This window comes from Mytilus trossulus, chromosome 1 (assembly GCF_036588685.1).
Source record: "Mytilus trossulus isolate FHL-02 chromosome 1, PNRI_Mtr1.1.1.hap1, whole genome shotgun sequence".
In the NCBI taxonomy this organism is placed as follows: domain Eukaryota; kingdom Metazoa; phylum Mollusca; class Bivalvia; order Mytilida; family Mytilidae; genus Mytilus; species Mytilus trossulus.
Window position 1 is genome coordinate 62,015,105 of NC_086373.1, and position 117,808 is coordinate 62,132,912.

Genomic DNA, 117,808 nt, shown 5'->3' on the forward strand with positions numbered 1-117,808 from the left:
TTTCGTGTAAAACGAAAGTGGCCGCATTCGTGTTCACCCTTAATATTTAAATGTAAGTTGTATTTTATGATAATACATAACATATATAAAGGTTGAGGTTGAACACGGATGCGGCCACTTTCATTTTTGACAAAAACCATCTGAAAAGTGACATTTTTCGGCATATTTGGTAGAGGTTTCATATTTCAGCTTGAATCGGTGTGTTTTTATGACTAAATCAGTTAAAATCTTTCACATAAACTAATTGATTCAAAAACAATAGACACTTAAGTGTTTAAAAAGTGGTCAAAATCTTTCGTTAGATGAACCTGAAATTTGAGGACAAAATCGGCCCTTACAGCACCTACTCCTTTACTAGGGCTGTAACAATTGGTGTCTTTTAAGTTCTAATTCGAATGGCATTACCTACAAAAATGCTGACAAAATAAACATTATCAAGGCAATGCAAATGGACAGAAAGAAAGAAAGAAAGAAAACAAACCCTTAAAAACAAATATTCTTTTTTTAAAGCTAACATGTTTACAAAATTTCAGATTACTTGAGTCGCGTTTGGTAAGAAAAGTATTAAAATATAGGTCATAACTCAGAAAACTTAATTACAAACATTAAAAGTTATGAGAACTATATATGAAAGACATCAGCCGTAGAGATTATAGTTGTGATATGAGTTACAAAGTGTCCTACAATATATAATTTAATGTTGTTAAATGTACTTAACTTAACATGGACCTAATCATGAAGAAATGTATAATCATTATCTTAGTACATATACACAAAATAGGCATTAAAATTTTAATACTGATGACATATTTTTGAAAAATTAGGTCAAGGACCTTATTAAACTTAAGTGAAATCTTAGGCGTTTTATAAGTATAAGGGGTTATATGCACACCACTGTAGTTCTGTTGGCGTGATTGAAAACAACTAATTTTAAGGAAAATACTTAGTTTAAGCTTTTTTATATAAAAAAAAGAAGATGTGGTATGATTGCCAATGAGATCCACAAGAGACCAAGATGACACAGAAATTAACAACTATAGGTCTCCGTACGGCCTTCGACAATGAGAAAAGCACATACCGCAAAGTTTGTTTTCTCTAACTGTAGTTACTTATTAACATCAATAGTAACAAGTATTAGCCTTTCAAAAAGGGCTAGTCGTCTCTTAGCTGATGAAAATAGAAAATGCTCTCGCTTTGTAGATTAATGCATTTACTAGAACTTTGTAGATTAATTCATTTACTAGAATAGCCATGTGCATCAATCAACAAATTTTACCACACACGTGAGGTCACACGTTATGAAATAATATATATGTTTAACGTTGTTGTTTACGAAACTCCAGAAGATTCGGCTATTTATAGATAAAAGCTACCTGTGTACAATGTACCAATATCATGAATATGCATGATTAATGACCAGGCAAAGTCTAATAGCTTAAATAGAGTGGACACATCCGATACTCTACGGGATTGAAGGACATTTACTAGGTTTGGATTGTCCTAACCAATCAATTAACTTTGATTATTCACGTATCGTTATATTTTCCAATCAGGTAGTCAGAAGCATTCACGCACTGACTGTTCACCGTTCAATTCTTATTGTGTGGTTCTGCAGTTGTAAACTTGATTTCTACTGGCTGCCTTGCCATCTGCTAAATAACCATGTTCGCCGTACACAACCCAATCAAATTGTCCCAATAGAAGAAACCTTCTTACAAAACATGTGCCTGTAGCCAATCAGAAATCGCGTTGTAATATGTTGACCTTTAACCAATGTGCTTAAACTATTGACCTGAAATCATGTGTGCTATAAAAAGAACAAAGTAAGGTACACGATGTCTTGTGATAACCTTCGTGTATTGCCCTACATAAGGCCAGTTGACTTGTTAGCCTGTCCGCTTGTGGAATTTTCCACTGTCTAAATAACCATGTTAGTTGGGTCAAAGCATGATAACTTATATTGTGTGGTAATGCAGTTGTAAACTTGATTTCTACTGGCTGCCTTGTCATCTGCTAAATAACCAGTTACATAGTTTAATTGTGCAAATGAGAAAGTTTAAAATTATTTGACCAAGAACAATAATATTTTGATAATAAATCCTACAAGACAATGTTAACTTAAGTAGATTTATGCATACGGGCCCTGATTTATTTATGGTCATGCATGTATCAATTTTAACGGGTGACGATGGATCAGAATTTAAGTTAAGGGTGTACTTGGGTGAGGTTTTGGAATTTGTGTCAAATGTTGGTGTTTTTCCATAGAATACAATGTAAAATATTTTGCTCCATAACACCCATTTATTTTTACATATAAGACTTAATAGCTCATGAAAGGTCATTTACCAAAATTTAAGAAGATTCTTGAATTTCTTTCTTTTGTTTTGGGACCCAATAATACTTATGCATATATAAGGTAAAAGTTCGAGTTAGCCTTTTCCCGCCATATTTTAAATCTCAAATATCTCGAAATGGAGGTCCATGACCTATCAATATTTTTAGCTTATTTTTATCCTTAATTGATGCTCTATCCGCTTAAAGTATCAATTTTTACTTATTATTTTCACCTGACCTCACCTAAGTACATCCTTAAGATTGGTGTCCCATTTTCTTAAATGAAGCGATAAAGCATGAGGGTGTATAATTTCAGAAAGATAATACATCTCGGTGGTTTTTTAAATTGTTAGTAAACATCTACGTACGCATGTCAAATTGTATGTCGCCCACATTATAGCCACAAATAAACATATCATTTTAAATATCGTTACAGGTAAAACAGTTATGCCATATTAACTGCCATAATTCAAAAGATGGAGAAATGTAGAAATGAGCGAGTTACATGGACACGATCATTGGATTTTGTTATTTCTTGTATAGGATTTGCTGTTGGTATGGGAAATATTTGGCGCTTTCCATATTTGTGTTACAGAAACGGCGGAGGTATGATAATTATGCACTTTCATATCTAAATATGTCGTTATTATGTTTATAAGTACGACAGTGGGGAAAAAATAGAATAGATACTTTTAATTCAAAATACAAAATAATGATAATAATAAGACAAAATAGTGATAATAATAAGACAAAATAATGATAATAATAAGACAAAATAGTGATAATAATAAGACAAAATAGTGATAATAATAATAATAAGACAAAATAATGATAATAATAAGATAAAATAGTGATAATAATACGATAAAATACTATGCAGCATAAACGGATATACCACAATAAAAAAAAACAATATATAATGCTAACAAATATCATAAACAAAAAGAGCACGGCTAAAACGAGTCTTTTGCTGTTTAGTAAACGATGTAATAGTTATACATTAGTATTTTACTATTTATGTGACTTAATGGTATCTACTTATAAAGCTCAAGAAAAATATGCATAAAAACGTTCTCAAATTTGCTTGAATATTAAATATAGGTATCAAATCAATAAAAATGTATAAATTAGATCAGATTTTCAATGGTACTTGTACCTATCTAGAAAAAATTATAATATTTAAAGTGTTACTTGTATGCATCACTATTCATATTAATATTAATGTATGCATACATTTCAAGCAAAGAAAGACATAAAATAAATTTCTGTTTTATTCAAAAATAATGCTTTATACTATAAGTATACAAACAAGTTATCAAAGGTACCAGTATTATGATTTTGTAAGCCAGATGCGCGTTTCGTCTACATAAGACTCATAAGTGACGCTCATATCATTTTGCCGAATACGGCTAAGGTAATCTATTCCTGGGATAAGAAAATACTTAGTTTTTCCAAAAAAATCAAAGATCTATAAACGGAAAATTTATAAAAATGACCACAATATTGATATTCATGTCAACACCGAAGTGTTGACTACTGGGCTGGTGATAACCTCAGAGACTAAACGTCATCCAGCAGTAGCATCGTCAGACGCGCGTTTCGTCTACATAAGATACATCAGTGACGCTTATATCAAAATAAGTACAAAGTTAAAGAGCATTGAGGATCCATATTTCCAAAAGGTTGTGCCAAATACGACTAAGGTAATCTGTTCCTGAGATAAGAAAATCCTTACTTTTTCGAAAAATTCAAAGTTTTGTAAACGGGAAAGGAGTATTTCAGATGGGTTTTTTTTTTATCGAAAATGAAAGTGGCCGCATCCGTGTTCATCCTTAACCTTTATGTATGTTATGTCTTACTATAAATTACAACTTACATTTCAATATTAAGGATGAACACGAAAACCGTCTAAAATGTAACTAAAATGATGGAGTTATGAAGATTTCAGTAATTTATCATGACTTAATGGTGCTAGTACACGATATATGTGTATAGTATTGTCACAAACAGCCCATATCTATGTATCAGAAGCATTCTTCTATCTAATAAATAACTAAAAGTTTACATTTTAACAATTTTGTAAAGCTGCTATATTTTTGGGCCAAAAAGTGGTCTTACCGGACCTACTCCTATATAAAAATGATAGATCAATCAAAAGCATTTAACATTCAATGTGTTCTCAAACGTGTTTTTGAGTTTATCTTAACGAATTTGTAATTACAAGGTATATTTAAATAAATCAAGAATTTAAAATCGATACTTAAAGTCGAAAGAGCATAAGTAGTGGATCAAAATATTAAAGCTTAAAATACTGATAGGTCATGGAGCTCCTTTTTGAAATATTTGATTTTCAAAATATGTCGGTAAAAGGCTGACTCAGACTTAAACCTTAAATTTGCATTGGTATTATTTGGGTCTCAAATCAAAAGAATGAAAATCAAGAATTTTCTGAAACTTTGGTAAATGACCTTTTGAGAGCTATTAAGTCTTATATGAAAAGATAAATGGGTGTTATTGGGCAAAATATTTTACCCTGTATCGTAAGAAAAAAACAAAAAGGAGTCCAAACTTCTGAGACAAATACAAAAACCTCGCCTAGTTGATCCTAAGTACATCCTTCAGTGATATCTTATATAATTCGGACGTTGATTGATAATTGAAATAACTATACTATTGCATAACCTATAAAAATCAACTCTTGGGCTGAAGTCGTTAGATAATTTTAAACTAGTGTTAAATAGTATTCATCTACACTTATTTTAATTTTAGGAGCCTTTTTCATTCCTTACATTATAATGTTGGTATGTGGCGGAATTCCAGTATTTATGTTGGAGGTCGGGCTCGGACAGTACATGAGTCAAGGTGGCTTGCATGCATGGAATATTGCACCATTGTTTAAAGGTAAACATTTAAAATATGCTGCATGTTTTAGAATAATAAAATTTCATCTGCCATAAATTTATAGAGTTGGCAACATCTTGGGGTTTCGAAAGCTATTCACAAATTCGATATGGCCTAATGAACAGACGTGTTGCTAATCTGGTAATTACACAACATGGGCACAACAGTAGTGACCAGTGAAGCAGGAACACATTACACTTCCAGAGCGCAAGAGTTCACTCGATTTTGATGGGATTGTTGTTTTAATCTGGATTTTTTGTAGTATATATTTAATGGATTATACCTTTTTTGTTCATAGTAATATTTGCCGTTTAAAAAAAAAGTATGATTTTAATAATCTTTTGTACCCACTTTAAAACAATCCTTCAATTGCTTCAAATTCTGCATGGTTTGTTTTTTTCATTTTCTGAAGAAACCCACTTTCATCACTATAAATAATAAGTTATATTGTGACAGATATTTGACATAAATATTGGAAATAGCTGACGTTACAAATATTTATTAAATTTTATTTAAATAAGAAAGGTAATGATTTTTGTTAGTCACTATGTATACAGTGGAATAACGCATACAGTTCTCTGGTCATTTAAAGATTATTTATTAACACCAAAGTCAAGTTGACCTCTCTATTATATATGGAACATTTACTTATGCAACATTTTGACCTTACTTCGAACAGTAACCATAGTAGGTATTTTCTAAATAAATAGCGATAAAGAAAGCCACGTTGGCATAACATCAATTAAATGATTGCTATATAAGTAGAAATTCTGCTTTGAGACGTCAAAGTTCGAATTTTGAAACTTATAGGTGTCAGTCGATCCCGGCCTGCCTCTACATCGGCAACAACGCCCGGCATGCCTTTAAAGCGGCAGCAATGCCATGTACCATCGTAGGCATTGTTCCCAGCTAGTTCTCCCACCAAGATGTCCACAGCAAGTTTCCCCGCAACATGTGAAGATCCCAACATCAGCTCTCACACATGTATGTCGACAGTCCGGGGGAAAAAGAGCAACAAGAAGAACAAACTACAGTACAGAAATAACACCTTCTTTTTATTATAATAGTTATATCAATCATGAAAATTCTTCCGAATTTCTATTCAAAATATTCTTTAATTCATCATATAAACTCACTATTTAAATCAACCAATTTAAAAAACTTAATTTGCTCAATAAAAAAGAAAACAAGTGGGAGTTTGTTAACAAAATTTATATGTAATGCAAACCTACCATTTATTGACAATACTCTTATGCGCGTCTGGCGTACTAAATTATAATCCTGGTATCTTTGATAACTTTTAACACCACTGGGTCGATGCCACTGCTGGTGGACGTTTCGTCCCCGAGGGTATCACCAGCCCAGTAGTGAACACTTCGGTGTTGACATGAATATCAATAATGTGGTCATTTTTATAAATTTCCTGTTTACAAAACTTTGAATTTTTCAAAAAACTAAGGATTTTCTTATCCCAGGCATAGATTACATTAGCCGTATTTGGCACAACGTTTTGGAATTTTGGATCCTTAATGCTCTTCAACTTTGTACTTGTTTGGTTTTATAAATATTTTTGATTTGAGCGTCACTGATGAGTCTTGTGTAGACGAAACGCACGTCTGGCGTACTAAATTATAATTCTGGTACCTTTGATAACTATTATGTATACTTATAGTATAAAGTATTATTTACAATACAAACACATTGACGAGATGAATAATACAGAAATTTATTTAATGTCTTTCTTTGCTTGAAATGTATGCATACATTAATATTAATATGAATAGTGATGCATACAAATAACACTTTAAATATTATCATTTTCTCTCTCCATTTTTATTGATTATTATGCTTACATTTTTTAAATAAATTTGTGAACGCTCTGATACATATTTTTTCTTTGGCTTAGATAGGTACAAGTACCATTGAAAATCTTATCTAATTTATACATTTTTATTGATTTGATACCTATATTTAATATTCAAGCAAATTCGAGAACGTTTTTATGCATATTTTTCTTGAGCTTTATAAGGAGATACCATTAAGTCACATAAATAGTAAAATACTAATGTATAAGAATAATACTTGTGTGTATACTGACCCGATATCACTTTTCCTCATGAATATCTAAATAGAAAATGCCGAAATAATATTTAATTATTCATACGTCCTCTTCAACCTGTTCTTGTTTCCAATGCATACAACGATGCGTGGATCGACTCAACCTTGTTTCTTTTGCAATTATTGGAAAAAAATATTTCATGTGTTAATACTTTTTGTTTGCAACCTATAAATCATTATGTTTAATACTAATGGTTGGTATTTTAATTTAAGTCCATATTCAAACGAATTCGTTCACCATCGAGTGTGATTTTCAACAGGTAAATATGTACATTTCATTGTGTTGTATATTTCTCAGCGAGCGTGATATGAGGCCTTTTTAAAGGGGATTTTCCCCAATATATAAATCAAATAAATAACCTTAACGCATTAAACAACCATTAAATTTGTTGTTTTAGATTGCAGTATAAAGACAATAATAGTGTATTGACTTGACATATCAACGATATAAGGATGAGGACCGAAACGGGGAAATAGCTCGGCGCAGCCTCGCATTTCCCCGTTTCTAAGCCTCATCCTTATATCGTTGATATGTCAAGTCAGTGCACTATTATTGCCTATTGAATCAATCAACATTTAGTATGACTGAATATATGTGTCATTGTAAAATAGGTGAAATAGTACCAGATTAGAATGACACATATTTTGACATTTCATATAAGTATAGCTGTAGAATCTACTAAATTTATAATTATTATGTTCGTTACAATGTATGAAGTAAAATCACAAAAATACTGAACTTAGAGGAAAATCAATTCGGAAAGTCCATAATCACATGGCAAAATCAAATAACAAAATGCATCAAACCCGAATGGACAAGACCTGTCATATTCCTGATTTGGTACAGTAGAAAATGGTGGATTAAACCTGGTTCTATAGCGCCACCCCTCTCACTTAAATGACAATCTCATCAAATTCCATTATATTTACATTCAATTTGATGCGTTAAATAAACAGAGACAATAAATAAAATAGTCAAAATATGGGTAAATCAGTCATAATCGTATAACAATTTTAAAAGGAACAATTTAACAGAACACAAAAACGTCTACTATCTACCAACACATTCATTGATTTAAGTGTCTGACGTCAGAAAATTTTATACGTCACATAAATTTGTCGTTCAATGTGTATACAAACAATTTTAAAATTTATATAGGCAATATTAGTATACAGGGTTAAGAAATCAAAAGTATGTAATAATAAATTTCAGAAATAGACCGAGATTTAAACTAGTCCAAAAGTTATATAAAATTATATAATTTATAAGAATCCACAAATAGTTAATTCCACTACACGATTGAATGATTTTGACGTTTGTGGTTCAACGTATATTGTAATTCATAATAGAAATATATCATAATGACATATAATAGAACAATATCATACTGACGGGATCTTTTAAAGTACAGAGTCACGTTATAAAAACAAAAGAAATACACACAAAAGCTGCATATATAAAACAAACCACCCAAAAAATGAAAGCCAATACAAACACATTGACGAGATGTATAAGTACCGAGCCACGTCAAACGAATATCACATCAAACCATTCAACAGTAAAAGTAATATTAATAATAGAACAAAGACAAATGAAAGAACTATTAAACACGTTGTTAAGATGATAAACAACATCAGTACGCAGAATCCATACTACAAGACCATCGTGTATTATTTGAGAAGTTGATACGGAATATTTATCAACAAGGTCTTGGTACCTTCGGGTGAACTTTTTTAGAAAAAGGATGAGACGTTCTTTGACATTCCCCTTGTTCATCAACTTTCTACTCAGACAATAATGACGTTTTACAAAGTCTGAGTAGGAGCTGCAAGCTCTTGCATATCGAATAAGTTGGGAAATATATATCCCATATGCAGGGGAAGTTGGTATATCGCCACTAAGGTGGGGGAAATTTATAATTTCAAAATTAAAATCGTCTCGTTTGTCATAGTGTATACATTTCTAAGTGGTTATTATTTTTTGTAGTCTGTGCCTCCGTCCGTTCATGTATCCGTCCGTTTGTCCCGCTACAGGTTAAATTTTTGGTCGGGGTAGTTTTATGAATTTTAAAGCCAAATTAGAGTTTTTACCCAAATTTCATGGTACACTGACCATATAAAATGTTATTGGGAGTAGGGCATCCGTGTACTATTAACACATACTTGGTTTTAGATTATTAGATCATGTTATATTTTATATCCAATTTGACGTACATGTACGAGGGTGCATGTTGAAGTGGGATCCTTCATTTGTTTATACATTTTGCTTTTTTGTAGGTATAGGTATTGCTATGACAGTAATACTTTTTCTGATGAACATTTATTACATCTTTATCATGGCATGGGCCGTTTTTTATTTCATAATGAGTTTGACAGCAACATTACCGTGGTCTCACTGTAATAATTCATGGAATACTGAGAGGTAAGCTAGTAAACTACCAAACATAAATGGTGTTGCGCTATGCAAGAGATCTTTTGAATAAAAAGTCACATACATTTGTAGGACTCCAATATATGACAGATTCCAAATATATGGCGAAATCAAAATTTAGGGCTAAGATGACGTAACAAACGCCAAACAAAGTTTTTTGTTTTTTTCCAAAACTATCAATCTTGAAATAAGGGACGACCATTTAATATTCGGGGGGGAGGGGGCAGGAATTTTGAAAATAAATAAATCAGCCTTGATAATAACAAAAATAAATAGTTTGTTCTGTGGTAGTTTGAAAGTAAATTACTTGACTTGCAATGTATTGAAAAAAAAGAACTCAGCAGGTGTAATCGAAAGTATGTGATGGCACCAGATTCTTCATAAATACATTTTTTTCCACACAAAAAAAAAATAAACAAAAATCGGGAAAAACATCCCAATTTTGTTATAATAAAAGTATAAATATTATTTAAATTTCCTTGAAATGTCTTAAAATTGGTTTCATTTAACTTGAGATATATTGTCTCAGGAAATCTTACCTCACTTTTATTTTAACAGGGCCGTAACTACATTGAGGCAAATGCCTCATGTAGAAAATTTCAAAACCAAAGGCTTGTCTCAATTTCAAATTGTGTTCACGGTAAGTGCCTTGCAAGAAGCAAGTTCTATTTTCCCTCAGATGTAGCCCTCATTTTTCGGGATCAATGTTTCTTATTTATTTGTCTTTTGTTCATTGATTGCCTTTCTGTATTCTGTTAGTGATGTATTCCTTTTGTAATCGTGTAATTTGGTTATAAACTTGATCATGAGTTTAAAAAAAAACAGGCAGCCACAGACTTATCTATGTGAATTTCCTTTTTTTGCTTGATCATGCACATTGGTCTTTTGAGGTTTTCCCTAGAAACTTAAGTCTTAAACTGAATTTATAAATTTTGTTTTGAGACCAAAATATTGTCAAAAAATGGTTAAACAAAACTTGTATTTTCAAAGTTATGAATATGTCTTCTGAACACCAGGAAAGCATGATTTTGCATCATTTGTTCTATAGCTTCTTGGGCCTTCGGTGACTCCAAAACCTTTCAAACAAATGTCTTCGCTTGCTCGGCAAAATATGTTTTCCAAGACTTTTATAAGAGGCTAGTTACAAACACACTTTAATACTATGTATGTATGAAATACATGTATACGCAGTTGAAAATATAAAAGATTCATTTCTGCAGAGGATGATGATAAATTCTGATTAAATTATACATAATGACTTGACTCTACATGTATTATTTATAATAAACAAATCTTTTAAAAATTGTATGATTTTGAATATCATAAAATTTAATATAGTTGTGAAAATGAATAATCAGTCCCTTGCTTTAATGAAAATAAAAAATCCTGCTTCAATACTGCAGAAAATGAATAATCTGTCCTCTTAGTTTACAAAAATAAATAACCGATCAAAAAAATATCATCCTGCCCCCGCCCCCAGATAACAAATGGTCGTCCCCTTATACCTAAGGTACATATAACGTCACAAAAAATAATGTCAGATCTGTAAATCTGCGCATGCAAAAATAGTTCTTCCCTAGTTGAGATTCGAACTCATACTCCTGAGATATCTCGGTCCCAAATCACCTTGCACTATGCCCGGCCCGCTAGATTACTCGACAACCTGGTCCTGACAAAAATCAAGCTTTTGGTTGCCGGATGTTAACTTTCTTCGGCAGTTTTTATCTAGCATCATAACACCGAATCTTACAGATCAGCTGAATTATCTATCGAAGATGACCTTACTAAATGAATAATTGTTGGATTCAGTTCTAAACTTGGGTTTACAGAAATATAATGCACTTGAAAAAAAAGACAATTTTATTTTTAAAAAATACGCCTACATTATTTCTTTAGAAATATAAAAACATAATCGCTTAAAAAATCGTTTGACTTAAATGTGTGTACATTAAGAGACTACCAGATTGCTACCAAAATATCTAAACGAAATTATTAAATGAGCTTTTTAAGCTCTCATTCAATTTAAAATGTTATACATGTATATTTTTAATGCGTCCTAAGTAACTTTTATTTTTCTTTCAAACGAAAAAACGATGCAACGGTTCAATTAAAACTCATATTTCGAAGAAAAGAAAATCGACGAAAATACAGACAAAAGTCCACAAAAACTCCATTATTTCACTATGATGATAAAAAAAATCAGCTGATTTAGACGAATCGTTGTATACACATGAATTCTTATTATAACATTAACGTTTGACAACCCACAATCTGAATTGATTCAATTTGATGGTCACGAAAGTTTAAAATTACCATTTCACGACTGACGGGAAAAGGGATTTCAACCGTCTCGAAAGATTTCTAGGATACCTTAATATGACACGGACCCTATATTTAAAACGAATACATAACTGCTTTTAAATTTATATTTTCATTGCATTGGAAGATGTTTGTTTTATTTTTCTAATTTATCTTGTACATGTAAGGTCGAACAGATCTGTATTAAAATGTACATACCACATGTATGGTAGTGATATCAGCACAGTGAACCGAGTTCGTTGCTCATAACACGTGTATAGGGAGCAACCAATTCACTTCAAAGTGGGTTATGATTTTTTGTGTTAACCATGATAATAGCACTTCAAATGGTTAAACCAATTGTGTGTTACATGACTGTTTCGCATAGAAATGGTTATTAAAACCAATTGTGTGTCACATGAAAAGGACATATAAAATCGTCAAGTTGTATTCCTCTGCAAGTAAAGTAACACTTTAAAGGAAAATACATAAAACACCGTAGTCCAAGGAAAATTAAAAAAAAGCCAGAAAGTCCTTTATAAAATGGCAAAATCAAAATCACAAACGAATTGAAAACAGCTGTTGTACATGTATTTGTATGGAACGTGACAGCTGCCTTAAGATGAAAATAATCATATCATTAATTAAGGATTGAGTTATAAAATGTTCTTCAGCAAATTGTCTGTACTACTACGACATTTGATTTATACTACTCTGTCAATTTGCTATACCACTAAGATAAATTTATATCTTATAAAGACATTTTGGTATAACATGGAAGTACCTTTTCACACTATTCAATCATTTTACTGTGTCATGAATACCATTCTTTAATTCAACGAAGACATATTGATATAACATGGAACTACCTTTTCATACTATTTTTAATTTTACTAAACTATTATGCTTTCATACATGTATGATATTGACAATTATCGCTATTTTGTGCATTTTTCCTTTGATCTTTTTTGTGATAGTTTTCATATCATGATACTCGCTTGTGATGGAAAATTATCGCTAGAAACTAAGCAGACACGTTGTGTTTCTAACGAAATTGATATGAAATTGACAACGTCGTCATAGGTAATATAGCGATAAACAGATTATCATTGATCATCTAAACTCGATTGCCTTTCTCGCACTCGCCGTCCCGGCTTAAGCAAGAATATTAATCTCGTTGAGATGATACAAATAATCTCTAAATATCATTAAGATTTTTTTCATACAATTTTGTCAGCTCACTATATTAGAATGTCATGTTTTTGGTGGGGTTCGTGTTGTTTATTCTTTAGTTTTCTATGTTGTGTCATGTGTACTATTGTTTGTCTGTTTGTCTTTTTTTTTCATTTTTAGCCATGGCGTTGTCAGTTTGTTCCTCTTTTACTTGATAATAAAACTTGTCTTCATAAGATAGAAATAAGATAGAATAGCATGAACAAGTTGCCCCATGATATTTCGAAATGATTGATTTCATCGCAATTTTGTGCATTTTTCCTTTGATCTTTTTGTAATATTTTTTCAAATGTTGCTGCTCGCTTGAGATGGAAAATTATTGCTAGAAACTAAGGACGCCCGTGGCGTTTCTGATGAAACTGACTTAAAATTGACAACGTCGTCATAGGTAAAAAAGCGATAAACAGGTTATCATTGGTCATTTCGGCTCGATTGCTTTTCTCGGTTTAACCGTACCGGCTCAAGCGAGAGAAAAAAATCTCGTTGAGATGATCAACAATAAACTATAAGTATACAACGGTATCGTAATAAAACAGTAACATTGCATGATAGTATAGTAAAGTGACAAAAAAGTATGAACAAGTTGTTTAATAGTATATTTAAAAAAAATACAGATCTCTGTGGAAAAATCGCATCGGAAGCCCTCATCAAATGGCAAAATCAAAAGCTGAAACACATCAAACGAATGGATAACAACTGTCATATTCCTGACTTTGTATATACATCTTATAAGTAGAAAATAGTTGATTAAACCTGGTATTATAGCTAGCTAAACCTCTCTTTGTATGACAGTCGCTTTAAATCCCATTAAATTGACAACGATTTGTAAACAAAACAAACAAACATAATACTAGATATAAATGTCAAATATAGGGGTACATTAGTCAACATTGTGTAATAATCTTAATCACTATGAAAACAAACAAACATGTAACAAAGGAGCACAAAAATGCATATAGACAAAGCACATTACCAGAAATGAAAGTCAAGAATGCATGAAAATACCATTCCACATTAAAAAAAAACAATAACGGAATGTATAGAATCATATTCAAAATAGTGTGGCTGTGGTCATTGATTGACGACCTAGATTATCCCATTGACTGGGATAGATTAGGTGAACGTTTGTCTGTAACGACCACTGCTCACTACTTACTTATTATAGAATTTAAACTGTGGTGTCACCAAAGGTTCTTAACGCCTTTAATATTAAAATAATTCGAAAAATTAATTAGGAATACCCTTTATGTTTTGATTTATAGTATTGATATAAATCAAAACATCGTGTTATTCCTGATTAGTCTTTTTCGAATTACTTTATTTAGGTGTTAAGAACCTTTTGTCTTTAACAGGTACATAGTGAGCAGTGTTCGTTACAGACAAACGTTCACAAAATCTGTCCCAGTCAATTGGATAATTTTGGTCGTCAATCAATGACCGCAGCTTAGTTAGAATTTGTCATTGGAGTTCGAAAAGTAGCCATTGATCATTGCTGATATAAATTTGTCAAAATGATGACATAAAGCCATAGTTTGTTATTGTCCTTATTGTCTTCGTTTTTTTAAGGTGTTATTCTGGCGAGAAGTGGAATTTTACCTGTCCTGGAAATAACTGTACAGTAAATTTGTCATCTGTTGATTCAACTGTAGAATTTTGGGAGTAAGCATGCAATGTACTTTTTAATTAAGTCAAAAAGATTAATATTTTGAGTTATAGGGATTTAAGCAAGGAAGGCAACTAAAAGTTGGTTAACGAATCTTTTCTTGAAATCAACTTCAAAAGGAAGGAACGTCTGATAAATAATCGGGAATTGAATATGTTTACAACAAAATAGTATTAAGCTGCAACACGAACAGTCCGAATTTCACTCTTTTGCTAGGAGAAAATCCATGTGATGTTCGCTTAAGAATAATGTATGGTATATTTTAAAAACGGTAAGGACTCTTAAATTTCTTAACATTCACCCAGATGAAACAGTTGAAAACAATTTAGTTTTTTTAACCACAGAACATGTTATACATTTTATGTTACCATAAACATTGTACCCTAACCTGTACAGAGGGATAAGTTAAACGAGCTACTTCTGCCAAACCTTCCTTCTCCGGTAAAAGTTCATGAATTGAATAAATATTTATCAGGTTATACAATTGTGTGGATTGTGCTATTCCTAAAAACATATCTTCATGAAAGGGGTTTACTCATGTATTACCAAAATATTTTGAAATTTTGATTTTTCATCATCGCCGGAATATATGCATTTTTTACTGTTTTTAGGCAATAGACACGATACGCTTGATCTTTTATGCGCTCTATCAAAAGTGATGTTGTTTGTTCAAACGTCTTAAAGCGATAGAATAATGAAATTGAAATGTATTCAAGTATCAACCGCATCTGTTGTGTCAGTTAAATGCATTTCAATTCTAAAGTTATTAATCGATAACCTTATACTTATTAAGTTATTAATCTATTTACAGTGCTTCCACATCTAAATTATCATTTGATTTCGAAAGTTCACTTTTGCAACGGTTTTGTTGAGAATTCTATCGTAACCTTTTCACACTCCAAGAACACGAAATAATCAAAAGATAATAAAATCATTTTTCATTTTAAGAAATCATGCAACTTGCTCGTATTCTACTTTTGTAACGGTTTACAGGACCGTCAAAACTTCCTTACAAGCTTCTCTTCGGTCAAAATATTTGCTGATTATATTTTTTTATCATTAAAACACCGTTGGTGTATTGATTCTCTAAGAAGATGCTACATTCCAAGCATTGCGTACTCTATAAGACGGATGTCCAATAAAACAAGGGTTGTATCCTTAATTTGATGACTTATCATTATAAACTAGTAACTGTTTAATTATGAAGGAGTAATTATTTTAATAGATAAAACAAAAATATCCGGGTAAAGGTTACTATGTGAGGTAATTAATCGCAAAGCCATTTATTGGGTAAAATGTTTCCATATTGAATCAGATCAGGATGTAGACCACACTTGCACTTTACTAGTCATGTGGGTCGGTACTGCTTTCATTTTAGGAGACGTGTTCTACAGATTACAGATGGTATCGATAAACCAGGCGGATTGGTTTGGGAAACAGTCCTTTGTTTATTATTTGTTTGGATTATGGTGTATTTTATTGTTTGGAGAGGAATAAAGTGGTCAGGCAAGGTGATAAAAACTAACCTCATGTATCCACATGTATATCAGAGGCAGCTAAGTTCTAAATAAACTCCGTAATCTTGGAATATATCATTTTATATTATCATTTATTTCGATTTACTATATTGTACAATTTACTTTTAATCGGAATTTGTCCTCACATTTTCTTTAGGTATGTCTGCACAATTCACAAGACTCCATTTGTGAGGTGTTTTTTTTTAACAAATTCAGCTGAATTGTTATTTTGTTTTACACGCGTTTCATTTGAATAAAAATTATCTGATAAAATCCCGTGGCACCGATATAAGAGGACACGGTACGACATTGTACAGAGTATATCGAGAACACTAGAGAAGTAAAGACCAACTGTACAGGGCACCCACATAACTATTCAGCGGCTGCGTTATAAAGTGGGCGTTACAAATACAATGACAAATTCGGGACAGAATTTTTTTTTAAATTTCATTATTTTTCAAAGACAGTATCGTTTCTTTTTTTCTACATATATATGAGATGTGATTTCACATATTTCAGGTTGTTTATTTCACAGCTCTATTTCCATACTTGATACTGACAACATTGTTAATAAGAGCAGTAACATTAGATGGTGCTATCTATGGGATTAAATATTATCTAACCCCAGACTTTAGTCGACTCTCTGACCCGCAGGTAAATAGCATAGTTTTGAAAAGAAAATTTAACTCAAGTTGTTTTTATCTTTGTACTTTTTTTTATAAACTTTCTAAAAGGATAGTTTTGAAAGTTTAGTGTTAAATACTTCACACAAAAAAAGCCAAAACATTTTATTTGTTGGATGATTAATCTCGACAATATAACCTTCGATACATATGATGGAATCATATACTAGTAAGTGATAATCCTGATTCTGGATCAAAAGATGCTGAAATCTGTTGCCTTACCTCTCGTCTATTTTTATTACATCTTTATGATTTTTTATCATAATGTAGCATTTTCTTTTTCATGGAAATAACAATTTTTATCTTTTGCGTATGAAGCTTTTCAGGAAATTCAAATCAAAGGATAGCGGTTTATTAAATACTTTATGTCTAGCTTCAAACGTCTCCTACCGTCTAGTTAAAAATAATAACCTGCCTGGGATATATACTCCCGATAGTATCATTATAAAATCATACCGTTTTGTATCCTTTGTACTAGAATAAGTCAAAGATTTGTATAGTAACTATACAAATCCTTGAATAAGTGTTTTAAAAAAGTAATTATTTCCATAGAAAGTTCTGCAAAACAAAAAATTTTAAGCTAACATGTACATTTTCTAAATTTAATTTCAAATTTTATGAAGAATGTGTATTATTTATACTTACTTTTAAGTAAGAAAAATTATAAAAATAAAGTCATAAACAAAAATGAGAATTAATGTTTTATATAAATTAAATCTGATAATTTGATTACAGGTTTGGATTGACGGCGGAACACAGATCTTTTTCTCATATGCCGTTGCACTAGGCTGCATGATCACCCTTGGCAGCTATAACAAGTTCCATACTAATTTTTACAGGTAGAGAGGAAAGTAGCATGTCAGTGTCGCTTAGAACTGGTTAAATCAATAGTTTGTAACATGACAATGCGACTTAGAAATGGATAAACCAATAGTTTGTAACATGACAATGCGACTTAGAAATGGATAAACCAATAGTTTGTAATATGCCAATATTAATGCGACTTAGAAATGGTGAAACCAATAGCTCTTAACATGACAATGTCACTTATTAATGGTTAAACCAATAGTTTGTAACATGACAATTTCACACAGAAATGGTCAAACCAGTAGTTTGTAGCATGACTATATGTTACTTAGAAATGGTTTCACAAAAAGTTTGCAACGTGACAATATTACTAAGAACTGGTTAAATCAATAGTTGTAACATGACAATGCGACTAAGAAATGAGTAAACCAATAGTTTGTAACATGACAATGCGACTAAGAAATGGTTAAACAATAGTTTGTAACATGACAATGTCACTTAGAACTGGTTAAACCAATAGTTTGTAACATGACCATGTCACTTAGAACTGGTTAAACCAATAGTTTGTAATATGACAATGTCACTCAGAATGGTTAAACCAATAGTTTGTAATTTGACAATGTAACTTGGAAATGGTTAAACCAATAGTTTGTAACATGACAATTTCACTTAGAAATGGTTAAACCAATAGTTTGTAATATGACAATGTCACTCAGAATGGTTAAACCAATAGTTTGTAATATGACAATGTCACTTGGAAATGGTTAAACCAATAGTTTGTAACATGACAATGTCACTTAGAACTGGTTAAACCAATAGTTTGTAATATGACAATGTCACTTGGAAATGGTTAAACCAATAGTTTGTAACATGAGAATGTCACTTAGAAATGGTTTAACCAATTATGTGTAACATGACAATATCACTTAGAAATGGTTAAATCAATAGTTTGTAACATGTTATGTAACATGACAATAGAAACGGTCACACCAATTGTGTGTAACATGACAATGTAACTTTTATACATGTAACATGACAATGTCATTTGGAAATGTTTAAACCATTTGTGTGTAACGTGACAATGTCACTTAGAAATCGTTCAACCAATTCTGTGCAACACTGATTCCCTTCGTTTGCCTTGGGGTTATTTCACAGGCACATGTCTTTTAATTGAAATGACTACAATGTATATTATATACTATAAAGGTGTGTCTCAATTAATATTACCTATTTATACTTTAAAGATGATGTACAAATTGTAAGTGCCTGTGGTATTGTTTTTATTTCAATTTCGGGGATGTTTAAATCTGTCCGTTTGTTTTTAGGCAGTGTATGGTGATTGCATCGGTGAATAGTGGCACCAGTATTTTCGGTGGATTTGTTGTTTTCTCTGTGTTGGGTTTTATGGCTAAACAACAAAATGTTGATATATCAGATGTTGTGGATGCAGGTAAGTGCAACAACATTATCACTAAAATTGAAAATAACACTTTAAAACAAATTCGTCTACAGCTTGTTTGAATTTACTTTTTATATAAACTCTTTGAATTCATAATCAACTTTATAAAATATCTGTTATCCTCTGCTGTTAAGCCTAAACATTAACCCTCTATGTGCTGACGAACTTTAACTTTTACTAGCTTGTGGAAAATACATGCACTTATTAAATATTCATCAACCACGTTCATTAAAATGGAAGAGGTGATGTGTGTATATGTTACATTTTATGAGTTTATAGCATCAGTATTATAGCATTGACCTGTATCCAAGTTTTCATTTTCTATTATTTTTAAACAACGTTATCGGTATGCATAGCGCTTATTATCTAATTACTAAAATGTGATCTCACTTCTGTTATTTATTATAAATATTCAAACATAATATTTATAAACATTTTTAGTCCTAAAGTATATCATGAACAAAAATTCGACAGAATTTTTCTATTGAGATGAAAGCAGTATCATTTAACCTGAAATCGATTACAATGTATGCGCCTTATATAAACGCAACTGTAGTATACCGCTGTTCAAAAGTAATACATTGATTGAGAGAAAACAAATCCGGTTTGCCAACTAAAACTGAGGGAAACACATCATCTATAAGGGGAAAACAACGAAACAACTGAAACACTCAAAAAATCTGACGACAATGTTACACACACAGAAACGACATTTTAGGAAAAAACTGTGGGTAAAACCTGGTTTGTGGCTAGCAACCATTCCGCATTTATTTCAATGTTAAATATAACATTAAAATGACAACATTACATGATAGGACTACAGTACAAGAACATTCAGGACAGAGAAATATACAAATAAACAACACAATAATACATTTCGACATGCTTATAAATTATACTAGTCAACAAAAGAAACGATACACGACTTTGAAATGAAATTTATCAAAAAGTATTAAACTTAAAACAAAATGAGATACAATATTTTAAAAAGTTTCCATTTGCTATGTATGCACATGTTATAATGAAATTAAAAATTTGTCGGAAAGTATCTAAATTCCGTGTAAACGATCATAGGGTGCAAATTAGTTTTGCGGGATGTTAAAAAAAAAAACGACATAATTTTCTATGTACTAAATAAAATTTCATATGTGTTTAAAAATAATCAATATGCTCATCAAGTTATGTTCATGTTGTAACTAATGGGTTGAAATACTGGTTTTTTTTCAAATTTTTGGGGATTTTTTTTTTTTTTAAAACGGATTTATATTTCCATAATGATTAAGTATTACTACCTTCAGTATTGGTCCAATGAACGGAAAACTTTATCTTTAATTAAAAAAAAAGTCTTGTATCGTTTCTTTTGTTGACTAGTATAGTTATCAAAGGTACCAGGCGTTGAACCATAATTTTGTACTATAAAGATGTCGATTTCGAAGATACATGTAGTTCTCGTTTAGTCTTTAAATACCGGGTGTTGTTACATCACTGATTTTATTACAGGTCCGGGACTTGCATTTATAACTTATCCAAAGGCTGTTACACAGATGCCTGTATCGCAATTATGGGCAGCTCTTTTTTTCTTCATGATTTTTCTGATTGGAATTGATAGTCAGGTGCATGTTATGACGTATATCTTCATGAATTCTATGATTTAAGGCCAAAAGCTCATAATATATTACAAAATAGAGGTGACATATACCAAAAGAATATTCACTCTTAAATCGATACTTATCTGACAATGTCATGGCATAACACGAAATACGATAAAAAGACTTGAAACAACAGTACACAAAACACAACATGGAATGAAAGACTGACCAACACGAACACAACATAACCCGTGGGTGGTCTCAGGTGCTTCAGACGGGTAGACTATTCCTGCTTCTCGTGTGGCATCTGTCGTATTACTCGTTTAAGTACAAATCCGGTAATCAAGACTAATAACGTTGGTCACATTCAAGGAAAAGAGGACGGGATTGTAATTACAGCAATTTGATCATATCGACGTCATCTGTGTAACAGATATTCAATAACCGTCAACCAACTCGTTGTGGCGTCCTTGACACTTTATTATAACATTACAAAACAGTGGGTTATATCCACTTTTAAGTGTTTTCAACACACTTTCTAAAATTCGAATTAGCAACAAACCAGATAATACGTTTATTTTATTGTATAAACATAACAATTATATTTAAAGTTTATGATAAAGTTAAAGAAGCGTTAATCCTTGAATATCATTTCAACATGTTTGTTTCAGGTGTTGTAAAAAAAACACCATGATAATGGCGGTAATACCTTCAGCGCTTACTTTCTTATGATAATAAAAATATAAGCGGTTAGTCCAACGAAACGACCATTCTGAAAAACAAAACACAAGTATACCGGTCAAAGTTAATAAAGCCATCACAGTTTGTGTGTCATACGAAGAGAATTTTACTCTTATTCTTTCCTGTGTGTTGTTTATACAGTTAACAATTTCGCAATGACGGCCTTCGTTTCAAAACAGAACATAAAATATTGAAAAGTACAAAATAAATATAGAAGAAGTACATACGGTAATATGAAAAAATCCCGTTGCTAAACTAATTATGTACATAATCTAACTATGTATAAAACAACATTAAAAAATCGTCTTTAAAATGTCAAATGTATTTAGTTTGTAGCGGTAGAGGGATTTACTGCAAATGTTATGGATTCTCTTCCTAAACGTTTCAATACCCCGAAGTCTAGAATGGTTATAGTGGCAGGCTATTGTTTTGTCAGTTTTCTGATCGGTCTATGTATGACATCGAGAGTAAGTTTTTTAGAACAGAGTCATAGGAGGCACGGAATCGATATTTATAGACACCAAAAATATAAGCAATCTAAATTTGTTGTGCGTTACATCTGTTTCTTGCATATTCTTTAGTCATTACATTATGAAAATCCAATACGTTCACTTGGTTATGTGAAAAAATCTCCTGTTTCTGTCACAACAGTATGAAAATCAAAACATGTTCAATTGGTAGTGTAAAACAGTATCATGTGTTTCTTGTACAGTATATGTATATTCACCAGCTTAACTTTTTGAAAAAATGACTATGTTGTTTGTAGTAAAAAAAAACATCAAGTCTGATACAAAATTCTCAAACATGGTCAACAATTAATCATAAATAATGAATTACTAAGCACAGTTTCATTTTCAATCGATTTAAACGGATGCAAGAGCCTCAAAACATACCTCTTTTCAATGATATTGCAAAACAAACAAAACCATTAAACTAAAGATTACGATAGAGTTGACTCCTACAAACAACATAGGGTTATGCAAACAAATAACAAAGTATGATTCCAACAAAATAGTGTAGTATAGTGTCAATGATGATAACTAAAACAGCATGATATGGTGTCAAGATATAACAAAGTATGATGCCAACAAATAACAAGATATAACGCTAACAAATAAACAGATGTAATGCTAACAAATAACAAGGTGTAATGCCAACAAATAACAAAGTATGCTTTCATTAAAATAACACAGTGTAATGCCAACATGCATATGACCAGGTATGATTCAAGCCAAAACCTATGTACAGTGTATGTTGCTAGCAAAATACAAGGTATGGATCCAACAAATAACCAAATACGATGCTTTAATATGGTGACAAGTTAGGATGACAAAATCGGATGTATGGTGTAATGCCAAAAAAACAATACAAATTAAAGTAAAACTATGATTCCAAAAAGGAATTAAGGTGTTACGTTTATTGCAAGAAATAACAAGTATGATTCCAAAAAAGAATTAAGGTGTAAAGTTTAATGCAAGAAATATTCCAGTATGATTCCAACAAGAATATGGTTTGATGCCAACAACTAACGTGGTGTAATGCCAAAAAAAAAGTGATGTAATTTCCGGAGCTTCATATTAATTAATAAACCCATTTTGTGAAACTTATCAATTTATAACCACATGTCACTTGTATACTTTATATAGGGTGGCATGTATGTTTTCCAACTGTTTGATTATTATTCTGCGAGTGGAATGGTATTGTTGTTTGTATGCTTTATGGAGTCAATTGTCATTGGATGGGTTTTCGGTAAGTAGTTTGTTATAGTCAAGACAAGTACTGTTTGTTATACTTTTTTTGTGTTCTTCCTAAATATGAGTGAAATATTTGCCATTCGAATTTAATATATATATATATCAATTAATCTCACTTAAACAAGTTGGGTGTTTTGTCAGTTCTATGGTATATATATTATAACGTCAATTAAGATAGCTTTTCTCCCATAAACTAGTCCGACATTACTCTGACGTCCAACCGCTGTTTTGCCAGACAAGCAAATGTCGGATTACCATAAACCTGCATGATTTTTCTTACCCGAGGTACTAGTACATCAACTGAATCTAAGTACTTCTCTGAAACAGCTATAACAAGTGTATTTTCAATTTGTGGGTTTGCATGTGTCTTTGGTATCTGTTGTCTCTCTTTTAGAGACTGTAAGTTACCTTGAACGCTTCTGGACATTAAAAAGCTGATAATTCCAATGGTGTTGTCGTTTTTATTGCAATAGTCGTGTTTCCAAAGCTTTTATTCATCCTCAATTTACTTCACAGTCAAAAGTTGTAAATCCCCTTGAATGGGATCGTTTTCAATAACTAAATTGTTAAAATCTTTCACATAAAATAATAGAAAAAATAGACACTTTTTAGAGTTTATAAAATGGTCAAAGTCTTCCGTCAGATGAACCTGAAAGAGACCAAAATCGGTCCTTACCAGACCTTCTCCTTTGGATTGTTATGCATGGCTGGATATACTATTTCTATCCATATTGCTTTAGGAATAAATGGTCCTATAATTTTTACAGGTGCAGACAAGTTCTATGACATTATCGAGTTAATGATTGGGTATAGAATCAACAAGTGGCTTTTAATATGTTGGAAGTTCTTAACACCAGCTATAACTATGGTAAGAGTAAAGGGTTGATTTCTATTTAAAAAAAATGTTTTTAAAAAGACATGATGGTAGTCGATATTCGCATTTTTGCGCCTGTGCGTCTGTTTAATTTAGAGTTTAGTATGGCGTTTATTATCACTGAACTAGTATATAATTTAGGTCTGTCCCAATGCAAGTCAGGAGCCTCTGGTCTTTGTTAGTATTATTTTTAATTTTAGTTTCTTGTGTACAATTTGGAGTTTAGTATGGCGTTCATTATCACTGAACTAGTATATATATTTGTTTAGGGGCCAGCTGAAGGACGACTCCGGGTGCGGAAATTTCTCGCTACATTGAAGACCTATTGGTGACCTTCTGTTGTTGTCTGTTTATGGTCGGATTGTTGTCTCTTTGACACATTCCCCATTTTCATTCTCAATTTTACAATTATTTCCGAAGAGAAAACAAATAAAAATAGGCTACAGTCTTGGTATGTTCTTTCGGTATTTGAAGCATGTATACTGCGTGCCACACAATATCGATAGGATTAGCTTAAACTAGAAGTTACATGACCGATGATGCTGGAGGTCCAAAACCTAATACAAAATTGAAAGATCTGAAAAACCAAAAAGTACAAAAGTAAAGCATATAGCACTGACAAGGAATCAGAATTATGTATGATGGAGATACATTCATTCCTTAATTTGAAATTATTTCAAAATTTTATAACAGCAAATTATAGAAAAAGAGCACATTCTGTGTTTGCATGCCATTACCGAACGCTTTTATATAATATTTTGTGTCAGGTGCTTTTTAATGTCATAATTTTAAATTGTTTTTTTCCTTTCAGGGTATATTGATGTTTCAAATAATCACATTCAAACCAATTAAGTACAATAAAACATATGTATACCCAGAGTGGGCCCAAGCATTTGGAGTTATGCTTGCAGCGGTATCTATTATATGCATTCCAACGTATATAATCTTTAAATTATTGAAATCAGAAGGTTCTTTAGTTGAGGTATGTAGACATATCATTTTTATATTAATTATTTCACTCATATTTTAAATAATAACACTTTAATCGCGAAGACCATCTACACTAAACGAATTCTTCATTGTGTATGTGTCTTTCAGGGATGCATTGCCATCGTTTGAATAAATACCATTCATCAATTGGTTTCTATTTAAGGGGGTTCGCGGGTCTAAATCATTTATATAGGATTTCTCTATATTTTTCTATAAATAAACTTTATCTTATAGTTAATAGAAAAATAAAATAAAAAAATGGGGTCACCGTTCATTTGCGCTCACAATCTGCCTTCGAAAGAGCATAAAAGTGTGGTTTTTTTTCTGTTGAACTAATAGGAGAAATAAAGGTAATATCGAAATAAAAAAAGAAATTTATTACAGAAATCGCTCAAATTTTACAATAATTTAGTTGAAGTACAGCATATGTCGAAATTATATTAAAAAATATAGGTCACCGATGAGTTCAAAGAGGTATTTCAATTTTAAAGCCAAAAAATGGCATTTTTCCACCAAAGGGAGATAATTTGGAACTTTTTCAATGTTTACATTTTAAAAGTCATCTGGGGCCAACACGAATTAATTGTTTTGAATGTGTTTGTACCATATAATAAAGTAACAACTACAAAAGGTAATAAATAAAATTTGTAATGAAAAACAAATGTTTAATTTTTTTCTGAAATTTTTATACCCTCGAGCCTCCTTAAGACACCAATCAATCACAAAAATGAGAACAACTCTCCCCTGGGACAGTGGTGTAACAGTACAAAATGAGAACAACCCTCCCCCTAGGACAGTGGTGTAACAGTACAAAATAAGAACACACCATAAAAATGAGTTCACCATGTTAAACTTGACCACTGATGCTCTATTAAACATTTAATATAAAACAATATATTTACCAACACAAACACCACCACAAAATCGTGTGTAAAATTAAGTGCTGCTTAAAGGTCGGCATGTCCTGCTCCATTTATAATGAGACTCGATATTATCACACGACTCACGAAACATTATAAGGACATACAGTACAGTAACAGAGCAAAAATGTAAACAATTGGGGAAAAGTTTTCATAACATAAAGTGAAATAATTTATTCATATTATCTCAAGATATTATAAGACTATCTTACATTAGAACACAATTGAACCATCGTATTCACAGTTTTGTATATATATAATGTTATACTAGTAATGATAATTTAATTTAATGCGAATTGTTTTAAATTGCAGCGATTCGTTTCCACGAAAACACCAATACTTAAAGCTAGTCGAATACCACAGAAATGGAAAGCTGATAAAAGCCAGTTGTTCTGGGCTTGTGAAGATGACTTGGACGGAAATTCGATGCCGTTATCTGAGACGTTTGTCGATGCTTAAGGGCATACGATACAGTTTTTATCCTGTATTTACAAGTTCATGAAAATTTGCATATAGGCTATTTTTTACCTGATTAATTTAAATATGTAATAAAAAGTATACCTTCATGTGCTTCTTTTTGAGTAAAATGAGGTCGAAATTTTGTATATTTGCTCAAAATTCAGATTTGTGGCAGTAATTTCTTATTCAGAAATTACTCATATTTATCAAATGTTCATCATTGAGGAAAAAACGTTATTTTTTACTGCATGTTTATCAAAAAAAAAAATCCTCTATTTACAGTTTTATAAAATTTGGGTCACATAATCTCCCTGCAAAATGAAACAAAATGCCGTTTTGAAAAATAGGGGTCCATGAACTCGTTTTCAAATTAAATCAGTTTGAATGATAAACATCAGTCGAAAAATGCATCTTTTCCCGATATGTCACAGTTTGACGTCGCGAAAATAACAAATTACGTTAGCAACGTCACTGCCTTCCCTGTAACTGTATCGTATGCCCTTATTAATTGATATAATAATATCATGATATTATATATGTACAATAATATTTTGAGTTTGCCTCAAGATTATAGCTTGATGTTTTACTATGAATTTTTTTAAGAAAAGGTCATGTGCAAAATAATTTTTCAATGGACTTTTTATTCAAATACCTCATTTTCCTATTTTCTTCAATAAACTGGTCTCGAAGCATCTGTTTATCTCTTTAAGCCTCATAAGAAAAGAGCATGATCTGCTTATGAATAAAAGACAGCTCGGGAAAAAAAGGCTCAACAATGCTTCTATGCATAGACTTATTGTAAAGGCCTTTAGGGTTTCTTGTATCTTGTTACGGACAAACAAATCCTGACTAGTATCATTTTAATCCATGAATGATTGAGTGTTCGAATATTTAGTTTGACTACCACTTCCTACAAACCAAAAGACAAATGAGATTGTTTGTATTGTAGTCTATATGATTATATAAAAAGTGCATGACACCCGTACGAGGGACCGATTTAAACATTCTGTTGATTCGTAGTTATGGGTTTAGTAATGGGGATACTGTCATGACGAATATCGGTAAAATAATTTGGTTTACAGTTAGATTTAGAAGAAATACCGACATAGCTATAATACAATTACTTATCTAATTACTAGCACAATTCTATCATAATAGTATTGTAATGTTTATTGATATGTAAGATCATTTAATACATCAAATATCATTATTACAAACCTAATTATTATTGCAAACTCTTATACTATTGTTTGGAAATTTAAAAAAAAAAAAACTGTGACGTCACTTTTAGTGCGTCGATCTAGTCCGGTGACATACAATGCGTGGTTTGATAGTACTGCTTTTATGTGCTGACCTAGGTTGATTTGCGTGTTCGTTTTTATTCTGTGGTTAGTCACCACTTCGGTGTTGATATAGACGGTATATCCAACTTCCGAAGCAAGGTTGTCGGCACTCCGAACTTTCCAACAGTCCTGCGTTTAATTGATTGGCGAGTATATGACCTTCGGTCCTTGTTTGGAAGTTGATGTATTATATCTATTGCATGGTCATTTTTATAAATTTATTGCATGTAATGTAAAAGTATGAATTATTCTAAAAACTGAGGATTTTCTTATCCAAGCCAGATAACCTTAGCTTTATCTGGCACAACTTTTTTGGAACTTTCGGTCGTAAATGCTCTCCATCTCTGTTTGGCCCTCTTTACTATTTTGACCCGAGCGTCACTAGGTAGTCTTATGTAGACGAAACACGCGTTTGGCGTATAAAATGTAAAGCCTGTTAAATTCAATAACTATTAGCTGTCGAGTAATGTTCTAGCTACTGTATGACTATCAGGGTTTCACACTAACATTAGAGGTGATGTAGTCCTCAGGACTACCAAGAAATTTTTTTGGGTAGTCCTGGTAGTCTTCGTCTATCACCGTTGAGGCTCGAACTAGCTAGGGGGGTTTGGGGGCATGCCCCCGCCAAGAATTTTTTTGGAAATAAGATGCAATTTCCTGCCATCTGAGCACCTCAGAAGCACACAAATGTTCATTTGAGTTTTGAAAATATTTGGGTTTTTTTCTTCAGATAAATAAAAGTTGACATTCAGTGAATAAATTTTATTACTCCTGAACTTTTCCTGTCAGAAAATATTGTAAAATTAAATGCAAAATCTCCAATTTGAGACAATTTCAAAGGCCTTGTTAGGTGGAGTTATTTGACCTTTTATTCCGGGATTATTTAGAAGAAAAAAAGATTAAAAATAAGGCCATAATAAATAACAGGTGTGTTTGCCCAAACGCTACCTACCCAAAAAAAAGCTGCCTACAGTATTGTTAATGTGTGTATTTCTCTGTCCTGAATAATCTTTCATTTATTTGTATTGTAGTCATGTCATGTAATGTTGTCATTACAAACCTGGCACCTTTTGTTAGCTATTATTCGTATGTTTCTCTGTCCTATATGTTCTCCCGTTTATTTGTATTGTATCATATCATGTAATGTTGTCATTTTAATGTTATATTTAACATTGCCATACAAATGGGCGGTTTAGCGTGCTACAAAACCAGGTTAAATCCACCATTGTTTTTTTTTATTAAAATTTCCTGTACCAAGTCAGGTAAATGGCAATTGTTATCTTATAATAGTTCGTTTCTGTGATTGTCTTTAGTGTTTCTGTACGTTGTTTCGTTGTTTTTTCTCTTATATTTAATGTGTTTCCCTCAGTTTTAGTTTGCCGGTAACCAGGATTTGTTTTCTCTCAATCGATTTATGACTTTCTAACAACGGTATACTACTGTTGCCTTATTAAAATATGTATGTTGATCTTTTCCTATCTTCCAAGCAACCGAAATAGAAAATATGAAAAAAATACTGGAAATTTCTACAGAATCATGTATCTTCCAAGTTGGAACTGAAAACTGCTAACTTGAAACTGAAAAAATGTCAAGCTTGGCTTGAGCTGGGACTATATTAATATACTAACTTAAAGTAATTAGTATAATAGTCCCAGGCTTGAGAAATGTCAATTTGGGTGCAGAAAGACAATGTTGACGATAGAAACGTCAAGCTGGAAGTAGGGAATGTCAACTTGGATCAATTTAGAACTGAGAAAGTTTTTTTTTTGTTTAACGTTGAAGTGAGAAATGCCGAATAACCATGCAGTAAGTACATGGTAGATTGTTTAAACTTATAAAGCGACCGCGTTCTTGTAATTTCTTCAGGATTAAAGCCATGGAATATTCAAATTAAAGTAAATTAGTTGAGGTATTGCAAAAATAAAAACACAAATATATAATTATAATTATATTTAAAAAAAAAAGAGGGGGATCCATTTCACAAGCGTCTGTGGTTCATTTCGTAGTACTCTACGGACATATAGATAAATCCTGTCCACAAATAAATATTTAAAGTTCTAACATTACCAAAACCTTGTCATAAAATCTAAAATATTTCCACTTTCATGCAGTATACATCTATTTTAACATTTCCTGCGACTAGGTAGTTTTTACTCGATCCGCGGGAAAAGGGAGATAATAAAGTGTCTAACACATTTATATTTTCAACTTTTTGGTGGCAAACTATCATCATTATCATTCATACTGAAAGACCTCACAAATGAATACTGACGAGTCGAAGCCCTTCGAACCAAAAAGGTATTTATTTATACTTGATGTTGAAGTTATTTGTCTCGAGGGGTTAACACTGGTTTAATCAAATTGAGAATGGAAATCACATGCACTTGTTTCTGTCAATGTGGGGTTTTAAGGTTCATCATAACAAACGAATCCGGGTCCGTCCGCCCTGATTCTGGTTCGCCCTAATACCTGTTTGCCCCGAGTGCATTCGCCCTGATTTTATTTTTTAGTATTTAGTGTTGCGTTGTGTGTATATATCCTACCGTAGTCTAAAATCGTTCATCTTGTCAGTTCGTTACGTACATTTGTTTTTGTGTTTGAACATAACACATGGGGAAAATCCGCATTGATGTCACTACGGTACTTCCGGCGTAGAAAAACAGTGTAAAATACGTTTTTTCTGTACTTTTGAATAAAAAAACATTTATGAAGGTAAGTTTTCATTGTTGTTCACAATTATTGCCCAAAAATTCCAATTTTCTAATGCCCGTTTCAATCCTGACTCCCGAATGTATTAAAACATTCTAGAACTTCACAAAATCCCATTTCCCGCCTCCATTGCTTTGTGTACATTCTATTCAGCGTCATCAATCTTGTGGCAGGCAATACAGGTCAAGCAAATCGTATTTTTAGGAATTTAAAAATTACATGCTCCTAACGTCTTTCGCGATTTTCACGCGAAAAAAACCCAACCAAAATGAAGGGAAAACTATATGTAAAAACAATGTCTATGCCATAATTTTGTACAGGCACATAGAGTTGATTAATAAAAAACAATTTACATTTATTTTTCTTAGAATTTTCTTTTTATTCAGTATGAAAAGATCGATATTCTGACCATCATGACTAGGTAATTATTCATACAAAATTCCCTTGATGTCAACTATTTTGAAGCAATATCCCACAAAGAAATAACGTAATTGCTGTAGACTGAAAAATCCCCTAATTGACAGTAGAGCAATTTGATTGGATATAACGAATTAACATCACGTGATTTTGACGCCATTGAAATTTTAATGTAAACAAACAAGGTCAGAAGGTTCAGTATGGGACAGCATCGTAAATTTAATTACTGACAAACAATTACGAGTTACCAAGCTTGACAATGCATGGTTATAAAAAATGAAAGCTAAGTCTACAGAAAAAATAAGAAAAAAATAGCCTTAGTATAACGACTTATCATTACACCTGGATAATTGAATGTTGTAGTCAGTCTACAATTTCGCCGAATATTAACGATGTTTCATGTTAATTACTTGTCTAAAGCTAGCTGCTATATACTAGGTTACCAGTTTCGTTACATTTCAGGACTACAAGATATTGTGACTTCAAGGTATTTAGGACTAAGTTTGTATCTGTATATATGTAATTATGTAACTAGGAAATATAAGTTTCTGTGAATTTCAGCACTACATTGTATTTTTAAATGTAAAACAACTGAAGACTAAATTATTTGTATGTAATTGAATATGTTGAAGTTTACATTTACCGAATATTTATTTATGATGTATTCTGTGGCAGGGGCGGATCCAGCCATTTAAAAAAGGGGGGTTCCCAACCCAGGACAAAGGGGGGGTTCCAACTATATGTCCCCATTCAAATGCATTGATCGTCCAAAAAAAGGGGGGTTCCAACCCCCGAATCCTCCCCCTGGATCCGCCACTTTGTGGTACTGCTATTAGGAAATAATTTTCTCAGAATTTCAGCACTACATCGTATTTTAAAATGTAAAACAACTGAAGACTAAGTTGCTGTCTTGCTGCTACAAGGATAAGTTTCTGTGAATTCAAAGACTACAAAGTATTTGGCATAAAACAACTAAATTCAATCAACAGTAATTAAAAGTAATAATAAAATAAAGTGTAACAATGCAGCCAAGAATTTTATTTAATTAATATAAATTTGGCAAATATTCTGTCATGTCTGTATTTAACTTTTATAGATATACATAAATTTTAATATATATAATTATATTTCATTCATTGATGTAACATATACATATCATAAGTGAATATAGGGCGAATGAACCCAGGGCGAATGGACTATCAGGGCGAACAAACTCAGTGCAAACGAACCTAGGGCGAACGATCCCGATACCATAACAAAGGGAAAAAACCCAAATATGGCTGTATTTACATGCCGAAAAGTACTCTGAGTAAAGACTTACCTGTATTGTTGGAAAAGTTTTATAATGCCTGGCAACCACTAGATATAAATTAAAAGTAAAATGCATTTAGATAACAATCTCTTTTGGATTTTGATGGGCATTTTTTTTTCCTTCATGCATATTTACTTACTTACTGCCCGGTATGCCATCGGCATAAGGTGGGAAAATTAACTAAGTTGTGGTACAACTTTGAGATGTCCCCTTCAAGTAAAAAACAGTTTGTATTACTTTGATTGACATGGACTAGAGGTATCTTCACAACTACCATGACTACAGGTGAGTTAAAAGAGTTTATCTGAGTCAGTTAGTGGACAGTATTGAGGTAATTTAGGGTGTTTGTTTATTTTTACACCTTTTGCAGAAAGTAAAAAAAAATGCCCATTTAAAAATCCAAGAAAGATGTTTTCTTTCTTAAACACAAAATGCATTTAACTTTAATGACTTTTATATATATCTAGTGGATACTAGGCCTTAAAACTTTCCAAACAGCACAGGTAAGTCTGTACACAGAGTAGTTGAGGTGAAAATACGGCCATATTTGTCCATTTGTTATGATGAACCTTAATACTATCCACACCCGTACGAAAAAGAAAGTTTGAGAAAGTATTAGATATTTATTTATTTTGCAAATGATGTCCTTGTACTGATGAAATTTTAGTTTATGTTTTGAATAGTTTATAACTATATCTTTTTTAACTATAATGATACTAGCATAGAGCCACATATTGTTCATGCATATTCAGGTTGAAAATAACTTGTGTTGATTTGAAAGACCTATTAAAAAAGAAAGTCATATTTCTACTGTCAGAAAAGCAAGGGGAAAGTGGGTAGGTTTAAAGTTAAACAAAACACTGGTCGGCCATCTTAAAGTAAAGAGATCACATTAGTATACTATATCTCAACTCCATTTTATAATTTAACATGAGTAAGGATAGTCCAAGATTACTCAGACGTTCTGATTAGAGGAAGGAGAGCTGGACATTTTTTCACGCATATTTAATCATAGTTAATTGTACTTGTATAATTAAATTGTGAAATGAGTTATCCAGTTATCTCATAGGCAATCATATATGCCAGATCCATTTTAATACTTCTGCAGATACATGTAAACCAGACACTATTTATTGAGGTAATCAAGTTGATTGTATTGCTGTTCTTTATCTTGGATCTGAACAGTCATGACAGTAAACAGTGTTGATTGCATCAATAAAGTACACAATAATACTAATATTCAAAAACAAATATTACATCTCAAAATGCTCCATTTACTGCCAATGGGGAAAGATAATTGATCTGGTATTAGTTCTTGATATTCATTTTGATATTTTGTGTTTTTTAATCATAGGCACTGCCATGAGAAGGTCAACTATCCATACATGTATATAAGCTTCTACATGATATCTTACTTGTCAACATGGTCAACAAATACTGAATACTCAAACATTTACTTGCCACTCGACTGGGTCTGTGTACATTATATTTTGCAATGTAACTTGCAAAACCCAGAATGTTGTATAGCTCCTTAAGTGTCGATGTGGCATGAAGTATGTTGGCGAGACAGAGCAGCTATTCAACAAACGCATGAATGGTCATCAAAGTCACTCAGACTACACTTGCAAGCCGGAACCTACCCGTAAGTCATCATTTGAGATCACCTGGGCACGCCCAAGCTCAGCTGATCTCAAAAACCTTACCAACACAGTTATAGACCACAACAAGGGTTCGCCAAAGGTCGACAGAGTAGCTTGGGAAAGATTTAGGATAAGAAAGTTAAGGACAGTTTCCCCAGAGGGCATAAATGAAAAAAACATAGAATGAGTCACTCATTTTCCTGTCATCACTTGTTTCCAGTAACTCCGGCATCTGTACTGGCTTTACAGTTTGAAGATTTAAAAAAAAAAAAACAGTAGAAATTACAGAGCTCCATTCATTTGGGATGGATGTATAGGTACATGTATATAGCCACATTCAATTATTTTACCTTATTAAATTATTTTTCTAATCATTATTAACAATTCGTTTGGGAGGCTTAAATGTGTAGTTTCTGTTGCAATTGTCCTATACTGTTGTCAAATTTGAAATATAATATCAACTTGGATTGGTTAGGGCATTTTAAAAAAAAAAATATTTGGGGGACTGCTTCCCATGCAGTTATAACATCTCAACTGTCACAACCTTTGGAAAGGAGTAAGTTCAGTATAGGAGTAGGGGCCATATTTGGCCCCAATTATAAAATTCAAAGTCAGAAGACAATAACTGTTTTATGTTGCTTTTAAGACATGCGAGAAAGTTAAACAGGTTTTGTTTTTGTCAAAATGTTATTCTAACACGCTGATTTTTACTTCCCAAAAAGGTCAAGATAAGGAATTTTGGTGAAATTTGACAAAATCAGCTTGATTTCAACCAAATTACGGACCATGAAACATAGAGCGCAGGCGTCGACAAACTTAATATTCAAAAAAGACATGTGAAATGTCTTTACAAACATGAATTTAATAGATCTTTGTTGTCGACATATGCGCTCTATGTTTCCTGTCCAATAATCTATGGAAATTTACCCATTTTATTTGATTTTTTCGTGAAAATCGATATGAGTACAACTTGTGACGTCAAAATGAGACGCAGAAAGGTACAATTTTCAACAAAATGGCTTGTTTCCTATCTAGTCACTGTATTAGCTATAATTTATTTTAATATTGGTGAATAAATTCGAATTTGAAATTTACGCTTGAAAAGGGGGCCATTTTAGGACCTTACCGAACATACTCCTTTAGAGTTGTGCCAGTTCACATCGCAAATAACTATTTGTATTTGGCATATCTTTGTAATCTTTGCGCCTTGTTTGGAAATTTAAAAATTGTACCAGCGTCTGTTATGTCTGCTTAAATTGTATAAACTTTCAAGATTTTGATAGTGTCTCAATTTGAATATATTGACTTGATTCATTTGACATTATGCTATTACCGAAGAAGGATATATCTGTTATAGTTACATGTATTTAATGCCGGTGATGTTGTACCCTTTTTGACTTGTTATAAGCTTCTACATGTACATACATGTACAAAAATAGATGGGACAACATCCCTAATGCGCCTTGAAATGAGGAACTCAAAAGCCAGGTGTAAAGAAAAAATCTCTGTATAGTGATATTGGACATGTTTCTATTTTTAGCAAATGACTGAACTTAATGATTTGTGGTGATTAGGAAAGTAGAGGAACATAGAATAAACGTGTACAAACTATGGAGCTATTGAATGTGTTCAAAGTATTAAATTTTCAAAGAACTTATTGTGTTAAAAAGGGGATATTTTCCACAAGGAGCCGCATCACAAAAGGATGTTCGGGGTTTGCTTATTTACAGAAAAAGTAATCTCACTTCGTACCCTGAAATTTAACCACATATGTGAAAATGTCACAGCTTCAAAACGAGCTATCATACATATCCAAGTTAACGATATGGACTGAGCTACAGGAAGAAACGTTACCATTACCGCCTATGTAAAAACAATTAAAGATTTTGACCCAGATAGGGATAAGTCAACCTTTACATGGATAGAAACAAGTGCCCTTGGTTTAAATGCAACAATCATGTACATATAAAGATTATGATATTTTCACACAAAATTAATCATAGTTATCTCCCTTTGTCCATTTTGCACAGCCCAAACTATTATAGATATATATATTGAAAAGTAATTTGTACTATAATTTTATTTGATAAAAATGATTTCTTCTTTTAACATACATGTGTAGTGGTATTTAATAATCAGTCTTTTGTTGCCATGTAATTTTTACTTCTAGTTGGGATTTTTCAGAATTTGATCAGAATTAAGCTAAAATAAATTTGTTTACTCACTTTAGGTGATATGCTTTATTCCCTCCTAATACAATGTAATATTGCTTCTCTACCAACCCTAGTCCTACATTTGTATTTCTTCAACATGCAATTCAACACATTTATTGGAGGTATTATGACATGTATGAAAGGAATTTTTATCTATTAACTTTCAAAAAAATTTATTGAGAATAAAGATCTTTTTGTTTGGCTTATGGTAATCAATGATAAATAAATAGGTTCTACTTAAATTGCATGTTGGCAAAATCATTGGTGCTATTTTTGGATGGTTGGACATAGGCTTGCAGGCTGGCAGGTATGTGGATCCCTGACATTTCACAGTAAGATTACTGTTGAAGTTGTGTGTCTTATATATCATGTATATAATTGAATCGATTGAGTTTGTTTCTCATTTTTCCAGACTTTGGAACTAAAAACATTCCTTTTTCAACAAAATTTATGTAAGAGGATACAAGTTTTCAACTTCTAGACTACAGTTTTACACCAAGATCCCTAAGACTTTTCAGAAGATTACACACATGTTAAAGTTGTGAAAATGCTTTTTATAGTCCTTGACCTTAAATGTAAGATTTCTGACTTAAAAATCTACATACCTTTTCAATCATATTATATATAATATAAGCTTAGACAATGCTGTTCAAAGTGCAATTAATTGCAAAGCTTCATTCACATTTGAAAGAGGAATTAGAAATTGACAAATTTGTTATAAAAAATTGGCTGCAGTAATTGTAAATTCATTAAGAAGGGAGAAAAAACTATTCTAATTCTTGCATAATTATCCAAATTTGTGAGAACCAAAAGATGCCAAATAAAATTCACAGACATAGTTTAATGTATTTATTAATACATGCCTATTACCTGAGCCTATCACATAACATTTTCTACAACAAATTTAATTTAATTAAAGAGTGAATTAAACAAAAGTTATAAATATTATTTCGCTGGTTTGGCATTAAGTGTTAGATATTTTTACCATTGCACATGTTGCATATGTTTTCAATTAGATCAAATTAACCAGTACTAATACATTGTATACAACCTATTAAATATCTAAGCTTTTTGCCAAGTTATATTAATAATTTTATAAGATATATAAGTCATATGGCACATAAGATTAATGTAATTTGAGATAACAGTGTGCTTTTTCTCCACAAAAACAAACAATATTTTGAAAACTGATCATGAGTATGTAAAATTTAGTTTGAAAATTATTGGAGCCAAGTTTGTGTTATTAAACTTGATAACTGGGAATGTGAGATAAAAGTATAAATTTTAACTTCTGGTTGTTTTTGTTATGATTTGTTTTAATGGATAACAACTTTTTAGGTTTTTGTGTCCACATTAACTTAAATTCTTATAGCCACAATTTCCAAAAAAAAAAAGGCAAGTTACTAGTTGCAAGATTATGATTTAAAAGTTTTCCATGTATGAGATTTTCCTCATTGTGTTGATAACCCCATTGATGGCCATCAGCTGTTTTCTGCTCTTTGGTTGGGTTGTTGTCTCTTAGACACGTTCCCCATGTCCATTCTCAACTTTATTTGAGAATTTTGAGATCGTATGACTACTGTTGTTTATTTACTGTATATAACATGCAACCTTATTTCCATTTCATAGAGATTTACTGTGTCAATTGAAGCCCCATAAGCAGTTTTCGACCTTTAATGACAATTTTACACAATTTGTTTAACATGTTTTCTTACTTTTAAAAATCTTCTTTTCTGAAACTAGTGACCAATTCCAACCAAACTTAAGCTGAATGATCATTAGGGTATATAGAACATGTAGAAAGTTTGTTTTATTATCTGTTCCGTTAAAAAAAAATAGCCATCAATTGGCTAAAAATACAACATAGGGGTAAAATGCAGTTTTTCGCTAATAATCTCAAACACATAAGCATGTAGAGCAAATCTTATTAAAGGTAAAATTGTTCATTAGGTCAAGTTCTAGCTCAGCTATGTAATTTTCAGATGATTTTAACAACCCATTGGGTTGCTGCCACTAGATTTGTAATTTCAAGGAAAATTTTGCATTTTTTGGTTATTATCTAGAACAATTTTATTAATCCTTGTTTTCAAAATTCCAATAGGGAACATACTTTATATAATTGTTTAAATAAACCAATTATTCAAGACGTTTCGGCCAATGGCCTTCTTCAGTTCTTTATTTTTCCTCTCAACTACATGGCTGACATTACATTCAAATTTTATTAATGATAAAGATAAACTGTAGACAGCAAAATTGTTCAGCAAAGTATGATCTGCAAATAAGTTTATATGACCAAAATTGTTAATTAATCAATTGACCACTTAAGAAGTTATTGCCCTTTACAGACAATATGAATTTGTTTAACAAGTTTCCTTACTTTAAAAAGAATGTTCTCGTTTGAAACTTAAGCTTACCGCTAAATCAGTTTCAGCCAAACTTGGGCTGAATGAGTTTCATAGTATGTAGTATAAATTTTGTATACAATTTTTATCCTTTGACATCAATTAAGAAACATAGCCGCTATGGCGAAAATGTAACAAGGGTAAATTGCATTTTTTTGCTTTTGAAGAAAATATGACAAATACAAAGAATATTCCAAAGGAATTTTGAAGCCAATCATTGATAAATATATTAAAAGCAAAAGTAATAATTGATGAAAGATTTAAGCAAAGAAATACAGGTGTCTTTTTGTGTTTCAGGCTCTTGAAAACCTCTAGTTATAGTTTTTATTCTCTCTCTCTCTTTCTATGATTGTAAGTTTAAAAGTTTTTGAATTCATATTTATGTCACAGACATAATCATGATAACTCACTAAATAGGGGGAAAAAATTTAAAACAATTACATGTTATAAACATTTATATATTGAATATTTATAGACATTAAAAATTGCATAGTTCATATAACATTATTTCATGTCAAAAATTTATGAAAATACATATTTCATTTTCAAATTGTCAATTTTAACATGATGTTATATATATCACGAAGAAGGGAGAAAAAAGTAATCCAATTCTTGCATAATTATCAGAATCAGGTCAAACCTGAGTTATTTAAACAGATAGACAAATTCCCAGAACACCTGACATTACATTGTACAAGTACAAATTGATGTTTGAATATACAGATAAGGTGAAACTGCTGTAACATATGATACTAATCACTCTAAAACAAATATTTATATTGTCTTCTTTCATCTCTAAAGACCGCATTTTAACATTGCTATCAATTACCAAATATTTAAGTAATTTGTATATATTTCCTAGCAGAAAATATATAGTTTGGAAGGAGGTGAAAAAGATTTGTTTGAAATTTTATGGACCTCTAATATATATTAATGGATTGGAAGTGATTTACTTTGATATTGACGTGTCGACCAGCATGGCGAAACAAGGTGAAAATTGAGATGTTCAAATAGGGAATTATAGATTTAGATAGAGATAATTACTGTATCTGTTAATGGGACATTGTAATTACAATTATATAATTACAATGTTTTTTATCATGCAGTTTAAGCATTAATCTTGTGCTCCGAAGTATATATATAATTCAGATATATAATACATTATACTACATGCAGTTAGGATTGGAACATATAGATCTATTTGGAATGTAAAATTTAAGCTCGGACGTTAATTCAGATATATAATACATTGTACTACATGCAGGTAGGATTGGAACATATAGATCTATTTGGAATGTAAAATTTAAGCTCAGATTTTTTTGGTTGACTTTCAAATGGAGTTATTAGTGTACTTGATTAATTGTTTTAGACCTCGTTTACATGTGGCAGTAAAAGAAGAGGATGGATTTGAGACCAATAAAGAAAATAACTGTCAAGATGAAGAATATTTCAAGTAGGTGTTTAAGAAGATTAGCTGCATTGTAATTCCATTTAAATGTTTAATTTAGCATGTTTAGTTTTACAAATTTTTAAATAACGTTGGAGAATTGTCTTTTAACAAGATGTACATTAAAGGGCAGACAGTAAGATGCAATTGTACATTTTAAAGTCAATATAAGTATTTTTTTCAAATTAGCTCACCTGACCCATAGGGCTTTGTGAGCTATTGACACCAATTTGTGTCTGTCTGTATGTATGTAGTCAGACAATACAGATTTTTATCCTTTAGGCTGACACAACTCACTGTCTGTCTGTCTGTTGTCTGGCAATTTAGATTTTCATCATCTTTTCTGACATTTTAATTACCAAGTCAATTTAAACCAAACATTGCAGATATGATAATTGTCGAGAAGTTATATTATAAGATATCGTCCCCACAATAATACATATATATTGAAGATCCTTATTAAAAATTGAAAAGATGAACCTTATTTGGGAGTCTGAAACAAAAATGCTTTGGTTAATGTAGCTTTTTCTCGTATTGGTTTTTGGTTTTCATTGACTGCATGTTTTTACAAACAAATGACTAAAGTCAAGTTTTTAATTTTTTATTAGCTCACCTGGCTTAAAAGGCCAAGTGAGCTTTTCTCATCACTTGTCATTCGTCGTCGTCCGTCATCTGTTGGCCGTCGTGCGTCGTTAACTTTTACAAAAATCTTCTCCTCTGAAACTACTGAACCAATTTAAACCAAACTTCATCTGATTGATTCCTAGGGTATCTAGAATAAAGTTTGTGTTTTAATTCCCATTTCATCAAAAAACATGGCCGCCATGGCTAAATAGAACATAGGGGCAAATGCAGTTTTTGGCTTATAACTCAAAAACCAAAGCATTGAGAGCAAATCTGACAGGGAGTGAAACTGTTTATCGGGTCAAGATCTATCTGCCCTGAAATATTCAGATGTATCAGTGATCAGACAACCCATTGTTGGGTTGCTGCCCCTAAATTGGTAATTTTAAGGAAATTTTACTGTTTTTTGTTATTATCTTGAATATTATTATAGATGGAGATAAACTGTAAACAGCAATAATGTTCAGCAAAGTAAGATTTACAAATAAGTCAACAGGACCAAAATGGTCAGTTGACCCCTTTAGGAGTGTTTGCCCTTTATAGTCAATTTTTAACCATTTTTCGTAAAGCTCTATGATCTTTTACAAAAATCTTCTCCTCTGAAACTACAGGGCCAAATTAATCCAAACTTGGCCACAAGCATCATTGATGTATCTAGTTTAAAAATTGTGTTTTGTGACTGGGCAAACCAACCAAATTGGCCGCTACTGCTAAAAATAGAACATAGGGGTAAAATGCAGTTTTTGGCTTATAACTCAAAAACCAAAGCATTTAGAGCAAATCTGACTGGAGTAAAATTGTTTATCTGGTCAAGATCTATCTGCCCTGAAATTTTTAGATGAATCAGACAACTTGTTGTTAGGTTGCTGCCCCTAAATTGGTAATTTTAAGGAAATTTTGCTGTTTTGGGTTATTATCTTGAATATTATTATAGATAGAGATAAACTGTAAACAGCAATAATGTACAGCAATTTAAGACTCAAAAAAGGTCAAAATGACCAAAATGGATAATTGACCCACTAAGAAGTTATTGTCCTTTATAATCAATTTTTAACAATTTTCATAAAATTTGTAAATTTTTACTAACATTTTCCACTGAAACTACACGGACAAGTTCATTATAGATAGAGATAATTGTAAGCAGCAGGAATGTTCAGTAAAGTAAGATGTACAAACACATCACAATCACCTAAACACAATTTTGTCATGAACTGTCTGCTTCCTTTGTTTAATTCACATATACCAAGGTGAGTGACACAGGCTCTTTAGAGCCTCTAGTTTTGTATTGTTTTGTATTTTTTCAACCATTGGTATTTTTAGCTTACTATACAATTAGGGTGTTTGCTCTTGACAAAATTATATTTTCTTAAAGGCAGTATAGTTAACTTGGATAAAAAAAAATTGGTCAATTTTGATCTGATTGGCTTTTTAATAATAAAACCATTGAAAAGTGGGAAGTCTATTTTTCAATGAGGAAAAATTAATTTTCAGCCCAACTTAGTCAGAGTTTTAATGTTAAAGTTAATGATTGTGTAGAAGGAGTGGATAGATATAAGAAGATATAGTATGAGTGCCAATAAGATATCTCTCAATCCAAATCACAATTCTTAAAACTAACCATTATAGGTCCAAAGTAGAGTATTCAACACAAAGCCTTGGCTCACACCAAACAGCAAGCTATAAAGGTAAAACCATTCAAACAAGAAAACCAACAGTCTAATCTATATATAAAAAAACAAGAAACACTTATGCTAATGAACCACACCAACAAACGACAACCGCTGAACCAACTTTCAGAGGTTATGAAGAAGAAGATGTGGTATGATTGCCAATGAGACAACTATTCACAATAGACCAAAATGACACACATTAACAACTATAGGTCACTGTACGGCCTTCAACAATGAGCAAAGTGTTCAACAGTGTTTACATAGTTGGCTCTTTATCATGTTTATAAGTCTAAATTTCTTTTTCTATTTAATGCAATCGTCTTGTTCGAAAGATGAAAAAACAATATAGGGACAAGAAACATTAATAATACTGAAATCTAAAGATCGAGCAAAATGAACCCCATCAAAAGCCAGGGGTTAACATCATGTGTTCCATAGCAAATGAGTTCCTAATTAACTTAACAAAAATATAATAATCCATTAAGTGTATTAACAATTCTGTACAAAAACAATTGTTTGATGCTAACATTATTTCTGTGTTTTAATGTCGTGAATGCTTTCAATCAAAATTAGGCCTGATGAGACTGAGAGTAAAAATGTTAAAAAAATTAAGTAAGAACTGTTTTCAAAGAAGATCCAGAGATAATGTGTATTTCATGGTTGAATTTTTAGAAGGAAGTGATTACATCTAAAGGGTAATCAAATTCTTACTATACTCTTGTAATTATGATTGTGACATTACAGAAACATTCTTTGATGTGTCTTTTGTGAGTCATTTTTATAAGATCTTTCAGAATCTGAATATTTAAGTGAACGTGTGTACTGATAATCATAAAATTTATTTTTAAAGAGATTTGTAAATACTTTAAAACTATGTAAACATATATCATGTATATATACCCTACATATTTCAAGGCGCTAGGTAAAGGATATAAAAATAAGAAATTTGATTTTTTTCTTTTGTTCAATCATTAACCCTTTTCTCCATAATGACGCCTTTTGACGCCACCCCCTTTACTCCATAATGACGCCTTTTGACGCCTGTGTATTACCTCAGTTGAAACGCTTTGACTACAAAGTGTCTGCAGTAAACTTGATAAAATTTGTATTCAATATGAAAAGGAATATCATAGGAATATCCGACTTAAATTTATTTGATGAAATAGTTGTTTTTTCACAATGCCTTTATACTTTAAAGCATATCTTAAGCGTTTCATTAAAAAAATCCTATGCGAATCAAGTATGCAAAAAAAAAAAAATCAATGGAGGAAAGGGTTAATGAAAGTGAAATAGTGGAATAATAATTCGCTTTTAGCAGTGCAGTTATAATGCTTCCATTTTGACAACATAAGCTACGAAACATTGATGATGAATTATTCACTTGCAAGTGAATAATTCAACCTCATTGAATCCATATTCATCAGAATCATGTTAGTTTCAATTTAACTCCTTAGCTAGGATGCATTGTGTGTGTTCAATTATTTAAAGGAAAAGAATGTCAATATTGAGAGTGAAACAAAGGTAAATCATTTGATTGACTGATTTGATCCACAAAAACTCATTCTTATACAGGTAAAAACAATGATTAACATGGTTTTCTCCAACAACAAAAACTGGCCACCACAAAATAGCCCTAAGGTGGCGCTTAAAAGTGTCATTAATCTTACAAACAAACAATCAATCAATCAAAATTGTGTAGTTCATACCTGCATGGGAAATTGGGGTAGAATGATTCTGTCAACTGTCATCCAACGTTACTTTTACAAAAATTGTCTCCTTGGAAACTACTTGGACATTTAATTTATAACCAAACTTAGCCATAATCATCATTGGATACCTAGTTTGGAAAATCTGTCTGATGATTGACCATAGCCATCATGACCACAAATAGAACATACCGGTAAAATACATGTTTTGAAAAATGTTCAACAAGACAAGCTCTGCTAATAATGAGGAGAGGGCAACAACAGTCATAGCTAGAGATGAACTGTATACAGAAAAAAAAACCACTAAGCCAAACAATATCAACATAACACAAATTTGAGTCATGGCCTTTGTCAGATGAAGATACACTTAGATTGAGGTGCGTAGTGCAACATAGGCTCTTAAGAATATCTAGTTAAGACAGAGGCACATTCAGTGTCAAAATCATTAAGATTTTTTTAGGGTTTGAATCTTGCAAGGAATGATTGAAATATAGATGAGGTTTGTAAAGGTGGATAAGTGCAATGAGGAATTAAAAATAAAAAAGTGATAGGTTTGAGTAGAACATTTTGTATACATAACATAGCTAAAAGGTATTAAAGTAGCCTTTCAGCATCAATACTTGAAGTAAAAATGCATACATTTGATGTACAAAAATAGCCCGTTACTACCCTCATAAATGTATGATATGGGAAAAACTTTTCTTATGCATCTTGATGAATATATCAGGTTCCTGAACAATATTAAGCTTCAAAGCCAGACTTTAAATTTTTTATTAAAACTTTCATTTAGAAAATTTCAAAGTAATAATAAGTTCTAAAAAAGAAAAAAATATAATGTTTTATTTAAAGTTCAGGAACAAGATTGATTTTAAATTAAAATTTTGAAATTAAATAACTTTTCAATTTCCTGGTTTCCCCCAATAGAATTAATTTTTTAGGAAGGAAAGATATTTTATAAATTGCTTAGTGTATTAACATTCATAATTGAATTTGTTGTAATTATGATATAATGCTGCATTTCAATAAATCTACATTACCAGAAAGATGTCATACTCTGTTCATGTAATTGAAATGTTAGAAATTAAAAGTGAAAACATGGTCCCATGGTGCAAAATTTAATGCATCTTTAATTGATAATTTGTAGCTGTAATACTGGGTTAATTGGTGTACTAACTTCAAAAAGATTCATTTTCACAGGTTTGAATTTCGGGTTTGTATTTTGTGTAAAAAGGAAAATAATTATTTATTGCAGTTTCTGAAAATCAATAACACAGTGATGTTGTATTACATGTATTTTACTAGTACTACTAAATAATAAATTAGTATGGTTTTACTATATAAGATATAATCTTAAAAAGCATTATTCATGGTAAAGCACATTTTCAAAGGAACTCCTGCAACTGAAGATTAAAAAGAGATGAGGGATATACACATCGCTGAGACAGCAATCTGAAATTTTTATTTTTTAAATCAGAACATGGCTCAATATAATATAAAAAAGAAGATGTGGTTTGATTGCCAATGAGACAACTATCCACAAAAGACCAAAATGACACAAACATTAACAACTATAGGTCACAGTACAGCCTTCAACAATGAGCAAAGCCCATACTGCATAGTCAGCTATAAAAGGCCCGATAAGACAATGTAAAACAATTCAAAGGAGAAAACTAACGGCCTCATTTATGTAAAAAAATTTAACGAAAAACAGATATGTAACACATAAAGCCATCAAATATTATTAGTTACATAGTGAGCTAGTGACCTAATACGATATATATGGGGTCAATAAATTTCATATTGGGTGAGAGCCAAGCTCAGATCCCCATGAGGAATTTACTTACCCCATATAAATACCGTATTACATCACTAGTGCACTATGTAACAAATTTATTTAACCGGCTATATAACGTGTGAAATTTAGACTTTTGAGTGACCTATCTAAATGAGCAAGTCTTCAATACAATATACGTAACACCACTACTAACCGTGTATGAGATCAGCCCTGCCTCCCTACTACCTTATATGGTATATAAAGGGACGTAACACCGCTGCTTACAGTGTATGAGATAAGCCCTGCCTAATATAAAATATACACAGTCTCCACCAGGGCGCTTTTAACCAATCACATTCCTAGAAATGTATAGGAGGTAAGATAAACTTTTAAAGTCTAATATGTGGTGTACCATTTATGTGTACCTAACAAAGTTATTGGTTCAATAAACAACTTTTTGGAGCATAGGGTTACCCTTCAAAAATTCCTTGTTTAAGGTTGCTTTAGGCCACATCAAACAATCTTAATTTTATTTTTGGTCCAATCTTTAGGATCACAAAAATGGTTCAGTTGGGCCTTTAAAGAGACGGTTCGTTTAAAAAAGCCACAAAAAATTATGAATTGCTAGTATTTGTTTTTCTACTCTCATATATGTTGCTGTTTCAGCTCATAGCTTCCATATTCCTATATTTACCTGATATTTTGTCCTTGACAATCACAGCTCATTAAATTTCCTTTTATTAATTATTCATTAAAGGTTCCCATCTGTACTCCAATGTTTACCTTTATAATTTCAGAAGTTATGCTGATATATCGATACACGAAGAGATGTTAAGTGACGCTGTTAGAACAAATGCCTACAGGTTTGTGGAGATCACACAAGAAGTCTTGTTAATTATTCATTGTAGGTTAAGATTTATTACTACAATCAATCTGGTAATGTCTGCTGTGTGCTTAATTTGCTGTATTATCATGATCTTGTCTCTTTTTAATTGCTTTGTAAATCTACTTAGCGTAATTTGAGTTTGATTAATTAAATAAGAATGGGGTATTGGCATGAGCACGATTTTCACAATTATAGTATTTGGGTAACTATGTTGAGCTTATGTATACTTTAATTTGTGTAATTACCATTGTTTTTCAAAATTCCAAAATTCCAAAAATTTATTACTTTACAGATATGCTATACTTAAGAATTATGAGAAGATTCGAGGAAAGATTGTGGCAGATATTGGTGCAGGGACAGGTATTCTAAGTGTGTTCTGTGTACAAGCTGGTGCTAAAAAAGGTTCGTCCCTTTAGTTATATCCAAAACATTCAAACAAGTACAAATTAAAAAAAAAGTGAAGAGTGGTCAGATTCTTGATTATTTACCTTAAGTGTAGGGTATTGCATGTAGTATACCTCCTCATATTATGGTTCAAGACTGTAGTAATGGTCAGCTACTGTCCTGCCAACTTTGTGAACACTCCTCTTCAGAGGTCCAATATTTTGTTAGACATGATCATGCGTAGATGACTATGCTATGCTGTCAAACTGGATTGACTGTTCTGCAGCAGTCTGCTCTTGAGCACTTTTCATATATATTTGTTTCTTAGAATAAATGTATTGCATATTTGTTCATGATATTGGAAAACTTTTGTGTGTGTTTTTTTGGTTATACATGTATTGCCTCAAGACATTTTTTTTTTACCTTACGTACACTAACAGTTAACTGATCATCAAAATGTATATATTGTACAAAACCATAAAACATGGATTATGATTACATTAGAAATAAACTCCCTCATCTAAGGCCCAAGCAGCAAACACAACCTGACACGAAAATAATATTCAACATTAAAAGATTCTTTTTTATGCCCAACCTACGATAGTAGAAGGGCATTATGTTTTCTGGTCTGTGTGTCCGTTTTTTCGTTTGTCTCTCCTGCTTCAGGTTAAGGTTTTTTTGGTCGAGGTAGTTTTTGATGAAGTTGAACTCCAATCAACCTGAAACTTAGTATGCATGTTCCTTATGATATTATCTTTCGAATTTTAATGCTAAGTTAGAGTTCTGACCCCAATTTCACGATCCACTGAACATAGAAAATGATAGTGGGAGTGGGGCATCTGTGTACTTGGGACAAATTCTTGTTATTTTTAAGTTAGTTATGTTTTATTGATAGTTTTCCCCATTTGTTAGTGGATACATCAAATACCGGTACCTTGTTCTGGCCTCGTTAATAGTTAGTAGTTAGTTAGTAGTTGAAAGATTCTTTATATGTATACCATTTTTGCAGTATTTGCAATAGAAGCTAGCAGCATGGCAGAGCAGACAGAATCTATAGTAGAAGAAAATAAATTATCTAACCGAATAACAGTAATCAACAAAAAGGCAGAGGTAGGTTCTCTATTTAGCTTAGAAGAACTTCTATTGCCAGACACCACCTCTACAAAAATGGAATTTAAAATAACTCTTGTCAATAAGTTGTGTCATAATTCTAAATTTGACTCCAAAGATACTTTTCCAAGGGACCAGAACTGGCATTAATAATATAAAATGCAGCAACAAGTAAATGAAAAGTTATATATATATTTCTTTTTTAAATAGTCTATTCTAGTGCTATACAAAGTTGTTACAAGCTTAAGTTTATTTGTGATTTGTAGAAATCTGGCTTAAAATATTATGTGCTACATCATTTTATACTTTCTGACTGCTTGAAACTGGCAATATCATATTGAATTTTGATTAACTGTTGGTGACCTTCCGCTGTTGTTTTTTCTAAGGTCGGGTTGTTGTCTCTTTGATACCTTCCCCATTTCCATTCTCAATTTTATTGCAAACTCTCCTGCTGAAGGTCTGTGGTTCGTTCCAGCCACTGTCTTCCTCGGCAAATACAAACTTGTAACTTTTTTGTGGCCACATTGCATAAGTTTAAGACCTCAGAAATTCTCAGGGTATTTTTATGCCCCATTTATATACATTATGTTTTCTGGTCTGTGCTTATGTTCGTTCCTTCGTTCGTTCGTTCCACTTCAGTTTAAAGTTTTTGGTCAAGGTTATTTTTTGATGAAGTTAAAATTGAAACCTAGTACACATGTTCCCTATGATATAATCTTTCTAATTTTAATGCCAAATTAGAGATTTTCACCCATTTTCACGGTTCATTAAACTTAGAAAATGATAGTGCAGATTGGGAACTGGGGACACAGGACACATTCTTTTTTAATGTAGACTGAATTTAAAAGCTATAAGTAGAAAAGACCATATTAATTTACATTCAAACCTGAGTAAACCAGACCCTGAATAAGCCGGATTCCTGTTCATTCCGGCCAAAAATTAAAGTCCCATTTTCTATCCTTCAAAGTCTTTGTTAAAATACTCTTTGTAAACCGGACCCTGTGTTTTCCGAATTTAGGTCTTATGATGCAGTTTCAATACTCTTAATTAAATCAATTATTACCTGTCAAAACCTGTTTGTCTAATTAATTTCAAATGATTGATATGAATCAAAACATATTTGTTTATTTGATGAGACTTTCAAGGTAATAAATTAGCCAGGTGTTAAAATGTGAACTTACAGTAGTGACCAATGCTACCAAGATATATTTGATATACGATAAACGAGGATATTTAAATCAGTGAAAATATATATTTTTTTTTTAATTCGAGGAACAACCAGTTTCTTAAATTTCAATAGCCAATGAAAATGAAGACTCGAAACAACGATCATATGTTATTTCGTTGTTGTGTTTTGTATTTTAATATATCAGTTTATAATTTATAATCAAACATAACTTTTAAATGCAATATGTCAGTCCTCACAAGTAATTTACTTCCGGTCAAAACGGAAACCTGAATTAACCGGCTCACTGTCCAAACCGGCCCTTTTTCATAGTCCCGTAGCCGGCCCATTTATATAGGTTTTACTGTACTAAAACAAAATTTTATACAGAATACAAGAGATTTAAAACTGTATGTTATAGTCCCTTATTACATGTATTACAGCAAGCAAGTTCTTCATGTTTTGGACAAAAAGCAGTCTCAACTTCCTCCAATCAAGGGGAATATTCTTTGAACTTGTTTCAATCAAAAGTAGTAACTAGAAAACCTTTACTCATCAGGGGGAAGATTTAACCTTACAAGCAAGGGAAATAAATAGAGAAGCCTCTCACCATTTCAAGGAATAACCAGACTCAACTCATCTTCTTCAATGGGAGTATCAATACTTGCCTTTTCCCTAGCATGATAATTAAGACTCATTTTTTGAGTCAATTTAAAGAAATCTTTAAAAAAAAAAATGACACATTAGAAAGATATACACAATATAAAAAAGAAGATTTGGTATGATTGCCAATGAGACAACTATCCACAAAAAAACCAAAATGACACAAACTTTAACAACTATAGGTCACCGTACGGCCTTCAACAATGAGCAAAGCCCATACCGCATAGTCAGCTATAAAAGGCCCCGATAAGACAATGTAAAACAATTCAAACAAGAAAACTAACGGCCTTATTTATTTTTAAAAATGAACAAAATACAAATATGTAACACATAAACAAACGACAACCACTGAATTACAGGCTCCTGACTTGGGACAGGCACATACATAAATAATGTGTTGGGGTTAAACCTGTTAGTGAGATCCCAACCCTCCCCCTAACCTGGGACAATGGTAAAACAGTACAACATAAGAACGAACAAACTTGTTCACCAGCTCAAGTTTTTATGACGTATAAAGATTCTTTATTTTGAAAAGATATCATGATTTGATAATGCCTTGTTCATCTTTCATATCATGCAGCACCTGACTGCTGTAGCCTTGATCTATCAAAGGTTGATACTCCCTTTCTTGAGTTTATTCTATGTTAATAATATAAATCTAAAAAGTATTAAGCATGTTTAAGAAAATTTCTGAATAGATGATAATTAGATACAATAATCGATGTTATATAAGTTATTATGGTATTATAAAATCTGAAAATATTTTCCGACTAATGTCTATACATGTTATCACAAAGATGACAAATTTATCAGAAGATAATTACGTCCATTTCCATTGATTATAAGTATAATTTATGTCAACGACCACATTAGTAGTACACCAATTATTCTCCAATGATTACGTATGGATTTAGGAATATTTTTGAGTTTCTTTCAGATAAATAATCCTATTTTGTTCAAAATTATCAAAAAATCATTTTGACTGGACTTGGAATTGATTAATTAATATTATTCTCCTTAGTCTCATTTGAAGGTTTAAACAAATATGGAAAATTTGAAAATAATATTTGTTTAGGTGAAATGAATCAAATAAATGAAGAAAAAATCAATGTTAGTTGTTTTCCGTGTAAATTGAACAAATTGAATAAATCTCACCCTCATTTCACAGACGAGTATTAAAGTGCCATTATTAAATTTCATATTTGCTTTCCATTTGATCTGTTTTTTAGAATATTTTTTTTTGGCAAGCTGGCTTGTTATAGGAAATAATGCTTTATTGTTTGATGTTGAAACTGAAGGGCTTGTTACACACGTTCGACATAATGTATATTGATAAACAAGTAGTTTGAATTGTATTTTTAATTGTTTCCTTTTGAAAAATTTGTTCTTTCAAATAAAAAAAAAATGAATGGAAAGTAAAGTGCATATATATAGATAGGAAGATGTGGTGTGAGTGCCAATGAGACAACTTTCCATCCAAATAAAAATTTATAAAATTAAACCATTATAGGGCAATGTTCGGCCTTCAAACACAGAGCCTTGGCTCACACCAAACAACAATCTATAAAGGGGCCCAAAATTACTAGTGTAAAACCATTCAAACCAGAAAACCAAGGGTCTAATCCATATAAAAAACATTCAAGGCCAAAAAGCAAACAAACAAGTCCAAACAAACCCATGGCAAGACACCACCGCAAATATTTAACAACCCGTAGAACATAATCACTTTTGAAATAAAAAACTGGTTTTCATAATATATACAGGTAAATATAGGATTTAGTTTGTGGCATATAATTGTATTTGTTTTCAATGGAGGTTATAACCAGCATATTCCTTGCCTACATGATCGTACAAAGTATTTCTATTTATTGCATAGCAATATAATATTTCCCACAGAAAGTAACCAAAAGTTAGCGTGCAATAAATTGTAATATTGCACTAGTGCAATAAATCTTCAAATTTCATGACGTCGTCAACGACAAGATCTAAGTTAAACCAATTTTTACTTTCAAATATTATATTGCTATACAATAAAAGGGATATTGAATGAATATTGGGGGATATTGTCCCTCGTAGAACATATATTGCACTCGCAAGCTCATGCAATATATGTATCCATCTTTTATAGTTTTTGCCAAAAAATACAAAAATGGGTAAAAATCATCTGTAAAGGCAATAACTTGTATAACATATGTAAAGGGCTTGGTCAGTTGAAGATTTTGACCATGTTGACTTATTTATAAATGTTATTATTTCTAAAAATAAAAGATTCTATATAATAACTCATTAACAGCTTGACAGTGTTAAGTTGTAAGTTATGGTCATTGTGATCTCTAAGACATCTAATAGACATCTTATGAGTTCATGGCATTTTCTTCAAAATTTTTGCTTTTAATAAACATTGTTTGTGCATTAGATGCATTGCCACTTTTTTCCCATGTTGAGTGAGTAGTTGAAAAAGTATGATGCTATATTGCACGAATTATACAAATTAAATTCTTATAATTAATTATAAGCACTGCTGTCATTAGGGAGTTGTGATAAAGTACATATGGAACGATGTTATTTCTAGTTTATCCTGCTTAATGATGATCACAAAGGCATTTGATGAACTTTAAAAGTGCAGGGAAACAGGCGATCCCCTCTATCTGGTAAATGACTAAACTGGAATCCGCTTGTATTCGTTTCACTCAAACAACCGGTATGATCCGATTTTTAGGGCAAAATTTTGCCCTGGAAATTTTAACGAGATTGGACGATACTTTGTTACATAGCAACGTACAATATCAGAACATGTAAACAAACAGAACAATTTGTTTTCTTATGCATAGAAAAGCATTAATTAATGCGTCAAATACATCCCTATTCTAAATTTAAATAATCTATTGCATTAGATAAAGAAAAAAATACCGAAAAAGGTATAAATTTGACATGAAAATAAAATTCCGCGAAACTTCATGAACGATTTTCGCAAATCAACGTGACGTCATACAAAATGGAAACTTTTGAATTGAAGGCTGTGGTTTCGACAGTACATTTTAACCTGTGAAAAAAATGTTCCACTGGATTATTGGAAGGAAAATAGATGATTCCTTTTCATTTGTGATAACATTTCTTGGATTTTTGCATTAAATAAAAACTGCATGTGTACAATATGAAGTGCTGTGTAATACACGTAATTTGATTGGTCGACTAATCAGATTCTACAATAGATCGGCTCACACCGGCTGTCTATGAACAAAGTGTAGAAATCAGCCAAGAACCAGCTTAGTAAATGACTTTATAAAGGCGCACACAATTGACAAACTTTTCTGATGAAGGAAATACCTCGAAAGGGGACTATTACCGTCAATTTTTCAATTTGTTGAATGGCCTTAAAACTTTTGGACACATTTTTCTCATAAGATACTGAACAGAATTACTTTATATTTTGTCATCAGCTTTTCAGATCTGTCTGATAACAACTTTCTGTTTTTCCATTACTCTGAATTATGAGTGAGGTTATGCTAAGTAAAATAATGCATGCAATTTCTTGATTTATTTGCTTTGATCCTTCATTGTATTATCAATGTTCTTTTAACAGGATGTGGCCTATCCAGAAAAGTTAGATGCTATTGTCAGTGAATGGATGGTGAGTAGTAATAGCATCAAGAATTGAAAAAAAGGCCAATTCACTAATTAACTGATATAAGGTCAATGTAAATTTTATGGTTTTCAGGTTTCCCCTGTTTGGGAAAAGAAATTTCTGACATATTATATATACTAATGACATAAAATAAATAGACAGCTTCAAAAATGGTGATACATTTTGGGAACATCCCTGTTTTCACGGATTCACATTGGTCAATTTGTCTTATACAGGAATCATTACACCGTAATGTACGGTAATTGAAAAGGACAGAAGTTTGATTTATGAATTTGTGTGGCCAAAAAAAAAATTCTCTTATTTAGTTTTCCTATTATAATACACAAGTAAATGATGAAAAAATGCAACTTTTCAAGTATACACATCAGATGATTTAAATATTGCATAATTTTTTGTCACACACATCCTTAGGAGAAAATCTGAATCAGTATATATTGTATATGTGTATATTGCAGGGTTACTGTTTGTTGTATGAGTCTATGTTGCAATCAGTTATTGATACTAGAGATAAATGGTTGAAAAAGGTATGTACATCTTCTTGTCCTGAACATGTATGAAATAATTGCCACTTGACGTTAATCAACCAACAATTAATTCATAGAACTAGAACTTTTTACCTATTGATCATCATGAACTCAGTTTACTGCAGTAAGCATGAATAATTCCTAGTGAAAAAAAAAAGGTATTAGGAAATGTTTTTAGTGAATTTGTGCCAAAAGCTCTATATCATTTTAAACTTTACCTTTATGATTTTTTTCTCAAAAACCTTCTATGTGGTAATTTTCATAAATTTACTGTTACCTAAACTTTGAATTTTTCGAAAAAAACTAAGGTTTTTCTTATCCCAGGAATAGATTACCTTAGCGGTATTTGGCACATCTTTTTGGAATTTTTGACCCTCAATGCTCTTCAACTTCGTACTTGTTTGGCTTTATAAATATTTTGATATGAGCGTCACTGATGAGTCTTATGTAGACGAAACGAGCATCTGGCGTACTAAATTATAATCCTAGTACCTTTGATAACTATCTACAAGAGCCACTTAAACCAGATTGTTTGATGTGTCTTAGTTATCATTTGCTATATGCCTTTCTTGCTTGAATGGCAGTAAGTTGACTATTTGGCCCCATTCCCTCAGTCTTGGTCCATTGACTAAAAATTTATCATTGATAAATGTGAAAAAAATGGCAGTTTTATTTATGTATTCTGCTTAAAAACTAAGGTTTACAACCAATCTAATTAAAATTAAATCGCCATACCCTCTTATTTTTTATGCCTAGTAGCATTGGCCAGGCATTAATGCAACCAAGCATATAAAAGACACCAGAGAGTGTGGAGATTTAATTCTAATTAGACTGGTTTACAAATCTGTTGTAATGTCTGTAATTGAATATAGAACATTTCTGTAATATCAATTGAATTATTGATAAATATTTCATAAAAAATTGAGAATATCTTTTTTTTTTTTAAATTTAAAGACCAATGGTTTAATGATTAAATGTCAAACAAGAGTAGCAAAGTACATACTCACAGATAGGAATTTGAGAAATATATTTTATTCATATTTATTTTGTAGGAAGGGTTAATGTTTCCCGCAACTGCAACATTGTACATAGCTGCATATAATGATGAAGAATATGACGCAAGGTAAATTCTACAGGTAAAAACTGTATGTAAGATAAAAAATGTATATCCTCAAACAAAAATACTACCATTGGTATAATATTACTCCTTTATATAACCCTTTCCTCCATTATGACGCCTTTAGACGCCACCCCCTTTACTCCATATTAACACATATGTAGTACCTCTGTTGAAACGCTTTGACTACAAAATGTCTTCATCATAGGAATATCGGCCTTAAATTTATTTGATAAAAAAAAATAATTTTGCAATGCATTAATACTTTAAAGCATATTTTCAGCATTTTATTGAAAAATCCTATGCAAATCTAGACTGCAAAAAAAATGTCCAATGAGGAAAGGGTTAAAGACCTTGAGATATCTTTCTTCGTGGCAGTGGAGACATTTTGATATACTGGGCCCAGCAGTTGTTGGCCAGAACTATCATTTATTAGCATAAGACATCCATACACACTAGACCTTGTAACTGTAAATGATGTCATTAGACTAGAATTGAATTGAGTTAGTTTCCTAGTTTTAATAACCCTGCTCGACAGAGTCAGTGTATACACTGTAAGTTAAAGATATTTTTATGAGGTAACTACCTAAAATGTTATTGTATGTAAGATGAAAGAAGGTCTGTATTAAGAAAAGATGATATATATTTAGAAAATTAGCATGTTAGCTCTTGTATTTGTAGATTAGATATATGGAATGAGTTTAAATCAATGTACAAGGTTTCAATGGAGTCTATGAAAAAGTGTTCGAAGAAATGTATATCAAGTAAGTTGGACCATTACATTATATTTACAGGAAATAATGAAAAAGACCTTGAAGTGCTGATATATATTAACTTTTACATTAACTACAAAATAGAAAGATTTGGATTCCTGTGTTGATGGATATACTCATAACTCAACAACAAATATTTAACAATAATGCTTGAAAAAATATTTACATGTATTAACTTCAGTTCAGATTATGATATTTACTTTTTAGCTCACCTGGCCCAAAGAGCCAAGTGAGCTTTTCCCATCACTTTGCAACCATCGTCCGTCGTCGTTAACTTTTACAAAAATCTTCTCCTCTGAAACTACTTGGCCAAATAAAATCAAACTTGGCCACAATCATCATTGGAGTTTCTAGTTTAAAAATGTGTCCAGTGACCCGGCCAACCAATCAAGATGGCCCCCATGGCTAAAAATAGAACATAGGGGTAAAATGCAGTTTTTGACCTATAAATCAAAAACCAATGCATTTTAAGCAAATCTGACCTGAAGGTTAAATTGTTAATCAGGTCAAGATCTATCTGCCCTGAAATTTTAAGATGAATATTATTATAGATAGAGATAAACTGTAAAAAGCAATAATGTTCAGCAAAGTAAGATTTTCAAATAAGTCAACATGATCGAAATGGTCAGTTGACCCCTTTAGGAGTTATGCCCTTTATAGTCAATTTTTAACCATTTTTTGTAAATCTTAGTAATCTTTTACAAAAAACTTCTCCTCTGTAACTACTTGGCCAAATTAATCCAAACTTGGCCACAACCATCTAGTTTAAAAAATGTGTCCAGTGACCTGGCCATCAAATCAAGATGGCCGCCACGGCTACAAATAGAACATAGGGGGAAAAATGCAGTTTTTGGCCTATAACTCAAAAACCAAAGCATTTAGAGCAAATCTGACAGGAGTTTAATTGTTAATCAGGTTAACTTTTACCTGCCCTGAAATTTTCAGATGTATTGAACAACCCGTTGTTGGGTTGCTGCCCCTGAATTGGTAATTTTAAGAAAATTTTGCTGTTTTTGGTCATTATCTTGAATTTTATTATAGATAGAGATAAACTGTAAACAGCAATAATGTTAAGCAAAGTAAGATTTACAAATAAGTCAACATGACAGAAATGGTCAATTAGCTCCCTAAGGAGTTATTGTCCTTTATAGTCAAATTTTAACAATTTTCATAAAATTTGTAAATTTTTACTTACATTTTCCACTGAAACTACTGGGCAACTTCATTATAGATAAAAATAATTGTAAGCAGCAAGAATGTTTAGTTAAGTAAGATGTACAAACACATCACTATCACTAAAACACAATTTTGTCATGAATCCATCTACTTCCTTTGTTTAATATTCACATACTGTGGATTCATTAATATTCGTTGGATACTAATTTTCGTGGATTTCGTGGGTACAGGAGAACCACGAATTCAAATGTTCAACGAAATACAAATTTTGTAAAGGAATGAGTGTAGACTACCACGAAATTAAATATCCACGAATATGTAAGTTTTTCTCAAACCACGAAAATTGGTACACACGAAAATAAATGAATCCACAGTAGACCAAGGTGAGTGACACATGCTCTTTAGAGCCTCTAGTTAAATATAGATGCCAAATTAGTGTTTTATGGTGGATTACTGACCATGCAAATACTGTACTCAGAGCTGGACATGGTGTCCTAGGGACACATCTTCATATTAATTATAACAAGGCTAATTTGGAGACATGATATATACTGAACGGCTTTAGAAACGCAACACTCGTTTTGTTGATTTTTTTTACCAAATCTTGTTTGATTCTCTTATAACTTCTGTCCATGCTTATCATACTTCTTTCTCCTTACAAAAAACCTAAATCTGATTTACCTGTGGTTATTGAACATACCGAATTTTTGAAGTCGCACGAATTTCTTAAAGCGAAATTTTGGACCCATGAAAGATTGTTTCAGGTTTTTTTGCTTTGTGAAACAGTTCTTTAAATCCTTTGACTCACTTAATTCAGTTTAAAAATGTTGCATCCCCATTTTGCCAAGACTGAGAAATAAATAACTGAATTATCCCTTAAGAATATTGCAAACATGAAAACATAAACGTGCTGCAACCATACTTTATGACTTCAGAAACTCGTCTTTCTGTCCTTCCGACAACGAAACAAGTAGACCAGACTTGTTTCTAGCCATCAATGAACAGATCAACGTGTAGTGACAATGAAACGTCAACAGAATTTGAATACGCAACGTCAATTGCAAGACATGTTTACGGCCGCAACGTCAACTGCTAATCAAATTGCAGAGTGTCATTGAGTACAGATTCATGCCATAAATGTTTCCCATAAACTGAATTACCAAAGAATCGACTGAAGGAAAACCTTTAAAGCCCTCAAGTTCCAACCGTATAATTGCCAAAAGCAATTAATGGGTCGAACAAATGCAAAATCAGAAGGTGTAAAACAGAACCTAAAACATGTCAGACAGTATTTGATGACCTTTCTGACAATCATTTTGGCGTTTGTAACAGGCAGTCATTTTTTTTACGGTGAAGCATTCATTCAAAAACAACACAAAAATAATCTAGTGTTTCGTTTCTAAAGCCGGTCAGTATATAAAGATTGTATAAAAGTGGAATCCTTCATCTATATATAATTTGGATAGTTAAAGATTGTGGCCACCACCAACTATTATTTTGGTATTTCTTTCATTTGATTTATACAATAGATATAGAAGATGTGGTGTGAGTGCCAATGAGACAACTCTCCATCCAAATAACAATTAAAAAAAGAAAAGAAAAGTAAACCATTATAGGTCAATGTACAGCCTTCAACACGGAGCCTTGGCTCACACCAAACAACAAGCTATAAAGGGCCCCAAAATTACGAGTGTAAAACCATTCAAACAGGAAAACCAACGGTCTAATCTATACACAAAAAAAAAAGAAAAATGAGAAACTCATATAAATTACATAAACAAACGACAACTACTATACATCAGATTCCTGACTAAGGACAGGTGCAAACATTTGCAGCGGGATTAAACGTTTCAATACATGCTACATCATTCATGTACTCATTGTATTAGAGATTTCACTGTGAATTAGAACTGTCACTAACTGTATACATTATGTTGTTTGTTTCAGGAAATGTAAAAGTAAGATGTGTACCACCTATGAGTATTATGTCCCATGGTCAAACAGTCTGTTCTATAGATCTGAAAACAGTAACAGTGCATGATCTACATAATATCAAAGTAAGCTGATTAGTCAATGATGCCACTTGGACTGTCTTAGGCCATAGTTATTTTAGTGTTAGTTTTACAAAACTTTCCACCTGGGTAGGAGCCTCAGGACAGAAAAAAAAATCAAAAGATTTTCTTTTTAGCTCACCTGGCCCGAAGGGCCAAGTGAGCTTTTCCCATCACTTGGCGTCCGGCGTCTGTCGTCGTCGTCCGTCGTCGTCGTCCGTCGTCGTTAACTTTTACAAAAATCTTCTCCTCTGAAACTACTGGGCCAAATGGAACCAAACTTGGCCACAATCATCATTGGGGTATCTAGTTTAAAAAATGTGTGGCGTGACCCGCCAAACCAAACAAGATGGCCGCCATGGCTAAAAATAGAACATAGGGGTAAAATGCAGTTTTTGGCTTATAACTCAAAAACCAAAGCATTTAGAGCAAATCTGACATGGGGTAAAAATGTTAATCAGGTCAAGATCTATCTGCCCTGAAATGTTCAGATGAATCGGTCAATCGGTTGTTGGGTTGCTGCCCCTGAATTGGTAATTTTGAGGAAATTTTGCTGTTTTTGGTTATTATCTTGAATATTATTATAGATAGAGATAAACTGTAAACAGCAATAATGTTCAGCAAAGTAAGATCTACAAATAAGTCAAATGACCGAAATGGTCAGTTGATCCGTTTAGGAGTTATTGCCCTTTTTAGTCAATTTTTATCCATTTTTCGTAAATTAAAGTAATCTTTTACAAAAATCTTCTCCTCTGAAACTACTGGGCCAAATTAAATCAAACTTGGCCACAATCATCTTTGGGGTATCTTGTTTAAAAAATGTGTGGCGTGACCTGGTCAACCAACCAAGATGGCTGCCACGGCTAAAAATAGAACATAGGGGTAAAATGCTGTTTTTGGCTTATAACTCAAAAACCAAAGCATTTTGAGGAAATCTGACATGGGATAAAAATGTTTATCAGGTCAAGATCTATCTGCTCTGAAATTTTCAGATGAATCAGTCAACCTGTTGTTGGGTTGCTGCCCCTGAATTGGTAATTTTGAGGAAATTTTGCTGTTTTTTGTTATTATCTTGAATATTATTATAGATAGAGATAAACTGTAAACATCAATAATGTTCAGCAAAGTTAGATTTACAAATAAGTCAACATGATTGAAATGGTCAGTTGACCCCTTTAGGAGTTATTCCCCTTTATAGTCAATTTTTAACCATTTTTCATAAATCTAAGTAATCTTTTACAAAATCTCTACTGAAACTACTAGGCCACAATCATCTTTGGGGTATCTAGTTTGAAAAATGTGATGGCCGCCACGGCTAAAAATAGAACATAGGGGTAAAATGCAGTTTTTGGCTTATAACTATGAAACCAAAGCATTCAGAGCAAATCTGACAAGAAGTTAAATTGTTAATAAATTCAATATCTATCTGCCCTGAATTTTTCAGATGAATTGGACAACTGGTTGTTGGGCTGCTGCCCTCCAATTGGTAATTTTTAAAGAAATTTTGCCGTTGTTAGTTATCTTGAATACTATTATAGATAGCGATAAACTGTAAACAGCAATAATGTTCAGCAAAGTAAGATCTACAAATAAGTCAAAATGACCTAAATGGTCAATTGACCCCTTAAGGAGTTATTGCCCTTTATAGTCAATTTTTATCAATTTTCATTAATTTGGTAAATTTATGTAAATTTTAACCAAATATAGTTCTCTGTTACTAATGGGCAAAGTTCGTTATAAATATAATTGTAAGAAGCAAAATCGTTCAGTAAAGTAAGAACTTCAAACACATCACCATCACCAAAATACAATTTTGTCATGAATCCATTTGTGTCCTTTGTTTAATATGCACATAGACCAAGGTGAGCGACACAGGCTCTTTAGAGCCTCTAGTTTTTTTCTTTTGTCTTTTCTTTTGTCAAAACACTGGCAGGCGGAAAAAATAAAACATGGAAATCATATTTTTCCAATTCATCAAACTTATTGCTTGAGATTTAATAAAACTAAAAATTAAATAGCTAGGACCTTAACACCATTTAAAACAGTAAAATCCAGACCTTAAAAAAATAAATCTTCATTTCAATTTGTATTGTTTCAAAATTATTTAAATTACAATTTTTTAATAATTTAGCATCATTCTATGTGGTTATAATTGATTTGTAATATACATTCGTTCATTTAGTTCTGATGTTATAACACTATGGACAAAACTTTTAGACTAAATGAGTTGTACATGTTTTTCATTTGGGAAATATTATTTTTTATATTAGAAAAGTGTAATGCCATTAATGCATTGATATTCTGAACTAGCTACTTATAGTTAATAAAGTACACTTTATAATTCTATTTTAAAGTGTCTTAATTGGATCTAATCTGGATTATAGTAATAAGCAGACAGAATTAGTCAATTTTATAGGCCAAATGGGAGTACATAAAATTGTTATCTGTAAAATGCAATAAAATATTTTCTTCAGTTTGCATGTAGTAGCTGAAAATAAATCCTTTAAAGCTGTTAAATCAGAATGCAACATATGCATGAATATTTAAGTGCACAATGCATTGATTATTATGTTCTAAATATAATCAAGCCTGTTATGGTAAAACAAATGTATTGAAGAAAAAAATTACAGTTTTAGAATTTGAAAAAATATACAGAAAAAGAAAGATAAGCCAAATATGATTGTCATTCATTTTTAAACTGAAAACAATTTGATATGACATATAATTATAGATTATCATTGATCATCTCAAACAGATTTATTTTCTCGATTGAGCCATTACGGCAAAAGCGAGAAAAGCAATTGAGTTGAGATGACCAATGATAATCTGTTTATCTCTATTTTACATATGACGACGACGTCAATTTTATATCAATTCCATTAGCAACACCACATGCCTCCTTAGTTACTAGCGATCATTTTCAATCTGAAGCAAGTAGCATGATATGAAAAATTATCACAATAAAGGTCAAAGGAAAAATACACAAAATAGCGATAATAAAAAAGACATCATAAAGGTACTAAAAATAAAAAGAACACAGTAGAGTTTACCAAAATAAAATTTGACTGTATTGAACATAGATACAAGAGATGGTGTATACTTTAAAATTGTATGAATAAAGGAAAATTGGACAGCCACCTGACAAATATAACCAACCAACATCAAAAGGGAAACATGCAGTAGAAAGGTGTTTATACAATATGCCAAGGTCATAAAATCATTCTGAGTCTATAAAAGCTGTGAATAACTTAAATTAGAACCTAGCAAAGAAATCCTATCGAGAGCAAATTCTCCAATCAAAAAAAGACTGCTTTTGAAAAATTATAAACATCAAAATCTAGTATCAACAATGTGTTGACTGCAAGTGTGAAACTGCCTGAGATAGCCAAAGCTATAGGTTAAGAGACAAAAATCAATTAACAAACATGTGTTATCTTTTTCTTTTACAGAAACAATTTAAACTAGAATGTTTTGGACGATCAACAATACATGGATTCATCACCTGGTTTACTGTCACGTTTCCAGGGGACATAACTCTGTCAACGTCACCTTATTCAGAGTAAGTTGATACAGCATGATTTTAAACTGTGCCTAAAGAAAAATTCCAAGAAACATATAAATATATGATTTAATTTGACATAAAAGGGATCGTACACTTTTTTAGCTCACCGTTCCGAAGGAACTGTGAGCTTTTGCCATCACTTGGCGTCTGTTGTTGTCGTCGTCTTCCATATGCTGTAAACTATTTCAAACATCTTCTCCTCTGAAACTACTGAACCAATTCCAGTCAAACTTAAGTTGAATGATCTTTAGGGTATCTAGAATAAAGTTTGTGTTTTATTTCCTGTTTCGTCAAAAAACATGGCCACCATGGCTAAAAAAAAGAACATAGGGGTAAAATGCAGTTTTTGGCTTATATCTCAAAAACCAAAGCATTTAGAGCAAAGCTGACATCGGGTTGAATTGTTTAAAATAGATTAAGTTCTATCAGCCCTGAAATTTTCAGATGAATTTAACCATGATCCATTGTTGGGTTGCTGCCACTAAATTGGTAATTTTAAGGATATTTTGCAGTTTTTGGTTATCATCTTGAATATAATTAATGATAGATTTAAACTGTAAATAACCAAAAAAAAATCAGCAAAGTAAGATCTTAAAAGATGAAATTAAACTTTGTTTGATTTCATCAAAAATGTAATTCTTAAGGTTCTTTGGAATTGATATGCTGAATCTAACAAACAAAAAAAAACTACAATGAAATTGGACACTTAAACTCTTTTAAAAACAAAAGATAGATGCCAAAAAATCAAGGTGAGGGAATCAGGCTCTTGAGACTGTCTTGTAAAAATTAATTATAAAAAATGATTTTTCATGGTCATATTATTAGCTCACTAAAGGGCTAAGTTCATTACAGATAGAGAAAATTGTAAGTAACAAGAATGATCAGTAAAGTATGATCTACAAACACATCACCAAAACACAATTTTGTGATGAATCCATATGCGTCCTTTGTTTAATATGCACATAGACCAAGGTGAGCGACACAGGCTCTTAAGAGCCTCTAGTTTATAAAGCAAACAAACTTTTAACATGTTGCTTTCTGTTTAAGTAATTAACCTATTGATATTCTGTGCAATATTTTTTTGCCATTGCACAAAGTCACTTCATAATTCACGGTGTATGACATTGCTGTATGATTTCTACTCCAATGTACAGTCACTGATATTAGACTAGAGAGGATAACTTTAGGATTTCTTTTTCAGCTGATCAGCAGGTTAGCATTTTAAAAAGGCATGAGCTAATAACAAGCCAAAAAATTATAATAAGATTTTTTTTTAATATTTCTTTATTAGCAGTCATCCTCAAAATAAGCTGAAAAAAGAATATTGATGTTGTATTATATTATGGGTTTTTAATGGTGTAGTAATTTCCATATAAATCTGATATTGTTACTGAATATTTAGTTTCATTATATTTGATAGAGATATATTCTTTATTTTAGAGATACACATTGGGGTCAAACAATATTTTACTTAGAAGAACCATTTGAAGTTGACCAAGGCACTCTTATCACTGGAGAATTTTCTCTTTGTCCGAATAATTATAAATCCAGGTAATGTATCTAGTTTATTTTTTTCACTTTTTTTATAGCAATTTCTGAAGAAATGGGAACTCTACAGTTATTCCTCTATCCTTCCATCAATTTTTTTTTTCTGAGAGGAATTTTTATAGCACGGGAAAGAAATTTCTATTATTGTGTTAAAAATACACAATTAATGAAAACATTTTGTGATAAAACACTTCATTTTGTATCTAAAAAAAGTTTAATATAAGGGTTAATGAAGGTAAGTTCTTGAGATTGGCCTTTACATGTACATGCCCAAATACTTAAAGATGTTATAATTTTATTGTTAACTTTTTTTTCTTTAATTTTCAGGTTTTTAGATATCAACATAAACTACAGAGTAAATAATGGACCAGAAACTAAGAAGTATTATTATATGAACGATTGTATAACATGATAAATGTATAACTCTTTATTTATGTGTTTATTTAATTACTTCCAATGGTAATAGAATACTGTTGCTCACCACAAAGGGTATGTTTAAGGTTGCATGTGTCTGAAGTACAAATTACAAAAAATATATGAATTCTGTCTTTTATAATACTATTATAATATTTATTAAATACAATGTATGATATGCAATATTGTTCTGAAAACCTGATCTACATGACAATTTAGATACATAGTACATCTTATGCTATTTACTTAATAAAATCACTCATAAAGATACTATTATAGTAGACTATTAGGGTGGACACTATTACAGTGCACACCATTATAATAGCCTTATAATAAGAAACTATAAAAGTGGATAGTATGAAGTAGGCAGTATTATAATGGACTATTGCAGTAGACAGTAGGTGGCCAAGTGGTCTTAGTATACGTAGTTCCTACTGTAATTACTAGCCTGTCAAGTGAGAGTCAACCTTGAGGTAGTGGGTGCACTCAAATCCAATCTTAATTGACTAGGATAGTCAGTTTTCCTACCTAATGTCGTTGTTTTCTCCTTCACTCTGGCATCCTACGCCCAATGAAAACTGGCCCCAATGAAATATCCTAAAAGAGTGATGAAAAGTGGTATTAAAACACAAAAAATCAAATCAAATCTGCGGACAGTTTCACATTGGACACTATCAAATACACCATCTGTGTGGACATTTTTTACAGTATATACACTTACAGTAAACACAATTCTAGAGGACACTATTAAAGTGGACACTATATTTAATGCAGTAGACACTATTAAAGTGGACACTATATTTAATGCAGTAGACACTATTAAAGTGGACACTATATTTAAGGCAGAAGACAATATTAAAGTGGACACTGTATTTAATGCAGAAGACAATATTAAAGTGGACACTGTATTTAATGCAGTAGACAATATTAAAGTGGACACTATATTTAATGCAGTAGACAATATTAAAGTGGACACTGTATTTAATGCAGTAGACACTATTAAAGTGGACACTGTATTTAATGCAGTAGACAATATTAAAGTGGACACTATATTTAAGACAGAAGACAATATTAAAGTGGACACTATATTTAATGCAGTAGACAATATTAAAGTGGACACTGTATTTAATGCAGTAGACAATATTAAAGTGGACACTATATTTAAGGCAGAAGACAATATTAAAGTGAACACTATATTTAATGCAGTAGACAATATTAAAGTGGACACTGTATTTAATGCAGTAGACAATATTAAAGTGGACACTATATTTAAGACAGAAGACAATATTAAAGTGGACACTGTATTTAATGCAGTAGACAATATTAAAGTGGACACTATATTTAATGTAGTAGACACTATTAAAGTGGACACTGTTTTTAATGCAGTAGACAATATTAAAGTGGACACTATATTTAAGGCAGTAGACACTATTAAAGTGGACACTATATTTAATGCAGTAGACAATTTTAAAGTGGACACTATATTTAAGGCAGTAGACACTATTAAAGTGGACACTGTATTTTATGCAGTAGACAATTTTAAAGTGGACACTATATTTAAGGCAGTAGACACTATTAAAGTGGACACTATATTTAATGCAGTAGACAATTTTAAAGTGGACACTATATTTAAGGCAGTAGACACTATTAAAGTGGACACTGTATTTAATGCAGTAGACAATTTTAAAGTGGACACTATATTTAAGGCAGTAGACACTATTAAAGTGGACACTATATTTAATGCAGTAGACACTATTAAAGTGGACACTATATTTAAGGCAGAAGACAATATTAAAGTGGACACTGTATTTAATGCAGAAGACAATATTAAAGTGGACACTGTATTTAATGCAGTAGACAATATTAAAGTGGACACTATATTTAATGCAGTAGACAATATTAAAGTGGACACTGTATTTAATGCAGTAGACACTATTAAAGTGGACACTGTATTTAATGCAGTAGACAATATTAAAGTGGACACTATATTTAAGGCAGAAGACAATATTAAAGTGGACACTATATTTAATGCAGTAGACAATATTAAAGTGGACACTGTATTTAATGCAGTAGACAATATTAAAGTGGACACTATATTTAAGACAGAAGACAATATTAAAGTGGACACTGTATTTAATGCAGTAGACAATATTAAAGTGGACACTATATTTAATGTAGTAGACACTATTAAAGTGGACACTGTATTTAATGCAGTAGACAATATTAAAGTGGACACTATATTTAAGGCAGTAGACACTATTAAAGTGGACACTATATTTAATGCAGTAGACAATTTTAAAGTGGACACTATATTTAAGGCAGTAAACACTATTAAAGTGGACACTATATGTAATGCAGTAGACAATTTTAAAGTGGACACTATATTTAAGGCAGTAGACACTATTAAAGTGGACACTATATTTAATGCAGTAGACAATTTTAAATTGGACACTATATTTAAGGCAGTAGACACTATTAAAGTGGACACTATATTTAATGCAGTAGACAATTTTAAAGTGGACACTATATTTAAGGCAGTAGACACTATTAAAGTGGACACTGTATTTAATGCAGTAGACAATTTTAAAGTGGACACTATATTTAATGCAGTAGACAATATTTTTGTAGACACGTTCATGACTAGACATTATTAGGGGAGACATTTTAAAGTGATTACAGAAGACAGTATTACAATGCACACTATTACAGAAGAAACTAGTAAGATTGACACTATTACAATCCGCTGTATTATAATGGACACCATTACAGTGAAAAGTATCACAGTGGGCATTATTGCAATGACACCATTACATTATACAATATTACAGTGTACAAAACTATTACAGTAGACACTAGTACAGCGGATAGTAGTATAGTGGATACTATTACAGAAGACAGTATAACAGTGGACCCTATTACAACTGACAAAACTATTATAGGAGACATTGTTAGGGTGGAAAGAATTAAAGCAGACTATTATAGTTGAATCTTTTTCAGTGAACATTATTACAGTAGACCTTTAAAATTCACAGTTTTACAGTGGACACCTTTACAGTTAACATTATTACAATAGACACTAAGTGGACAGTATTACAGTGGAAATAATTTTTGTGCCCACTAATTCAGGAGACACCTAGATTTTTAGTATAACAGTGGACAGTATAACAAAGGACACCATTATAGTGGAAAGTATTACAATGGACAGTATTACAATGAACACCGTTACAGTGGACAGTATTACAATGGACACCCTAACAGTGAACAGTATTACAGTGGACACCATTACAGTGGATAGTATTACAGTGGACACTATTACAGCAGATACTATGACTGGATAATATTACAGTGGACAGTATTACAGTGGAAATAACTTTTGTGCTCACTAATTCAGGAGACACCTAAATTTTTAGTATGACAGTGGACAGTATAATAATGGACACCATTACAGTGGACAGTATTACAATGGACGCCGTTACAGTGGACAGTATTACTATGGACACCATTACAGTGGACAGTATTACAGTGAACACCATTACAGTGAACACCATTACAATGGACACCCTTACAGTGGACAGTATTACAGTGGACACCATTACAGTGAACAGTATTACAGTGGACACCATTACAGTGGATAGTATTACAGTGGACACTATTACAGCAGACACTATGACAGTTGATAAAGTACAGTGGAAATAACTTTTGTGCTCACTAATGCAGGAAACACCTAAATTTTTAGTATGACAGTGGACAGTATAACAATGGACACCATTATAGTGAACAGTATTACAATGGACAGCATTACAATGGACACCGTTACAGTGGACAGTATTACAATGGACACCATTACAGTGAACACCATTACAATGAACAGTATTACAGTGGACACCATTACAGTGGATAGTATTACAGTGGACACTATTACAGCAGACACTATGACAGTGGACACCATTACAGTGGATAGTATTACAGTGGAAATAATTTGTGTGCTCACTAATTCAGGAGACACCTAAATGTTTAGTTTAACAGTGGACAGTATTACAGTGGACACTATTACGGTAGACAATGGTTCAATATCCACTATTACAATGGACACAATAACATAAGACACCATTCGAGTAGACACTTTTATGGAAAGAACTAATTAGTATGGCCCAGTCAGTATGAGAATACAAGAAAGTAGAATACATTTCAAATAAAATAGTTCTTGTGCATACATGTAGCTGTATCTTTGTCAATAGGTAAAATGAAAGCTTGGGGACAGGGGATCACATTAGAAACATTCTTAAAAGTTTCTTTTGAATACTAAAAAAAAAAGATACAGTGTTATCGTATGCATATTTGCCCTGTTGTTAAGTATCAGAAATACTTGTTTTTTGTAACATCACACTTAAGGCATAGTCCTGACATGAAACGACTGTCACTTTATATGAACTTATACAATGTAGCCATTATTGCTAAAAATTGCAGAATTGAACTTACAAACTGACGGGGCAAAGAAATGGTTTTACATATTTGTTTTTCGTTCATTTTTTTACATAAATAAGGCAGTTAGTTTTCTCGTTTGAATTGTTTTACACTGCCTATCGGGGCCTTTTATAGCTGACTATGCGGTATGGGCTTTGCTCATTGTTGAAGGCCGTACGGTGACCTATAATTGTTAATGTTTGTGCCATTTTGGTCTTTTGTGAATAGTTGTCTCATTGGCAATCATACCACATCTTCTTTTTTATATTTACTCTATTATAGTAGACACTTTTAGTAGCCACCATAACAGTTGACACTGTTACAGTCCGCTGTATTATAATGGACATTATTACAGTACAAATTATTACAGTGGGCATTATTACAATGACACCATTACAGTAGACACTATTACAGTGGCCACCATTACAGTTGACACTATTACAGTCCGCTGTATTAAAGTTGACACTATAACAGAAGACAGTATAACAATACTGACACTACAACAGAAGACAGTATTATAATATTCTATTTAAAGCCGACAAAATATTACAGGAGACACTAGTACAGCGGACACAATTACAGTAAATACTATAACAATAGACACGAATTCAGTTTCATTTGGTTGAGGTCGATTTATTGTTTGTCACTATTTAACTGTAACCTTGATTCAATTATATTTTTTCAAATGGTTTGCCAATACATCAGAGAGCAAGTTTCATTGATCTACTTGTAAAAGAGGGACGAGAGATACCAGAGGGACAGTCAAACTCGTAAATCAAAAATAAACCGACAACGCCATGGCTAAAAACGAAAAAGACAAACACAAACAATAGTACAAATGACACAACATAAAAAACTAAAGAATAAGCAACACGAATCCCACCAAAAACTACGGATGATATCAGGTGCTCCGGAAGGGTAAGCAGATCCTGCTTCACATCTGGCGACCGTCGTGTAGCTTGTGTGATAACAAATCCGGTAAATAATATAATTTGCATGCTCACATTCATGAAAGGGAAGGGGTCTGTAGTTACGACGTAAGGAACATATCTTTTATTATATGTGAAACGGTTATTCCATAACGGTCAACCAACTTGTAATGGCGTCCGTAAAACTAACGAAGGGATGATTTCAATATACTTCACCATTTGGAACTCTTGGTTTAATAGCTTCCTTGTTAGTAGCAACCCTCTATCAAAAAAATCATGATAGGAAAAGCAAGCAATTGGGAGATATATTCCCCGTATCATCGCCATGTACTGCTGGAATGTTGCTACTTAGAAATGGAAAGTTCACAATTTGAAAGCTGAAATCATATCTTTTGTCGTAAAGTTTTGTTTTCAACTACCCTCATTGTCAATTTCTAGATTAAAGTCAAGATATGAGGCCGACTTAACTGAATCTGTAGTATCCTTTATCTCTTATACTAGTTCGATGGAATAGATGCGTTCAACATGGTCACCAAATTTTGAATTATTTAGTGAAAGCACATCATCTATATGGCGGAAAGTAGAGTTAAAGGATATTGCTAACTTCTTATCTTTCTTCCTAAGAAGTTCCTGTATGAAGTCAGCCTCGTGATAATAAAGAAACAAGTCGGCAGGAAGAGGGGCATAATTTGTTCCCATTACACTTTACAGCTAAAAATTACCTTGAACACCACAGTTGTGAAATATTCTGACTTAGTGATGAAAATTAGCAATAAAAGCGCTGCTCCTTTGTTTCTCTCTTTTGTTCTTTTGCTGTAAATGTACTGATTTTGTTTCGTGGATAGATATCCATATCCTTCGTTTTCAATTAAAGTTGCATAAACCATTGGCATACAATATATTGACTTCGATAAAAACAAAGCACTACAAAATAATGGACCGAAATGGGGACAAAGAAACAAACAGACATTGGAATTTGCTTACAATCAATACAGCTTATGTCATGATATTACAACAATTATCTTTATTACTGAGTTTAGTTACCGTAAAAATAACTATAGGAGTGATTACTAGCATGCAACTGCTCTAACGTCAGCCCTTAAATTTGACAAAAAATATCGGATAAATGGATTTAAAATTGTAAATATAAATGGATAATTTTGTGGAGGTCGATTTAATTTTTGTCACAATATCACAATAACATTTAATTATAATTTTGCAAATGATATCGTGACCTATACACCAAGATAAGTATGATAAGCGATGGCCTGGATTTTTGAACAATTAGTATATATCAGATTATTTTTTTAAAGGTTTTCGTTTTATCAAATTAAGTTTGGCTTGTGTTGTTAACAGTTGAACACATTACCCTTTCCCATGACCTGAGTTTGCATCTGCCCGCTTATGTTGGCTTTATTGTTCAATTTTTCTGATCAGTTTTTTATATGACCGCAAAAATTATTTTGGTCGTATATTGGTACAACATGTATCTCGTCGTCGTCAGCGTCGTCCGAAGACGGATGATTTCCAGATAATAACTTTAGTATAAGTAAATAGAAATCAAAAAAATTTTAACACAAGGTTTATAACCACTAAAGGAAATTTGGAATTGATTTTGGGGATTAGATGCAAAAAGGGTCCAAAATTAAACTTTTGTTTGATTTCATAAAAAATGAATTATTGGGGTTCTTTGATATGCCGAATCTGATTTCAACAAAAAATGAATATATCAGGTTCTTTGATATGCTGAATCTAACCATGTCATTAGATTTTGGAAATTGAACCATTAAAGGTAAATGTCAAATTTCAAAATTTTAGGTTCTTAAGACCGCATTCATTCTGTGTCAGAAACATATGCTCATTGCTGTGTCAACTATTTAATCACAATCCAAATTCAGAGATGTATCAGGCTTGAATGTTGTCTCCATACTTGCCCCAACTGTATAGGGTTTGAATAAAAAAACTAGAGGCTCTAAAGAGCCTGTGTCGCTCACCTTGGTCTATGTGAATATTAAATAAAGGAAGCAGATTGAAAATTGACTACAAAGGTCAATAACTCCTACAGGGGTCAATTGACCATTTCGTTCATGTTTACTTATTTGTAGATCTTACTTTGCTGAAAATTATTGCTGTTTATAGTTTACCTATATCTATAATAATATTCAATATAATAACCAAAAACAGCAAAATGTCCTTAAAATTACCAATTCAGGGGCCGCAACCCAAAAACAGGTTGTCCAATTCATCTGAAAATTTCAGGGCAGATAGATCTTGACCTGATTAACAATTTTACTTCATGTCAGATTTTCTCTAAATTATTTGGTTTTTGAGTTATAAGCCAAAAACTGCATTTTACCCCTATGTTCTATTTTTAGCCGTGGCGGCCATCTTGGTTTGATGGCCAAGTCACCGGACACATTTTTTAAACAAGAAACCCCAAAGATGATTGTGGCCAAGTTTGGATCAATTTGGCACAGCAGTTTCAGAGAAGAAGATTTTAGTGAAAGATATATAAAATTTACGAAAAATGGTTAAAAATTGACTTTAAAGGGCAATAACTCCTAAAGAGGTCAACTGACCATTTTGGTCATGTTGACTTATTTGTAACTCTGACCTTGCTGAACATTATTGCTGTTTACAGTTTACCTATATCTATAATAATATTCAATATAATAACCAAAAACAGCAAAATTTCCTTAAAATTAACAATTCAGGGGCCGCAACCCAAAAACAGGTTGTCCAATTCATCTGAAAATTTCAGGGCAGATAGATCTTCACCTGATTAACAATTTTATCCAATGTCAGATTTGCTCTAAATGATTTGGTTTTTGAGTTATAAGCCAAAAACTGCATTTTACCCCTATGTTCTATTTATAGCCATGGCGGTCATCTTGGTTAGTTGGCGGGGTCACCGGACACAATTTTTAAACTAGATACCCCAATGATGATTGTGGCCAAGTTTCAAATAATTTGGTCCGGCAGTTTCAGAGGAGAAGATTTTTCTAAAAGATTACTAAGATTTACGAAAAATGGTTAAAAATTGACTATAAAGGGCAATAACTCCTAAAGTGGTCAACTGATCATTTTGGTCATGTTGACTTATTTGTAGATCTTACTTTGCTGAACATTATTGCTTTTCACAGTTTATCTCTATCTAAAATAATATTCAAGATAATAACCAAAAACAACAAAATGTCCTTAAAATTACCAATTCAGGGGCAGCAACCTAACAACGGAATGTCAGATTCATCTGAAAATTTCAGAGCAGATAGATCTTAACCTGATTAACAATATTACCCCTTGTCAGATTTGCCCTAAATGCTTTGGTTTTTGAGTTATAAGCCAAAAACTGCATTTTACCCCTATGTTCTATTTATAGCCATGGCGGCCATCTTGGTTAGTTGGCGAGGTCACCGGACACAATTTTTAAACTAGATACCCCAATGATGATTGTGGCCAAGTTTGGTTAAATTTGGCCTAGTAGTTTCAGAGGAGAAGATTTTTGTAAAAGTTAACGCCGGACGCAGGACGACGACGACGACGACGGACGACGACGGACGCCGGACGCCAAGTGATGAGAAAAGCTCACTTGGCCCTTCGGGCCAGGTGAGCTAAAAAGTAATATAAGGGCCTCAAAAGCAGGAGAAGGCACAATGTCATGCAAAATTTAAAAAAAACGTCATTCTTTTTTCTTTATCTTGCCGACAGACTTAAATTCAACTGTCATCATATGATATTTCATATTATTTATATTGACAGCAGAAATAGCAGGCTAGACGAATGCGTTCCACAGACCCCTTTACGTATTATCCCTTGAGTATCCTTATTATCTAATTGCCATGCATATATGGGTGGTAAACTAATTAATACAACGAAAATCACACTCAAATCAAATGTTATGGTGTTGCCCTCATATAGAATTCAGTCTGCCTCATTGATCATAGAGTGTTGGTTACTTAAGTTCAGTGGTACATATTTCGTGCATATTGAGAGAAAAAATTCTACCATAAATGTTCCAATGAGACAAATCTCTCGTCCAAGTCACAGTTTGTCAAAGTAAAACATTTATATTTAATTCCCTGGTTAGTCTTACTAGTTGTCGTGGTCTTGTTTCACTCCACTGGGTTTGTCACGGATTTCTTATTTCATCTTTAATTTCTCTCAATTATTCACTTTCTTACGCAAATGCATGCTATATCAAACCTTAAAACGAAGCTAAATAATAACACTTCAAAATAATTAAAGTGTTATTAAAACTTTAACAGTTTATTGTGAATTAAAATATTGACCACTTTAACAAATATTGATAAATGGTATATAAAATTATTATAAAGTGTGTTCAATAACATGGCTGTAGGTATTTTAAAAAGAATGAAAAACTTTTACCTTTTTTATGTTTCAAGTATACTGAGCGTATTTGTTTTTATTTAGATTTACGTCTACTTGTCCATTAAGCCATGCTTGTTTAAAGTCATAAGAAACCTCAAATTTAAAAAAAAATGGATAGTTTTCATTATACAACTTATGTACATGTACCTTTTTTTGATGAAAATTCTTTAATTTGTCCACATTTAGAAGAAGTTAACTTATTGTTGATTGCTTGCTTCCAGGAAGCAATTTACCGACATATTTTCCGTATGCATAGTGACCTGAGCGTAACCCTCCTCGTAAAAATCCGGTGATCGCAATACGCATGGATCTGTCATTAAAATAAACAATTATCTGATTGTACATGTTAAACACGTGCTCAATACCCATTTTTGCGATTTGTTTACCATAAGGTGACAATCGGTAAACTTTGGCTTCAAAACACGGCATTTAATGAGCAGCCATAATTGTTAAATCATAACAGACATATCTAGAGAAAACAAAATTGACGATTATACGATGTATTTGCATAAAAAATGATAAAATCGTGCACAGAGTACTAAGTTTATCATCTATACATCAATTGCACATCGTCCGGTTAAAGCCGTCATTTTTATTCCCAATTCGCTTTCCCATTTATGTATTTATACGACATTACACATGCATGTGGTCAATTAATATTTTCGGTTTCAATCTATTTCCCTGATTGTCGCTTAAACTCTCTGGACTTAAAATGGACTAATATAACGTTTTAGAGTAAAACAATTAAAACATTTTCATATCTTGAATATGCATGAACTATCATCCGCCGGACGGCAATGGCCTAGATATTTAACATTTTTCAACTGTGGAATTTCGAAAACCGGAGAAACAGTTTATCTTATCAAATAACTGAGGACCTCTTATATACGACAAGCTATGTAAACCTCTTTGCAAAAACAGTCATAATAATTAGTTATCAAAGGTACCAGGATTATAATTTAGTACGCCAGACGCGCGTTTCGTCTACATAAGACTCACCAGTGACGCTCAAATCAAAATATTTATAAAGCCAAACAAGTATAAAGTTGAAGAGCATTGAGGATCCAAAATTCCAAAAAGTTGTGCCAAATACTGCAAAGGTAATCTATACCTGGGATAAGAAAATTCTTAGTTTTTCGAAAATTTAAAGTTTTGTAAACGGAAAATTTAAAAATGACCACATTATTGATATTCATGTCAACACAGAACTACTGGGCTGGTGATACCCTCGGGTACGAAACGTCCACCAGCAGTGGCATCGTCCCAGTGGTGTAAATAGTTATCAAAGGTACCAGGATTATAATTTAGTACGCCAGACGCGCGTTTCGTCTACATAAGACTCACCAGTGACGCTCAAATCAAAATATTTATAAAGCCAAACAAGTATAAAGTTGAAGAGCATTGAGGATCCAAAATTCCAAAAAGTTGTGCCAAATACTGCTAAGGTAATCTATACCTGGGATAAGAAAATTCTTAGTTTTTCGAAAATTTAAAGTTTTGTAAACGGAAAATTTAAAAATGACCACATTATTGATATTCATGTCAACACAGAACTACTGGGCTGGTGATACCCTCGGGTACGAAACTTCCACCAGCAGTGGCATCGTCCCAGTGGTGTAAATAGTTATCAAAGGTACCAGGATTATAATTTAGTACGCCAGACGCGCGTTTCGTCTACATAAGACTCACCAGTGACGCTCAAATCAAAATATTTATAAAGCCAAACAAGTATAAAGTTGAAGAGCATTGAGGATCCAAAATTCCAAAAAGTTGTGCCAAATACTGCTAAGGTAATCTATACCTGGGATAAGAAAATTCTAAGTTTTTCAAAAATTTAAAGTTTTGTAAACGGAAAATTTAAAAATGACCACATTATTGATATTCATGTCAACACAGAACTACTGGGCTGGTGATACCCTCGGGGACGAAACGTCCACCAGCAGTGGCATCGACCCAGTGGTGTAAATAGTTATCAAAGGTACCAGGATTATAATTTAGTACGCCAGACGCGCGTTTCGTCACATAAGACTCACCAGTGACGCTCAAATCAAAATATTTATAAAGCCAAACAAGTATAAAGTTGAAGAGCATTGAGGATCCAAAATTCCAAAAAGTTGTGCCAAATACTGCTAAGGTAATCTATACCTGGGATAAGAAAATTCTTAGTTTTTCGAAAATTTAAAGTTTTGTAAACGGAAAATTTAAAAATGACCACATTATTGATATTCATGTCAAAACAGAACTACTGGGCTGGTGATACCCTCAGGGACGAAACGTCCACCAGCAGTGGCATCGACCCAGTGGTGTAAATAGTTATCAAAGGTACCAGGGTTATAATTTAGTACGCCAGACGCGCGTTTCGTCTTCATTAAACTCATCAGTGACGCTCAAATCAAAATATTTATAAAGCCAAACAAGTATAAAGTTGAAGAGCATTGAGGATCCAAAATTCCAAAAAGTTGTGCCAAATACTGTTAAGGTAATCTATACCTGGGATAAGAAAATTCTTAGTTTTTCGAAAATTTAAAGTTTTGTAAAGGGAAAATTTAAAAAATGACCACATTATTGATATTCATGTCAACACAGAAGTGTTGACTACTAGGCTGGTGATACCCTCGGGGACGAAACGTCCACCAGCAGTGGCATCGACCCAGTGGTGTAAATAGTTATCAAAGGTACCAGGATTATAATTTAGTACGCCAGACGCGCGTTTCGTCTACATAAGACTCACCAGTGACGCTCAAATCAAAATATGTATAAAGCCAAACAAGTATAAAGTTGAAGAGCATTGAGGATCCAAAATTCCAAAAAGTTGTGCCAAATAACAACGATGAAGCTTAAAGCTAAGACCAGATTTCAAAAATAAATAGATCACTAAACTCAGCTGCATAAATATTCTAACAGAAATCATATTGAAAGTCAGTGACCTGATAGAATGGTCAAATTGATTGTATTTCCATTTGAAAATGATGACCTGAATCAAAATATCTGCCTTTCGACATACCTATTTGCCTAGAGTTTGGTGCTTATTCATAGCAAGCGTACACTTTTACAGCGTGAAAGCTCTTGATATTTGTTTTTGACCTTTAGTTAGATGTTTAATAATTAAATTTTATCCATGTATAATAGCAGAAAATGCACAAGCGATGATTTTAAACATCTGATCAATGAACAGCTTTAGAAAGATAATTATGCACTGAAACACCAGAAAATTCATCTAAATCCTCTGAATCAACATTCATTCCCATTGATTATCCTTAATGTCATCTTATTTGCTTATACATTTAGTATCCATATTTTTATAGATAGGTAATTACTGTTCCAGTGGTCTACATTTTCAGAAAAATCTAAAATATATTATTTTTAATTTTGTTTTGTAATATGACAATACATCTATAATAGAGGCAATACACATTTAATTTGTCCCTAGCGTGGTCTATTTAAATACACTGATCGACACTTAACTATACTATGATAAATGAACTTTTTATTAAACTGATTAAAAATAAAGATAGCCAGACAATAAAATGTTAAAACCCCGATGACATATTTTTCTGAAAATGACAAATAATTTCTCTGTCAATATAAGCTTATTAACTAAAAGATACTCTTTAAAAGTCTACATAGACAATTTTCGGATCGTTTTTTAAACTTATATTTCAATATTTTTTTATAAATTAAGACGATTATGGCAATTTTCTTTCAACGACAAGGGTACCTTGAAATCGCTTGATCTATTGGTATTTTTCTGACTAAAGTGAAAGGAAAGCGGGGAAAGATACGACAAGAGATAAAAACGCCACAATAACAGAAATTTTTGTTCGTATATTGTACATGTATCAACAACAAAAGCCTGTTTTGGATATCTTTTTGTTTAGATGCAATTAGTTCTACTTGAGGTAAATAATTAAGTTACCTTTTCTCATTAACAGTATAACTTTTTAAGCCTATCTTTTTACCAAGTCACGTAAATGGGTTTCTTACACGAGAAAGAATCTGCGTTTTTCTTAGATATAAATCAACATCGTCGATAATTCGTGATATTTATTGATATTTGTAGTTAGTTTAATTGTACAAAAAATAAACATTACGATGGATATCTTCACAGTATTTTGTCTGATAATAAATCGAGGTAAGTCGTAAGTTTCTGAATAAGATTTTGATTTTTGAATTTTGAATATTAGTTAAGACTTTTTAAATGCGTGCGGGGATACTTGTGTTCAATTCACATATCATGTAAACATTTGAAAAACTTTCAAAATTTGATTTGAGTAACAATGTACATGTATCTCTCTGGTATTCTAACAATAAGTTTAATGCAATGCACAACAGAGGAATGTGTATTGCTCATATAAATTCTTCCATAAAACACACAAATATATCATTCCATTACTTGGATACACGGATAACGTATATAGAAATTGGGTATAATTGAATTCACTTGTCCAAATATAAAAAAAGAAGATGTGGTATGATGCCAATGAGATAACTATCCACAAAAGACCAAAATGACACAAACATAAACAATTATAGGTCACCGTACGGCCTTCAACAATGAGCAAAGCCCATACCGCATATAGTCAGCTATAAAAGGCCCCGATAAGACAATGTAAAACAATTCAAACGAGAAAACTAACGGCCTTATTTATGTAAAAAAAATGAACGAATAACAAATGTGTAACACATAAACAAACGACAACCAAGTCCATTTGTCTCAACTCGGCCGATTCCGTAACCTCGTCTAAAAAGATAGAAGGATAGTAGCAGATTTTACCGAGGATTGCCGAATGGTTCAAAGTAGTATGCATAGTTGTCGTTGGTTGCTGTCTGTCAAATTTATTTCTTGTTTTTAATGATTTATTTTTTCGCATTTACATCTTATTATTACTTTTTCTGCTTATACTATGCAGTATGGGTTTTGTTCATTCTTTAAGATGGATTCTGACCTGTAGATTTTTATTCAATCCTGGTCCTTTGGTCGTTGATAGTTGACTTAATCAGTCAATTAAAATGTCAGTAAAAGTAGCGAAAATTGTTAAACATATTTTGTTCCACCTGGAATATATTTCTATAAACCCCTTCAGATTATTTTTAAAATGGTAATGGTTTTGTAGCTGAAAACCGTTCCAATAAGAATAAAACAATTTTAATATGAGGTCACCAGATTCTCCTATGTTCCTTTCAAACATGTGTAACTCTCCCTTATAAATTTTACCAAAAGCAACCTATAAAGTGGATAAAAGGCTTCCAACGGTAATTACCCATTTCGGGTTTCGTCACATTTTGCATTTTTGTGGATCTTGTATGGTTGAAAATATTTTTATTTTGTTGTTTTTTCCATCTGTCATAGTTTCCGGTTTAATTGTCAAAACTATAATAATAAAACATTAGTCTAGAATCGTAATTTAAGGGCATTCAATCCTTAAGAAGTCATCCGCAGGTTTCTTCCATGAAATGAGGGCGTTAATTTTATTTTTGTAGATCTAGTATAGTCCGCCAACAGTTTCAACAGTCGTTTGCATGATTCCGAGATATATTTTTTTCCCGCAATATGCATAGAAAAAAAACCAAAATTCCTCCTATTCAATCGCATTTTTGAATGTTTCGTCATTTAAATAAGGTATACTTTAAATTAATATACATTTTCAGCTGCTCTGGTGGCTATTTAAATCATAGTTAGGGTCATAAACTTTACTTTTAAATTTCATTACTTCCAGTGATATATTGTTTTACCTAGTATTTCTTTTTTGTCAAAGATAATTTTTCTCATGTATAAAAAAGAAGATTTGGTATGATTGCCAATGAGACAACTCTTCCGAAGAGACTAAACGACACAGAACAACAATAAGCAAAGCCCATACCACATAATCCGCTATATAAGGCACCGAAATGACATATGTAAAACAATTCAAACAAGAAAATTAACGGCCTAATAAATTAACGGCCTAATTCATGTACAAAAAAAATAACGAAAAATAAAGATGTAACACAGCAAAAAAAAGACAACCACTGAATTTAAGTCTCCTGCTTTGTGATAGGCATTTACATGCAGAGAGTGTCGTGGTTTTAAACTTGTTAGCGGGATCCCAACCCTCCCCCTAACCTGGGACAGTGGTGTCAATAATCAGTTGAAAACTTTTTAACTCATCAGATACAAATAAAAATACAAAATACACAGAGTGGACGTGGATGGGTACTTTTACATCCCAAAAACAAAAAGACACTAATATAAAATTAGTATACATATATGAGATTACTCGCAATTACTGACAGCTAGTGCAAAGTTAAAAACAACTAATAAAAATACACTGTTAAGTGCTATGGGAATAGCTTTGTCAAAGAATTACACTAAGTCTACTGTGCCTTAGGTTAAGCAAGGAACATAATTTTTTTCGTACTAAAACGTCAGTATTTGATAGCACCGCTGATAAGCTACTGCAACAGTAACTAATTTAATAGTAAGAAGTGATGCCGGCAATTTTAAAGTAAAATTTACGAGGTTTTCAACAAGTTGATTTGATAAAAAAAAAAATGTATGCCAACCTTTTCAATATGTGACTGGAGCAATATGGTACTACAAACACGAATACATTTAATTAGGTATCATTTTTTTCATATCTGGTTTCAATTATTTCAAAATATTTTTTTCTCAACAATACTTTTAAATTTTTTAACGACATATATAGATTGTTCTTCATGAAAGCTAAAATACTTTTTTTAAATCCTTGGCATTGTGGTCCTTCTTAATTAAAGTGTGAATAGCTTTCTTAAGTGGATACACGGATAACGAACTATTTAAATGAATTTGTCATTATTTGAGTTAGCTATAGTATTTTTATTTCTTCTTAAGAAATAATTTTAAAATGAAAATTGCCAAATTGAAGAGAACTTAAATCTCAAATCAAAATAAGCAAGGTCAAACTTTAAATACCATCTTGATTTTCAGTTCATTAACTAATAATTTGAAATCATTTTTATACTTGAGAACATTTCAAGGCTTATTTTGAAGTATCTGCATGCCATGATATTCGGTTTTAATATTTTTCTAAATTGGAATTTTATCAAATAAGAAATGGACATCTCAACATCAAACGGTAAGGATTTCACTTATATAATATACTAAGTATTAAAAAATATAGATTATTAGGAAGTAAAACCAGTCTCTGTGTTATGTTTAGGTGACACTTTTCATACATTAGAACACGTTCTTAGCTGTTCATATTTTTTTTTCGGAAGGAAATCATTGTTCTCGAATTTCCACTATCATTTTGACTGGTATACTTCATTGTTTTATATTATGGAATATTTTTAAATCATAAACAATTATATAATAGATAAGTGAAAATATAACAATACATGTACACAATATATAAATTATGTACTCATAAATTGTGTACAAAACAATAATAAAGGATATCTTTTATAGGAAATATTTATAGAGTATATATTTACAAATTTTCCTTTTTTTTCAATATTGGTGTTGTTTTGTACGCTTTAACGTGGTATATATACACAAACAAAAGCATTTAAAAATCATTAGTTGGTTTTATGCTTATTACTAGTAAAGTATCAGCCTTTCATGCCATTTGTTTTCTCGTTTGAATTGTCTTACATTCTTCATTTCGGAGATTTTTACAATAGCATACAATAAAATATGAGTTTTGCTCATTATTGATGGCCATACTGTGACCTATAGTTGTTAACATTTAGGTCATTTAGTCAAATTAGTGAAATGTTATTTCATTGGCAATCTTACCACATACATTCGCTTCTATATTTTGTTATTCTACATTTTTTTTGTGTGTTTCAGATTACTTAAAAGATGCCAGAACTGGCACCATGTTGTCAATCATTCTCTGAAGGGATTCAGTATTCCAAACCAGAAACAGCAAACTTAACTAAACAAAAAATGGACCACGAGAGGTGGAGATATGAAAATGCTGTTCATAAAATAGACATAAATTCTAAAATTGCAGAAGAAATTTGTTCTAAAAATGTACAACAGGCTAAAGACGACCACTTAAAAACTTTAGCATACGCTCGGGTATATCAACTTCATAGTTTTGATAAATATGATCCATTCAAAGACGATCCTCTAGAAGGAAAAGCCAAACGTAGGAAGCGGAAAAGGAAACAAAAACCTAGACCAAATACTTTCCAGACAATTGCAAATCCGGAAAAGGATGACCCGGAAACATTACTTTCTCTTTCACCTCAACGCAGCACTCTAACACTTGCTGCACTGAATAGAACTTTTCCTCAAATTTCAACAATGGAACCAGTAGAAAAAGAAACGGACAATAAAAGTTTGAGTAACTCACATTACAATGCTCTTTGTCTTTGGAAAAGTGCTACTAAGAAACTGTTTATGAAAGAGAAAAAAGTCAAAGCTCATAAAGAGCCTCAACTTACAATGAAAGCAAAGGCTAAACTGGAGGTTGAGAGGCCACAACGAAAGAACATATTCCCCGGGGAGTGCAAAACACAGGCTGCTCTAAGGAGATTCATGGAACATGAGACAGAACTAGTTATGCAAGAAATGACAGCACCGAAGCATAAAAAGGATGAGAGTTTTAGGAAAATGGTAGAAAGAGCACAACTACCAGACATCATTCGGAGAGATAAATCGTTTTCTGCAATAGTTAAGGACTTTAAAACGTACAAAGAGGAGAAAGAAGAACGAAGGCACAGGAAAATGATTGAATATGTGACACATCACTTCAATCAAAATTCTATACTACATTAAAAATCCGAAATATTTCTTAGGAATTAAAACACTTGTTTTTTTAACTACACTTAGCTTCCTTGTATTGATTACTTACATTTAAATTATGTTTTCATTTATCGTTTCAAATGATGTTTAATTATAATTTGAAGACATTAAAACATGTATTTTAACTTATGTGTATAACAAAACTGGAAACTTTTACAGCAATACTAATAAATAATTAATCCACATTTAGTCATTTATCTTAAAAATACCTACCTGCAACTGTTGACGTCATTTTAAACATGTTTAAACTTGATAAATTTAAAGTTAATTACGTAAGAATTTCTACGATAGCTTCAAAAGCATTAAAAAACTTAAGTCCTTCTAAAGTGCCCCCCCCCCTTTTCCCCCTTCCCGGCTGGATTGAATTTTACAACAGACAAAAGGGACAATAAAGACTTGAATGTTTTGGTCATGTTTGTCATGCTCGTCTCGACAATGAAATAACAACAATTTAAAAGGTAAACCCTCTCTATTGAGGGTTTCATTTATTTCAATTCATAGTGAATTAAGCGAAATCTGTAAACTGATTCCGTAGAACAAAACCCCTGAAAATCTATATAAATATGAAATACAATGTACAAAAGTGTAAATAAATGTTCAAAAAATGGTTTACCGCTAAAATGTATGGACTTTTTTTAATTTTTATCTACTATACTAAGTCTTCTTATTTTGAAATTGGTTGCCGCACTTATTCTTAAAGATGAATTAACTGACTTTTAGCAGTGTGGAACACCAACAGATTTGCTATGCTATCATAAAAAATACAAAAGTTTTTTTTAAAATTTCGACTTGATGAACATGTAAAAATCTTAAAAACTCATGCCACCCTATTGCAAATACATTTTCTGCTGTAAGACAACGGTTCGTAAGTGATAAATCAAACGACTATATATGCTGCACCATTCTTAACTTAAACTTGTATTTATGTTATTGAGAAACATACTATCCACACTGATCTGTGTCCACACTTGTTATGTTATGGAAATATTCGTTGGTAAGATTTTATAAATAAACAGGAATTCATTGAAACACATTGTAGCAGATTTTGGGTTAAGAACTGAAGGCCAATTATGTTAAATTTAAGAGATACTAATTTAATTGAGTCGACGTATTCATTTTCTCAAAACGCAGGAGCTTCAAACTATTACAAAATCGACTCAAATTCAACTATTTTATATACAACCACTTAGTCTATGAATTATATAGCATATCTTTATAGAATTTTGAATCAATTGTTTATATTTATCATAAATTTCAAGAACTTTATATGAGTTTCATTATCTGAAGATTTCTTTTACGATTTTCACATGATGTGAATGCTTCTGACAGCACCATGTGGTATACAGTGAATACGTTTTAGCCAATAGTAAAAAAACGATAAATGTTAAATAAAAATGTAGCCTCTCTGTGGACATTCACGTTTAAGGTTAAAAGGTGACGATATTTTATAAATCTAAGAATCTTGTTTATACTTTTTCTGTTTTCTTACCAGATGTTTAATTTACGCAGAGGTATTCCAGTCGATCTTCTATAGAAACTGCCAATGCATACCAGGACAACTATAAAATTGGTGTTTTTTTTGTATTTTCAAAACTAAAGATATTTGAAAGGATTTTAGCTGACGTTAATGGATATTTCACCTGAGAATCATCTTTTAGTTTCTCGGACTAAAACAATCTGAAATTAAGGTTATGGCGTATTATAACCATCAACTATAACACTATAAAAAGAAGATGTGGTATGATTGCCAATGAGACAACTATCCACAAAAGACCAAAATGACACAAACATTAACAACTATAGGTCACCGTACGGACTTCAACAATGAGCAAAGCCCATACCGCATAGTCAGCTATAAAAGGCCCCGATAAGACAATGTAAAACAATTCAAACGAGAAAACTAAGGGCCTTATTTATGTAAAAAAAAAATGAACGAAAAAACAAATATGTAACACATAAACAAACGAAAACCACTGAATTACAGGCTCCTGACTTGGGCATGCACATAATGATAAATAATGTGGCGGGGTTAAACATGTTAGCGGGATCCCAACCCTCCCCTAACCTGGGACAGTGGTGTAACAGTACAACATAAGAACGAACTATAAAAATCAGTTAAAAAGGCTTAACTCATCAGATAGAAAAAAATAACACTAACATGCAACAAACAAGATCGGTCGTTTACGAGACCTGAAGCCTTAATGAAATATGTAATATTAGGTTCCCGCCATTAAATAGGGACGATCTTTAAGATTTTTGGGAGATGGAGGAGGTGTTGGATTGAACATTTATTATCATCTGTTGTCACTAATTTTTCGCGCGCGATTAAATATTTTTCAGGCTTTAATTTTGTACACAAATTTTTTTTCTGCATTTTGTGTTGCGGAATATTCATTTTCATCCGGTCTTATGCAAGACTTTTTTTTTAGCTCTGACCAGGCCAGTGCATTAACTTTTTTAATCCTCACCCCTGAAATCCTTACGATTATCCCTTAAATGTAAGAAAAATGAAAATGGATAACCAATTGCCTTATTAAAGCTATATGTATCAATTCATTCAAGAAAAAATAAAATGACAAAGAGACGGGTATGTATTGACAAATGAACAACAAATCGCTGTCTCGAAAGACGATTGAACGAATGTTGAAAGGTTCTTTATCGTCAATCGTACGCGTGATACGTCCATTTTCTGCTCTCGAATCAAATGAGCCTTAAAATTTTATCTTCATTCGTTACATCGTATTGTTAGCTACAGCTACCGTCAAACGGAGTAGATATAGTCTCGGTTTTTTTATATAGATTAGACCGTTGGTTTTCCCGTTTGAATGGTTTTACACTAGCAATTTTGGGGCCCTTTATAGCTTGTTGTTCGGTGTGAGCCAAGGCTCCGTGTTGAAGGCCGTACATTGACCTATAATGGTTTACTTTTTTAAAATTGTTATTTGGATGGAGAGTTGTCTCATTGGCACTAATACCACATCTTCCTATATCTAATAACTGTTTAGTGTCTTTAAATCAGCTGCATTTGTAAGAGGCTAGGAAACAAGGTGTATGCGAGCTTTTAGCGAGCTATTACACCTGTTTCGTGCCGAGTACAAATACAGCTGATATTTAAAGACACTAAACAGTTGTTATCTTTATCCTGTAAATATCATTTGTGTTTGAAAGACACAAAACAAATGGTTTGCAATTATTTTCGATATGAAATCCCTTGAGGCCCGTGTAGTAATACGATACAGTAAGCACACATTCAGCTGAAGACGAGTTTCGCATAAAAAGAATCTCGAATGGTCAACAATAATACATCGCTCAAGGTGAATAACTATCTATTTTAACATAACAACTAATTTCAACAATAGGAACAAATAACAAAACATTGTCCAATTTGAAACAGAATTGTACGAATTGTCCCTCGCTTCAGACTCGACATTCACTAAACATGCATGCTGAAATTGACATGGTTGATCATGGTTGTTTTTGTTACACAATAATACACATTCAGGTTTTGAAATGGATAGTTGTCATCGTAGAAAAGACTGATGTTCGTGTGTGTATGTAATCAGAAAATTGGTGTGATTCTTATTACTCTAAAGAAATGTTTGAAAACAAATAAACATAACGTATTTAAGTAATCGTTAATTCGCAATTGATACGTCATTGGAATGCGACTGCAATACACGTTCTGAGGTCACACAGGTTTATACAATATACTCATATCATAGCGATATCTGTAGGGCTGTATCTGTATAATAGGACACCCAATTGCAGGATAAAGAGTTTTAATCACTACAATTATGGAAAGATTTAACCGTTTGTCGTCATGTGGGAAATCAAATTCACCCCCCCCCCCTCCCAAAAAAAAAGGGTGTTAGGTGAGGTTAAGATGTGTATCATCTGTGATGTCGGTGTGCAAATAAGACTGCCAATGGGAAAAGGCAGTATGTAGGGTTGAGGCAATTAAGCCTTTAAAATGTTTTTGATCTCCAAAATGAACTGATACAACACAGTTACACGCAGTATATCCGTGACACGTTCCTTATATATGAAGAAACGTATTCCGATCAGATGTGACTAAGAATTTGTACATCTCGAACACCGGCACTTGTCTCAGATCCCCCCCCCCCCCCCCCCCCCCCCATAAAAAAAAATACCTTATTAATAAGGTACAAATGTATACTTAGTCTAGTAAAGGAAAATAACAAGTACCTGCAATCCCGAACAGCAAAACAAACACCTACTTCAGCATGGACTTTGCTTCTTGATTGGATAATTCCATGGAGATGACCAAAATAAATCTATACCGGGTTTAACCTGGTCAAAGAAAAGAATTCCGATGAGATTGCCGAGTATTTGTACATCCCTAACAGCAAAACAGACACCCCTCTTAGGCATAGGCTTTTTTCGGATTGAATAATCAGCATAAAATCGTTCAAAATTGTCTAAAAAGTATCCATTTTATGTCCTCCTTATAAAGAAATCTTGGATCCGCAACTTGATCCTAATGTGATATTTGAAAAATGTTATCAAAATCAGGGTTATCCCCAAACAAAACTAGGGGCATGTGAAAGAAATATGTATTACGTTTTTGGTATGTATGTAAAAAAAAGTTATCTCTCTTCTTATAGAATATACGCACACTAAATAAAGTTGTGTTAAAATTTGATACTTGCTTGTCGAAAATGTTTGTTTTGTAATTTGGTACATAACAGTGACACACTCTCTGCACACTAAAGAATCCTTGCAACAACTCTTTGGAGATTTGTAGTACTAATTTTGTTAGTAAAATGTTATCGTTATTTATAATATGTATCAAACTATTTACCATTGGGTGTTATGGTTTGTATTGGGCCATGCTTTATAAAATTTGATATGCATGTAGTCTGATATCAATAACTGAAAGAAAAGATGACGGAAACGAACCTTGATAAATACCTTTAAAACAATTATCTTATCTGGCCAAATGTCGATTATTATCTATCAAAGCTTCCATCACAGAATGAAGCAACTCACATGTTTGTAAGATTTCTAACACACTTTTGATTGTATATATATAATGTGAAAATATATAATGGCAATTGTTTTCCTGATTAAGCTATTTAAATTACTGTTGTCAGTTTGATCTTTCGGATCAGTTAGTCTTATTGTTATAATTATATGTAGTTAGATATTCTCTTTCAAAAAGTCATTGCTCCATTTAATATCGTTTTGAACACAACATATGATTAACTTTTTAACGACATAGTATACAAATACTAATCCTGCACATGCATAAAGCATTGTACGTAAGTATATATGATTTCTTTGTTTATTCTATATTTTCACATTATATGCGTAAAAAGATAAGGAAAATCGTGGTTGTAATTCGTTCTATTGGTGCAATGTGTAAATGTAATGACATCTCTAGTTGATTAAAAGGAATCTCAATTTATGGCGTCGGATGCCCTAATAATATAATGTAAAAATGCGTAAACTTTATAGGAAGTTTCCAAACGAACTTCCTGTAAAAGGTGCATATGATCGGTCACTGAACAGCAAGACCGTCTCATGAGGTATGATCACAACTAACTTTATAATCACTGCATATCAAGTCAACAAAGTGTTAAAACGAACATTTTCCCCTTGTACATAATCATTTACTTTGCCCTATAGAATTTATATTATCTTTGACAATATGAAGTCAGGTAATGGGTTCAATGATTAAAGTACTAATTTGGCATTGCTGAGGCAGTATCTTTCTGAAGCCTCCTCTGTATCTTTATATATTAATTAGCTGAAATACACTCACTTTGAAACTGAATAGACTGAAGTCAAATGGTTTGGAAAATTAAAAAAGAAAGTGGTTCTGTTTGAGACAAGTTAATAACCGTTATGATAATTAAATATGAGTCAAAATTGAAAATACGTTCAAACCTATGATTGCGTTGGATAAAAACCGCAATTTTTATAAGTGTGCATGTCAAACAAATTTCGTTGTAGAAAAGTCTAAAAACACTACGCACAAACAACATTTTCCAAAAGACCAAAAAAGTGAAAAAGTATAATTAAACAAAACGCTTATATATATACAGCAACAAACGACAACCAATGAAATAAAGGCTCCTGATTAGCGACGGGCATCTACATGTATATAATATGGCGGGGTTAAACATGTTTTCTGACGCCAGACCCTGTTGTTCATTTTAATCATAGTTCGGGAAACTCGAAGTTGACTAATGCTTTGACTTCATTGATTTTTTTCCCCCCCTGTAATCGACCATCATTATGTTATTCATATGTACAGTACATGAATTTCTCATGCTAACGTTTTTTTGTAGATAATAACTATGTCTTCAATTCCGTTTTGTGAACCTTGTCAAAGAGAAAAGACTTCATCAGAAGCAGTAAGCTGGTGTTGTGACTGTATGGAATCATTATGCCAGAACTGTAATAACGCGCATCGAATAAATAAAATTACTCTGTCTCATACACTAAAGAAAATAGAAGTTATGCCGCCAGAGGTATCCTCAAATTTAACCGCTCAAAAGTATTGTCCTTTGCACTCTGATTTAATTGTAGATCTGTACTGTGCATACCATGATGCCCTGTGTTGTCGATCATGCATGACGGAAAAACATCGAGGATGCGATAGAATGCAGTCATTAGATTTTGTAGCTAAGGGAATCAAACAATCGCCTCTGTTACAGACACTGACTAAAGATATGGAAGAAGATATTCAATTATTGAAAAAAATAACTCAGAACCGAACCGAAAATTTAAAAAGACTAGACAAGCAAAAGGACGATATACAGAAATCTATTTCTGCAATTAAGCAAAACATTATTGATCGCCTTGAAGCATTAGAACATGCATTGCTATCAGAATTATCAACTGTGCATCTTTTGAAATCGTCAAACATTCAAAAGCAGGAGGAAAATATTTCGGGGTTGATCGAAAAAGTTAATGAGCATAAAAAGGAGCTAGATTATGTAAAAGAATACGGCTCCAATAGCCAAGTTTTTATTACACTTCATAATTTGAAAACGTCCACCACTGAAGAAAGAAAACAATTCAAAGTACTAATACATTCTTTTAAAGATATAAATATTGTATATATCCATCCGAAAAATCAAGAATCTTATTTGACAACTTTAGGAACCTTGATCCATGTAACCAACTTTCAAGTGACCAAAAGACCAAAAAGGATAATTATACACTTCCACTGATAAACAGTCGTCCGACAACCCAGATCAGTAAAAGACCTGAAACACGCACTCCAATAAAGAACTCGACAGAAACAGGTTCATTTTCTGGAAGACTTTCGAAAGCATCAAATATATCAACTAAATCCAGTTATTCAAAATCATCTGTAGATGGGTGTAAACCATCATAAATATTTTATGTTTAGTAAATCAACTGCATATGATTTACTAGAAAGTATATATTTTAATGACCCAAGCATATGTGAATACTAGTAAAGACACATAGTACACACAGTTTTATTTACACTTAAAAGAATATCCAACATTATTGCTGGTTGTATTTTGATTTGCAATATTGAAATACAATGTACACTTAAAAAATTCGTAGAGTGAACTACTAGTTTCTAACATACTTTACATACACTTAGTAAGGAAAACACATGGCATCTAAATTATGAACGGATTTTACGGATTTTTTTTGATAATTATATTGTATTGTTTTGTTAAAATTTCGTCCATCAATTTAAATATATTTTGCTTTTTAATGCAATATTCTTGCCCTTGGTACCTGTAAAACTAAAGTTTATCACAAAGCAAGATTTTACTTATAATATTTTAAATAGGCCTCTGATCAAAAATTTTCGTAGCGATAACTGATTAATTATATTAATGCTGCATATACATTATTAATTAAAATAAAATTCAAAAAATAGATACATTTATGTAATCATGTATTATTGTTAAACAGAGAGAAATCCTTTATTTCTTGTTAAGATAAAGAGACCCTTCACTAGAATGTTGGACTAGCGAAGTAAATTGTTAACAGCAAGCAATATATTGATGAATACCAAAAAACAACCAAAAAACCCATATACGTTATCAAATAATATGTCTGACAATTATTCTAAACGAAGACAGCAAATATCGATGTAAAGCGACATTGTCTTCTCATGATCAAGCATCAAGGATTATAGAAGGATTCTTCTTAATTTCTTCATCGTATTTGTCTTCCTCTGGCAGACATTCAAAATTTTGCGCAACACCATATCGGTTTATTTTGATAGATGTCTTATGCTTCAGCTTGTTTATTGGTTCTATACAAACAGCATTCAATGATGATATTGCTGGATCTTCATCAAAATAGTTGTATGGTAATAGATAAAAGCTTACTTCCATCCCCGGGGTAGTGGTAATTGGCAAGTCTTCAGTGTGTGGAATATGTTGAACTCCCATAGTGATCCATGCTACTAAATCCTACAAACATATTAGATACAAAGTCACCTTTAAATATAAAAAATCTCAGTCTATAAACATTTTTTTTTTAAATTTTATATTATACATTAATTTGCTTACTTAAAATGTTTCTTTTGTCTGTTTTTGTTTTAAATGGTTTTATTTTAAGCATCGTTTGCATAAGTTAATCATTGTCTTCCTGTATTGTTGATGTCATTTCAGTTTGAAATGTACTGTGCAATACAGCCAACGACTTTAGAGTATGACGGATACTGCATATCAGTAACTTTAAGTTACATACATGAGCCACGGTCTGCTTTCAGACACCGTACATAATCTTATAAAGTGTGTTTTTATTTTTCATTTTATTTGTACAACATGACACATTGTGTAACTTACTTTTTGTTATCTTCTATATTGTTGATTGTGGTTATAAGTGATGTTCCAAACACAATTGGTATTTGTTATATCATGTTCAGACATTGATAGAAATAGTTTGACCCGGACGAGTGTTCAAGTGTTTCTTTCATCTCCTTTTTTTTAATGAAAATTTGAACCTTGAGAGATCTTTAATGACTTACTGTGGATTCATTTATTTTCGTGGGTACCAATTTTCGAGGTTTGAGGAAAATTTACATATTCCTGGATATTTAATTTCGTGGTTTTGGCAAAGTCTCCACTCATTCCTTTAGAAAATTTGTTATTCGTTGAACATTTGAATATGTGGTTCTCCTGTACCCACGAAATCCACGAAAATTGGTATCAAACGAATATTAATGAATCCACAGTATTGGTTATTTATACATTTACCTCATCAACAACTGATTCATTATCATCAATAAAGTTCTGAAAATGTACAACTGGGTCTTCAGCATCTAGTATTGAGTATATAGAACTACTGGTGGGTTCTGAGTCTTTATATTTGGTCACTGCAACTTGATATCTAGCCCAACTTATACTAGGTTCGTTACCTTTGCCCTCTTGTAGGATTTGTTTAGACATTCCCGTGTTCAGTATACGATAACTTTTACTCTTTTTGTAAGATTTCCTTGTCTTGTCATCTTCTTTGTAAAGAAGTAAATATTTTGGAGTTTCAAAATCAAATTTATACGAAGCTTCCTCTTCCGTTTTCTTAAGAGTTGAAGAAAATTTATGTTGAATTAATCTTGAATCTGGGTTTTTTGAAAATTTATTCGGTAAATCTTCCGTTTCAATGTCAACAGTCGCAAATCTATTTTCATTTCCTTTTATATCTAAATCGGCTTTAAAACTAAACATATGATGGTGTATGTTAGCTGCCAAATTCTCATGAAGTTTAAAACTGTATTTTGTTTCCTTTTTAGTATAAAATGTACCTGATACGTAGCCAGTGGAAACGGCTTTTACTTGCACTGCACCATTTGGATACAATATGAAATCGATAATATAGTCATAGTTGATAATAACGATAATTGTTCTCAAAACCAGTACTGTCGTTTCCATTCCTTCATAAAACCTACCATAATTAAATGAGTAGGAGTGGTGTCTCCGTAATGGCATGCCTGTATTATATTCAAACAGACAGAATACGTTTTCATACGAAAAAGGACCATCGGACTCCACCAGCAACGTCGTCCCTACAAATGTTGCGTCCTTTGGACAATCGACACCAGGTACTAAACCTTGTGCACGGGATCCGGGTAACCCTACACTATCTAAATAATTAGCCATAGCTTGCATGGGTTTGTACCCTGAATAAAAGACGGCAATGTCTTGTAAGCCTATTTCATATGCTATCCTTTCTTTCTTGAATTTTAAATCATATATTTGTGGACCTTTTGTTGTCGACATCCGGAAATCAAATTCCCAGGACATATAATTAACATGACGATCGTTCACATTATATCTTTTTCCATCAGGTGAGACTTGTACTGGATTTCTTAAAGGAGGACTAATTGGTGGTGTGCCGCGTTGTTTCGCTGCAGAAACACTATCAGTGTTCACATTTGGAAACTGAATTTTAGTAATAGAACCCTTATTTGCACTGTAATAATTTAAAACACCCAATAGATTGTCATGAAGTTGTCCATTAAACCATATGTTTTCTATTGTATTATTCGTTACGTCCATGTCTACCAATACAGCAAAATCCAGAGGATGTAGGATGTAATATTCAGCAAATTGCGACACCCAATACCATGTTTTACGTCTTCTTTCCCCAGACAGTGCAGACGCTACCGGTGTTATGTACCGAATGATTAAGCATTTACTATCACAATTTAAAAGTCGTCCCCCGTACAACTCTTCAAGCATTGTTCCAAGAAGGTTGTCGATTTTTACATTTAGCATATCTATTACCGCGATATGTTCCGGTCCGGTCGTGGGCCGATATATAAAAGGAATTGACTTCCTTTTATGTGGAACAGGTCTATGACCAGTTGGATTGGGTAAAGGACCAACGATTATTTCTTCAATGTCTGGTTTTTGTTTATCTCCTCTGAAGATAATGACATGCGCTTCCCTTGGAGGCTTTTTCGCATTATTGTCAAGATGATCAATGGCTGAGCTCTTGCTAGGTAGATGCATTTCGCACGAGTAAACATAACTAGAATTTACTTTCATGTCCGCTGCTTTGACTAAATTAAGACTATGTTGCCTATGTAAATAATTCATTAAAGCTTCAATTTCTTTTGAAGTCAAATCGCGAAAAACAGAAGGATTGTCGGATTCTTTTAGATCAATGTGGCCATACTGTCCTTTCTCTTTTCTACCACAGGTAGTGAGTTTCTTTCTATTGCTATGAGTATTAATAACTATCACTATTATTGCAATTACTAGTGATATTATTATCAGTAGCAAGAGTAAAACGAGTAAACGCCGTCCACCGACTGATTGCCTGAAGCTAGGATCTGCCATGATCACAGGGTAAAGTTATTAGTGTTCACACTACCAACTTGTGATCATACTTACTATTCCTGAAAAATAGTAGTTTGTTATTTCTAACTTTACCGGTAATTGCACAGAATTGGAATGTCATCATATATAAATACATTTAAATGTTAGGTGTATTTGAAGATACAGCAACAGGCAAATATGTAATCACCAAGGGATTAGCATGCAGTCTACAGCAAAAGACAATTTCGGTACATAAACAATTTGTATACACGCACAATATAAAACGTATTTTGAAGAGTGGCATAAACAAGGTGAAAAACCTATAACGTAGAGAAGGCGAAAACCGTTATATTTTCATTTTCAAACAACTTCACAACAAAGATTTTAATACATATATAAATGATGTCCCCGTAAAAAGAAAATGTATGAAATTTTGAAATTTTCATATGAATAAAAAGTCTTCAATTCAAGTTGTAGTTCATTGTCATCATACAACGAAGTCAAAATAAATGATATCACAACGCAAAACAATACGTGTCGCATACTTTCTTTGAATGCTGGTGAGATCATATAGTTTTAACTATCTTTAATAAATATATAAATCCGGAGATGTGTTATTGATTGAATTCGGACGACTATCTATCAGAGCACATATAAAGGCAACATCAGTATACCGCTGTTAAATAGTAAGAAATCAATAAAGCGAAAACAAATCCGGGTTGCAAATCAACCAAACACGATGGAAACGCATAAACTTTAAGTAGAATACAACGGAACAACAGAAACACTGAACTGCAACAAAAACAAACGCCAAAATACATAGAGACGGACTTCCATATTCCCGACATGATCACAGCACATTCTAAAAAAAAATGGTGGGTTAAGCCTAGTTTTATGGCTAGCCAAATCTCCCAAAATCTAAGGAATACTGAGTGAACAAAACTTGTTATTCCGGCACCAAAAGTAGTAATTAAAATTGACAAAGTCCAATGCACAAATTGTGTTTAATGAAAATATGAAATGATGCGTTTGCTTTTTAAAAGAGCAGTAATGAACATTTAATGACAGCTGTTATATTTTGCAAAAACATACACACACACACAAATATACACTCATATGGCATAGAATCAAGCATAATATTTATATACGTCACGAATTAAAAAATAGTATAAAATGCATATTAGCTGTTAAGTAAATTCATACATAATTGCAGTATTTGTCAAGTATATGTACACACATATTGTCATAATATATGACAGTAAAGTATTTTTTTTACTGGTCAGACGGTTTGATTTGTGAATCTTGTTTTTCTATTACATATAAATTTACAAGAATGTGCCTCCTTCAGTGTCAATTATTAATGACGGATTTTCCGTAATTTCCTCGTCATATTTATTTTTTTCAGGTACACACTGCATACTTTGTTTGACGCCATAACGGTTTATGTTAATAGATGTCTTCAGTTTGGTATTATCTTTTGGTTCAATACGGACTGCATTCAAGGAAGAAATTGCTGGATCTTCATCGAAATAGTTGTATGGTAATAGGTAAAAGCTTAACTCCATCCCAGGAGTAGGTGTAACCGGCAAGTCTTCAGTGTGTGGAATATGGTGAATGCCCATTGTGACCCATGCTACCAAATCCTAAAAAAAAAATATAATCTGCAAATTATATAAGAAAGGAATGCATATTTTCTTTCTGTAATCTGTGATATTTTTCTCTTAGGAATATATCGTAAGAAAGCTTTTATGGTGTTTTAATAATATGCAGTTTTATCAAAACATCATTGACTTTGGCTCTATTTTCACTGAGATAAGCATGAGTATAATATTTCTAAATTTATACTTGTTGAAGATATTTAGATGAATTAGAGATTGGTTTCCTTTGCTACAGATATAAACATGATAAAAGCAACAGATTGGATCAGACTATCCGCATTGTTTTCAGAGTTTATGGAATGTAACTTGCATTTTTTTTAATGATACAATGGTGTGTATGATCATTTTGTTTTGTGATAACTCGCACTTCATATTCACAGTGTATGATCCTTGATGATATGATGAACTTAAATTTTCTGAGCAAAGGATTAAACCTATCATGTAGTCGTGCTTTTTTCATTCTGTAATCCGAATGAATATATGTATATGTTACAGTAAATAGGTGAAATTAGGAATTACACGTAATGACTACACATTTCAGTTAATACCTGTAATTACTAGACAATTTAGTAATTACCTGTATTTACTAGTTGTTTCAGTGATTACTGGTAATTACTGATTTTTTTTGTCATTTTTACAGCTATTTACTAACTTGATTTTTTGTTTTAAAATTAAAAACATAACTCAAGATTCAAAATAAGAAAGTAAAGGGGTAGGGATTTTAAGGGAGCTTACTTGAGGATGTAGGAATATAAGGCACATCAAAAGTGCATACTCTTTACTGTTTGTGAATTGAAACTGGAAAATGGTTGTTTTATATGTCTTGAAATTCTGTAAATGTATGCATGCAAGACAATGATATCAATCCAAAATTGATTTTCATAATTTTGTTAAACTAAAATCTCAATCATGCACTGTGGTTTAAAACTTTAAAATAACTTTCTCCAAATATCTTGGATTTCTATCAAACTTGGACAGAAGCTAAATGTTTATGATCATAAGATAATATCCGAAAGTAAAGCTTGTAAAAAAAAATCCTTTTTTTTCCTATATCACTTATAATCAGGATAAATGGACTAGTTTTTTCCCAGTTAACATTGCATACACTCTGAAGTTTAAGTTTTTAAAACATTAGATTTTATAAACCATCCTTGATTTTTACCCAATTTTGACAGAAGTTTCTTATAGTACTAGTTAAAGATAGTATCTAGAGGAAAATTTTAATATTTTTTCCTCATTTTTGTTGAGCCTGCGATTAATAGCAAAAGTAGTCGAGACTGTTTGTTCTGCAAAACCCTTACAATTTTAATAGCTTAATACATCGATAACCCATCTTCAGCTAGGGGTTGAATTGAAGGTCACATGAATACGTATTCAATGAGGTCCAAATATTCACTCGCAAGTGCACAACTCATCAACCTTGTTTCTCAGCTAATTATAGAACTGGATTTTTCCATTTCTGATTTCCATGTCTGCTGAAATTGGTCAAAAATTTTCTGTATAATACTCAACTTTAACCATTTTGGATTAAAACTAAAGTTACTCAGATTTAACCAAATATTTGAAAGTCCATAATTATTCAAGATATTTTGAATACAAATCAACCATTCAATATTCTAAGACTACTTACTGATCATTTAGTTAGTATTACCATAACTTTTGATCATCTGACCATAATAAAACATTGTTTTAGCAGTCAGTAAATAGGTGTAAAAACTCATTTTAAAGTTAGTAATTACTGGTAATAACTGGGCCGTTTCAGGAATTACTTGTATTAACTAAGTGCATCGGGAATTACCTGTAATTCCTAAATTTTAGTAATTACATGTAATTCCTAATTTCACCTATTTACTGTAACATATATATATATATAGTGATATGAAAAATTAAATGGAATTTTCTTTGATTTTTGCGTATTTCTAAAGTTTTGACAATAATCATACATAATGAATGACATTCTAGAAGTTGCGTGCATCGATTTAGTTGTTGGTGCATCTTTTTTATATCATTAAGAATTTTACAACAAAACAGGACTAAGGCACACAAGTTGCAAAACTATATATTACGTCCTGGAAGCAAAACAAATCATGAATACTTAGTAAATACCTAAATGTGAGTTATAAAAATCTTGCATTTATCGTGTTTATAGAATGTAAAAACTCTGAATATATATGTTAGTATGGTCTATATCACCGACATATACTCAAAGATAAATATGCATATTTGTTCACCTCTTAAATAAACTCATCATATATAGATACAAGGAGGATTGAAATATGTTGTATGTGAGCTTGACGCGCGTTTCGTGTACAAAAGACTCATCAGTGACGCTTGAATCATATTTAGAGGCAAATAAAGTACGAAGTTGAAGAGTTTGAGGACTACAAATTCGTATCGTAAAAGTGTTTCCAGATACACCTAAGGTACTCTATACATGAGGTAGAAAAGCCTCTGTTTTCAAACATTCTAAGTTTTGTAATCAGTTAATTTATAATTATGACCATATCATTATATGTCATGTCAACAAAGGAGTGTTGATGGGCTAATTTCTACAAGATTATCGTTTAGTTTTTATAATTAAATGTTGAATACGTCATATACAACTTACCTCATCCACTATTGGTTCATTATCATCAATAAAATTCTGAAAATGTACGATTGGGTCTTCCGAATCTAGAATTGAGTACAAAGAACTACTCGTCGGCTCCGAATCCTTGTATTTTGTTATAGCAACTTGATTTCTGGCCCAACTTATACTTGGTTCGTTTCCTTTTCCTTCTGGGAGAATTAGTTTAGACATTCCATTATTGAGTATTCGATAACTTTTACTTTTTCGATAATCGTTTCTTGATTTATCATCTTCTTTGTATACGAGTAAATATTTTGGAGTTTCAAAATCAAATTTGTATGCAGCATCTTTTTCTGTTCTTTTGAGAGAAGTCGAAAATTTATGTTGTATTAACCTTGCATTGGAATCTTTCGAAAACTTGTTCCGTATACTTTCAGTTTCAATGTTAGCTGTTGCAAATCGGTTTGAAGTTCCTTGAATGTCTAAATCTACTTTGAAATTAAACAAATGCTGGTGTATGTTAGCTGCAAAATTCTCGTGAAGTTTGAAGCTGTATCTACTTTCATTGTCAGTATAGAAAGTGCCAAGTACGTAACCAGTAGAAACAACCTTGACCTGCATAGCTCCGTTCGGATAAAACATAAAATCTATTACGTAATCATAGTTAATAATAACTGCAATTGTTCGTAAGATCAACACTGTTGATTCCATCCCTTCGTAAAACCTACCATAAGAAAACGAATAAGAATGATGTCTACGTAAAGGCATACCCATGTTGTATTCAAAAAGACAAAAAGCATTTTCAAATGAGAATGGACCATCTGACTCCACTTGAAATGTAGAACTAAAATACGTGGCGTCCTGTGGACAATCAACCCCAGGGACAAGTCCTTTTGCTTGTATTCCTATTAAACCAACACCATCTAAATAATTAGCTAAAGCTTGCATCGGTTTGTATCCCGCATAAAATACAGAAAGTTCTTGTAAACTCAATTCATACGCAATCCTTTCGTTCTTAAACCTTAAATCAAACAGCTGTGGGCCTCTTATTGGTGACATACCGAAATCAAATTGCCAAGACATATATTCAACATGTCGATCCTTAACATTATATCTCTTTCCATCAGGTGAGACTTGTACTGGATTTCTTAAAGGAGGACTAATTGGTGGTGTACCACGTTGGTTCATTGTCGAGAAGAGATCTTTGTTAACATCTGGAAATTTAACCTTTAAGATCGACCCCTTATTTGCTTCATAGTAATCTAAAACATCTGTCAGCGTTTTATACAGTTTTCCATTAAACCAAACTTGTTCGATTGTATAGTTTGGTCCATCCAAGTCTACCAAAACAGAAAAATCCAGAGGGTGTAGAATGAAGTACTCCGCAAACTGTGACAGCCAATACCATGTTTTACGTCTTTTTTCTCCGGACTGCACAGACGACACCGGTGTTATGTACCGAATCATTAAGCATTTGCTATTACAATTAAATAGTTTTCCGTCGTAAATCTCTTCGAACATTGTTCCAAGTACTTGGTCAACTTGCACTGTAGCCATTTCTATTGACCCAACGTGTTCTGGTCCAGTAACAGGACGGTATATAAACGGAATTGATTGTTTTCTGTTAGGATTCGGTCTGTGTTTGGTTGGATTCGGTAACGGACCAACTATAATTTCTTCAATATCTGGTGTTTGTTTGTCTCCTCGTAACATAACAACACGTGCTTCTCGTGGTGGCTGAGTTCCCTTTTTGTCTAGATAATCCAGTACAGAACTTTTGCTTGGCAAAAATAATTCACTTAAAAAGACGTAGCTTGTATTGACTTTCATGTCTGCTGCCTTAACCAAGTTGAGTATTTTTTTAGAATATAAATACTTCATCAAACCCTCTATTTCTTTTGAAGTTAAATGATGGAACACGGATGGGTTATCTGATTCCTTAAGATCAATATGACCATACTGTCCTTTTTCTTTACTACCACAGGTAGTTATTTTCTTTTTCCTAGTGTGAGTTGTCACAAGAATTGCTATAAGACAAATAAATAGTACTAATGATACAATCGCCAAGATGATGGCTGCTAAACGCCATCTTCCCAATGATCGCCTGGATTTAGGATCTGTCATAATACCAGCTGTGAAAGAGAAACAAACATATATAAACATGAAAGTATAAACTCTATTTAATAGCTTAATAAGCAGTAATTCTGAAAAATGTCTATCTAGTTTAAACCGTTGCAATATATTTTAAAGCCAGTATAACACATTTTATAAAACTGTTTTACATGCACTTGTACAATCTTGCACTCCCTTCAAACAAACGTGATACAAATTTGGCCTCTCGTAGAGAGTTTACTCATTGGCCTTCATACCACGTCTTCTGATTTATATATGAAAAGCAATAAAACGGTACTGAACATTCTTATATTTTAAACTAATACAACTCAAAATTTATTATTTATTTTTAGAATAAATAATAAATTTTGAGTTGTATTAGTTTATCATGGCACCTCTATTGCTTGATTTAAAGGCACAGGCATTTTTTTTCTGCGACAAGTGCCTGTGTTTAAAGGCTAAAATAATCACTTAAATAACACATTCCAGAGGTGTAGAGTTTGACTAAAGAGAGTTGGAGTCGGGGGTTCATAAAGGAGTTTTTTTTTTTGGCATTATGAAATACAATAATTCATAACATAAGGGTCTCTTAGTTCTATTCCAGGTAATCCTTAAAGTTGGTGAATTTTATTTTGAAGTGAGAGCATATACATAAAAGCATGTCAAGAACATGTGAATTGAGGAATTACATATGCATGTATTCAAGAAATTACTCCCTCCCTCTCCATGTTGACTGACTTGCAGGTCCTACTTTATTAGCTGTTTTGTTGCCTTTGCTCTCGTTTTGGACATGACTGAAATATTGGACATTTAGTGTAAAACAAACACCAACCAATCAATCAATCAATCTTGAGATGTACCTCAATAGAATTTTATTAGTCAAAATTATACGCAATAAGGATGACAGTGTTCAGAGGCGGATTTAGGGGGGGGGCGCCCCCCCCCCCCCCTTTTTGGAAAAAAATTTGGTTGCTTATATAGGGAATCACTGAAGCGTGACTGGAGCGGGCCCCCTCTTAGGTCAGTCAATGGGCCCCCACTTATGAAAAATCCTGGATCCGCCACTGGTGATACATACAAGTAGACAGTACAACAGATTACAACAACTACAAAATTAAAGACAATACAATAGACCGATCCAACTACTAAAATTTTTTTGGCAGTTTAATCGATCACACCAACTACCAAAAATAGTAGACAGTACAATAGAGCATACCAACCACCAAAATGTTAAACAATATTATTGATCACGTTAACTTCCAAAAATATTAAACAATACATTAGATCACAATATCTGCCAAAAATATCAGACAAAATAATAGATCACACCAACTAGTTAATATATTAGATCATACAATAGATCATACAAACTACCAACAATACAAGAAGTACGATCGACAGATCAATGCAACTACCAAAACCCGACTGTTTTAAAATAGACATAAAATAATATATTCGCCGACAATCAGTTCACATGCATTGTTTCATAATTATTATGTAAAATTCCTATTTTAAGTTCTATATTGTATGAGTTACTCTCTGTAAATTAGCATACAGATGACCATGGAAATTTCGTTTGTTTTTAAAGGGTATTTGTTTTGCACACACATAAAAAGTCAAAAATATTATTATTGCATTAAATAGCTGCAACTTTAACGGTTTGGACAACCACTTGTCCTTCAAACACAACTGATAATGTAAGTAGACTACATGGCATAAAAAAGCGTGTGCGCATTATATATTAATCAACATAACGATACTGTGTGTCTAGTCACATGCATCCTTCCATTTTGTTAGTTCCCATGCTAAAGTTTAAAGCTTATTTACTTAACGTCCACCTATTCATATGTTTAATAGGGTTAAACAAGCGTATATTAGAATTAATAAAGTTTTCTTACGTATTTACAATTTTGTGATGTTATCCAAACTGAGTATTCTTCTCTAGAAATGCACTATAATTATGTGTTCTATATTTTAGCCAGCAGTCATCATAACTGTTTAACTAAGTGTGTCATTCACCTTGTCAAATAATGTTTTGTAAAAAGTAATAGATAACACTGCCATATCAGTTCAAGGTAAAATTTTACACTGATACGCGATACTTTATCAAATATAATATTGACCAGAAGAACAGTTGCACTTGAGTTTAATGCGATCGTTTAAAAATGGCACAAGATTGTATACAGTAACAAATTTGATAAAATTAATCTTCCGCGTCTTATTCAAAGTTAAAGTTAAAAAATCATTTTACACCTGCACAGCTGTCTGCACATCTTATACATCTATGCACATCGCATGCATCAATGAACATCTGCATCAAAAAATATTGTTCAACTTGTTGGCTGGAGTCATGTAACTAACCGTAAATCAATCATTAATACTGCAGAATGTTTTATATTTTCAATATAGACGAATATGCTAGTAAGATAAATAATGATTGGCAAACAAACAAACATAGCAAAATTTTGACATACTACTATATTTATATCGAATATATTTTCAAGGACTGACCTCAATTTTTCGTGTTCTTATTTTTTCCCCAAAAAATCTAACGTTTTATCATCCTGTTTCGTCCCATCATACTACATGTACTAGGAATAAAAAGATTATTTTTTCTCAATTTTGCATTGATATCAAAATGTTTACGAAAAAAAAAGGAATTCGTCTTTTAGAAATTGACAAATTGTAAAAAGACTTATATATGGGCGAAGTGTCCTGTATCATCCAGTTTCTATTGCTAAACAATGGCAACTTTTTTCTCGCCATCTCGTATGTAAATGAATAGTCTATGCTCAATGCTTAAGCTGTTACATGTAGTAATGTTTAAGGTTATAACTTTTCCTGGCTTTGTAAAATAGAAAAAAATATAATTATATTTTTCGGACTTCGAACATGACTAACGTAGGAATACCAGCCTAGGGGAAATTTTTATTTTCTGTTTCTTTTGTAAAGAAGCTACAGTACCTGGCCAAAACCTGTAATTTTTTGCTATATATTTATATAAAAACACATTTAAAAAAAAAAAATTGAGGGCATTTATGGTTGGATTTTTATCCACAAGGCCTTAAAAGACGTAAAATTGTCTAATTAACAAGTACAAATGTATGTTTGTTTATTTGGTAATAGTTATGTCTTCAGGTGTTTTTGTTTCCACTTGATGTGAATACATACAATATCTTTTCGTAATTTAATTTTGTTGAATATATAGCGAATTTCTGAACAAAAAATAATTTTTGTGTTCATTTTGTAAAAAAATGAAAATGAAAATGATCCACCAAAAATATAACCAAATACAAAATAAACCTGTGACAATTCTGCTTCTAATGGAACCAAGTTGCTTTAAATAAAACCAAAAATGACCCTAAAATATTTTTTTGAAAGAATGTAGTTTTATATATAATATATAGCGAAAAATCTCAAGTGACGAATACTTATGAGCCTATCATGATAATATATTAATTATGAATCAGTGATCAAGACGCAGAAAGGCAGAAAAAAGTACATTTTAAAGTGTGTCTTCTTATGTCGTAATGTTACGCTACTGTTTCAGGTTAGGGGGAGGTTGGCGCCTGTTAAACCGTTAAACCCGCTGTATTGGTTTGCCCCTGTCTTCAACCAGAACAGGGACAGATCTCTACAATCATTTGTTATGTTTTTTTTATGTGCTTCATATGTGTTTCTTTTTTTCCTGTTGAATGGTTAAAAATTACTCAATTGAGGTCCGTTATAGCTTTCTGTTCGGTGTGAGCCAATGCTCCGTATTGAAGAACATACTTTGACATACATGTATAAGTGTTTACTTTTCACACATTGTGACTTGGATGGAGAGTTCTCTCATTGTCAATCATACTAATCTCCTTATTTCTATTTGTCGGAAAGTAAACTTGACAGGAGTAAAAAACGATGTATCTAAAGGAATCAGACATAATTTAGAACAACTTTCTTTTAAAGATAAATATTGAAGTTTATGACATTTTGTTTTTGGTTGTGTGTTAAGCGTTTGTTTTGTGTCTGTTCTCGATATTTTTATATTTTAGTTCTGTCTTTTCTTTTTGTGATTCATTAAGCCCAAATTATTGAAGAATATTATTTTTAAATGTACCTATTTTCCTTCTGCATGATGTAGTCATATTACCAACTACTCTTGTCAATGGAGTTCCATTTGGAAAATTACGCCGTAACCACGTTCGAACGATAGATTGTAAACTGTGTATATGAAGGAGTTAACGGACCTTGCAGGTGCTGTTTCTAAAGCGATTCAATAAGGCTGTGGAGAATGAGTTACACACAAATATATGCTCACCACACTGCAAACCCAAACAGTTACGCCCCTGTCGGGATTTTTTTCCCCCGCAGATTTAGCACAAGTTTTCAGTTGGAATACTAGGTTTCAATTATCTTCAATCTTCGTACTTGATATGAAACCACAGTGTAGCATCACCACCGGATATAGGTACCACAGAAGCGGTGAAAACAAACACAATTGTAAAGCTTGGTAAGTTTAAATTCTTAAAATATTACAACCGCATTCTACGTTTTGCTGACAAGTAAAGTTTGGTAATACTGATTCCTGATAAGTAAACGTAGCTACTATGTAAGGCAATATATGATCCTTAATAGACGTTTCAAATCAACAGAATCTGATCCCAGTGTAGGATCCCAGGGGCAGGGGGTCTTAGGGTTCGCAGAGAAATTCAGGTAAATAAAGCGAATAAACTGTGCGACAAATATCGTCAAATAGTTCTGAAACATGCATCTGTCATTCTAAACTATAAGCCTACTAGTAGTATCTTGACGATTATTTTTATCAGTCGATGAGGATCATTTCATTCAATCATTATGTATTCTTTATAATGATACAAATATAATGCCAGTAATGGACGAATCTAGATAAATGAAAATGAAGATACCCAGATTGAGTTCAAACAACTTTAAAAGACGTGAACACCATTGTTTATTTATTTACTTTGTGTATCAATTCCCTATTGACCTAAGATCAAAAGTGAAATTTTACAGGTAAATCTAATACTATGTATGGGGAATTATACAGGTGCATATATATGTTGTGATAAATATGCATTTTAAACACGGCTACTAATATGTGTTTATGGGGTGAAATGCCTAAATTATAATTAGCAACTGTATTTGGTTTTACTCATTGTTGAAGGTCATGCTGTGACATGTAGCTTCTTACATTAACTCCATTTGGATTTTGGTTGATACATGTATGTTCACATTGATATATCTTTTTATATTATGATGTTGCAATTGTTTCAAGAACAATTGTAGTCTATAATGTATAGAGTTATCTTTCTTTTAGCATATCAGAGGGATTCATTAAGTATTATCATCTCTCGGATGTATAAATACACAGTCACGTCCAATCTGAATGGGGAACCTATAGATACCGATGCAAATTTCAAAGAGAGTATCACGTCTGCACATGGAAGTGCGACGTTCCTTATACGACATGTTACAATACAAAATGTCTGTCCATATTCAACATGCCCTAGCTCATTTTACAGTTACAGTCGAAATTCCTATCCTATATATATGTCCCTCTGAACCGACTTTGCACTATCGGCTTTCTATTGGACTTTTCGTTCTGAATAAGTATGAAATATTTGCCACTGAACATAAAGCAAACATTCACAGTTAGAACTATTGTTACAACCAATATTTTCAAATGCTCCTGCAAGTTAAAAATAGGGTTACTTTGACAAGGGGAAGATTAAGAATTAGGAAGAAAGTTGTATGGTAGCCGTCTTCTGTGGACTTGTTTATCCAATCAATATGAAATAGACATACATTTGTGTCATAATTCCTTAGTTCAATAGTCAGTATTACTGAAGTAATTAACAAGCATTCAACTTTCGTTCATAGACGAATTTCTAAACTTTTAGGTTCCATATCGATTTCAATTCAGAAGTTTACTAATGTCCTTTTAACTGGGGTTTTACTTTATTTTACTTTCCCTTTTTTTTAACTGTAAGTTGAAAAATAGTATATAACAATATAAAAAATACGCAGAAAAGAAAATGTACAGAAATGTTTTTGTACGTCATACATGAAATACATATTTCAATAACAAACTTGAAAGGTGACAATCTTGTATCGATAATAATCAAGGGAACAATAGAACATCAATATGTTCAAATACCGTTTAATGTTTTGTGTTATTTAGTCGTAATTTCTTTGTTAACATAAATACGATTGAAAGAAATCGACACTTTAAATCAAAACACAAAATATAGACAAACGTAGTTTTAAAACAAAGACTGGAAAGGGTACAAAGTGCGAAGGTAAGTTACATTGTTTGACCAGGTCAAAGACTAATTTACAATAAGGGGATGACCAAAACTGAGGGGAAAAAAGAAAAAAAGACATTGAATACAGTATCAATTCCACTATGTCAAAGATCTAACAGCACTATGACACAACTAAACAATATTGGACTATCGACGCGAACCATACCAAGAGAGAAAGACACAGGGTTGAATGTTTGTGCTAATGATAGTCCGACAATTCTTACTTATCTGTCATGATAGTCCGACAGTTCTTACTTATCTGTCATGATAGTCCCGGACAGTTCTTACTTATCTGTCATGATAGTCCGACAGTTCTTACTTACCTGTCATGATAGTCCGACAGTTCTTATTTATCTATCATGATAGTCAGACAGTTCTTACTTATCTGTCATGATAGTCCGACAGTTCTTACTTATCTGTCATGATAGTTCGACAGTTCTTACTTATATGTCATGATAGTCCGACTGTTCTTACTTATCTATCATGATAGTCCGATAGTTCTTACTTATCTATCATGATAGTCCGACAGTTCTTACTTATCTGTCATGATAGTCCGACAGTTCTTACTAATCTATCATGATAGTCCGACAGTTCTCACTTATCAGTCATGATAGTCCGACAGTTCTTACTTATCTATCATGATAGTTCGACAGTTCTTACTTATCTGTCATGATAGTCCGACAGTTCTTACTAATCCATCATGATAGTCCGACAGTTCTTACTTATCTGTCATGATAGTCCGACAGTTCTTACTTATCTGTCATGATAGTCCGACAGTTCTTACTTATCTATTATGATAGTCCGACAGTTCTTACTTATCTGTCATGATAGTCCGACAGTTCTTACTTATCTATCATGATAGTCCGACAGTTCTTACTTATCTGTCATGATAGTCCGACAGTTCTTACTTATCTATCATGATAGTCCGACAGTTCTTACTTATCTGTCATGATAGTCCGACAGGTCGTACTTATCTGTCATGATAGTCCGACAGTTCTTACTTATCTGTCATGATAGTCCGACAGTTCTTACTAATCTATCATGATAGTCCGACAGTTCTTACTTATCTGTCATGATAGTCCGACAATTCTTACTTATCTGTCATGATTCAAATCCGATGATTTTATTTTTTGGTTCTATTCAGGCATCAGACAATTATACTTTACTGTATCGAAACCCCTAGGCATGATACAAATTCATTTACACGACTTTTGTAAACATTTTGAATCAAGTACAGTCTATAATTTGATATTTTTTGTGTGTGTTCATTTTTTGTTTCGACAAGAAATTCTGAAGGGGGACTTTCCGAACAATTATTTATAAATTTTGTTAACAAACTCATTTTTAGAAATTTTTGTAATCTTAAAATCCTGTTAGATAACTAGCATCAATGATTCAGTAAGATTTTAATGATTTTAATGCATTGTTTTGAATATTGAGCGATAGACAAGAAACAACATTAAAAAACAAAGAAAGAACCCATTTCATTGAAGCTATTTATACCAGTTTACATTATTGGTCATTTTGTTTATTTTATTTTCAGATATGCAAGTACGCAAAGTGTAGGACCGCATCGTTATTCCTACTTTTTTTACTCTTAGCTTAGAATATTTAGTGCTTATTCAAATTCATATTTACAATGGATTTGCGTGGGAAACCTGACATTAAGATTTCAGAGCATTGTGAAAAGCATGAATCTAAAGAGATTGTCTCGTGGTGTCCTGTGCATGACGTTGGCGTGTGTGCCGAATGTCAAGGAAATGACCATTCTGATTGTGATGGGGTGGAATCAGTCAGTGAAATTGCCAGCATAGCTCAGCTGAACAGTGATTTCAAAACGTTGAAAATTAAGTTTGGAAACATAAGAAAAATATATAAAAAGTTGCAAAGAGAAAGAGAAGGTAATATAGAGAGTGTAAAAACTCAAAAAGTACAAATTCGCGATGAAATTAGGAAATTAAGAGAAAATCTTAATTATCATTTGATAGAACTTGAGAACAAACTTATAAGTCAACTGGATAAAACTTGTGAAAAATACGCTACCAACCTTTCGGGAGAAATAACTGATTATAAATATCGAAGTGCTGTTCTTGATTCACATGACGACGAATCCGCGAAAGCTAAGGAATATGGGTCTAATTTACAAATTATTTTAGCTGCTAAGCAAGGCATGACGATTGCAAAACACGAGGTAGAACATCTTACGAAACTAAATGAAACCATCCGAAACTATTCGGTCGAATTCAAACTCGCTGAAGCGATAAAAGATGTTTTGAACATAAAATCTTTAGGTTCAGTTGAAACAATAGAAGCTAACGCCTACGTGAACTTAGAAATGCTTAATATCAATCCGTTCTTACCCAGTATTAAAACTGTGAAACCAAAAACATCAATTGAAAACAAAGAAGACAACCGATGGCATAGAACACGTTTAAAACGCAGTAAGGAGTTTAATATGAATACTTCTCTTGACAAGTTTCTCCCTGAAGTGTCAGGGGCTGCATTTATGCCAGATGAGAGTATAATTTTAGCTGACACGGCTCACAAGAGGCTTTTACATGTAAAAGACAAGGGTCAAATTTTCCAAGAAGTTTCCTTGCCATTCGAACCGTTTGATGTAGCTGTACTGGGAAATTCGAAACTCTTTATATCAATGTTGAATGATCGGCGAGTAGATGTTCGGGATATCAGTACTATGGAACAAATTGATGAACTTATTCTCCCTAGTAACGCTTCCGGTCTAAACGCATTTGAAGACAGTCTTTTAGTAGTAGTTTGCGAGAAAACTGGTTTATATTTAGTTGGGAGCGATAATAGTATTAACATAATATCGATGAAACACAATGACGAAGGTCCAGTTGACATAAATGCAGAAACTATAAGTTATGCTGAAACAAAGAAATGTTTGGTGCATTCGTACACACATAGTGGCAAACGAAAATTTACTTTGAAAATTGATGGTTTTGGCTATATACATGGAATAGCGTTGCTAAAAGATAGCAGTATTCTTGTTGCGAAACTTAGTCCCGGGAGGCATAGTATCACACATATTTCACAAGACGGGAAGGATAAAATGCTGAGATTAGAACTGAACGAAATAGCTTCACCTAGATCACTGGCGGTGCACCGAAAGAAAAGAAAACTGCTATTGGTGCATGGAGTTAGAAAGATCTCAATTTTTCAAGAATTATAAATAGCATAGGTTGCATCATGTAAAACTAAAAGATTTAGTTGGTCACTAATGTAACTTAGATGTTGATTAGCGATTTAATGGTCTTTACCGGGAAATCAGCCGTAAGGTTAAAACAAAGGAGTAGGTTCAGTAAGATCCCTTTTTGGCCCAAAAATATAGCAGTTTTACAAAATTTTGAAAATGTAATCGTTAAGCTATTTGTTGGAAAGTAGAATGATTCTGCTACATAAATATAGGCTGTTTTTGACAACACAATGCACATATATCGGGTAGTCTAGCATCATTTAGTCATGCTAAATTTGTAAAATCTTCAGAATTTTAGCATTTTACTTAAATTTTAGACGGTTTCCGTCTTAAATGAAAGTGGCCGCATTCGTGTTCATTCATAATATTAAAACGTAAGTTGTATTTCCTAATAATACATAATATATATAAAGGTTGAGGATGAACACGGATGCGGCCACTTTCGTTTTTGACAAACACCATCTGAAAAATGACGGTTTTTTGCATATTTGATACATTTTTCATATTCAAGCTTGAAAAGGAGCGTTTTTAATGACTTAATCAGTTAAAAACTGTCACATAAATTAATTAAATCAATAGAAATAGACACTTACGTGTTTAAAAAGTGTTTAAAAATATTTCGTTCGATGAACATGAAAACTGAGGCCAAAATCGGCCCTTACCGGACCTACTTCTTTTGTAAATGTTTTAAAGTCGCTAAAATCAAAGATACATTCTCAAAAGAAACAAATATCTATTGTTGAAGCTAACTTTTTGTTTAAATAAAGAATTTGCCGAATTAATTATGAATTGTACTATAAAAATAATTATATATATCTGTTTTAAAAATAAAGAGATTTTTAAAGCTGACTATGTGGTTAGGGCATTGCTGAAGGCCGCACGGTGACCTGTAGCTGTTAATTTCCCTGCCATTTGGTCTCTTGTGAATAGTTGTCTCATTGGCAGTCATACCACATCTTCTTATTTCATACAGCATGACGAATACATGCTACTTATTTGAAGGATATAAAATTTGGTCGAAAGATAATGTGTAGAAGCATATACAATCGCAACATACATGTATCAATCTTTAAAGAATAAAATAGCCTTTACGTTCTGCAAGAAGTGATAATAAATTTACTTACACAAGTATTGTAGCCTTTACTACTGTGTAACATTAAGTTTGATAAGAGAATACCATTCACTTTTGACATTTAACAGCAAATAATTCAATAATTACAAAACCATTTCCCACTGTTTCACAAACGATGATAAATTACAATAATCATTCATAATGCATGTATGGTGATGATAAAAAATGTAAAACACTTAAAAAACAAAGGCTTTCTGTCTAAATTATGCTAATCTCAAATATGCAGGCATTTATGTTTAGATGAACATGTAGTTGTTTTGTTGGACGAATTTTGTATTTTGCATTTATTTAGTCTTAGTAATATCAGTACAGTAACGCCATTACTTTGCTAAACAAAGTCTGTACGTATATTGTATTGTTACACCAAGTCAAGAGCCTCGAATTCGGTAGTTGTCGTTTGTTGCTGTATACTAGTATTTATTTATATTTGTTTTTCGTTCATTGTTTTGTATATAAATCAGGCCGTTAGTTTTCTAGTTTGAATTGTTTAACATTTGACTTTCATAGCTAACTATGGGGTTCGGGTTTTGCTCATTGTTGAAGGCCGTGTGGTGACCTTGTCTTGTACACATCTTTGTCATTTGGTCTCAGGCGGATATTTGTCTCATTCACAATCATGTCACATCTCTTTATTGTTAAACAGAACTGCGAACTGTGTCTATAATACATCGTTTAAACTTTTTATGTCATAAAAGTCCAATTAATTTGAGAATAACAGGGGATGTCTCGTAAAAATCTTGAAGCACCAAGCAAAGGAGAACTGGACTTTTGTACAAGATATTTTATAGATGGTTGGCATTTTCATTTTTCCAACGAAACAATTCCAAAAACTGTTCAAAGACCAATATGGGAGTCTGAAAAAATCGAAAGGAAATTTTAAGTCGATTAACAGAAGATGTGTGTAATATACTTCAATGCCACACATCAAGCAAACACAAGTTGATGTATTTTACTATGAAAGTAAAAAACTATGAAACGAAAAATATAATTATCCTCAAAATCGATTACGGCTGAAAAAAAAGGCAACTACCTTCACAGAATTTGCGAGTTGGGATGCTAACAAAAGAGGTTTCCCAACACTTTTTTTTTAATTAATAACCCTCTTAAAATATGACACCCTCTGTTTATCTCTAAAATCAGAAGATTACACATTGGCACCCCATTTCAAAATGGCTGATCTTACTATTGGGTTTGCCCCCTCCCACTTAGGCTTGTAAATTTAACAAAACCTTTTGTGTGCCAATAAAGGTTCCCTTTAAAAGACCCTCTTATAAAAAAGCGAACTTCAGCACACATTTATATGTCCGTCGATGATTTGTAACATAAAGAAAATTTACTATTTTCAAAAACAGCTGTGAACAATATTAAAATTACAACAATGAGCAAATTCCAAACCACATAGCAATTAAGCTAAGAAGACCATGAAATGACAAATGTAAAACAATACAAGCGATAAGAATAACGGCCTGGTTTATGGATAGAATTGTTAACGAAAAACAAATATGATATGCAGTTATACTGTAGCAAACGCCAAGTCTTGTTACGAATAACGAAAAGGGAGAAGATAAACTGAAAACACACTCTTCGATCTAAGTCTGAGAAATTCAATAATGACAAATTATCATAATCATCCGAAACGAGTAGGTGATGTTCAGTAGTTATAACGTTTGTTGATGTGACTCTTTTTTATATTATAGATTAGACCGTTGCCTCACACAGATATCTATAATATTTAAATAACGAGGTCCAATGTCAGTCGTCATGGGTTAAAAAACGACAAATCAGCGCTGTTCCGCATCTGACAGGCGCACCACCAACGGTGTATTTCGGATTTTGCTTTATACACGGGTCATAATTACAGGTTTAATACTACTAAATTCTATCATTGTCAAACTATTCACTTTTGTAGTATTTTAATCATTAAGACTTTTTAAGATGACAATACGAATACTTAAATATTGGACTTAAAATAAGTACAGTTTTCAATTTGTAAGCGGGCTCTCCGCAAGACGTAAAACAGCGTTTCAAATAATTCAACTTAATTTATAACTAATATAGGACAATGCTGTTGATAAAAAATACTCCATTATATATGCAGGACCTGCAGGTCCAAATAATTAGTACTAAGAGTAAGTACTACCAAACAGAACATTTTTTAAAGCAGAGAAAACTGTGAGTCTTATAATCGGCATGAATTTATCAGATGACAATCCCAATACTAAAAAAAGGCTTACGCATATGATAGTTACAATACTTTGATTCAGTCACGGACCCGCGATATCACTACTAGTAATTATCATGCATCCCTTTGACATGAAATATAGGTAACTTTTTACATCCACTTTAATTGCACTTTGGCAAATAGTTGTTTCATTGGCATTCAAACCATATCTCCTTATTTGTATATAGATACAATGTAGGTATAAGTGAGTTTGTGTTTTTTTTTTTGTGTTTATTGATTAAATCACCTCACATGAATAGACTGGAAAACACGTGTTATGTTTTATTTGTAGCACATATATTTTACGACAATGAAGTTACCACCCATTATTATGTTCATTTTAATTAATTTGAAATATTTGAAAAACTAAATATTTTTTACTCTATTACACCTATAAATTCATAGAGTGATAAACTATTCATATACAAATGCAATTAACCTAACAACGAGTTCCATCCCAAAAGTTAAATTGCAAGAATCAAAAATAAAAAACACTGCAAATTCCATTATACTTTTATTTAGATAAAATGAATCATGAAGGGAACTGAAGGTAAGAGCGCCAACCCTTCCAAAATTCTGGTAGGCAGTGGTATTCTCGCCAATGGACTGTTATAAATTACAGCGCCGACGGAGGAGAACCCGTTACTGCTTTAGCCGTGCACCTCTACAAGGTGTAATTTCTTCTTGAAATTATTTTGGAACGGATCTCTTCTCGTCTTTGTTCATTCGTTTTATTCTTTAAAATTCTCTTTCAATCTTCAACTTTTTTCTCTTTGTCTATATATTTCACACTTTTTCATTCTCTCACTCTTAATCTTTCAGCCTTTCATTTTTTTCTTCTTATTCTTACTAGGAGAGAGAGTGTGTGGTGTATGTAGGTGAGCGTGTGTGGTGTATGTAGGTGAAAGTGTGTGGTGTATGTAGGGTGAGAGGTGTGTATGTAGGTGGGTGAGAGTGTGTATGTAGGCAGGTGAGAGTGTGTGGTGTATGTAGGTGCGAGTGTGTGGTGTATGTAGTATGAGAGTGTGTGTGTGGTGTATGTAGGTGAGAGTGTGTGTGTGGTGTATGTAGGTGAGAGTGTGTGTGTGGTGTATATAGGTGAGAGTGTGTGGTGTATGTAGGATGAGAGTGTGTGGTGTATGTAGGATGAGAGTGTGTGTGTCTGTAGGCGGTTGAGAGTGTATATGTAGGTGAGTGTTTGGAGAGAGAGAGTATGAGTGAGTATGTGAGAGTGAAGCTGTGTGGCAGTTAGATTGTGTGTGTAGGACAGAGTATGTATGTGAGGGTAGAATGTGTATGTGTGTAGGAGAGAGTATGTATGTGAGGGTAGTGTGTGTGTGTGGGTAGGGTGTGTGTGTAGGAGAGAGTATGTATGTGAGGGTAGTGTGTGTGTGTGTAGGAGAGAGTATGTATGTGAGGGTAGAGTGTGTGTGTAGGAGAGGGTATGTATGTGAGGGTAGAGTGTGTGTGTAGGAGCGAGTATGTATGTGAAGGGAGAGTGTGTGTGTGTGTAGGAGAGAGTATGTATGTGAGGGTAGTGTGTGTGGGTAGAGTGTGTGTGTAGGAGAGAGTATGTATGTGAGGGTACAGTGTGTGTGTGTAGGAGAGAGTATGTATGTGAGGGTAGTGTGTGTGTGTGTGTAGGACAGAGTATGTATGTGAGGGTAGTGTGTGTGTGTGTGTAGGAGAGAGTATGTATGTGAGGGTATAGTGTGTGTGTGGGTAGAGAGTATGTATGTGAGGGTAGAGTGTGTGTGTATGAGAGAGTATGTATGTGAGGGTAGAGAGTATGTATGTGAGTGTGTGAGGGTATTGTGTGTGTGTGTAGGAGAGAGTATGTATGTGAGGGTAGAGTGTGTGTGTAGGAGAAGGTATGTATGTGAGGGTAGAGTGTGTGTGTAGGAGCGAGTATGTATGTGAAGGGAGAGTGTGTGTGAAGGAGAGAGTATGTATGTGAGGGTAGTGTGTGTGTGTAGGAGAGAGTATATATGTTAAGATGTGAAGGGAAAGTGTGTGTGTAGGAGATAGTATGTATGTGTGTGTGTGTAGGAGATAGTATGTTTGTGAAGGTAGAGTGTGTTTGTGTGCGAGGGCAGATTATATTTATTAAAGGTGTGTGTGTGTGTGTTGGTGTGTGTGTGATATGGTAAGGGGATAGGGAATGTGAAGGAAAAAGGCAAAGATGGAGTATGTGAGTTGATAAATGTGTGAGACAAAGAAAGAGTCATGATATATCTTTTATGGCTTTGTAAATAAAAAACTTTTCCACAAAAATGCAAACCGTTTTTTTATATTCAATCCTCATTCACCTCATGTATAGACTTATATCTCGAATTTGACATACACGGTCATCTCACTACCAGATTCTTTTATAAACGAGACGATTTTCATTTTGAAATTATCAATTCCCTCCCCCTTTTCCCCTAAGAAGCAATATACCATCTTCACCTGCATATGGGATATACATTTCCTATCTTATTTGTTAATTAAGAGCATGCAGAAACTACTAAATTTGTAAAACGTTACAAGTGTATGAGAAGAAAGTTGACGAACCTGAACGTCTGGTCCTTTTTTTCTCAAAAAAAAAGTTCAACTTCACAAATAATATACAATGGTCTTGTAGTATAGATTCTCGATACTGACGTTGTAAATCATCTAAATAACGTGGTATATTATTCTTTTATTTCTCTTTACGAATATAACTTTTACTGGTTGGTCTGGTTTTTTTTTATTGTGGTATCCATTTGATGTGGCTCTGTATTTATACATTCCGTCGTTGTGTTATTGCTCTGTAACTGTTGTGTTATTGTCTTCACTTTTGTTAATATGCTTTGTCTATATGCCTTTTAGTGTTTCCTTTTTACACGTGGCTCTGTATTCATACATATCCCGTCATTGTGATATTGTTCTATGATAATTTCTGTATTCTTGTCCTAAATTTTTTGCATCGAGATGACCTTGAGGTCATTCCAATGTATTGCTATCGTCTAAATTTTCATTATGCAAATTAGTTTTGGGTTTTCAACCGATCTATAAAAATATAAGATCCGCGGACATTATCTAGTGCAAATTAAAATTCCTTATCACATGTTTAACTTCATTTTTTCAATGGATACTCCTTTACATTTTTTGTTTTTAAAACTCAAAGTAATAAAATGAAAATTGTCGTAAGATATATATAAAGTAAAAACATATTGATAATATCAATGCACACGTACCAAAAAATTGTGTTAAAGCTGCGGAAGAATACCTCAAGAATGTTTTGCGACACCCCTGGCAAGGACCGGTAGCTCTGTTATTGTTTTTGCGTGAAAATATGAACGACTTCTCATGTCCAATCTTTAAGAAAAATCGTTTTCTTTTATAGAAGAGTGTCCACCATGCACTTGCACTGCACTATTATAAGAATAGTAGAATAGAATGATATACGAATGGATGAAAATTATATATACATGTAACAGTTACATTAATATAGTATATAACAACAAACCAGAGTATACTCTGGGACTATTACTATTTTAGTTTAATAGTCCCATGTATACTGAATCTTACACATGACGTGGCTCTGTACTTATACATTCCGTCGTTGTGTCATTGTTCTATAATGATTTGTGTATTCTTAATTTTTGCTCATATGCATTATCTATATGCCTTTTTCTGTTTATTTGTTACATTTGACCCGTCATTGTGCCATGATCTGCCAT

The 117,808-nt window shown here is 32.3% G+C and overlaps 6 protein-coding genes across 9 annotated transcripts; 4 read left to right on the forward strand and 2 right to left on the reverse strand.

Moving 5' to 3' along the window:
• The first annotated feature begins 2,713 nt into the window (after positions 1-2,713).
• On the forward strand, positions 2,714-26,771 carry LOC134685093 (sodium- and chloride-dependent creatine transporter 1-like). Its single transcript, XM_063544561.1, has 14 exons — positions 2,714-2,940; positions 5,104-5,235; positions 9,631-9,775; positions 14,882-14,974; positions 16,357-16,489; positions 17,015-17,149; positions 17,914-18,017; positions 19,311-19,435; positions 20,945-21,057; positions 22,104-22,241; positions 23,421-23,523; positions 24,296-24,396; positions 25,214-25,384; positions 26,625-26,771. The coding sequence occupies exons 1-14, from the start codon at positions 2,811-2,813 to the stop codon at positions 26,769-26,771; spliced, it is 1,770 nt and encodes a 589-aa protein (XP_063400631.1). The 5' UTR covers positions 2,714-2,810.
• A 3,510-nt stretch (positions 26,772-30,281) lies between these two features.
• On the forward strand, positions 30,282-65,230 carry LOC134681134 (protein arginine N-methyltransferase 6-like). The gene is made up of 13 exons (XM_063540587.1): positions 30,282-30,412; positions 40,177-40,260; positions 46,826-46,891; positions 47,207-47,316; positions 48,308-48,408; positions 53,820-53,867; positions 54,338-54,406; positions 55,459-55,529; positions 56,205-56,287; positions 59,420-59,529; positions 62,973-63,082; positions 64,526-64,636; positions 64,961-65,230. The coding sequence occupies exons 1-13, from the start codon at positions 30,375-30,377 to the stop codon at positions 65,043-65,045; spliced, it is 1,086 nt and encodes a 361-aa protein (XP_063396657.1). The 5' UTR covers positions 30,282-30,374; the 3' UTR covers positions 65,046-65,230.
• Positions 65,231-78,581: 13,351 nt separating this feature from the next.
• LOC134709336 (uncharacterized) lies at positions 78,582-83,787 on the forward strand. 2 transcript variants are annotated; one of them, XM_063569514.1, is made up of 2 exons: positions 78,582-78,728; positions 82,640-83,787. In XM_063569514.1, exon 2 carries the CDS (start codon positions 82,652-82,654, stop codon positions 83,573-83,575), a length of 924 nt encoding a protein of 307 aa, XP_063425584.1. In that variant the 5' UTR covers positions 78,582-78,728; positions 82,640-82,651; the 3' UTR covers positions 83,576-83,787. The 2 variants fall into 2 exon arrangements, with proteins under 2 accessions (XP_063425584.1, XP_063425575.1); XM_063569505.1 differs by lacking the exon at positions 78,582-78,728 and adding an exon at positions 81,809-81,923.
• A 7,816-nt stretch (positions 83,788-91,603) lies between these two features.
• Positions 91,604-94,908, reverse strand: LOC134685167 (putative amine oxidase [copper-containing]). Its single transcript, XM_063544682.1, has 2 exons — positions 92,824-94,908; positions 91,604-92,034 (listed from the first exon to the last, which is right to left on the reverse strand). The coding sequence occupies exons 1-2, from the start codon at positions 94,906-94,908 to the stop codon at positions 91,735-91,737; spliced, it is 2,385 nt and encodes a 794-aa protein (XP_063400752.1). The 3' UTR covers positions 91,604-91,734.
• Positions 94,909-95,872: 964 nt separating this feature from the next.
• LOC134681143 (putative amine oxidase [copper-containing]) lies at positions 95,873-111,898 on the reverse strand. Of its 3 annotated transcripts, none has more exons than XM_063540607.1 (3): positions 111,876-111,898; positions 99,154-101,246; positions 95,873-96,530 (listed from the first exon to the last, which is right to left on the reverse strand). In XM_063540607.1, the coding sequence occupies exons 2-3, from the start codon at positions 101,236-101,238 to the stop codon at positions 96,213-96,215; spliced, it is 2,403 nt and encodes an 800-aa protein (XP_063396677.1). In that variant the 5' UTR covers positions 101,239-101,246; positions 111,876-111,898; the 3' UTR covers positions 95,873-96,212. The 3 variants fall into 3 exon arrangements, with proteins under 3 accessions (XP_063396677.1, XP_063396669.1, XP_063396686.1); XM_063540599.1 differs by lacking the exon at positions 111,876-111,898 and adding an exon at positions 103,125-103,251; XM_063540616.1 differs by lacking the exon at positions 111,876-111,898 and adding an exon at positions 103,133-103,240.
• LOC134685242 (uncharacterized) lies at positions 109,174-110,727 on the forward strand. The gene has a single exon (XM_063544815.1). The coding sequence runs from the start codon at positions 109,174-109,176 to the stop codon at positions 110,725-110,727; it is 1,554 nt and encodes a 517-aa protein (XP_063400885.1).
• Positions 111,899-117,808: the final 5,910 nt, after the last annotated feature.

Coding starts and splice junctions, on each gene's coding strand:
- LOC134681143 (XM_063540607.1), bottom strand. CDS start 101,238: ATGACAGATCCTAAATCCAGGCGATCATTGGGAAGATGGCGTTTAGCA. Junction 96,531..99,153: donor ATGAACCAATAGTGGATGAG/GTAAGTTGTATA, acceptor TTTTTTTTTTAG/GATTTGGTAGCATGGGTCAC.
- LOC134685093 (XM_063544561.1), top strand. CDS start 2,811: ATGGAGAAATGTAGAAATGAGCGAGTTACATGGACACGATCATTGGAT. Junction 9,776..14,881: donor AATTCATGGAATACTGAGAG/GTAAGCTAGTAA, acceptor CGTTTTTTTAAG/GTGTTATTCTGGCGAGAAGT. Junction 17,150..17,913: donor GTCGACTCTCTGACCCGCAG/GTAAATAGCATA, acceptor ATTTGATTACAG/GTTTGGATTGACGGCGGAAC.
- LOC134685242 (XM_063544815.1), top strand. CDS start 109,174: ATGGATTTGCGTGGGAAACCTGACATTAAGATTTCAGAGCATTGTGAA.
- LOC134685167 (XM_063544682.1), bottom strand. CDS start 94,908: ATGGCAGATCCTAGCTTCAGGCAATCAGTCGGTGGACGGCGTTTACTC. Junction 92,035..92,823: donor ATGAATCAGTTGTTGATGAG/GTAAATGTATAA, acceptor ATATGTTTGTAG/GATTTAGTAGCATGGATCAC.
- LOC134681134 (XM_063540587.1), top strand. CDS start 30,375: ATGAATACTGACGAGTCGAAGCCCTTCGAACCAAAAAG. Junction 54,407..55,458: donor GAGATAAATGGTTGAAAAAG/GTATGTACATCT, acceptor TTTATTTTGTAG/GAAGGGTTAATGTTTCCCGC. Junction 59,530..62,972: donor ATGATCTACATAATATCAAA/GTAAGCTGATTA, acceptor TTTCTTTTACAG/AAACAATTTAAACTAGAATG.
- LOC134709336 (XM_063569514.1), top strand. CDS start 82,652: ATGCCAGAACTGGCACCATGTTGTCAATCATTCTCTGAAGGGATTCAG.